The following is a 143,268-nucleotide window of genomic DNA, read 5'->3' on the forward strand; positions in this document are numbered from 1 at the left end:
ATGTACAGGAGTATTGCTGCTTAAATACCAAATATGTGGCATTAGAAAATTCAAGTTTAAGGTTCTCTTTGTGGACATTTCTTGATGCGAAAGCATCATAATAATAATTTCAAGCTGATTTGTCAATCTTCTTTTATCCCCCAAAGTATGTCTGTGGATGAGTTATTACTAGATCCCGAAATAATTTAGAAGGCAAATAACAGTGTAACAGAGCATAAAAGATAAATCATTTGGACGTGATGAAATCGTTACCTGGAGCATTCCTCTCATCTGAATATACAGAAATGTGCAAACCTTCCATACTATCCTTATTAGAATGCAGAACGGTCGGGTTATTGAGAACTGATATACATTTGAATGGCCCACGAGGGGAGTGTTTTATACTGTATATTTTATTTGTAAGATTAACTTTCCAGATGTCCCACTGCTCCCATGTAGATGCCGTATAGCTGATCCTCACATGTACATGCGGAGAGTAGACATGGCAGGTCGTAGGGAACTTCATGGAGATGATATGTCTGAAATAATGTTTTCTGTATCTTTGATGAGCATTTGCATATTGCAGTTAAGACCACATATGGTTTATTGGTGGGGCCAATGCTCAGGATATTCATTATCTGCATATAAAGTAAGCAGCAATACTACATCCCCCCAGATGTATTTCTTATTTGTTTAAGTAAAGCATGTGACAATGTATAATTCTACATTCTTACCTAAACTAGCAATCGTTTGGTGCTCGTGTTATACATCTGTCAAAATACTGATTGTGTGACTAATGGAATAGAATGGCAACTTCGGTCAGTGTAACTCAGCAACTACAATGTATCCTGATATTGCTAGGGTAACATTATCTATTCTTACAGTTTGTAGCTCAAACTGCTGAGAATATTGGCAACAAAATATCACAAACAGGAAAGTGTTGCTAAGATCTTGCACTGCTGGGGAGGTGGTAAAACCTGCTATAGAAATCAAATTATGCTTTAAAACTAACATAAAATGAGGGGGGCGTGGATAACCACGGAGCAGGGCGGACGTGAGGAACTTGAGCTCCGTGTCTCAGCGTAAAAAAAGTGACATTATACAGCAGGAAAGCCCCCTAAACAGGATATGTCGGAGTAGAGTAGGTGACCCCGACCAGGATAATAAGAGCCTCGGAAAGCAGGGGTAGGTGATTATACTCTGCGGGGGAGAACCGGGCCCACCAAAACAACATGGCGCCAGTCCGCGCTTGAAACCAAGGGAGCAGAGACTGCAGAGACCCGCTGGTAATCGCGGGCTATCATTCGCCCCTCTGCCGGGCCTCCGGCAATCAGCGGCACCGGAGCATACAGACCTACTGCCCATCTGGGGACTGAGACGGTCGGTGGGACATGCGGTAGTGCAGGGCTCTGGTTCCGCTGTGTGGCATCTAAAATGGCTGCCATTGCCCTGTGACAGAAAGGGAGCTGTGCACTGGGCTTGCCATCGCCCCTGCCGGCGGGTCCGTCCGAACTTGCCTTCCTGCACCCCCCTCCTAACTTCCTGCACCCCCTCCTACCTTCCTGCACCCCCCTCCTACCTTCCTGCACCCCTCCTACCTTCCTGCACCCCCTCCTACCTTCCTGCACCCCCTCCTACCTTCCTGCACCTCCCTCCGCCCCAGCTGTGAGGAGGGAGACTGAGCTGAGCTGCTGTCTTGCTCCGTGCATCCAGCCGGATCCAAAATGGCCACCACCCTTCTGCATTAAAGGCACAGCTTCCCCAAGAAAATAATTAAATAAACACAAAAAATAAAAATAATAAAACAGCCTGATACCAACCAAGGTGCTGTTGTAGCATAATTGCAACACTCAAAAGAAGCTATACATGGGGGGACTTCCGGTGAAGTCAAGGAGCATGGTCGGCTAGCTGAGGAGCTCCCGTCACCCTCACGAATAACTCGCTAGAACGAGCGATCCAAACCACGCAAAAATTCACAAAAACACACAGACAACACAGTAAACAAGGAGGAAGATGCCGGTCCGGCCAAAAGGGAACCAGGGCCCAGGAGTCACAAGGTATTTCACTCCAACACATCGCCCCATAGAACCGTGCGGTGACTCCCAAGATGGCGCCGAAGAAGCAGCCCACGCGGCCCTAACGGATGCAGCCCCCGAATTAGGCTCATCAGAAATACAAGAGATAGGGTTGAATAAAAGCTATTTCGAAGCCCTGTTCCACAGAATTCATAAAGAACTGCGCAAAGAAATCCAGTCAGATATGAACATCGCGCTGGAGGGTCTGAGGACAGAGATACACGGGCTAACAAAGCGCACTGATGTGCTGGAGTGCAAAGTCACCGATGTAATAGGTTCACAGCACACCACAGAAGACGAAGTCATAAGACTAGGCCAAGAAGTCGCTGAACTGAGAGACGCCCTGGATGAGCAAGAAGACAGAGACCGAAGACAAAATCTGAGAATAAGAGATAGACCTGAGACGGTCTCTGCCGAAGTACTCCACACCTACCTTCACACCTTATTCCTGCAACTAGCCCCAGACCTGTCGGATCATGATCTCCAAATGGACAGGGCGCATAGGGCGCTGGGCCCCAAACCTACAGATCCAGAGCCACGCAGGGACGTGATAGTAAAGCTCCATGCATACTCAGCTAAAGAGAGGATCATGGCCGCAAGCAGAAGAGCAGGAGATATCCAAATTGAGAACATCCCCCTCCAAATCTTCAGCGACTTATCAAGATCCACGTTGGAAAAGAGGAAAGGGATGAAGCCCCTTACGAACATTCTGCAAGAAAGAGGCATTACCTACCGCTGGGGCTTCCCCTTTAAGCTGATCGTCATGAAGAATGGACGCCACTTCACCATCTCCAGACCGGGGGACTCACCGTCGTTCCTAAAAGTGCTGGGGCTGAGCCAACAACACGACCGCAGAGTACCATCCAAGCCTCCCACAAACAACGAGGAGACAGAGGTTCCTCGGGCCTCTGACCGGCTGGCCAACCAGAGGAACCCAGGGGTCCCTGAAAAAAGAGCATACCAGCAAACTACGCTGGCGGCTTCCCCGCAGAGATCAACGTAGGAGTATGAACCGGCCGGTCAGACTCCACACATACCTGTGATGCTTCGCCCATCACTCCCCTTCACCGCCAGAAGAGCAGCCCAAAAGAAAAGAAAGATGAGGTATCATCACATCGACCCCTCATTGAACCGAGGCAGAAAAATCACCGTAACCTCCGATCCACTCATGGAACCCGTCCCAAACACCTGCAGTCACGATGAAGGAGGAAACGCGCCACTCTCGCCCACGTTAACATCAGAGGCCCCTCCGGCAATCTCCATTGCCATAACAAGCGAAACTGTTATAAGTACTGCACCGACACACTTTATTCGAGCAAATACCCAGTATGTACCTGGCAGATACCTGGAATGCGCCGCTCCTCACCTCTGACAAGCCCCGTTACGTTTGCCTTCCCAGCCTGGGTTCATGCCTGGCTGACAGGCGGCTGATCTGTTAAATGATAATGATTAGGATTTAATAGGCTGCAATGCTTCGCGTGTCTACCAGATGGCATAAATTCATGAATTGTAATGCAGTATATATATATATACTGTGCAGTATTGCAGCCAGCGGGAATAAAATGCTTCAATCCCTGCTTGGAAAATACCTCAATGCACCCGGGCAGAAAACAGTCACAAACCTCAATACACCCGGGTATACCCGAATTCGGGGTACTAGCCGAGCTCGAATAAAGTGTGTCGCCAGTGTACATGGAACCCGACCGCACGGACAGGAGATGCTTAACTCCCGCACTCCCCCCACTCCTCCCCCCTCTCTCTGGACGATGAACTGCAGTAACAGGCCCACTTCACTACGGCCCGAGAAGCCCAGGTTGTATAAACCCTCCGCCCCCCCTTCCCCCCTGGGCTAATGCCAAAATGCTCCCTGAATCATGTTAACAGATGTAAGACACAAATCTTAGGAAGTGAAATGCAAATACTATAATTTCAGACTGTACCAACAACCCCTATACCACTCCCCATACATTTCCCCCCCCCTTCCCATATCCCCCCTCCTGACCCCCACCTACCCCACCCCCCTTGACCCACCCTACCCCCCCCAACCTGCCCGCTCTCAAACCCCCCTTCCCCCCCCACCTTATTGTCAAGATATAAGCAACAGCCGAAAGAAAAATGTAAATACTTTATGAAAAATGCCAAGTGATCCTGTCAGGAATAGCGGCGATAAGTAGACATTAGCAAATGTTAAGTCAGCTCACGTTGGATGTCTAAATAAGATAAGACAGAGATGCATTCACCTTCCACACAGCGGCTTCCCTCCCCCCCATGGTTCCCTCCACCCCTACCCCCTAACCCCCTTTCCCCCTCCCCCCTCCCCCTCCTCTCCCTCCCCCTCCCTCTCCCTCCCCCTCCCCCTTCTCCCACTCCCCTTCCCCCCTTCTCCCCCTCTTCACTAACAAGATATAAGCTACAGCCAAAAGGAAAATGCAAATGTTATGTGCAAAATGCCAAATGATGTGGTCCTCATGAGAGCGGTCTAAAATTGAGATGTTAAGTGGATACTAGCAAATGTTAACCCAGCTCACAAAGGTTGTTAGCTAAGACATGCCAGATAAGCATTCACCCCCTGCTCAGAGGCTCCCCCCACTCCCCTCTCCCCCCTCCCCGCTTCCACCCCTCCTTACTCCCCCCCCTCCTCCCTGCCCCCCCCTCCTCCCCTTTCCCCCCCTCTCCCCCCCATCACTCCCCCCCCCATAATAAGAGACCCAAGTCTCAGCCTAGAGGAACACGCAAACGTTATGTGAAAATATCTGATGTTGTAGATATCGTGTCAGAGGACAGAAACAGTGTTGATAAGTAGATACTAGAATTTGTCAAATCAGTGCAGAATTGCAGTGCAGCCAAGACATGTCAGATACACTTTCACTCCCTGCACACCAGAACTCCCCCCACTCACCCTCCCCCCCTGTCATCTCCCTGCCCCGTCCCGCTCCTCCCCCTCCCATCCCCACCTGCCCCCCCAACCCCACCCCCACCCCCAACATGAGAGGACCGAAGCACCTCGCAAACCGAATAGGGAAAGACATAAAATTGATAGAAATGCACTAACAACAGGCCCACTGCAACGATAAGGCGGGTTGATAAGGAGGGTACATCCACAATATGGCAATATAGACCCCATAAATGTTTGCTGTCAAAATGCATGTTTTATACAGGTTTCGCATCCTCCAAAAGTTAATGTTTATGTGATGTTGTTCTGAAATGTTTAAAGGACGCCACACTAAGTGGTTCCACCAGAAGTGGTTTTATGTAAGCTTATTCACAGAGGGTGTGGGACCCTCTCTCCGGTCTCTGACCGTGTTCTGTGTACTGGAAGGATCTCTAGGGGTACTAAACCCCCCCACCTCTCTCGCCCACATGAGAGAGACTAACTTTCTAGGGCCACCCAAAGGCCTGATGACCCCCACCCTTCCTATTGTGTCTCCCCATCCCACCCCCACTGGGGGGGCCCCATCCCCTCCACCCGCCTAGACAAATCCACCCAATGCTCACAAGGCATATAGATGCGCCGGTCCCGATGGACAGCCTTCCCTTGACCTCAAAAGCCCAAGCCCTTACTGTGGGAATATCAAGGGCCTCGGTTCCCAATGCTCCGAAAAACACACATACCATAAAATGACAGACATAAAACTAATCACACTTAATGTAAAGGGACTTAACTCAACTAAAAAAAGGAAACTAGAGCTCCAGGAATTGAAAAAAAAAAGGGGGACATCATATTCCTGCAGGAAACGCACTTTAACTCGCCCGTTCCCCTGAATACATTTAAAAGCCTGTTCCCTCAGGCTTTCTATGCATCTTCCCCGAGTAAAAATAAAGGGGTAGCAATCTTGATAAGGAACAATGTCCCCTTTGCCCTAGCCAACACACAAGTAGACCCAGAGGGAAGATTCCTGGTGCTCCAGGGCACTCTAGCAGGTTCACCTGTAACACTGGTGAATCTATACGCCCCTAATGACAACCAAACCCAGTTTCTCAAAAAAGTATTGGACTCCCTGGAGCAGCAGGCAATCTCCTCCTTAATCATAGGAGGAGACTTCAATATGGTCGCCTCACACACACAAGATAAATCAAAAGCCCCAAAGAATCTGTCCAACGCAACCCAATGCACACCTTACACCATCCAATCGCAAAAAAAGCAAAAAAAATTAGGGAAATAATGGAAGAATTTTCCCTGATCGATGTGTGGAGAGCTCAGCACCAGGGTCAACGGGATTACACCTTCTTCTCCACCCCTCATCAGTCCTATTCGAGAATCGACAACTTTCTATGTACCAATAACATAGTCCAGGCTTCCTCCCACTCCAATATTGGCCCAATTACTTGGTCTTACCATGCCCCAGTGGAACTCACTCTCTCCCTACCATTTGTTAAAAACAATCCCTATAAATGGAATTTAAATGACTCCCTTCTCAACTGCCCAGAGACAGAGACGAACATAAGGCACAAACTCTCATCCTTCTTCCAAATCAATGCGGGTACTGTTTCGGCCCCGGCTATGCTATGGGAGGCACATAAGGCCTCAATTAGAGGAGACTTAATCCCGATTTCAGCCTATAAGAAAAACAAAAAATTAAACTCCAAAAAGAACTGACAGATAAAATCACGCAACTAGAGCAGCAACATAAAGCGATAGCATCCAAAAAGATACTAAAGCAGTTAAACCAAACACGAGCAGCCCTCAAACAAACACAACTTGAAGAAGTAGAAAGAGCCCTGAGGTGGACAAAACAAAAATTCTTTGACAAAGGAAACAAAGCCGACAAACTTTTAGCCACAAAATTAAGAGGCATCCGGGTCAAATCCCAGATCTCTAAAATCCACACAAAAACAGGAAGAATAACATACAGTGGCGACACACTTTATTCTCGCTCGGCTAGTCCCGTGAATTTGGGTATACTCCGGTGTATTGAGGTTTGTGATCGTTTTCTGTCGGAGTGTATAGCGTTATTTTCCCGGCAGGGATTGAAGCATTTTATTCCGGCTGGCTGCAATACTGCAATGCCGTGTAAAAACACATGGGGGCGCTTGCGAGCTGTTCTCTTTGAAGCCTTCCCCTATAATGAATTGTAATGCAGTATATATACTGTATATATATATATACTGTATAACAACAGCCCCTATAACCCCTAACATACAGTACTGTACACATACAGTACTGTATATGCACATACATAAATGATACTATGGGCCGGCGGGGGCGAGATGTGTTTGCAGCAGAGAGAGATCCGCTGCTCTCTCTCTGCGCAAACATCGGCACATTAAACCTTATTTTCAATACATTTTTATTTATAGTGTAGATGTGCAGGGGGTCTCGGGAGCTGAACCGCACTGGTTTCAGGTCGGGGGACCCCCTGCTCCCCAAGATACAGACCCCTTTATGAGGTGCCGGTATCCCTCTGCGTTTAAAGGTCCCGATCACGTGATCGCTGCCTGTTAAACCAAGCAGAGGGATACCGGCACCCCCAAAAGGGGCCTATATCTCGGGGAGCAGGGGGTCCCCGGACCTGAAACCAAAAGGTTTCTGCTCCGGAGACCCTCTGCACATGTACTGTATAAATAAAACACATATATAAATAAACACTCGTTCTTTACCTTAGCGGCTATGCGCTATGGTAAAGAAGCAGTATTTCTGTATTTTTAATAATATTGTACAGTGAGCAGGGGGTTCCCTGAGCCAGAAATCTAAACTCAGGGGGCCCCCTGCTCCTGCTCAATATTATTAAAAATACAGAAATGCTGCTTCATTATCATAGCGTATAGCCGCTAAGGCACTGAAGGGGTTAACCCACCGTGCCCGCTTTATTGTGGGTAGCGGGGGTGGGTGAAAGGGGTATTTGGCCCTTGGTGTGAGTTTAGGACTTGCGGGGGGGTTGCGGGTGCACTTAACCCCTTCACGACCGTAGCAGTTAATACCGCTACTGTCATGAAGGGGTTAACCACTCCCGCGACCCCCCCCCCCGCAAGCCCAAAACAACCACCGTTGGGGCTAATACCCCCTTCACCCACCCCCACTACCCACAATAAAAAATAATCACACACAGCATCCCCGCAATACATAATTAAATAAATAAATAAATACAAATAAATACATTTGAAATACATTTTTATTCCTAGTGTAGATGTGCAGGGGGTCTCGGGAGCTGAACCGCGTTGGTTTCAGGTCGGGGGACCCCCTGCTTCCCGAGATACAGACCCCTTTATGAGGTGCCAGTATCCCTCTGCGTTAAAGGCCCCGATCACGTGACCGCGGCCTGTTAAACCAAGCAGAGGGATACCAAGAAGGGGCCTGTATCTCGGGGGGCAGGGGGTCCCCAGACCTGAAACCAAAACGTTTCTGCTCCGGAGACCCTCTGCACATCTACACTGTGAATAAAACACACACATCATTAAAGAATCATTCTTTACCTTAGCGGCTATGTGCTATGGTAAAGAAGCAGCGTTTCTGTATTTTTAATAATATTGTACAGTGAGCAGGGGGTTCCCTGAGCCAGAAATCTAAACTCTGGGGCCCCCCTGCTCCTGCACAATATTATTAAAAGTACAGAAATGCTGCTTCATTACCATAGCGTACAGCCGCTAAGGTAATGAAGGGGTTAAGGCATGATAACCAATAAATACATTCAATACATATTTTTAATGTCTGTGTTAAACCTCCCTGCCTTCGCTGTAATCTATGTAAAACCCCCTCCCCCTATTCTCTCTTTTAAACTTCCCTGCAATCTATGTAAAACCCCCTCCTCTATTCTCTCTTCTAAACTTCCCTGCCTTCAATGTAATCTATGTAAAAAACCCTCCCCCTATTCTCTCTTTTAAACCTCCCTGCCTTCTCTCTAATCTATGTAAAAACCCCTCCCCCTATCCCCCTATTGTGTGCGTTAAGCTTCCCTGCAATCTATGTAAAAAAACCTCCCCCTATTGTGTGTGTGTTAAATCTCCCTGGCCTGTGTTTCTGAGTGCAGTGTACTGTATGTAAATGTGGGGAGGGGGATCCCGTGTAAATAACCACACCCACCCCCGCTACCCACAATAAAAAAAATCACACACAGCATCCCCGCAATACATAAATAAATCTAAATAAATCTAAATAAATAAATAAATAAATACAAATAAATACATTTGAAATACATTTTTATTCCTACTGTAGTGTAGATGTGCAGGGGGTCTCGGGAGCTGAACCGCATTGGTTTCAGGTCGGGGGACCCCCTGCCCCCCGAGATACAGACCCCTTTATGAGATGCCGGTATCCCTCTGCGTTTAAAGGCCCTGATCACGTGACCGCGGCCTGTTAAACCAAGCAGAGGGATACCGGCACCCCCAAAAGGGGCCTGTATCTCGGGGGGCAGGGGGTCCCCGGACTTGAAACCAAAACGTTTCTGCTCCGGAGACCCTCTGCACATCTACACTGTGAATAAAACACACACATCATTAAAGAATCATTCTTTACCTTAGCGGCTATGTGCTATGGTAAAGAAGCAGCATTTCTGTATTTTTAATAATATTGTACAGTGAGCAGGGGTTCCCTGAGCCAGAAATTAATGCTCAGGGGACCCCCTGCTCCTGCTCAATATTATTAAAAATACAGAAATGCTGCTTCATTACCATAGCGTATAGCCGCTAAGGTAATGAAGGGGTTAAGGCATGATAACCAATAAATACATTCAATATACTACCCACTACCCATGGCAACCTCCGCTGCTGCTGCTGTAAAACAGAGAAAAAAATTAATACTTTCAAAGTAATGTCCCCTAACCCCTTAATCACCATAGCGGTTATTAACCGCTACAGTCATGAAGGAGTAAACCCACCCTCACCCACCACTCGGGATGCCTACATACCCTCCCACACTAACCCCCCCCCCCCGTGAGGCCTAACCACCCTCAACCAGTACCCACAAGGGAGGCCTACCCACATACCGATGGGGAAACACCCCCCCCACCCCCAGTACCCACAATAAAAACAGTACAGTGACCCACAATAAACAGCATTATATTTATTATATATACTAACATATGTAGAGAAGGAAATAGCACAAGAATTTGCCGATTACTACTCAGACTTGTATAACCTACACCCACCAGGCCAAAGCCAGACCCCCTTAGGGGCGATCTCAAGATACCTTGAGCAGTGTAACCTCCCCTCCCTCTAAAAAGGCTAAATTAGAAAAACTAAACAGAAACATCACCCTTGAGGAACTAACCAAAGCCATAAGCTCCCTATAACCAGCAAAAACACCAGGCCCAGACGGATTCTCTAACACCTATTATAAGACATTCATGCTGACTCTGTCCCCTTACCTGCTCGACATGTTACATACATAGTTACATAGTTACATAGTTACATAGTTACATAGTTACATAGTAGATGAGGTTGAAAAAAGACGTACGTCCATCAAGTTCAACCTATGCTAAATTCAGACAACAGACACTTTATTCTATATCTATACTTACTTATTGATCCAGAGGAAGGCAAACAAAAAACCCCATTAAGGGGAAAAATTTATTCCTTCCTGACTCCAAGAATTGGCAATCGGATTAATCCCTGGATCAACATCCTTCCCATGTATACTTATTTGGTATATCCCTGTATACCTTTCCCATCTAAAAAGATGTCCAACCTTTTTTTGAACAAATCTATTGTATCTGCCATCAGTCTCCATGGGTAATGAATTCCACATTTTAACTGCCCTTACTGTAAAGAACCCTTTCCTTTGTTGCTGGTGAAATTTCCTTTCCTCCAAACTTAAGGGATGGCCCCGAGTCCTTTGTACTGCCCGTGGGATGAATAGTTCTTTTGAAAGCTCCTTGTATTGTCCCTGAATATATTTGTATATAGTTATCATATCCCCTCTTTGACGCCTCTTTTCTAATGTAAATAAATCCAATATAGCTAGCCTCTCCTCATAAGTTAGAATGTCCATCCCCTTTATTAATTTGGTGGCTCTTCTCTGCACTCTCTCTAGTTCCATAATGTCTTTTCTTAGGATTGGTGCCCAAAATTGTACTCCATATTCAAGGTGTAGTCTTACTAATGCTTTGTAAAGGGGCATAATTATGTCTACTTCCCTTCCATCCATTGCCCGTTTGATGCAAGATAAGATCTTGTTTGCCTTTGCAGCTACTGCATGACATTGGGCACTATTGCGACGCCTGCTGTCTACAAGCACTCCTAAATCCTTCTCCATCAAGGATTCCCCCAATATATCTCCATTTAATTTGTAAGTTGCCTTTTTATTCTTGCATCCCAAATGCATAACCTTACATTTATCTGTATTAAACTTCATTTGCAATTTACCTGCTCACGTTTCCAGTCTCTCCAAGTCCTTCTGAAGAGAAATTTCATCCTGCTCTGATTCTATTACCTTACACAATTTAGTATCATCAGCAAAGATGGAGACTTTGCTCTCGATCCCAACCTCAAGGTCATTAATAAACAAGTTAAAAAGCAGGGGTCCCAGTACCGATCCTTGAGGTACTCCACTCACGACTTTAGCCCAACCTGAAAAAGTTCCATTTATGACAACCCTCTGTTGTCTGTCCTTTAACCAGTTTTCAATCCAGGTGCATATATTATTACTGAGTCCAATTTTCTTTATTTTGTACACCAACCTTTGAAACCGTATCAAAAGCCTTTGCAAAATCTAAGTAGACCACATCAACTGCATTACCCTGGTCTAAATTCCTACTTACCTCCTCAAAGAAACAAATAAGGTTAGTTTGGCAAGATCTATCCTTCATAAATCCATGCTGACTATTACTAATAATTTTGTTTTCCATTAGATATACCTGAATATTATCCCGTATTAAACCTTCAAGTAGTTTCCCTACTATTGAAGTCAGGCTTACGGGTCTGTAATTCCCTGGGTGTGTTCAACTCCTTCCTACAAGGAGAGCCAATCCCCGCTACCATCACTGCAGCAAATTTGGCGATAATCCACAAAGAGGGTAGAGATCCACTTCTCTGTGGGAACTATAGGCCAATATCCCTACTGAACTCAGATCTCAAAATTTACAGCAAGATATTGGCAAACAGGCTCAACCCGATTCTCCCCCGACTCATTAATACAGATCAAGTAGGTTTTGTGTCTGGAAGACAGGCCTCCGACAACACCCGCAAAATAGTGGACATCATTGACCACGTGCATCTCACAGGTACCAAAGCAATGATCCTGAGCCTCGACGCAGAAAAAGCGTTCGACAGGATCAAATGGTCCTTCCTAGATCAAACAATGCTGAAGTTTGGGTTTAGTGGTCCCTATTTGGAGGGTGTTAGAGCCCTCTACCAAAATTCCACAGCACATGTAAAAATCTCAGGAGGCCTATCAGAACCAATTACTATCAGAAATGGGACCAGACAGGGCTGCCCGCTATCCCCACTCCTATTTGCCCTAACAATTGAACCCTTGGCAAACAAAATTAGAGAAGAAAAGAGCATTAAGGGGATTTCGATCTCTGAAAAAGAATACAAAATCTCCCTATTCGCGGACGATGTGATCCTGACCCTCGTTGACCCCCACATCTCCCTACCTAACCTGCAAAAGGTACTCCACCAGTTTGGCGCAGTGTCTGACTATAAAATAAACATAGACAAATCAGAAGCGCTGAACATATCCCTTCCAGACACAACGTGGAAGCTATTGCAATCCAATTATAAATATAAGTGGAGCACCACATATATCAAATACCTCGGTATAAGAATCTCGGGCTCCCACGGATCCCTCTATCAACACAATTATCTCCCACTATTTGACCAGATTAAAAAAGACTTAGAGTCTTGGAAAAAACTCCAAATATCATGGTTCGGGAGAATAGTCTCCCTCAAAATGAATATTCTCCCAAGGCTGCTGTACTACTTTCAAACACTCACCGTAGTTGTCCCACTAGTAGCCATGAAAAATATACAGGCCCTAATGTTCCAATTTATTTGGAATGATAAGAGACCGAGGGTCCCTAGATCGGTCATGCTATCACCAAAATCAAGAGGAGGTCTGGGGGTCCCCGATGTGGTCAGGTACTATCTCGCAGCCCAGCTGAAGCAAGCTGTAGTTTGGAATTGCGACCCGGCATCGGCCCGCTGGCTCGAGATAGAATCACATTACGCAGCCCCATCCACACTTCAGGTCCTCATGTGGTGCCAAGGAGGAAAAGAGGGAGGACAGAGGAGGTTTGAGCTAGGAGCAATGAGATGCACGTGGGATACGTGGACAAAAAGCAAAGGGAAATATGGCCTGCTAAACACCCCGTCACAAATCACCCCCATCTTTGGCAACCCAAACTTCCCGCCCGGGTGCTCCAAACAGCAATTTGACCAATTTCAGAGTCTTAGAATAAGGCTGGTGGCCGATCTGCTGAAAAATGGAGAGATCTTAACCTTCAAAGAAGTACAAGACAAGTACCAATCACAACACCTCCATCTATTCAAATACCTACAAATTAGACATTTTCTGATGTCCCTCGCTCAGAACTCCAAATTTCCCCCACCCACCAGATTCGAAACACTATGCAGTATAGACAGGTATCAACAAGGCATAATCTCTGAGATTTATAGGGGGATAGAGTCAGCAGCACAATCCCCGACCCACCACTATATGCAAAAATGGTCTGCGGACCTAAACATACAAATTGACAAAGAGGACTGGGAGGATATCTGGGAGATGGCGGCTAAAACCTCAATCTGTACAGTAACAAAAGAAAACATCTATAAAATTTTATTTCAGTGGTACCTGACCCCGGCTAGACTGAGCCAGATCTTCCCCGGCACACCAGACATGTGCTGGAGAGGATGTGGTCAAAAGGGAGACATGGCCCATATTTGGTGGTCGTGTCCGGAGATTCAGAGGTTTTGGGTAAAGTTTCAGACGCTGCTCTATGAGACAACAGGGATCCCTCTCCCCCTGGATCCACCTGGTGCTGAGTAAACCGTATGACGACCTACCCCCTCCAATGAGTAGACTAGTCTCTGCAATATTGACGGCAGCCAGATGCTCAATAGCAGCAGCCTGGAAGCGGGTCAAAGCTCCTGCAAGAAACACGGTCATAAGACGGGTGGACGAGGTAATGTCAATGGAAAAACTAACTGCCATGTTACACAAAAAAATGCTGCAGTTCAGGAATACCTGGGACCCGTGGATAGGCCCCCAGGGCCTGAAATAACGGGATAAGGCGAAAAACCGTAACGAGGAGATGAACTAAGGGGGACCCCCCCCCCTTTTTTTGTTTGTCTACAAACCTCCCCCATCCCCCGCCCCCCCCCCACACTTCCCCCTCCCCTCTACCCTTACCCTCAACTTCCAAAAAAAGGAAAAAACTATGTTGGCCAGTATTCACTCAGCGTTATTATAGTTAAAAAGTTATATGTTGTTGTCCATAATGTAACCATGCCTGTAAATGACAATGTGAAAAAAACACTAGATGGCGCTCTACTGTACCACAAGCAGTGAAAATATTATGCAAAAAATAGTGCAGTGATAACAAAATTCAAATAATAAACAGTGAAATCTATTAATAACAGTGAAATAAAGGCAAAAACAACTTATCACTCGACCCCGACAAAAGACTGTTCCAGAAGTCTTGCAGCAATAGTATAGAGGAAGTTCCAGGGGAGCGTCGCCGTATGCACATAAAAAGAAAAAAACAGTGGATAGTGTAATATTGTAAAAAACAATAAAAAGTGAAAGTGAATAACGAATTCCTACTCACAAAAGTAGCAGGAATATAGGCATGTGAGTGAATACTCTGTGATGCAGCTCGTTCCGGAGGTTTGGTATATGGGTCAGCACATCTCAACCCATCTCTGAGCTTCAGAAAAAGCCAAATCACAGGAAGCATCTGAACTTTCATTCCACTCCATGGCAACCTTTCCCCAGCAAGCTGCAGATCCGCAGCGCGGGATCCCTCAGCCGGTGTCACGGGCAGATGTGCCTCTGAGTGTCACTGAGTGGCCTTCCTAGCAGATTCCCAGGCTGGGGACACAGGGCAGCAGGCTCCAGTCCCAGCGGCAGCAGGTGAATGAAGAAACTGTGCAGATCAGAAGCGCCTGATCTGCACAGTTTCTTCATTCACCTGCTGCCGCTGGGACTGGAGCCTGCTGCCCTGTGTCCCCAGCCTGGGAATCTGCTAGGAAGGCCACTCAGTGACACTCAGAGGCACATCTGCCCGTGACACCGGCTGAGGGATCCCGCGCTGCGGATCTGCAGCTTGCTGGGGAAAGGTTGCCATGGAGTGGAATGAAAGTTCAGATGCTTCCTGTGATTTGGCTTTTTCTGAAGCTCAGAGATGGGTTGAGATGTGCTGACCCATATACCAAACCTCCGGAACGAGCTGCATCACAGAGTATTCACTCACATGCCTATATTCCTGCTACTTTTGTGAGTAGGAATTCGTTATTCACTTTCACTTTTTATTGTTTTTTACAATATTACACTATCCACTGTTTTTTTCTTTTTATGTGCATACGGCGACGCTCCCCTGGAACTTCCTCTATACTGTAAATGACAATGCCAATAAAAAAGATTGATACAAAAAAAAACTAACAAAAAATGGCATTAGGAGTTGAATTATAAGAAAAAATACAGTCATTTTACTGAACTGATTTTCTTGCACACAACCGGGCAGAGGTGCAGAAATGGCTGAAGAAAGATCCAGATGCTTTCGACTGGAGTCCAGTGACCAAATTTGTTTGTGAACTGGAAGGTGACAGGTATGGAAATTATAATGTTCTCTACATGGTTCTCATCTCAAAACAGCAAGCAGAACCACAGGGCTGAGATAGGATATAGGATCACAGACTAGAACCGAGAGACAGAGTCCTGAATGAGTATAGTGATGTTGGGTTCACAGGTTGAGGTCAAGGCAGGTGGCAGAGAATCAGAGTCAGGGTCAAAGGTTGACAGCGGTCTAATGCTGCTGCTGCTGCCAAGATCAAGTGCCTCGTCATCCAACTGGAAGCATAAGTATGGGGCCTCAGATGGAGGTCAGCAATCTCAGCACAGAGCGTGAGACCTCTCAGAAGGAGGTTCACAGACTCAGCACAAAGCTTGTGGTCTCTTAGAAGGATTACTGCAGACTCAGCACAAAGCTTGTGGTCTCTTAGAAGGATTACTGCAGACTCAGCACAGAGCTTGAAGTCTCTCATAAGGAGGTTGGCAATTTCACCCTAGGGCTTGAGACCTCTCAGAAGGAGGTCCGTAGACTCATCACAGAGCTTGTCTCTCTAAAGGAGATGGACAGTCTCGGCACAGAGCTTGAGGTCTTGAGGTGCAGAGGCGTGGAAATAGAAGGAAGCCTATGAAAACATTCTTAGTGTTTTTAGACTGCAAAAGAGAGAACAGAAGTCTGAAATGGAGGTTGCAGATTTGACTGACCAGGTCAGTGAGAGAAAAAACAAGCCCCACAAAGCAGAAAAGGTGAAGAAACAAGTGGAACAATAAAAGTCAAGGCAGATGGTAAGAGAATGTGAGTCAGGGTCACAGGCATAGAGAGCAAGGCTTGGTGCAGGCAAACAGCCATTCTGGGGGAAGTCCAGACTATGTATACCATAGGAAGGTTGCCAGCTACCAAGCTGTCACTGCATCAAAAGTGTGGATGGACGTGTACAGTAAAGTCTCAAGCACTGGAATCAGCACATGTGCACGAACTTGGACATACCGTTCATGTTCGCGCTCTCTGACCTAAGAGCCTGGAGGCCAGTCTGATTTCATGAGACTCAGAGGGAAAGCCTGAAGCTGCAAACTGAAGTCCATTGTCTTTTCTTACTGCATAACCGTGACATGTTTGATTAGTTGGTAAGTGGACGAGCTGCTCAACTGCAGAGGCAGTGGCGTAGCTAGACATCCGCGGGTTCCCGGGCCCAAAAAAATTCAGAGCCCCATTAATATTAATACTGACTAGAATGTTTTCTCCCTACCTACCATCCTCTCTCTGATCCTCTATCTCTGGGGTGCGCAAACTGGGGGGCGCACAAAATTATCTGCGGGGGGCGTAGGGTTTACAGAGGCCTGCACGCTTCCCGAAGGCACTTAAATTAAATGCCAGGAAAGCGGCGAAGTGTAAACTTCAATTACCTTGGTTCATGCGGCTTCTGGAGAGGCGTCGCCATGGCAATGTAACGTCATGTTGCTATGGCAACATGATGTCATGACGTCTAGAATGACGGAACCAAGGTAAGGGGAGTGGGGAGCGTTGGAGAGCGGGGAGCTGGAAGGGGGGCGCAGGAGAAAAAGATTGCGCTCCCCTGCTCTATCTCATCATCCCTCATCGTCATCATCATCATGTCTCCCCCTCATCATCATCAATAACCCTCATCATTTCTCCCCATCCTCCTCCCCATCATCTCCTCACCCCCTCCTCCTCCTCCTCCTCCTCATCATCATCTCTTCTCCCCCATCCTCTCTCTCCAACCTCCCCTCGCATATATACACACAAACACTACACCATATACATATACCAAACATGCAACATTAGTGTAAGACACACATACCATATACAAATACACATTTATAGTAAACATATAATAAAACCACTAAATATACAACATATACATGCACATAATCCATGTAACACACATATGCATTACAGAGAAAAGAAAGAATTGCCGGCGCCAAATCAGTCCTTTAAATAATAATAACCAAACCGTCTCTTGAAAAGTCCCTAAAGTGTCCTTGAACAAACAGGCCGTGAAGGGGTCAACGAACGGCTCACACCAAATAATAGTGTAATAGATAAAAAAGAGAAGAAAACAAACAGATAATGGTGCAGTACGCCAAAAAAGTTGACATTAAAACATTAAAAACTCACACATGACAAACATAACACACAATGACAGACAGACACTAGCAAGGCTATAATCCTAACAAAAAGCTATTTATTAACATTAAAATACTGGGTCCGGAGGATGCAGCACTTATGTCCAGAGGGGTAAAATTGAAACCCTACTTACAGGACAGTAGATGGTAAAAGCAGTGAAGCTGAAGATCGCTCAGGTGCTCCTCTCTGATGATAACTGGAGCTCCTTTAGGGATTGCCTCGTGTGGGGGATGGATGTTGGGTCGCACGAAAACCAGAACTTCCGGGTGGATGTGACGTCACACGCCGCGGTGTTACCGAAATCGCTGCTCCTCTTCCTCTCCTTTCTCCCAACAGCCTACACAACTGCTGCCAATATCCTCCACAACCAAACAGACAGCTCTAAAAACAGAATAATCTCCCAACGACGTTTCATGCACATGCGTGCACTTCCTCAGGGGGTGTGACTTGCCCTGACAACCAGCAGTTTAAATGCACTGCATGGGTGGTTCTAATTGGCTAATTAGATGACACAGTGTTAGTTTAACCCATCAATTGCGATGGTCAGAGCTAGACAACATCAAAGCTTGCTAAACATACATTACACAACATTAAACAGCACATAGAAACATAAAAACATTAAAACATTTAAAATTGAATCTTAAAATAATAAATAGTGGGGCTGACAGAAAATGAACATAATATATCATATTATAAAAAGGCTTTTAATTCGAAGTCTATGTTCAGCCCTCTAGAGGATAGTGTTTTTAGTTCGTAAACCCAGTATGCTTCACGCATACTGGCCTGTCTTAATCTACTCCCACCTCTTAGACTGGGCTGAACCACTTCAATGGCCTGGCAGCGCAAACCTTTAGGATTTTTATTATGGCACAAAAGAAAATGATGGGAGACACTATGTGTGACCAATCCTTTCTTGATGTTATAAACATGCTCATAGATGCGTCTCTGGAAGGTTCTCCCAGTTCTGCCAACATACTGCAAGCCACTAGGGCATTGAAGCAAGTATATTACAAAGGTGGAATGGCAATTAATAAATGTCTTAATGGGATAGCTTCCAAAGGTTACATTAGATGTAAAATTTTTAGCATTCATACTGTGGGAGCAAGCCACACATTTCGCACAAGTGAAAAATCCTTTTGGACCCCCTATCTGTTTCTGTTGCTTAACTGGACAAATCAGGGCTAATTTAGATTTTAAATTATTAGCCTTAGAGAATATAATTTGGGGTTTTTCTGGGAGAATGTCCACCAATATATCATCTATTAACAAGATGGGCAAATATTTGTTTATAATCTGTTTTATTTTAGGGGCCATCACGTTATACTGGGTAATAAAAGCAACTTTATTATTACTTTTTTCTGTTGTGTCTTTTTTCTTATTATTATATTTGAGTAAAGTATCTCTTTCTATTTTAGTAACTTGTTCAAATGCCTCATCTAAGAGACTCTCTGGATACTTTCTCTCAAGAAATTTACTTTTTAGGTCTTTTGCCTGCATTTTAAAAGTCTCATCCTCAGAGCAGTTGTGCTTAAGGCGCACTAACTGGCCCTTAGGGATATTGCGCAGCCATTGTGGGTTGTGCTGACTAGCTGCACGTACATAATTATTAGCTTGTACTGGCTTGAAAAAAGTCCTGGTGTGAAGTGTATTCTGATTAATATAAATGTGTAAATCTAAAAAATCAATGTGCTCAGTGCTGTGATTGCAAGTACATTTAAGGTTGTGATGATTACAATTTAAATAAGTGCAAAAGGCATCCAGTGAGGCTTGACTGCCTGACCAAACAAAAAACACATCATCAATGTAGCGCTGCCAGAGCACCAGGCCCGCCCCTAGAGGACAGTTGTTCCAAATAAATTCCTCCTCCCAACTGTCCATAAACAGATTGGCATAACTAGGAGCAAACCTCGTGCCCATAGCGGTGCCACATTTCTGAATGTAATAACGTGAATTAAAGGTGAAATAATTGTGAGTCAAAATAAACCAACTCCTGTCCACCAAAAAACTCCTTTTAATTGAAGAATAATTATTTCTATTTTCCAATATACGAGACACGGCTTGGCAGCCTAGTTTGTGATCAATCACAGTATAGCACATCCAGTGAGACTCATACACGGTACAGTGCCTAAATATATATATGTATAAATATCTAATAAGTAAATGGTCTTTTAGTTTGACATTTTTGGCCAAAATTGTTGTAAGCCCCTGAGCCAACGGCACGGCAGACCACATATCAGGGGTCCCTAACGCTAATATAAATTCTTAATAACCTGTGTAATAACAGGAAGAATGATTTATAGTAAATCTGTCAATATTAGTTGCAAAGTTCTAAGTCTGACTGAAGCTTTTATTAACCTGTACATTACCAGGAAAAGCACTCTGTATTAGAGATGTCACAGCCAAACTGCAAGCAGGCAAGTTCCCCTGAGTGGAAGATGCTATGGAGTGAGCCCATAACCATTTATTAGCATTAGGGACCCCTGATATGTGGTCTGCCGTGCCGTTGGCTCAGGGGCTTACAACAATTTTGGCCAAAAATGTCAAACTAAAAGACCATTTACTTATTAGATATTTATACATATATATTTAGGCACTGTACCGTGTATGAGTCTCACTGGATGTGCTAAAACTGAGCTTTGTCTGTGTTTTATGTTGTGTCTGGTTTTAAATATATATTGCCATGCTCAGTAGCACTCCTCTATGACACTCATATGCTTATATATATGTTGTGGTTATTTTGGGGGTTTAATAGGAGCTTGTTAGGTGTCCAGTATGTTTTACAATTCTTGTCCAGCTAGTCATGGCTGATTGGAGGTTGGCAACCTCCTTCCTAATTGAAGCTCACCCCCTCCCACATATAAATGGTTATGGGCTCACTCCATAGCATCTTCCACTCAGGGGAACTTGCCTGCTTGCAGTTTGGCTGTGACATCTCTAATACAGAGTGCTTTTCCTGGTAATGTACAGGTTAATAAAAGCTTCAGTCAGACTTAGAACTTTGCAACTAATATTGACAGATTTACTATAAATCATTCTTCCTGTTATTACACAGGTTATTAAGAATTTATATTAGCGTTAGGGACCCCTGATATGTGGTCTGCCGTGCCGTTGGCTCAGGGGCTTACAACAATTTTGGCCAAAAATGTCAAACTAAAAGACCATTTACTTATTAGATATTTATACATATATATTTAGGCACTGTACCGTGTATGAGTCTCACTGGATGTGCTAAAACTGAGCTTTGTCTGTGTTTTATGTTGTGTCTGGTTTTAAATATATATTGCCATGCTCAGTAGCACTCCTCTATGACACTCATATGCTTATATATATGTTGTGGTTATTTTGGGGGTTTAATAGGAGCTTGTTAGGTGTCCAGTATGTTTTACAATCACAGTATATAAAGATGTAACGTCAGCCATAGTCAATATATAACCAGGCTGCCCTTCCAGATCTTTCAAAATTTGTAATATATGTGTCGTGTCTCGCAAATAGGATTTAACACCAGTGATTATAGGTTGTAAGTGATGATCAATAAATTGGGAAAGATTAGAAGTGAGTGAAGAAATACCAGAAATAATAGGTCTACCAGGGGGTGAAGTAAGACTTTTGTGAATTTTAGGTATAAAATAAAAAAAAGGAGTGCGAGGAAACTGAACAGACAAAAATTCAAACTCATCCTGACATATAGCCCCACTATTCAAGCCAGTAGTCAGCAGATCCCCTAATTCTGCCTGAAAATGCACCAAAGGGTCACCTGTAAGGGGGAGGTATGTGGTCCTGTCTCCCAATAGTCTCATGGACTCTTGTATATAAAAGTCCTTGTCCATGACCACAATGCCTCCACCCGTATCTGCAGACTTGATGACAATAGAAGCATTACTTTCCAACTCTGAACAGCCTCTTTCTCTTGAACATTAAAATTATCATGCCTAATTTTATATGTTCGACACGAATTCTCCAGATCCATATTAACCATCTCCACAAAGGAACTTACCAGATGTCCCTGTGACACATATGCATTACAATTACAAATACACACACACACACACACCAACACACACTTATAAACACACACATTTACCAACACAGACATACACACAGACACACACATACACACACGCACGCATGCACGCACGCACTCACACACACACACACACACACACTTACCAACACTGACAGACACAAACAGACCCTCCTCCCACACACACACACAGACTTACCAACACAGACACACATGCACACACTTACCAACACAGAGACACATGGAACCGGGTGATGCAGAGAGGAGCAGCAATGGAGTGCCCTGCAGCGCTACCTGCTGCCCGGAAGTGGTTTAGCAGGATGACCTCCAACCTCCCTCCTCCCATTCTGGGATCATCTCTGCACTCTACAGCCAACATCTTCCGCTCTCCTCCTACCCGCCTAAGCCTGTCTCCCCTCTGAAGAGCGACAGATGGGCCGCCGACAGGGGGGAGGGCAGGCCCCCCAAGAGTGTGGGCCCCCAGGCTTTGCCAGGCTATAGCTATGCCCCTGTGTAGAGGGCTTTTTATGAATTGTCCAGTTAGAGCTCATTTGAGCTAGGATTTTGTTTCTGTTCTGTTTGGATTTTATGCCTCAGGCCCATTCCATGGGGGAATAAACCAGGCAAAAGCCTGAAAACCTAATAACTTTGATTCTGTTTTCTATTTTACCCTAAAAGACTGTGCTATAATGAGGACCCGACAAAAGTCAGAACTCCCTGTAGGGACTTTAAACACATATGGGGAGAATGCAGGCAGCACACTGAAAGGTCTTGGGGTATAGAAAAGTCTTGCTGTAAAAGCGCCTTCTGTGGTCAGTGTGAATAATACACCTGAAGCACCGGAATGGAGAATTTTATGTATTTGTTGTGTAATGAGCCCGATCACACACAAAAAGTGTCCCTTCAGGCCTTACTTTGATGATGATTTTTATGTGACCCCCAAGAGAGCAGTACCAGCTGCAAGAGAAATATTTTTTTCCAGCCAGTCAAGCAACTGTAACAGAAAGCAATGTGCTGGGGGGTCAAGGAAATTGTAGCAGAGAGAAATTTCACTTTCCCCTGTGGAAAAGAGACAGATTACCCAACAAAGAAAAGAAAGAAGAAAAAGAAAAGAGGTTCTCAATTTAACATGGAAGTTGCAGCAACATTTAACGATGACCCTTCGCTCCAGAAAAGTATGCTTCACAAAGAACGTGTTCTGCAGCCTAGTGACTGACACAATCACCATGGGAATGTCCGCAAAGGAAAAAGATGAGCAGAAGAGTGATGAATCCATTAACCAGGCACTTTAATCAGCAAGGGATGACTCTGACTTCATTAAGTTAATGACTGGAAAAGGAGCTAGAACCTAACACCAAGCTACAGAGGCGCCTGTTCATAGATAACATTGAGTATGCAACGTTGGAGAAGACAGAGTGTCTCTTGCATAGTGAGTTGGAGGATGCGACTACTAATTCGGAGAGGTCAAACGCTGCTGCTGTCAAGATACAAAGTCTTGTCGACCAGCTCATGACTGACTGGAAGCAGAAGTATGGGGTCTCTCAGAAAGGGGTCTAAAATCCCAGAACAGAGCTTGAGGTCTCTCAAAAGGAGGTCCACAGTCTCAGCACAGAGGTGTATAAACTTAAGGATCCCTATGAAAACAGAAGTCTGAAAGAGGAGGTTCCTGACTTGACTGACCAAGTCAGTGAGAGAGAAAAAAAGCTCCACGAAGTAGAAAATGTGAAGAAAGTAGTGGAAGCAGAAAAGTTAGAAGTGCAACTAGCACTGGAAGAAGCAGAGGGCACTTTGGAGCAGGAAAAGAGCAAGTCTTTGCATCTTCAGTTTGAACTGTATCCGATCAGAGCTGACTGTTCAGAAAGAAGAGAAGCATTCTAACACTTTAGAAATGTTACAGAGCTTATGTCCAAGCAAGAATGGAGAGAGAAAGCTATTGCTTTAAACGCTCTGCAGCTGTCGTAATGCAGACTGCCTTTAGAGGAATGAAAGCTCATCAGCTTTATTGCAGAAAGAAAGCAACCTGTGTTCTTCAGTTAGTTTGTAGAATGCAATGACAAATGAAGAAGTATGAACATTTGAAGAAATGTGTGATTGTGCTCCAGTCAAATGTTAGAAAATGTCAGCAACAAAGACGCTACAGGAATGTGATGGAAGCTACTTGTGCAATTCAATCCTATACTGTAGGTCCTATAAGTGCATCTGCTGTGCTGTTGCAGTGCTCCAATCTGCTTACCCAGAAAATACAGAATAGAAGAATCAAGTTAAGACTGAAAAGTGCAATACAAATCGGGCTACTGTGCCCATGCTGAACCAGACTCATATGACCGTGACTGTGACATAGTGGGGAGACAGCATGAAGCGTGGGAAAACTGATGGAAGCTACTTGTGCAATTCAATCCTATACTGTAGGTCCTATAAGTGCATCTGCTGTGCTGTTGCAGTGCTCCAATCTGCTTACCCAGAAAATACAGAATAGAAGAATCAAGTTAAGACTGAAAAGTGCAATACAAATACAAATCGGGCTACTGTGCCCATGCTGAACCAGACTCATATGACCGTGACTGTGACATAGTGGGGAGACAGCATGAAGTGTGGGAAAACTGGTTGCCAAGTGAGTAAAAGAAGAGTTCGAGAAATGGAAAGATGAGCTTACTGTAAGTGAGAAGTTCTCCGCAGTGTGGAGGAAGCTAAGTGCATCAGGGAAAAGCAGTGGTTCAAAGCGACAGCGTATATCCAAGTCAGGTGCATAAAAATCCAGAAAGGAGCAATTTAGAGTTGGTGGACAAGATGTACAGTGACGAGAAAAAGTTTGTCAACCCCTTAGGATGTTCACATATTTGAAACCTAACATTTTATTAGATCCTAATCGAAGTCCTAATAATAAATAAAGATAAACTGATCAAACAAATGACATAAAAACCTGATACTTTTTCCACATATATTTATCAACAAATGATTGAACATTCGATATCCATGTGTGAAGAAGTGCCTTATGTGAACATTTAGATTCAGTACCTGGTGGCGCCCCCTTGAGCAGCAATGATTCCAACTAAGCGTTTCCTGTAACTGTTCGTCAGTCTCTCACATCGGTTTTGAGGAATTTTGGCCCATTCTTCCTTACAGAACTGCTTCAACTCAGTGAAATTTGAGCGCTTCCTTGCATGGACAGCTCGCTTCAGGTCCTGCCACAACATTTCAATGGGGTTTAGGTCCAGACTTTGGCTAGGCTAGAAAGACGCTGAATTTCTTAAGCCATTTTTATGTGAATCTGCTTGTATGTTTAGGATAATTATCTTGCTGCATAACCACTTTAGGTTCAGCTTTAGCTCATGGACGGATGGCCTGACATTCTCCTCTAGAATCTTCTGATACAATGCAGTATTGATGGTTGTGTCAATGATGGCAAGCCGCGCCAAACTATCACACTCCCACCAACCTGTTGGGATGAGGTTCTTCTCTTCGAAGGTAGTGTTTGGATTTCGCTAAATATAATGTTTCTCATTGAGGCCAAAATGTTCTACTTTTGACTCGTCTGTCCAAAAACATTGTTCAAGAAGTCTTGTGGATCATTTATGTGCTCTTTGGCAAATTTCAGATGGCAGCAATGTTCTTTTTGAGAGCAGTGCTTTCCTCCTGGCTATCATTCCATGAACACCATTCTTGTTCAGTCTTTTTTTGATAGTTGAGTCATGAACACTCACATTAGCCAAGGTGAAAGTCGCCTGCAGATTCTTGGATGTTACTCTTGGGTTCTTTGTGAGTTCCTGTATGATTTGCCGGTTTGTTTTTGGGGAGATTTTGGTAGGGCGACCGATCCTCTGTAAAGTGGTCTTGAACGTTCTCATCTGTCTGACAGTGGGGACTCCATCCCAACCCCTGGGAATTGGGCTTGTAACCCTTTCTAGATCGATGAGCATCAATAACTGCTTTTCTGAGGTCAGAGATTTCATTTGACCATGGTATGACCTTACTCCCAAACTCACACCGAAAGATCTACCTAATTATTTAAACATCTGATTCCAATTATACTCTTTAATTTAGCTGATAAAACCAGGGTTTCACTTACTTTTGCACATAACCTGACTGTTACTCATTGCTTGTCTAATTCATACATGATTTTGTTTCAAAAGATATGGAATTGGTTAATATAAACCTTCTTGGATATTTAAGAAAAGACAGGTTTTGATTCAAGAAAGATTATCATGGGAAAACAATGGAACAATGGAATGTACATAATTATTATTGGGGTTCTGTGGGCGGACGCTCACAGAGGTATGCAAGGGAGACTCGTTATTGTGAAATTAAATAAGGCTTTTTATTGCGCCTGTTTCCTTAACATCAAGAAACCATCCAAACAAGAGGTAAACAACGCTTCTATTCACTTGGGAGTATTTCTAGTGAAATACTATGCAGTTCACAACTCCCTTAGATAAGCATGTCTCCCAGCCCCAAAACATATAGCATGAAATAAACAGATACAAGAAGTCTTTTAAATGAAAGTCTTATCTGTTCCTTGTGGTTTGGAGGGAAAATCTTCTCTTCCTGGTTCAGCTCCCTTCCCTCAGGGTGTTTCAGCATTCAGGTTTAGAAGTTTTCCCTGTGTCTTGAAAGCAGCTATGCTGTGTCTTCTGGCAGAGCTCAAGACAAGTTGTGAGAGTCAAAGACAATCTCTGCTCTGTCTCCTAAGTTCAGCTCAGGTATGAGCTAAGGAGTCTCACTTCCTGTCCCAAAAGACAGGCTTTTGTAAGCAATCTAATTAGGCAGGTGGTGTTTGTTAATTGACTACCAGCAGTTAACCACCACACTGCTGGATTAGAGGCACATTACTTGAACAGGGATAACTCCCCTGTTACAGGTTCCCAAACTTTTTCTCGCTACTGTACAGTATGTGCATAAAGCAGTCCTGACAATAAGGTGTGAACATTTCCGTACAATATTCCAGTCGTATTGAAAGGAAAACTTCAGGAAGGGGATAGAAACTGATCAGTTTTCGTGTCCAGCGTACAATGCCACTGTTCAGTACGTGTGTACACATAATGCTGACCTGAAACCAGAAAATGCTATAGGACTTTTGAGAACCGAAATAAAAAACCTAGCAGTTTTTTCGTTATATCTGTGAAATGTATTGTTTGAATAAAAAGCTGGTGGAGGGCTGTGAAACATATATAAGCTTTAAAGATAATATTGATCATATCCTAGGTAAGGAAGAAAAAAATGTACTGTAGCTGTTACTTAAACAGGAGCCTAAGAGTGGATTCGAAAATGTGCATCTCATAGAAAGATACAGAGAAGACTTCTTCAGGAGTAGGGCCATTTCTAAAGGAGGAGCTTGAGAGGAGTGCACTTAGCAAGTGTGAGGAGGCTGTTTGCATCCAAAAAGGGAAGTATGAGATTCAATGTATCCAGAATAAATACCTGAGAAGAATTGAAGAGTGTCAGTAGCCTTCTGGAATGAAAACCTGTGAGCTGAGGAACACAAAACTGAAAGAAGAATTTGAGACCATGTGGAAGAATACATTGTCAGGTTTACAGACCGGTCATATAAACAATCACAATATCAGTCAAGAAATTCTACGGCAACTGTAAAGGAAATGAGCAATGAAGGACGTTCTAGAAATGAGACATTACTTAGGGTAAAAAAGGTTTAGGGAATTATGGGAAAATACTTTTAGATGAATTTGAAGTATGTTGAGAACTTGGTTCTGAATTAAATGCAACACACTATATGTTAGCCAAGGATATTATTATAATAAGATACAGGATCTTGGTTTCTCGTTGTTAGGTCCAGTAGATGCAGTGATTATGTTACAAGGGAGCGTTATGATGGAACTTGCTGCCAGGAATTGCTGTGTGTGATCAAATGAAACACATACTGTAGGACGAAATACTGTAGGCTGAAAAAGAGTCACATACACTACCGACACGATTTATTCGAGCAGGGCTAGTTCCGCAAGCCGGGGGATGCCCCGGCTTGCTAGCCCCACTCCCTCGGCGTGCCGCGCGTCACCGATGCGCGGTCACGCGTCATCGGGTGCCAGCGCCCCCTGCACGCGCGTCCAGGGCTCCCCGAGGGAGCCCTGGTGTCCCGCGATGTGGGGGACGGCGGCAGGGGGTTCCGGGGGACCCGGCGGACCCGGCAGCGGGAGGGAGAGCGCCCCGATCGGAGGGCGCTCTTCCGCTGCTTCGGCGCGCGCCTGGCACCCTCCGGCGCGCGCCAGGTTACTGCTGCGGCCGAGAACGGGCAAATGCTCGAATAAACTCGGCCGCAGCAGTATCACCTTTGTTTGAGTTGGACATTAAAGCTGCAGTTTAAGATTCCGTTTTTTTTTTTTTAGGTATTTTTTTACTTCAATAGTTTCATTTGGGCATGCTCTACTTACCTAAAGAACTGCATACCTGCCGGTCAATTCGTACTCCGTCTATTGATCGGCAAAGTTTGGCGACATCTTTAAATATGGGGAATGTAAATGGTTGCTAAAGCAACAAGCATGCTTTTAAAAATAGAATACAAGAAAATTGGTCCTTCAAAGTTGTTTTTTTAAAAACAGAAAATGCTAAAAGTATTTTTTCTTACTACAGAACTGATTTATTAAAAAAAAACACACATGCAGAATATTGCTTGAACTGCAGCTTTAAGCTTTGGTTATTGGGGAAATAGCTGAAATGTTTCAGATGATGCATGAGAAGTTTATCCTAGAGATTGACCCCTGATATACTGATGTGTTTGTTTTAATAGAATGAAAATGTAATTACCATGGTTCAGGTAACAATTTCCCAAAAAATGTAGAGCATGCAAAAGGTGAAGAACAAATGATGTTTTCTTCCATGGACCACAGGTTAGCGGGGCATGTTTTTCTAAAGTGCGGTGTTTCATATGTATATATACTGCATATTGAGGGGGATACAGACACAGTGTGAGCAACACATGACTGTTTGTTTGCTGCTTACCTTACTTCTCTGCTGAGCATTACTACACTAGCACATAGTTAAGACAGATCTGTCTGCTTATCACCCCTACCAATCGCCTAGAATATTTGATGGCTCTTTAGGCCATATCAGATATAGCATTACCGGTGGATGACTTGAATATACATTGGGTCATCATAGATATGTCGAGATCCTGGATTTGCTAACACACATTATTATATGGTTATTGGTAACGTAGATACTGTACGTTCTTGGATTTACAAATTGTGTGTCTAGCACCCACCTACCTTTTTTTTTTTATATTTGGGGAGGTTTATATCCTTACACTGTATATATGGTCACTGTAATTGTTCTTTCGTCGATGTCAAATTATTAATAAAGTTTTATTGTCTTTGGCCATTTTGGCTTTTACTGGTATCCATCCTTCTACAGGGATGGGAGCGGCTACTATGGGTAACCTGTATCTATTTACCATCTAAGTAGCATACCTGTTAGACATTTGTGCTAAATACACTAAACTATACCAGACTGAGTGCAGGAAATAGGAATCTTTTGGTGATTCTGTCATCACCTTTTTGTTTGGATCTATGCTGAATTCTTTCCCCTATATGCACAGGTCATAAGTTACTACTGTATCCAATGAGGTGAGCGGTGTGGTCAATTTGTTGTGTCAGAGATTTTCAGCCCAACAGAGTAAAAGGATAAAGATGTTGTGATGTATACACAGAACATTTTCCAAATGGTCTAAGGCCTAACATTCCATTCCTTAGGGATATAAAACAAGCAATAAAATGCCTTTTTTGTTTATTTGTTTTGACAGTGAGAACTGGAAGGGAAAAGAAGGTACACTCTGTAGAACCGTGAAACAAGTCCTAAAGTGTGATGTCTTGAAAAGAAACCCATTTGAGCCTGAAGTTCTGCCACCAGCAGATTGCATACTCAGCTGCCTCTGCTTGGAAGTTGCCTGCAAGGATATCAAGTCTCTTTGCAATACCCTGAAACATTTCCATGACCTGATCAAGCCCGGAGGTCACTTAATCCTTCTGAGTTTGCTAAATTGTTCCTTTTACTATGTTGGCCAAAAGTGCTTTTATTGCATGGCCATAACAAAGGAAGGCCTGGAACTGGCTTTTAAAGGGGCTGGTTATGAAATTGAGAAACTGGAGGTACAGTGGCGACACACTTTATTCTCGCTCGGTTGGTCCTGCGAATTTGGGTATACTCGGGTGTATTGAGGTTTGTGATCGGTTTCTGCTGGAGTGCATTGCGTTATTTTCCAGGCAGGGATTGAAGCATTTTATTCCGGTTGGCTGCAATACTGCAAGGCCGTGTTAAAACACATGGGGGCGCTTGCGAGCTGTTCTCTTTGAAGCCGTCCCCTATAATGAATTGTGCAAACATCGGAACATTAAAAATTATTTTAAATACATTTTTATTTATAGTGTAGATGTGCAGGGGGTCTCGGGAGCTGAACCGCATTGGTTTCAGGTCCGGGGACCCCCTGCTTCCCGAGATACAGACCCCTTTATGAGGTGCCGGTATCCCTCTGCGTTTCAAGGGCCCGATCACGTGACCGCGGCCTGTTAAACCAAGCAGAGGGATACCGGCACCCCCAAAAGGGGCCTGTATCTCGGGGAGCAGGGGGTCCCCGGACCTGAAACCAAAAGGTTTCTGCTCCGGAGACCCTCTGCACATGTACAGTATAAATAAAACACATATATAAATAAACACTCATTCTTTACCTTAGCGGCTATGCGCTATGGTAAAGAAGCAGCATTTCTGTATTTTTAATAATATTGTACAGTGAGCAGGGGGTTCCCTGAGCCAGAAATCTAAACTCAGGGGGCCCCCTGCTCCTGCACAATATTATTAAAAGTACAGAAATGCTGCTTCATTGCCATAGCGTATAGCCGCTAAGGCAATGAAGGGGTTAACCCACCGTGCCCGCTTTATTGTGGGTAGCGGGGTGGGTGAAGGGGGTATTTGGCCCTTGGTGTGAGTTTAGGACTTGCGGGGGGGTTGCGGGTGCACTTAACCCCTTCACGACCGTAGCAGTTAATACCGCTACGGTCATGAAGGGGTTAAGCCCTCCCGCTACCCACCCGCAAGCCCTAAACAAGCACCGTTGGGGCTAATACCCCCTTCACCCACCCCCGCTACCCACAATAAAAAAAATACACACACAGCAGCCGCCAAAAAATAAATAAATAAATCTAAATAAATAAATAAATAAATGACTATAAATAAATACATTTGAAATACATTTTTATTTATAGTGTAGATGTGCAGGGGGTCTCCGGAGCTGAACCGCGTTCGTTTCAGGTCGGGGGACCCCCTGCACCCCGAGATACAGCCCCCTTTATGAGGTGCCAGTATCCCTCTGCGTTTAAAGGGCCCGATCACGTGATCGCGGCCTGTTAAACCAAGCAGAGGGATACCGGCACCCCCAAAAGGGGCCTGTATCTCGGGGAGCAGGGGGTCCCCGGACCTGAAACCAAAAGGTTTCTGCTCCGGAGACCCTCTGCACATGTACAGTATAAATAAAACACATATATAAATAAACACTCGTTCTTTACCTTAGCGGCTATGCGCTATGGTAAAGAAGCAGCATTTCTGTATTTTTAATAATATTGTACAGTGAGCAGGGGGTTCCCTGAGCCAGAAATCTAAACTCAGGGGGCCCCCTGCTCCTGCACAATATTATTAAAAGTACAGAAATGCTGCTTCATTACCATAGCGTATAGCCGCTGAGGCAATGAAGGGGTTAAGGCATGATAACCAATAAATACATTCAATACATATTTTTAATGTCTGTGTTAAACCTCCCTGCCTGCACTGTAATCTATGTAAAAACCCCTCCCCCTATTCTCTCTTTTAAACTTCCCTGCAATCTATGTAAAACCCCCTCCCCTATTCTCTCTTTTAAACTTCTGTGCCTTCAATGTAATCTATGTAAAACCCCCTCCCCCTATTCTCTCTTTTAAACCTCCCTGCCTTCTCTCTAATCTATGTACAACCCCCTCCCCCTATCCCCCTATTGTGTGCGTTAAGCTTCCCTGCAATCTATGTAAAAAAACCTCCCCCTATTGTGTGTGTGTTAAATCTCCCTGGCCTGTGTTTCTGAATGCAGTGTACTGTATGTAAATGTGGGGAGGGGGATCCCGTGTAAATAACCACCCCCACCCCCGCTACCCACAATAAAAAAAAATCACACACAGCATCCCCGCAATACATAAATAAATCTAAATAAATCTAAATAAATAAATAAATAAATACAAATAAATACATTTGAAATACATTTTTATTCCTAGTGTAGATGTGCAGGGGGTCTTGGGAGCTGAACCGCGTTGGTTTCAGGTCCGGGGACCCCCTGCCCCCCCGAGATACAGACCCCTTTATGAGGTGCCGGTATCCCTCTGCGTTAAAAGGTCCCGATCACGTGACCGCGGCCTGTTAAACCAAGCAGAGGGATACCGGCACCCCCAAAAGGGGCCTGTATCTCAGGGGGCAGGGGGTCCCCGGACCTGAAGCCAAAACGTTTCTGCTCCGGAGACCCTCTGCACATCTACACTGTGAATAAAACACACACATGATTAAAGAATCATTCTTTACCTTAGCGGCTATGTGCTATAGTAAAGAAGCAGCATTTCTGTATTTTTAATAATATTGTACAGTGAGCAGGGGGTTCCCTGAGCCAGAAATTAATACTCAGGGGACCCCCTGCTCCTGCTCAATATTATTAAAAATACAGAAATGCTGCTTCATTACCATAGCGTATAGCCGCTAAGGTAATGAAGGGGTTAAGGCATGATAACCAATACATACATAAAATACACTACCCACTACCCATGGCAACCTCCGCTGCTGCTGCTGTAAAACAGAGAAAAAAATTAACACTTTCAAAGTAATGTCCCCTAACCCCTTAATCACCATAGCGGTTATTAACCGCTACAGTCATGAAGGGGTTAACCCACCCTCACCCACCACTCGGGACGCCTACATACCCTCCCACTCTAACCCCCCACCCCGTGAGGCCTAACCACCCTCACCCAGTACCCACAAGGGAGGCCTACCCACATACCGATGGGGAAACAAGTACCCACAATAAAAACAGTACAGTGACCCACAATAAACAGCATTATATTTATTAAATACATTACCCACCCCCTGTGCCCCCCCATAAATACATGATTTATTCTTTTACATACAGGGTTCATAACGCAGCCCCACGCTAGTCCCCGGTGGGCTGGCAGGGCACCTGGACAGACCTACAGTTTACCAGAAGCCCTTTTTACACAGGTTCTGGAGGGCTGCTGGTGGATCCTGCCAGCACCATGGCCCCCAGGTGGTCTCCTTGGTACACCGTGGGCCACAATTGGGTCCCCACGGAAGGCCCAAAGATGTCTGGGAGCCCCGGGTCAAACCCACAGGTGTCTGCGGGGCCTCGGGTGGTTCCCATGGGGGTCTGGGGAACTCACGGGTGCTCACTACGGGTCCGCGGTGCCCCCACAGAAGTGGGACCACACATCATCATCCCCGCACCTACGGGTCGGAGGTGCCCCCACAGAAGTGGGACCACACATCGTCATGCCCGCAGACTACAGGTCGGAGGTGCCCCCACAGAAGTGGGACCACACATCGTCATCCCCGCATGTGTCACCCGTGGAACCACCAGCCTGCAACCCTTTAGGATACCCGAGGATACCTACAGGTGGTCTCCAGAGGTCCCACGCAAAACCACGGAACAAACCCTGAATGTAAAAAAAAATAAACCTGGCCTATACATTCAATACATGCACCCCCCCCCCCCAACACCTACAGTACAATAATGTGCAAAATAACTATTATCCAGATATGGATAATAGATTAATTGCCCATTATTAAAAACATTAACTAGCATATACAAATAAATAAAGTACTACTGACCTCATCAATACGAAGTGTCCGTGGCCAGCAACATCCTTGTCTTGTCCACAAAATACATTGCCAATACAAAGCCAATACATTGCAAGTACATTCAGATATCAATTAACCCCTTAAACACCTTAACAGATAATAACCGCAAAGGTCACCCATGAATTTGTACAGTGGCTTCATCATGCAACTATATATATATATATATATATATATATATACTGTATATATATACAGAGATATATATATATATATATATATATATATATATATACATGGTTTTCACGGCCCAATCAGGACCGTGGGAACCATGACGCAAAATGTGACGTCATAGGCCTTTAAAAGCCTATGTCGTCTCATTTTGAAGCTAGACGCCGCGGAGGAAGGACCTCCGGGGAAGAAAGAAGATCTGGGCGTGGCCGAAGGCGGAAAGAAGACCCCGCCCCGCCCCGCTGGAAGGAGATAGAAGATTGAAGATTACAGATGAAGATGGATTACAATTAGAAGACCCGTGGATTGTTTTGGATTTTTAGTTTAATGTTTATTATTTTCTGGTTTATTATTTTATGGGTTCCTGATCGTGGATTGGTTCGTGAGTAAGCTGCGCAACGGGAATCGGTGGGGGCAAGTAATGGTAAGTGAACTACAGTAAAGAAATGTATTTTATTTAACGTGTTAATTTTTTCAAAAGGTTTTTAACATGTGTAGTTTTTTTTTTGTGTGGTATATCATTTCTTGCCACTGTATGTATGTATGTACAGTATATATGTCTAGAGAGATATACTGTACAGTATACATTCAGGGTAAGATATGATGATGTTTTAAAAGCTGGATTAGATGTGTTTTTAATTATTTTGTGAGTTTAAAGTATTTTAAAATTAGATAGATGTATTCCTTGGTATTGTATTGTGTGTTTGAGGAAGGTCAGGGATAGATAGCCTTGGTTGTAAAGGTTGTATTTTTGTCGGTACTTATATTTTTTCAAAGGCTTAATTGTTCTGCTCTAGGCGTGAATTTGTTAATGGTTTCATTGTTCGGGATTGAGTGTGAATTGTTTAGGGATGTAAATAATGATTGCTAATTGATTTTTATTTACTTGGTTGATTAATTTGCAGAATGTATATGGTGCATAGATATTTAGGCATCATTTACAGTATATTGGAATGTAAGTTGTTTAAATGGCTTTTCAGAGGTTTAGTGATGATTTAGATTGAGAGATCAGTTATGAATATTAAAGGAAATTGATTTTAATTTAGTGTGTATGTATGGAGAAGTGTTTGGTTGTAGGACAGTATGGTTTTGATAACCCTTCTACATTTATTTGTACTGTATATTGGTTTATCATGGGTGTGTATATAACGTGTGTGTATATATATATATACTGTATATATATCTCTCTCTCTCTTTCTCTCTGTATATATATACAGTATATATATATATATATATATAGTTGCATGATGAAGCCACAGTACAAATTCATGGGTGAAGGGTGGGTATCGGGCCAATGTGGCTTAACCCCTTAATTACCTTTGCGGTTATTATCCGATAAGGTGTTTAAGGGGTTAATTGATATCTGAATGTACTTGCAATGTATTGGCTTGGTATTGGCTATGTATTGTGTGGGCAAGAGAAGGAAGGCGCTGGCGTCGGACACTTCGTATTGATGAGGTCAGTAGTACTTTATTTATTTGAATATGCTAGTTAATGTTTTTAATAATGGGCAATTAATCTATTATCCATATCTGGATAATAGTTATTTTGCACATTATTGTACTGTAGGTGTTGGGGGGGAGGGTGTATGTATTGAATGTATAGGCCAGGTTTATTTTGGTTTATTTTTTTTACATTCAGGGTTTGTTCCGTGGTTTTGCGTGGGACCTCTGGAGACCACCTGCTGGAATCCTCGGGTATCCCAAGGGTAGCAGGCTGGTGGTTCCACGGGTGACACATGCGGGCATGACGATGTGTGGTCCCACTTCTGTGGGGGCACCTCCGACCCGTAGTCTGCGGGCATGACGATGTGTGGTCCCACTTCTGTGGGGGCACCTCCGACCCGTAGGTGCGGGGATGATGATGTGTGGTCCCACTTCTGTGGGGGCACCGCGGACCCGTAGTGAGCACTCGTGAGTTCCCCAGACCCCCGAAGTAACCACCCGAGGCCCCGCAGACACCTGTGGGTTTGACCCGGGGCTCCCAGACATCCGCGGGCCTACCGTGGAGACCCAATTGTGTCCCACGGTGAACCAAGGAGACCACCTGAGGGCCATGGTGCTGGCAGGATCCACCAGCAGGCCTCCAGAACCTGTGGAATGCTGCTGGTAAACTGTAGGTCTGTCCAGGTGCCCTGCCAGCCCACCGGGGACTAGCGTGGGGCTGCGTTATGGACCCTGAATGTAAAAGGATAAATCTTGTATTTATAGGGGGGCACAGGGGGTGGGTAATGTATTTAATAAATAGAATGCTGTTTATTGTGGGGCTGTGCATTGTTTTTATTGCGGGGACTGGGGGTGGGGGGTGGGGGGGGTTCCCCAACGGTATGTGGGTAGGCCTCCCTTGTGGGTAGTTAGTGGGTGAGGGTTGAGGGTGGTTAGGCCTCACGGGGTGGGGAGTTAGAGTGGGAGGGTATGTACAGTAGGCGTCCCGAGTGGTGGGTGAGGGTGGGTTAACCCCTTCATGACTGTAGCGGTTAATAACCGCTATGGTGATTAAGGGGTTAGGGGACATTACTTTGAAAGTGTTAATTTTTTTCTCTGTTTTACAGCAGCAGCAGCGGAGGTTGCCATGGGTAGTGGGTAGTGTATAGAATGTATTTATTGGTTATTATGCCTTAACCCCTTCATTACCTTAGCGGCTATACGCTATGGTAATGAAGCAGCATTTCTGTATTTTTAATAATATTGTGCAGGAGCAGGGGGTCCCCTGAGTTTAGATTTCTGGCTCAGGGAACCCCCTGCTCACTATACAATATTATTAAAATACAGAAATGCTGCTTCTTTACCATAGCACATAGCCGCAAAGGTAAAGAACGAGTGTTTATTTACTGTATAAACTGTATGTGTTTTATTTATACTGTACATGTGCAGAGGGTCTCCGGAGCAGAACCGCTGTGGTTTCAGGTCCGGGGACCCCCTGCCCTCCGAGATACAGGCCCCTTTTGGGGATGCCGGTATCCCTCTGCTTGGTTTACAGGCCGCGATCACGTGATCGGGACCTTTTAACACAGAGGGATACCGGCACCTCATAAAGGGGGCTGTATCTCGGGGGGCAGGGGGTCCCCCGACCTGAAACCAGTGCGGTTCAGCTCCCGAGACCCCCTGCACATCTACACTATAAATAAAAATGTATTTAAAATGTATTTATTTGTATTTATTTATTTATTTATTTATTTATGTATTGCGGGGATGCTGTGTGATTTTTTTTATTGTGGGTAGCGGGGATGGGTGTGGTTATTTACACGGGATCCCCCTCCCCACATTTACATACAGTACACTGCACTCAGAAACACAGGCCAGGCAGATTTAACAAACACACACAATAGGGGGAGGTTTTTTTACATAGATTGCAGGGAAGCTTAACGCACACACACAATAGGGGGATAGGGGGAGGGTTTTTTACATAGATTAGAGAGAAGGCAGGGAGTTTTAAAAGTGAGAATAGGGGGAGGGGTTTTTACATAGATTAGAGAGAAGGCAGGGAGTTTTAAAAGAGAGAATAGGGGGAGGGTTTTTTACATAGATTAGAGAGAAGGCAGGGAGTTTTAAAAGAGAGAATAGGGGGAGGGGTTTTTACATAGATTAGAGAGAAGGCAGGGAGTTTTAAAAGAGAGAAAAGGGGGAGGGGGTTTTACATAGATTACAGTGAAGTCAGGGAAGTTTAACACAGACATTAAAAATATGTATTGAATGTATTAATTGTTTATTATGCCTTAACCCCTTCATTACCTTAGCGGCTATACGCTATGGTAATGAAGCAGCATTTCTGTATTTTTAATAATATTGTGCAGGAGCAGGGGGTCCCCTGAGCATTAATTTCTGGCTCAGGGAACCCCCTGCTCACTGTACAATATTATTAAAAATACAGAAATGCTGCTTCTTTACCATAGCGCATAGCCGCTAAGGTAAAGAATGATTCTTTAATGATGTTTGTGTTTTATTCACAGTGTAGATGTGCAGAGGATCTCCGGAGCAGAAACTTTTTGGTTTCAGGTCCGGGGACCCTCTGCACCCCGAGATACAGACCCCTTTTGGGGGTGCCGGTATCCCTCTGCTTGGTTTAACAGGCCGCGGTCACGTGATCGGGACTTTAACGCAGAGGGATACCGGCACCTCATAAAGGGGTCTGTATCTCAGGGGGCAGGGGGTCCCCCGACCTGAAACGAACGCGGTTCAGCTCCCGAGACCCCCTGCACATCTACACTATAAATAAAAAATTATTTAAAATGTATTTATTTGTATTTATTTATTTATGTATTGCGGGGATGCTGTGTGATTATTTTTTATTGTGGGTAGTGGGAGGGGGTGAAGGGGGTATTAGCCCCAACGGTGCTTGTTTAGGGCTTGCGGGTGGTAGCGGGAGTGGTTAACCCCTTCATGACCGTAGCGGTATTAACTGCTACGGTCGTGAAGGGGTTAAGTGCACCCGCAACCCCCCCGCAAGTCCTAAACTCACACCAAGGGCCAAATACCCCCTTCACCCACCCCGCTACCCACAATAAAGCGGGCACGGTGGGTTAACCCCTTCATTGCCTTAGCGGCTATACGCTATGGCAATGAAGCAGCATTTCTGTACTTTTAATAATATTGTGCAGGAGCAGGGGGCCCCCTGAGTTTAGATTTCTGGCTCAGGGAACCCCCTGCTCACTGTACAATATTATTAAAAATACAGAAATGCTGCTTCATTACCATAGCGCATAGCCGCTAAGGTAAAGAACGAGTGTTTATTTACTGTATATACTGTATGTGTTTTATTTCTACTGTACATGTGCAGAGGGTCTCCGGAGCAGAACCGCTGTGGTTTCAGGTCCGGGGACCCCCTGCCCCCCGAGATACAGGCCCCTTTTGGGGGTGCCGGTATCCCTCTGCTTGGTTTACAGGCCGCGATCACATGATCGGGACCTTTAAACGCAGAGGGATAACGGCACCTCATAAAGGGGTCTGTATCTCGGGGGGCAGGGGGTCCCCCGACCTGAAACCAGTGCGGTTCAGCTCCCGAGACCCCCTGCCCATCTACAATATAAATAAAAATGTATTTAAAATTATTTTTAATGTACCACTGTTTGCGCAGAGAGAGAGCAGCGGATCTCTCTCTGCTGCAAACACATCTCGCCCCCAGTATGTGCATATACAGTACTGTATGTGTACAGTACTGTATGTTAGGGGTTATAGGGGCTGTTGTTATACAGTATATATATATATATACTGTACAGTATACTGTATATATATACTGCATTACAATTCATGAATTTATGCCATCTGGTGGATACGCGAAGCATTGCAGCCTATTAAATCCTGATCATTATCATTTAACAGATCAGCCGCCCGTCAGCCAGGCATGAACCGTGGCTGGGAAGGCAAACGCAATGGGGCTTGTCAGAGGTGAGGAGCGGCTCATTCCAGGTATCTGCCAGGTACATACCGGGTATTTGCTCGAATAAAGTGTGTCGCAGCAGTACGCTATGGTAATGAAGCAGCATTTCTGTATTTTTAATAATATTGAGCAGGAGCAGGGGGTCCCCTGAGTATCAATTTCTGGCTCAGGGAACCCCCTGCTCACTGTACAATATTATTAAAAATACAGAAATGCTGCTTCTTTACCATAGCACATAGCCGCTAAGTTAAAGAATGATTCTTTAATCATGTGTGTGTTTTATTCACAGTGTAGATGTGCAGAGGGTCTCCGGAGCAGAAACGTTTTGGTTTCAGGTCCGGGGACCCCCTGCCCCCTGAGATACAGGCCCCTTTTGGGGGTGCCGGTATCCCTCTGCTTGGTTTAACAGGCCGCGGTCACGTGATCGGGACCTTTTAACGCAGAGGGATACCGGCACCTCATAAAGGGGTCTGTATCTCGGGGGGCAGGGGGTCCCCGGACCTGAAACCAACGCGGTTCAGCTCCCGAGACCCCCTGCACATCTACACTAGGAATAAAAATGTATTTCAAATGTATTTATTTGTATTTATTTATTTATTTATTTATTTAGATTTATTTATGTATCGCGGGGATGCTGTGTGTGATTTTTTTTTTTATTGTGGGTAGCGGGGGTGGGTGTGGTTATTTACACGGGATCCCCCTCCCCACATTTACATACAGTACACTGCATTCAGAAACACAGGCCAGGGAGATTTAACACACACACAATAGGGGGAGTTTTTTTTTTACATAGATTGCAGGGAAGCTTAACGCACACAATAGGGGGATAGGGGGAGGGGGTTTTACATAGATTAGAGAGAAGGCAGGGAGGTTTAAAAGAAAGAATAGGGGGAGGGGGTTTTACATAGATTACATTGAAGGCACAGAAGTTTAAAAGAGAGAATAGGGGAGGGGTTTTTACATAGATTGCAGGGAAGTTTAAAAGAGAGAATAGGGGGAGGGGTTTTTACATAGATTACAGTGCAGGCAGGGAGGTTTAACACAGACATTAAAAATATGTATTGAATGTATTTATTGGTTATCATGCCTTAACCCCTTCATTGCCTTAGCGGCTATACGCTATGGTAATGAAGCAGCATTTCTGTACTTTTAATAATATTGTGCAGGAGCAGGGGGCCCCCTGAGTTTAGATTTCTGGCTCAGGGAACCCCCTGCTCACTGTACAATATTATTAAAAATACAGAAATGCTGCTTCTTTACCATAGCGCATAGCCGCTAAGGTAAAGAACTAGTGTTTATTTATATATGTGTTTTATTTATACTGTACATGTGCAGAGGGTCTCCGGAGCAGAAACCTTTTGGTTTCAGGTCCGGGGACCCCCTGCTCCCCGAGATACAGGCCCCTTTTGGGCGTGCCGGTATCCCTCTGCTTGGTTTAACAGGCCGCGATCACGTGATCGGGCCCTTTAAACGCAGAGGGATACCGGCACCTCATAAAGGGGGCTGTATCTCGGGGAGCAGGGGGTCCTCCGGATCTGAAACCAATGTGGTTCAGCTCCGGAGACCCCCTGCACATCTACACTATAAATAAAAATGTATTTCAAATGTATTTATTTAAAGTCATTTATTTATTTAGATTTATTTATTTATTTTTTGGCGGCTGCTGTGTGTGTATTTTTTTTATTGTGGGTAGCGGGGGTGGGTGAAGGGGGTATTAGCCCCAACGGTGCTTGTTTAGGGCTTGCGGGGGGGTAGCGGGAGGGCTTAACCCCTTCATGACCGTAGCGGTATTAACTGCTACGGTCATGAAGGGGTTAAGTGCACCCGCAACCCCCCCGCAAGTCCTAAACTCACACCAAGGGCCAAATACCCCCTTCACCCATCCCCGCTACCCACAATAAAGCGGGCACGGTGGGTTAACCCCTTCATTGCCTTAGCGGCTATACGCTTTGGTAATGAAGCAGCATTTCTGTACTTTTAATAATATTGTGCAGGAGCAGGGGGCCCCCTGAGTTTAGATTTCTGGCTCAGGGAACCCCCTGCTCACTGTACAATATTATTAAAAATACAGAAATGCTGCTTCTTTACCATAGCGCATAGCCGCTAAGGTAAAGAACGAGTGTTTATTTATATATATGTTTTATTTATACTGTACATGTGCAGAGGGTCTCCGGAGCAGAAACCTTTTGGTTTCAGGTCCGGGGACCCCCTGCTCCCCGAGATACAGGCCCCTTTTGGGGGTGCCGGTATCCCTCTGCTTGGTTTAACAGGCCGCGATCTCGTGATCGGGCCCTTTAAACGCAGAGGGATACTGGCACCTCATAAAGGGGGCTGTATCTCAGGGTGCAGGGGGTCCCCCGACCTGAAACCAACGCGGTTCAGCTCCGGAGACCCCTGCACATCTACACTATAAATAAAAATGTATTTCAAATGTATTTATTTATAGTCATTTATTTATTTAGATTTATTTATTTATTTTTTGGCGGCTGCTGTGTGTGTATTTTTTTTATTGTGGGTAGCGGGGGTGGGTGAAGGGGGTATTAGCCCCAACGGTGCTTGTTTAGGGCTTGCGGGGGGGTAGCGGGAGGGCTTAACCCCTTCATGACCGTAGCGGTATTAACTGCTACGGTCGTGAAGGGGTTAAGTGCACCCGCAACCCCCCCGCAAGTCCTAAACTCACACCAAGGGCCAAATACCCCCTTCACCCACCCCGCTACCCACAATAAAGCGGGCACGGTGGGTTAACCCCTTCATTGCCTTAGCGGCTATACGCTATGGCAATGAAGCAGCATTTCTGTACTTTTAATAATATTGTGCAGGAGCAGGGGGCCCCCTGAGTTTAGATTTCTGGCTCAGGGAACCCCCTGCTCACTGTACAATATTATTAAAAATACAGAAATGCTGCTTCTTTACCATAGCGCATAGCCGCTAAGGTAAAGAATGAGTGTTTATTTATATATGTGTTTTATTTATACTGTACATGTGCAGAGGGTCTCCGGAGCAGAAACCTTTTGGTTTCAGGTCCGGGGACCCCCTGCTCCCCGAGATACAGACCCCTTTTGGGGGTGCCGGTATCCCTCTGCTTGGTTTAAGAGGCCGCGGTCACGTGATCGGGCCCTTTAAACGCAGAGGGATACCGGCACCTCATAAAGGGGTCTGTATCTCGGGAAGCAGGGGGTCCCCGGACCTGAAACCAACGCGGTTCAGCTCCCGAGACCCCCTGCACATCTACACTATAAATAAAAATGTATTTAAAATAATTTTTAATGTGCCGATGTTTGCGCAGAGAGAGAGCAGCGGATCTCGCTCTGCTGCAAACACATCTCGCCCCCGCCGGCCCATACTGTAGTATCATTTATGTGCATATACAGTACTGTACAGTATGTGTATGTTAGGGGTTATAGGGGTTGTTGTTATGCAGTATATATATATATACAGTATATATACTGCATTACAATTCATGAATTTATGCCATCTGGTGGACACGCGATGCATTGCAGCCTATTAAATCCTGATCATTATCATTTAACAGATCAGCCGCCCGTCAGCCAGGCATGAACCGTGGCTGGGAAGGCAAATGCAACGCGGCATGCCAGAGGTGAGGAGCGGCGCATTCCAGGTATGTGCCAGGTACAAACTGGTAATTTGCTCGAATAAAGTGTGTCGCAGCAGTACTTCCACGTGAAGACCGGTCAGCTTTGAACATTTCTGATTCTGATAGTTATTACTTTGTGCATGCCCGTAAGCCACACAATCTGTAAGCCCCTCACCCATCAATTCTATAAGCGTGTTAAAATGCAGGTGTTAGGTGAGCAAAAAAAGAAGGGGCATTTTAGTAGCTTATCAATAAAATAAGTAAACATTGGAAATGTTGGATATGTTGGATATGTAGGATATGTAGGATATGTTGGATATGTTGGATATGTAGGATATGTAGGATATGTTGGATATGTTGGATATGTTGGATATGTTGGATACACCATTCACTTGCTTACACAGGTGCAGGTGTTTGGTGAGCAAAAAAAGAAGGGGCATTTTAGTAGTTTATCAATAAAATAAGTAAACATTGGATACGTTTAAAGCTTATCCTCCAGGAGCAAATAAAAAGAAAAAAATGTGTCTTTAAACTAAACTTCCACTCCAACTTTCATACAGACAATCAAAATAGATGATAAGATCAGGCACCTAAGATGGATGCTGACTAAAATGGCTGCTCAGATCCTAGTGCTGTTTACGTCAGACCCCCCCCCCCTCCTTGCATTATATTCTCAACTTTCTCAGATGTATCAAAAGTTGTGCCTATAACAGGAGAATCTTTCCTCTCTGGGATTGATGTACTAAGTGTCACAAATTGAATATTTGGAGTTATTTGTGTGAGCGCGTCTAACTACTAACAATTTTATTCAAAGTGCGTGGTAAGCATCCATAACATTTTTAATTTGGGTATATTGCTGCAAACAGGTGATAAAGAAGTGGAGCAGCAGTAGTAATGTCCATAATGAACGTAAATGGTACAGTGTGTACAGTACTAAAATTATTTGTATCTGTGTTAAAAAGAAATTAGTTTAAAACTACGTACTTCAAAATTGTACGGCAAAATAAACCTGGTATAATTCTGACAACCTCGGTTAATTAATAAATGTAAGTATATACATTAGCACAATGTTAAATGTTTACAGTATGGCTATTATAAAATACTATCGTAATATACACCGATCTAGGAGATATTAAAGTTTAGTAATATGCGGTCAAAAGGCCATACCCTCTTCTCCCAGGTCACGTCTGGTGGTAAGTTATTTTCTGCACTAAGCAGAAGCATTCACGCCAATTTTTCACCTGCCGAAAACACACCCTTTTTTTATGTTAGGGTATTTTGAGATTATTATAAAGATAGGTTGCTCAGAGTTTGTATAAGATAAGGTTGTTGTTTATTGTAATACAACAAAATAACAAGAAAACATGATAAGCAAAATAGCAAAAATAAGCCAACAATCCATATCTACCTATGCAGAGATTATTTACTTAGTATGCCTGTCATACTCACGAACACAAAGGTATTATGATATGTCCCGCCAGTCTCAGTAGGTCTCGTCTCAATGTGGCTTGCCACTCGGTTCTATCTAACATGGCACTATGCTAACCTTTTATTGTCCGTTTATCGTTCGTGTCGTACGTTGTGTATGTGTGAAATAACTTCTAACTTACTGGTATTGCAGGATGCCTACAGTTCAACTAACTTGTCCTTTCTGCTAAATACCTGCCTCTTAATGACATATGTTACAATAACACATCCTGGCTATTTCCTAACATATCAAAGAAATTCTTTCTGCAAATTTCTGGTAACTGGAATTATTCCCAAAGCAAGAAAAAGTAGTTAATATTGTGACAGTATGCCCCAAGCTGTACTAAGACATATAATTATGCTATATATGCACCTTCTGCTACCTGTAATCCATAACACCGTCTCCTACACATAATTATCATATTTTTGCTAATGCAAAGAAACTAACAAAGCAGAAAATATTAATTATGTGTACTTTTATATGACAGTGTCACTGCTCTCTGATGTTGATGAGCTTGAACCTACAGGAGTTTGTGATGGAACGCCAAAACACCCACAACTGCGCATACACTGGCGACACACTTTATTCGAGCTCGGCTAGTCCGACGAATTCGGGTATACCCGGGTGTATTGAGGTTTGTGACTGTTTTCTGCCCGAGTGCATTGAGGTATTTTCCAAGCAGGGATTGAAGCATTTTATTCCCGCTGGCTGCAATACTGCACAGTATATATATATATATATACTGCATTACAATTCATGAATTTATGCCATCTGGTAGACACGCGAAGCATTGCAGCCTATTAAATCCTAATCATTATCATTTAACAGATTAGCCGCCCGTCAGCCAGGCATGAACCCAGGCTGGGAAGGCAAACGCAACGGGGCTTGTCAGAGGTGAGGAGCGGCGCATTCCAGGTATCTGCCAGGTACATACTGGGTATTTGCTCGAATAAAGTGTGTCGGTGCAGTATGTGCACAAGTGATCCCACGATGGGAAGGTGTCAATTTGTAAAAATCACCCAATTGCAAAGCAGGTTGATTTTGTCGTTCATACATACTCAACATAGTAGTGTTCCACCATGCCCCAAAACAATTTTGATGTTTATTACCAGAACACGCAAACAACGTGGTACAATTATATGACCCGTGGCTAACAATGCTGATATGACCTTCTTCAATTGTATAAAAAGACATTTGAAATATTTGACGTTGAACGTCTCTACATTTGAAGTTGGGTTGATCACCAAAAGACAGTAAAGATTTCACTTGCGAAAAATGACATAACATTAGCAAGCTACGCGGAAGCAATGTCCCATTAGGTGTTAAAATTGAAAACGGTCCTGAGGAAACAAGAGAGTCCTGATACATAAAGTCTCTCATCGAATCGTGAACTGCATGCACTTTGCGGGGCTTTCGATGTGGCAAAACAAGTTCATCCAAGTACATTCTCATGGAGGTTTGATAGGACCGTGGTAAACGCAAAATTTGTGAAGCATCTTTTTTGTCGTCTGTGTCCTTGCAACAAAGAATGCTGCAGCAGGTTAGATTTGACCTGTGTGCTTAAAACAGTATATTAGTATCTATGTAAAAATATAAGAATATATGCTAGAAGTCAAAATGCGATTAAGCTGATTGCCTCTTCATCTTCGGAAGAAAAGAGAAAACACGAAGTAAAATAACAAGGATTATTAGCCCTAAAATAAAAAACAATAGTGGTTTCAAATACCCTAGGATTCCAAACGCATTTCCTAGTCCACTAAAAATACCTTTACCAGTAGTTTGTAGGCTGGTGCCTATTTTTGACAAAAAATTACCTGTCATTGGCAAAAAGTTTTCAGTGATTCACCTAGTGTAGTTAACCACTGGGGAAAATCACCCGGTGTAAATCAACACGTAGTAATTCACTGTGAGCTCTCTGTAGGAGTGTATGTACCATATCATGTGTGAACCCTATAGTTATCTTCATTTTCTTTAAATGTGCCAAATAGGCTGTCATGTGAGGAAGTCTCAGTGTGATAATTGGTACCTGGAAATGTACGGCAGATGTAAGTGTCTTATGTAACAGAGGTGGAATAAAGGTAGTACCAAAACACTGTATACTCTTATTAACTGTGACAAGTGATGCCTGAAAAGGAGGTATATCGCAATCCTCTTCTGTAGACAATACTACTGTATGTAACTCCCATTATCTAGACTGTGAATTAATGTAAAAGGAGTTTGAATTGGTGTTGCGGTTATTGGGCAGTTGCTACCTTGCATTTGATCATTGCAAGGTATGTGCTGTATGATGTCGTCACATACTAAATAACCTTTATCAACACATCGTATAGTGCTGATGAAAAATTCACGATCACATTTCACAGACATGTATTGAAATGGTTGAGCAACCTGCACCCTTGCAAATAAGAACCTGTGTGTGTTAAGTGTCCAAAATTAAGCAGTTCCCAATTTGTTGTATAAACATCTCCTGGAATAAATAATTCGTAGTATAGAAAAACTTCCCATAAAGAGTCATCGGGGTTATGAACCCGTCTGTGGTTTCTTTCTCGTATGTCATAAACTGTGGTTTGTGAAACATATGCTAGGATCTCAGATTCTTTCGGACTTAAATTGAGATTCTGTGTGATCCAAGTGAGATTTAAAAGTGATATGTCAACCTTTTGACTTTGCAATATTAACCTTATAGAAGTGATGTGATTAAGAATAACCAAAGCTTTGATTTCCTCAGATAACACTGTACAGTAATGTCTGAAATTGTGTATGAAGCAAATGTTATCAGATGATCCCTTAACACCAAAATACTTCTCCTTAATTCTTCATCATTTGAGTCAGAGATTTGGCTTACAGTATAACAGAAACAGAATCACTCAGCAGGTGTCCTGTGGTTATAAGAATATCATCGTTTGTAAGCAATTTCCTTGTAGATGATTTACTTGAAACCTTACATTCATTCATGAAATATGTATCATTTTCATAATACACTATGGTATTAATTGTCGCATTTGTACCCCACATTGCCTCTGAGTAGGGCATGTTAACAATATTATGTGTGGTGCATGTGTCATATTCACAGGGTTTATCATCTGGAGCTATTTGTACATTCATCAAATCGCTCATTGCCCTGATTACCGTGTCTACATTAATATGTAAACTATCATTGAGACATTTCTGGAACAGGGAGTAGACTTTATAATTAGGTTTCATAATCATTATTCGCTCCACACACCAAAAGCCTCGTAACTCAGAAAAATGTAAAAATCCTTGATCAATCATTTTCGGTTGCCATTTAAAATAGCCTTCCGTGAGATTGTAATAAAAAGAACAGGGTGTACACCCGTAATTGAATACTGTATTGTCTTTATCACAGATTCCTTCATTGATTAATCTCTGCAATGTGATACCACATGCATTCTTGAAACCTTTACATGAATGGCTGTAGTATGTAGTATTGGTAAATGTTGCAAAGCGTGGTTGAGTGCAAGTGTCCCATGCTGTAGGTTCACGAAACAACATACCATCACCTTTTATATTCCATTCTTTCGGAAGTGCTGCTGTCTGTAGCTGTCCAGTTTTCGCATCTTCCATCACATCTTGAAGTTTGAGTAACAGTTCATCAGCGGTTGATGATGGGTCCCACCATTCTGAGTAAATACTGTCAGAGCAAAAAACAGCAGAATTATAGGCTCTTACCCCTACAGGTATTCTGTACTCTTCTTCTTCAGCACCTTCCCAGAATGCCACTCTTGGATCAGTCTGTCCGTTGGGAACAAATCCTTTCTGAGTATTCTGTATTTAGATAGAAAATAGGGTATTGCTTATACCTTATATGGTATAATATATATACATGGTTACACCAGGCCGAGGGCAATGAATAACTTTCAGCTCCTTCGTTGGCCATTTACGTGTTCCTTGAAAGTCAATGAAATAGCAATGTCCAAATTCAGCATAACAACATTGTTCACGGTAGCTTTGCTGCTTCCAATGGTCATGCAGGGGTAGATCATATTTCAGGCTCGTAGATTGTAGCTGTTGCATCTGGGCATTCAGATATTGTGTCACCAGCTTCCTTCCTTCTGGCGTAGTTATACCAGCCTCTTTAGCTAGCACAGTTGAATCAAACAGCACAACCTGTGAAATCCCCAAAGTCTTTCGTTTCTGGATGATAGGTTTAGGAAACGGCTTCCAATACACACCTTGAGGTATACCCACCGACTGTACCTCCACCGGTTTCAAATCGTAGTGAAGTCCTCGTTTCATGGTTCTGGAGTCTGGTGTGGTAATACCGTGTGCAGCTGTACGTTGCCAGTTGATGATCTCGCCTTCTTGTTTAGTCACAAAATGCCACTGTAACCTGAAAATAACGCTGGCGGATATTGCTAGAAAAGCAAAACAGATTGAGAGACACAAAATAGTCTTAAACAGTCTTTTCTTCGTGATTACCTTAGCCATTGTTTGATAGGTCTTCCGGTAAATATTGCGTTGATCGGGTATGGCAGGTAACACATATGTATGTCTTTGGTCACGGTCAGGGAAGTCAGCTTCAGCTTGTTGGACCTCACCTGTGTGATTAGTTTCCACATCCTGTGGTCGTGCAGTCTGTGCTCCGAGAGACTGCAGCTCCATCGAAGTCTGTGCTAGATATGGTGTCTCCTCCATCTTTTACAGTTTTTTCACTGCAGTGAGCTGTGGGTTTAAGATTGTCTATACTCACAGTCCTTCCTTTGCCTTTAGTATCTTGGATAACAAAGGTACGCTCGTTTAACTTTTTCAGTATCGTGGTTGGTTTCTTCCACTTAGGCCGCAACGGCTTTACCTTAGCAACTGTCTCCTGGACCAAATGTCCAATCTGCGGCGTCCAAGCTTTAGGATTACGTGGTGTGTGGGCTGTATGGGAAAAAGAATCCCTCAATTCTTGTACAATTAATATTTGTTCGAGTCTCCCTGGGACAGAAATAGAATCATCATTAAACTGTGTATTCATAGGAGTACCATATAACAGTTCATGTGGTGTTTTACCAGTTGTTGTGTTAGGATTATTATTTAGACCAATTTGGACCGTAACCAAAAGTGGGTACCACTGTGTAGGACGATTAGATAGCATTTTGGTTAAAAGTCGTTTCACCTCGTAATTTCGGCGTTCGACCATTCCTGACGATTGAGGATTGGACGGCGAGCTGTAGGCCCACTCAATACCTAATATTGCGGCCCATTCCTTGGTTTCTGTTGCTGTGAAAGCAGGTCCACCATCGGAATGAAAGGCCTTGGGCTTAGCTACGCTTACTAAGGAGTTGAGACAATTAATCGTAGAGCTAGCTGTCGTACTACGAACGGGGTATAACCACGTAAACCTTGTACAAGCATCAACACAAACCAAAACATGTTTGTAGGAATGTGATGTAGGTAATGGTCCAATATGATCTAAATATATTAAATCAAACGGCTTGCTCGGTACTGCATTAATAATAAATGGTGGTGTCTGATGATTAGGACTGTTTACCAACTGACATGGTTTACAGTTCTTAAAACTGACTTAACCGTTTTTCTCATATTCGGCCACCAATATTTGTGTTTCAGTGTCAACAAAACGCTTTCTCTCCCTAAGTGAGGGTGTCCCACACTGTCATGTGCTTGCGTAGCTATCTGCATTCTGCTTGCTACAGGGGGAACAATGAATTCATTAGTATCAATTACAACCATGCAAGTATTGTCGACCTGTTTAAATGAGTATTTTTTAGGATAACCAGGTGGATTAGGCCTGGTAGTATCCAGACAAGCATACAACTCTGCATCGAGACTGGCTGACTTTGACTTTGCCCTTGTCAACACTTTGTTAACGGCAAATTTTTGACTTACAGTTGGTGCGAGACTGTCTGCAAACTGGTTACCCATAGTATGAACCGAAGAACCAAGCGTTCTATGCGCTGGCTCATGTACAATTTCAATATCAGGCTTTTGATCAAAATAGGCCGCAATGGCCTTCCACTTAGCAATGTGCGTTAGTGGTTTTCTTTTGGCATTCAAAAATCCATTTGATTTCCATATTGGGAGATCCTGCAGTGCTGACCGTGCTAAGCATGCGGAATCTGTAACTATAAGTACATGTCCTTAAATAACCTGGGCTCGATGCCAAACTTTCTTCTCCCAAGTAATGCCTCGTGATAAGTTATATCCTGCACTAAGCAGAAACACAAATCGCGATATTTTACTTGTAGACTCTCGGATTCGCACCCTGAGATGCAAGGGTAATGTGAGATTATTATAAAGAAAGGTCACTCAGAGTTTGTATAAGATAAGGCTTGTTGTTTATTGTATTACAACAAAAATAACCAGAAATATCACAAGCAAAATTGCAAAGATAACAAGCTAACTTTATGAGCTAACAGCTAACAGTAACAATCCATTTCTAACTATGCAGAGATTATTTAGTTAGTATGCCTGTCATACTCACGAACCCAAAGATATTATGATACAGTAGGTCACGCCAGTCTCAGCTAGGTCTCGTCTCAGTGTGGTTTCCCACTTCAGTTCTAATCAATAAGGTGTCACGCTGACTTATATTGTGTCTATTGTTTACTGCGTACGTGACGGACGTGTGATATGTGACAATCTTCTGTGGCTACTGACGTGTGTTACTAGCATTTACAGTTTGACCACAGCGTGTTTACTTGATCCACTTCTGCTTTTATGCGTAAGTCCCTGTGTACCAACGAAATGTTTCAACACTACATCCTTGCCACTTCTCAGCAATTCTAATGACCTGATATTATACCTAAGGCAAAAAATAGCTAACAGTCTAACAGTATACTCTAAGCTGTACTAAGACATATGTACCTGTAGCCTATAATAATATGCTATATATGTCATAAGCTACATGTAATGGTTTGTTGTGGAAAGGGAGCGATCCAATCAGGGACACATCATGTGAATGAAAAAACATACAAAACAATAATTGTGCAGTATTGTGATTAAATATTGACTTGATGTGAATCTTGGCTCTAAGGGAGAACCTACTTACAGCAACAATAAAGATAATTCACTGTTGTCTGACTCAGTCAGGTGGTAAAGAAATAATTGGTGTTTCTTTTAGGTATACGTTAGCCCCATTCGGTTCTCACGCAGGTAGACTGTTCCAGAGATGATAATACTCAAATCCCAGTGCGGTATATGTGAACAGAAAGCAGAAAAAGCCCGATGGTGCAGGTTGCAAAAAACAGGGTATATGTATGGTAAGAGGTTAAGACATGTACTCACAATTTGTACAAACAGATTGTACACATAAAGGTATCTTTTGCGATCAATTGCTTGAGCTCGCTGTGATGTTTTCTCCCGATCCTCCTCTATAGCCAGTCGTGCCGCCGGCGGTGGCGTCTGACGTCACTTCCCTCTCGCGTCTAGCCACATCTGGTGGAACTGGACTGTGACGCGCTGGGAGAGAATCTGCGGGAGAATTCAAACGTCTGGAGTCTTCTGCAGCTGCTTTTAAGAGAAGACTCCAGACGCACACACACACACACACACACACACACACACACACACACACACACACACACACACACACACACACACACACACACACACACACACACACACGACACCCAGAGAACACACTCAGGACACACAGGATACACGCAGGACACACACAGGACGTACATCCCTCCATTCGCTCACCCCCCTCCCCCATATACCTCCATCCTCTCTCCCCCCCATATCCCTCCATACTATCTCCCCCCATACCATGGGGAGAGAGGAGTGAGAGAGAGGGGGGGGGGAGAGAGAGGTGTGAGAGAGGAGTGAGAGAGAGGGGGGAGGGAGGAGTGTGAGAGAGAGGGGGGAGAGAGGAGTGTGAGAGAGAGGGTGATAGGGACACTGGAAGAGGAGAGATTGTGAGAGCGCCCCCTGGAGGTTTGAGGCCTGTGGAGGGGGCCTGCCGAGTTGACTGCTGATAGGTGGCCATGGAGGTGCCTGTCGGAAACTTCCCTTCTACCAGTCTGCAGCATGCTGCCTGGACAGGCATCTCAACGGACACCTTCCAACGGGCCACCTCTGCGGATCAGGACAGATTAGTTTTTGCTGACAGGGGTCTGGCACCTTTCCCATTACGCATTGGGCCCAGGACAAGAGGCCCTGCACACAGGACACACACAGGCAGCATACACACATCTCTATCCCCCCATGCTCTGTGTCTCTCTCCCCCCAAGCTTTCTCTCTCTCTTCCCATGCTGTTCTCTCTCTCTCCCCATGCTGTTCTCTCTCTCTCTCCCCATGCTGTCTCTATTTCACTCCTTGCCTAGTATATAGTTTAGTGTGTGGCATAATAACATATATAGTTCTGCTACATGGTATATTAGGTCAGTAGGAGAGGGTTAAAATGAAAATAATAAAACTTTAATTCGTCCAAGCTGAGTAGGACGGATAAGGGAAAACGCAAAGCGCGCAAAGACAAAGGGGCGGCTTCCACCCACAGCGGTGAGGATTCATTTGCAGTCGAAACTAGCTCCCTTTACACACACCTGCCCAGGAGAACACAGAGAGACATAGGTAACAGGAAGTATGTGGATATGTTTAAGCTGTCTGTAAAGGGGCGAGCAGAGAGGAAACGTGCGCGAGAGGCGGGCGGAAAAGGGCAGGTAGTGAGGAATAATGCGAACTGGATTATGGGTTTCATTGTATTCGGGGACTCTTTCCTTTCAAAACATCCCAAGGAATTGCATAATGTGATGAAATACATGAGTGTGATACAGAACATACATGACGAACACGGGGGGGCAGCGTGGCGAGATTATGATGAGCAGTTCAGGCACAGGTGGCAGGGAGATAGACGGTTGAGTCTGGGGAAGAGGAACATGGAATTGTGGATGAAGCTAGTGGGAAACACGAGCCAGGGGTGTAACGCGCCCTTTCGCAAGGGGCCTGGCGGTCGGCCCGGGAGTCATTCAGCAAGCAGAGGCAGCAACGGGGAGTGCTGGGCGTTTAACGATAAATACTGCAGACGGGGGGGGGGGGGAGTTGCAAGTTCAAACATGTGTAGCCAGTGCGGTGGTAGCCACCCCGTTAAGAAATGCTTCAAAGCCCGGGGCAACCACAGCCAGGGGAGAGGAAGGGAGGCACCTAACCACAGGCCCCAACACCGTTCACTGAAAAAAAAGAACAAAAGCGCAAACGCACATAGTGAAGTATGCAAAGTAAATATATATATATTTTAGGGTAAGATATCTGCGTACATCAGATTAAAAGGTTACCAGCAATTCATGTACATAGACATGGGTGATTAGAGGTAGTACATCTGCCGCCAACCATCTGGGGATTTTCTTTACTGCATCAAGGCACACCCCACAGTTGAAGAAAGGCCTCCGTTTACGTCCGTCTTTGGGTTGAAGGAGTCTTGAATAGAACCTTGCTTAGGGGAGGCTTCGTTCTGCTCTCCCCGGCTCCTTACTCGGCGCCGTCAGCGATGGAGGTTAGCAGCTTCTCGGGCAAGCTGTTACTTCAAATGTCCCGTATTTCCTATGCGTTCGGCCGCAAAGTGAAGACGGCCGTAAAGTGTGGATGGTTTACCGCACTGTTCACAATCGCGGGTAAATGTCTATAGGAATCGGCTCCACGTAGTAACAGAAGAGTCAGCTAGTACACAGATCAATTATAAAAGTGATAATTCGGGCTAAAATTTATCCAACGCGTTTCGAAGCGCAAGCTTCTTCATCAGGGATATTAATACATTGAATAAATGGGAAATATATACCCTAATACCACATCTGATTGGTTAATGCTATAATTAGGCTAAACCTATCAGGTGAACAGCAGGGTGACTCCCACATGTGTGGGTTTAAGTAGGTCATTAGGACTTACATGTCAACACTGAGTTTAACCCCATCTGGTGTGGTCAGGGTATAAGTACATAAATCAAAAAATAAGCTTTATTTACCAGGGCACAACATTATATAAGCAACCTAAATCATACATTTAATTGAGTTAAAAATATAAAAATATATATATTTGTATTAGGATTTCTGAAATAAAACAGACAATCAGTTAGTCACATATACATAACAGTACAATTATGCTTATACCTTTAACTAGTAAGAATCAATGTATCAGGCAAGACATATAGGAAATTATAAAATTAGATATCTAATTTCCGAAACAAACATGTTTATTAATAAAGACACCATAGGTCTATATTTTCGTTAAGGCCATTTGGACCCAATGTTTCTAACTTTTGTATCCAGTATGTTTCTTGGATTGAAACATCTTTTAGCCTATCACCTCCTCGTCTGCTCCGAGGTATAAACTTTATCCCCTTATACGTGAGGGATGAGGGGTCCTTATTGTGATGGGTAGCGTAGTGTCTACTTACACTGTGAGTCTGTAGAGCATTCCTAATGTTTCTCACATGCTCTTGTATGCGGAGTTTAAGACTACGTTTAGTGCGGCCCACGTATTGCAAGCCGCACGGACATTCTAATAAATAAACTACAAAATTAGTATTGCAGTTTATAAAATCAGTAATATTAAACACTTTATTTGTCTTGTTGGACTTAAACGTATTAGTCACTGGATGAAGGAACTTGCAGGTACAGCATTTTCCACACGAATAGTTACCCAGTGGTTTATTGCTTAGCCAAGAATGGCCTGAATTATGTTCTCCATTTTTCAATATCACTTGGTGCCAGCGCATCCTTCAGGCTACGAGCCTTCCTGTAAATAAACCTGGGGGATGAACTGATATGGCCACTTAGGATTGGATCTGTGGCTATAATTCCCCAGTGTTTTTTGATTACCCCCTCTATCTGTCTATGCATAGAGTTGAAATTAGTGATAAAGGGAACTGTAATTTTATCTCCATTAGTCTCTAATATTTTCTTACTTTTCGGTAACAGCATCTTTTGACGATCTAGTTTCCTAACTTTATCTAGTTCCATTGTTAGATGTTTATAGTCATATCCCCGTTCCATAAATCTTAAGAAGAGAAATTGAGCTTGTTGCTCAAAGTCAGCCTCATTACTGCAATTCCTTCTAACTCTCATGAATTGGCCTCCCGGTATATTAGTAATCCAAGATCTTTTATGGTTACTGGAGGCCAATAGTAAATTGTTGGTGTCAACCTTTTTAAAGTGGGTTGTTGTTTTGACTCCTTCCTCTGATGCCATTAGATTTAAATCAAGATAGGTGACACTCTCTGTGTGCGTGACGTGAGTAAAGACCAGGTTGAGGTCATTGGTGTTAAGATAATTGACAAAGCAGTCAACAGAGTCCTCATCATCATCATCACCAAATGGAGAACATAATTCAGGCCATTCTTGGCTAAGCAATAAACCACTGGGTAACTATTCGTGTGGAAAATGCTGTACCTGCAAGTTCCTTCATCCAGTGACTAATACGTTTAAGTCCAACAAGACAAATAAAGTGTTTAATATTACTGATTTTATAAACTGCAATACTAATTTTGTAGTTTATTTATTAGAATGTCCGTGCGGCTTGCAATACGTGGGCCGCACTAAACGTAGTCTTAAACTCCGCATACAAGAGCATGTGAGAAACATTAGGAATGCTCTACAGACTCACAGTGTAAGTAGACACTACGCTACCCATCACAATAAGGACCCCTCATCCCTCACGTATAAGGGGATAAAGTTTATACCTCGGAGCAGACGAGGAGGTGATAGGCTAAAAGATGTTTCAATCCAAGAAACATACTGGATACAAAAGTTAGAAACATTGGGTCCAAATGGCCTTAACGAAAATATAGACCTATGGTGTCTTTATTAATAAACATGTTTGTTTCGGAAATTAGATATCTAATTTTATAATTTCCTATATGTCTTGCCTGATACATTGATTCTTACTAGTTAAAGGTATAAGCATAATTGTACTGTTATGTATATGTGACTAACTGATTGTCTGTTTTATTTCAGAAATCCTAATACAAATATATATATTTTTATATTTTTAACTCAATTAAATGTATGATTTAGGTTGCTTATATAATGTTGTGCCCTGGTAAATAAAGCTTATTTTTTGATTTATGTACTTATACCCTGACCACACCAGATGGGGTTAAACTCAGTGTTGACATGTAAGTCCTAATGACCTACTTAAACCCACACATGTGGGAGTCACCCTGCTGTTCACCTGATAGGTTTAGCCTAATTATAGCATTAACCAATCAGATGTGGTATTAGGGTATATATTTCCCATTTATTCAATGTATTAATATCCCTGATGAAGAAGCTTGCGCTTCGAAACGCGTTGGATAAATTTTAGCCCGAATTATCACTTTTATAATTGATCTGTGTACTAGCTGACTCTTCTGTTACTACGTGGAGCCGATTCCTATAGACATTTACCCGCGATTGTGAACAGTGCGGTAAACCATCCACACTTTACGGCCGTCTTCACTTTGCGGCCGAACGCATAGGAAATACGGGACATTTGAAGTAACAGCTTGCCCGAGAAGCTGCTAACCTCCATCGCTGACGGCGCCGAGTAAGGAGCCGGGGAGAGCAGAACGAAGCCTCCCCTAAGCAAGGTTCTATTCAAGACTCCTTCAACCCAAAGACGGACGTAAACGGAGGCCTTTCTTCAACTGTGGGGTGTGCCTTGATGCAGTAAAGAAAATCCCCAGATGGTTGGCGGCAGATGTACTACCTCTAATCACCCATGTCTATGTACATGAATTGCTGGTAACCTTTTAATCTGATGTACGCAGATATCTTACCCTAAAATATATATATATTTACTTTGCATACTTCACTATGTGCGTTTGCGCTTTTGTTCTTTTTTTTCAGTTGCTATAAGGGTTCCTCTACCCCTATTACTTCAGCTGCAGACGCCAGATATATAGAGGTTGCTTGTATATTTGTTTATTCACTTCACCAGGTGGTGTTTTATTGGGTTAACTACACAGTAGATATTAGCAGCTGCGCACTGAATATTTTGTTTATTTGCCCAACACCGTTCAGCCTTAGCGGGCTGAGCTATTGGTTAAGGGGGTACCCCGACCGGGAGAAAGCAAGGTTCCTGGAAGGGGGATTTAGAAAGGGGTTTCACATACCAGTGTGGCGGGGGGGTGGTACAAGCTAGGGGTGTTAGCCGGAACTTGAAATCCGCTGCAACACACAGACACATAGTTAAATCAAAAATAGAGAAAGAGATAAAATTGGGGCGTATGGCGGGCCCATTCGCATCCCCCCCCTATCGCCCAGTTAATTATTTCCCCGCTGGGTGTAGTGCCAAAAAAGGACCCGGGCAAATTCAGGCTAATACAACACCTGTCATACCCAAGGGAGGGGTCTGTGAATGATGCCATAGACCCGGAGCTATGCCGGGTACAATACCAATCATTTGACACCGCCATAGGGATAATTAAAACATGTGGGGAGGGAGCACTATTGGCAAAAATCAACATAGAATCAGCCTTCCGGCTGTTACCTTTGGCCCCCAGCAGCTTCAGATTCACAGGGTGTAAATTTGAGGGTGTGTACTACATTGATAAATGTCTCCCCATGGGTTGCGCCATTTCATGCGCCTACTTTGAGGCTTTTAGTACTTTCTTGCATTGGTGCATAGTCAGTCAGACGGGGACTAGCACAGTTGCGCACTATCTGGATGACTTCCTGCTGGTGGGTCCCCCGGGTTCTCTGCAGCGCAACAGTTTGCTGGAGAGTACTAAGGGGATCATGAGGGAATTGGGGGTTCCCATAGCAGAGGGGAAAACTGAGGGCCCAACAGAAATTCTGTCATTCCTCGGTATAGAGATTGACACGCTTGCGAGGGAATCACGCTTACCCGCAGACAAGGTTAGGAAGCTTAGAATGAGCCTAGGTCAGGTCAAGGAAGCCAGGAAGGTGACCCTGAAACAAATGCAGTCACTGCTGGGTCTGCTAAACTTCACCTGCAGAGTAATCCCCATGGGCAGGATATTTAACCGCAGGTTGGAAAGGGCCACTGCGGGGGTAAAAAAGCCCCAACACCATATCCGAATCACCAAGGAGCTTAGGGCAGACCTGGAGATACGGGGGGGTTTTCTCAGGGAGTTTAATGGGAGAAGGCTGTGGGTCACGGACGGCGAGACCAGCGACGCACTGCAATTATTCACTGACGCATCAGGGGGGCACGGGTTCGGGGCATACTTTAGAGGGGAGTGGTGTGCGGGGCCATGGCCAGCTGACTGGGTGGAGATGGGGCTAACTAAGAACATGGCTTTCCTGGAGTTGTTCCCCATTGTAGTAGCGGTAGAGCTATGGGCCAAGGAGTTAGCGAACAAGCACATATTATTCTGGTCAGACAATTTGGGGGTAGTGGAGGCAGTGAATGTGAAAAAGAAAAAATGTGCACAAGCGCTAAAGACTAAAACACCAGTGTGACAATTGCAATATATATATATATATATATATAAAGGCTGCCTAGTAATACTGTCAGTACTGACAGAGAAAGTGAAAGTGAAAACAAAGAAAAACCTGGCGCCAAAAGTTCATTGGATAATCCTGTACTCCTCAGGGGATCAGCACACTTGCTTGACAGGCCATATAGGGGACAAAACACAAACAGACACAGATCATAGTGCAACACTGTAGGGTTAAAACAGGTCTACACTAATACACACACTGCACATATAACATAGAGACTCCTAGTGACTATAAAAACTATTTATTAAATAAAAAGAACTATGCCATAAAATGGTTTGGACAAATGAGAACACCGCTGGTCATCTAGATGTGAAAAATCAGAGCCCTACTTACAAGCAGCAAGGCAAATACAGACAATGCAACAAAGAGTCTTCCGGCTGCTGCTGATGTCTTTGCAGAGATGTAATTCCTGCTGCACCGTGACTCTCGTGCTGACTCTCCCTCCAGGGGTTAACAGGAACAGTGGCAGTGTTGGAGGCCTGCTTGTGGGGCTCACAGCTCTCCTCCATGTGAGGTTGCTCTCCTAACTTCCTCCTCCGGTTACACAGGCTGTCTCAGCGTGCCTGCACGCGAGTGTGCACGTGCCCTTAAAGGGACAGTACAAGCGTCCTGTATGCCAAGAACTAACGGCTGCAATGGGGCTCAAATGTGACCAAGTGTCCCAAAAAGTCCAATACCAAGCTCAAAGTGACTGTGTCACCTACCCTACGCGTTTCGTGGATGTTACTCCACTTCCTCAGGGGCTACAAAGACTGACACTGAATGACATGTACATATACCCTAACCAATTAAAAATTCATTGCCCAATTAGGCTGTATAGCCTGCATGTCATTAATATCAAATCACTACGTCTCATAACATAATACACATACAATACATTAAACAACATTAAAAACATTCAGATATCGACTGATAACCATATATCCCAAAATTGAGGCCAGATGTAATATCATAATAGGCATTGATATATACAAAAATGCCAAATTGTGGCCAAAGGATAAACAAACCTGCTTAAGCCACTTAGTATGCTACTGCTGGTACAGAGTCAAATGGATAAGGTGTCATCCATTAAGTAATGGTTGCATTTAACTAATGTTTGTTTGAGCCATTTTCATCTACCTAAAAAGGAGCCCAATTCAAAATCAATATTGAGCCCATATGGGGATAGAGTCTTAAGTTCATAGATCCAAAAGGCCTCCCTCCTATTGATGTGTTGAATGTTATTACCACCTCTCCAATTGGGTGTACACAATTCAATAGGTTGACAGATAAGGCCCTTTGGATTTTTGCCATGATGTACCAAAAAGTGGTGGGACACACTGTGTGATGTTAAACCCTTTTTGATGTTGTAGATATGTTCATATATACGTCTTTGAAACGTACAACCAGTGCGACCCACATATTGCAGGCCACAAGGACACTGCAACATATAAATGACAAACTCCGACTTACATGACATATGTGACATGATTTTGTAGTTTTTGGCGGTGACATTAGATTTAAATTCTGTGCTACAACAGCTGTACTTACAGGCTATACATTTACTGCATGGTTTAAACCCATTTTTAACCTGATTGATGTTCATTTTTATTTCACCTTGGTTTAAAGGGTAACTAGGTGCCAGTTTGTTCCTAAAGTTACCAGCTTTCTTAAAAACAATAGATGGCTGTGGTGTTAGTATCTGTGACAAAGTTGCATCCTGTAACAATATAGGCCAATGTTTGGCAAAAATATTCCTTATTTTGGGGGCCATAGCGTTATATTGTGTTATAAAGGAAATATTATTTTTCCCTTGGCTGTCCCCTTTGTCCTTATATTCCAGGAGTTTGTTCCTGTCCATATCTTGAACTAAAGAGATAGTATTCTCTAGTTCGTCTAAGGGATAGTTCCGATCTAGAAACTTATTTTTGAGTTCATCCGCCTGCTCTACAAAAGATTCCAACCTGGAGCAGTTGCGCCTAAATCGGATGAATTGTCCTTTCGGAATATTCCTAATCCATTGCGGATTGCGATGGCTGTTGGCCATAACATAATTGTTGGCCTGTACAGGCTTAAAAAATGTTTGTGTATGAATGTGGTCATCAACAATACTAATATTTAAATCCAAAAAGTTAATGGTGGTTTTATCATATTGGCATATTAGTTTCAAATTTCTGTTATTGTCATTAAGGTACAAAATGAATTGATCTAATAAATCCAGTTCCCCATCCCAAATAAAAATAACGTCATCTATGTAGCGCCGCCATAGCACGAGGTTTGCACCAAATGGGCAGAGTTTCCAAATGGCCTCCTTCTCCCATTGCCCATGGCGGTACCACATACTGCTGCGGCCAAGTTTATTCGAGCATTTGCCCGTTCTTGGCCGCAGCAGTATCCTGGCGCGCGCCGCAGGGTGACGGGCGCGCGCCGAGGCAGCGGAAGAGCGCCCTCCGATCGGGGCGCTCTCCCTACCGCTGCCGGGTCCGCCGGGTCCCCCGGAACCCCCTGCCTCCCTCGGGGAGCCCTGGACGCACGTGCAGGGGGCGCTGGCACCCGATGATGCGTGACCGCGCATCGGTGATGCGCGGCACGCTGAGGGAGTGCGGCTCGCAAGCCGGGACATTTCCTGGCTTGCGGAATGAGCCGCACTCGGATAAACTGTGTCGGCAGTGTATCTGCAAATAATACTGTAAATTATAACAAAAATAATTGTGTGTTAATATAAATCTAATCCCATCCATCAAGAAGGCCTTAAGGGCAGAGGATAAGGTGTTGTCTTCCTCGAACTCCCTTCGGATGGCCTCACAACCCTGTTGATGGTCTATTATTGTATACAGGGATGTGACATCACCTGTTACCCATACATAACTAGACCTCCAATCAATCTCACGCAAGATTTGCAAGACTTGTGTAGTGTCCTTTAAATGTGAATCTAACTTCGCTACTAGTGGCTGTAAATAATAATCTATAAATTGAGATAAATTGGACGTGAGTGATTGTATTCCTGAAAAAATAGGACGACCGGGAGGTTGTGTAAGATCTTTATGAATCTTAGGGATAAAGTAAAATAGAGGTATACGTGGGTGCAAATTATTCAAAAAGTCAAACTCATCCTGCGTGATAGCTTGATTGGCAAGTCCCGTATCTAAAAGAGTAACTAATTCAAAGTGATAGATGTCCGTTGGGTCACTAGCAAGGGGGAGGTAAGTAGTAGTGTCACCAAGAAGTCTTCTTGATTCTTGGACATAATAATTACTGTCCATCACTACTACTCCCCCACCCTTGTCGGCTGGTTTGATAACAATCAAATCGTTACTGGCCAGTGACTTTACAGCCAGTTTTTCCTCTTGAGGCAGTGAATGGCCTATCGGCTACGTCACCACCAGTGATAAGGTTATTGCGCAGGCTGGTCCTGCAGTGCATGCAAGGGAACATAAACGTTAAGGCAAAGCACATCCCAGGGAAGGTTAATGTAATTGCAGACGCGCTATCCCGCTTTAACTGGCCTGCATTTAGGAAAGCAGCCCCAGACGCCCAGGCAAGAGGTTTGACCTGCCCAAATTATCTATACCAGCTAGGGCAGAGGGAGTGATGGCTTTGGTGCAGCAATCGCTTGCCCCCCGCACCTGGAAGACGTATAACAACGCATGGTGGCAATGGCGCAGTTTCAGGAAGACCTCCAAGGGGAGTGGTAAGGTTAGCAGAACCCATCAGCTAATCAATTTTTACTTACCCAGAAGCGGACGGGCATGTCAAGGGCTAAGGCGGGCGGTACGCTAGCGGGTATTGCCTTTTTCCTGAAGTTGGGGGGGCAGACAGACATCACCAAGGATTTTCTCTTCAGGCGAATACTGATCGGGTGGGGCAGAGGGGAGCGCAAGCGGGGAGATAAGAGGGAGCCGGTAACGGTGGAGAGGTTACAGAGCTTGAACCAGGCAGCAGAGTCAGTATGCGCAGGACCGTTCGAAATAAATTTATTTAAAGCGGCTTTCACTTTTGCCTTTTTTGGAGCCTTTAGAGAAGGGGAACTTGTAGCAGCGTCAAAAACTAGCAGGGACACTGGCCTTTTGCTAGGAAATGTAATTATAGGGGAGGAGATGGTGGCATGCCGCATACACAGGTCAAAAACTGACCAAGCAGGGAAAGGGGCCTGGGTGCACCTGAGACGGCACGAGAATAGGAAGGTGTGCCCGTTGAGGGCGGCAAAGCGCTACACCAGGCAGCAATCGCAAGGGGGCGAGGTTTTCCTGACACATAAAGATACAACTCCCCTAACCAAGTTTCAGTTTAACACGATTTTTAAGCGTTGCCTGGAGGCAGGGGGCATAGATGCCACCAATTTTGGGACCCACTCGTTTCGGATTGGGGCAGCAACGGTAGCCTGGGGCTGCCGATAGCACAGATTAAAGAATTGGGTAGGTGGAAGTCAAACGCATACAAAGGGTACATTAGGTCCCAGCAGGGGCGCAAGTAGATGATCGTGCAGTTTTCTAACATGTTTTCTGTCTTCACAGTGGGAGAAGCAGGTGCAGCGCGGGAAGTCTGGCTGATTGGTCATTCTTTCATGTACTGGGCCCGGGAGCGGGCGGCGAGCACGCTGGGTCTGCAGTTGGGAATCCCACAGGAGAGCATGAAAATACGATGGCTGGGTAAGAGAGGAATGTGCTGGAGAGATTTGGTGCCAACCACCACAAGCGCGCTAGCAGTTTACGGCAGAAAGCCCCACGTGATAATGATCCACCTGGGCGGGAAAGATATGGTGGTCACCAAGTCTTTAGACTTAATCCTCCAGATACACACCGAATGCGCCAGACTTAAAGCCCTCTGGAGCAACACAGTCATTATTTGGTCAGAGATCATACCTCGGCTGGTATGGAGGGGGGCGTGCAGCTGGGTGGGCATCGAGAAGGCAAGGCGAGATGTCAACAGAGACATCCGTAAGTTCATGCTCTCTTGTGGGGGGCTGACTGTGAACCATGGGGAATTCGAAGACAGGGGGCGCAGTCGGCACAGGATGCACCTGACGGACGAGGGCCTAGATATTTTTTTTTTTTCAACTTTTTATTTTCTTCATTTTTCAAGCATACAGCAGTGTGAAGACATATTTTGACTCTTATTAGCTGAATCTGCCACATGTACTTACTCATACGGATACACATTGAACGTAGACTCGGGGGGGGGGGAGGGGGGTGGCACACTAGGGAAGACACATGTGGGGGGGGGGGTGACACAGTGGGGGACCATAGGTGGGGTAGGGGGAGTGGGTAGGGGGTTGACCCTTATTCCACAGCTTCTGGCGTCGCGTAGGACCTGTCCGGCTCGCACTGTGCAACCCTGTGTTGGGCGTTTCCATCCGCGTCAACTCTATCTTTTGTATATGGGGCTCTTACCTACTGTACTAGCCTCTGGTACGCGTTATAGGAGAACTCATCTTCCACTATTACAGCCAGATGGTGGCATTGCTCACTCCTACAATGTCAGTCTGTGCCAGCCAGGGGAACCAGACTTTATGAAAATTTGAGCCAGTGTCATTGACCAAGCTTCTCAATTTCTCCAACTGGCAGACGAACCAAATTCTGTTCCGAATCTTTTCTAACGATGGGGTTGTGTTTTGCTTCCACAATGCTGCCGTCTCACACCTCACCGCTGTCGCAAAATGGGCGACCAATTTGTTTCCTGCTCTCGACAGGCCCTCTAGTGGCCTATTTAGAAGAAATAGCCAAGGATCTAGAGGAATTTCGAGGCCCAAGATCCTCTTCAGCCAACTCTGAACCTGTTCCCATATTGGGCGTAGTCGAGGGCAAGACCACAGCATGTGCAGCAGGTCTCCGGGCTCTCCACATTGTCTAGGGCACAAGGGGGAGTAACCCGTGACAAATTTAGATAACCTAACTGGAGTGAGATACCACCTCATTAACACCTTATATGAGTTCTCCTTTAATGTCGTACAGATCGAGGTTTTTGCTGTCGCCTCAAGTATGTCTGTCCAGTCCTCGTCCTCTAATGCCTCCCCTAAGTCTCTCTCCCATTGGGTCATGTAGTCGAGTCGTGGTCTGGGTCCATCCCCAGGATCGATCACTTCCTTGTACAGTCTAGACGTAAGTCCCGGTGTGTTGTGCCCACGTGCACAGAGCGTTTCGAAATTCGTCACTTTAGGACGGTTCTTGTATTTGGTATAAAATGCCCGGATCTGGAGGTATCTAAAGAATTCTGTGTTGGGGATGCCTTTGTCGGCCTGAATTTGCGTGAATGTTTTAATAGTGCTAGTGCCTTCCAGATCCCTCAGCCTCCCGTACACACTCTGTTTCCAGAGTATAAAGTGTCCCTCATCCAGCCCCGGAGCAAAATCAGGGTTACCTAATAATGGTGTCATCAGCGAGTTCTGCTTGGTTAAGGCGCATTTATATTTGGTGGCTTCCCAAACTGAGAATGAGGTAGTCATTGAGGACAGCGGTCTCGAGATTTTCTTTAGTTTAACTTTTGGTTACCAAATCAGGTTCTGAATGTCCAATGGGGCACACAGCTCACTCTCCAGCTCCACCCATCTACGCCGTTTTGGATCTGTGTGCCATTGGATAATTTGGCTCAATTGTGCCGCTCTGTAATACGAGAACAAGCAAGGTACCGGCAGTCCGCCTGCTGTTTTGGGTTTTATCAGTGTTGTTGCTGGTATCCTAGCTTTCTTATTGTTCCAAATAAATTTAAAGATCTGGGCCTGTAAGTCACTTATATCCGTTCTATCTATGGGTATGGGGAGTGTCTGAAAAAGGTATAATAGTCTGGGCAGAAGGTTCATTTTAACGCTGTAAATTCTTCCAATCCAGGAGATACCGTATGTCGCCCATTCCTTCAGCTCCCTTCTCAAAGATTGTAAGAGTTTGGGGTAGTTTGCTTTATATAGCAATTTAACCTCCTTTGTGAGATGAACTCCCAGATATTTAATCATCTTGGGTTGCCAATTTAAATTGAAGTTAATCTCTATTAGTTTTTCGGTAGTTTTAGGGAGGTTCAGGTTCAGCGCCTCCGATTTTGATTGGTTGATTTTAAACCCTGAAATCGAATTGAATTTATCCAGGAGGTCAAAGAGGTTGGGTAGGGAGACCAGGGGCTTTGACAATGTCAGGATAACATCGTATAACGCGGTTTTGTACTCCTGAGATTGAATTTGGATTCCTGTGATGTCTTTATTACTGCGAATATGTTTTGCTAGTGGTTCCATGCATAGGGCGAACAACAGTGGCGAAAGTGGGCAGCCCTGTCTTGTACCACTTTTAATTTGCAGCGAGTCTGACGTGTCCCCCATTCCAAATGCTGCAAGCATGGCATCCAGGTAGGGCCAGTCGATTCTGTCAAAGGCTTTTTCCGCGTCTAAGCTTACTATCATTCCCGAGATCTTGTTGGCATTTATATAGTCTATAGTATCAATTATCCTTCTAGTATTATCGGCTGCTTGCCTACCTGCGATGAAGCCAACTTGATGTGGGTGAATCAGCCTAGGCAGAATCGAACTCAATCTATGGCCAATAATTTGGAATAAATTTTAATATCTGAGTTAATCAAAGATATCGGCCGATAGCTTGGGCAATTGGTAGGATCTTTGCCCTGCTTATGAATCACTGAGATGGACGCCTGCAACATCATATCTGAGAAGGAGCCCCCTGTTAGAATATGGTTGAACATCCTCAGTAAGTCCGGGGACAGGATTCCTATATATTTTTTATAGTACAAATTAGAAAATCCGTCTGGGCCTGGAGCCTTTGCAGGTTTAAGGTTAGCAACTACTTCTTGTAATTCCTCCGCTGTAAACTCCGTTCCAAGGAACTCCCGCTCCAACCTTGTTAGTTTTGGCAGCTCTGCTTCGGCTAAAAATTCGCCTAAAACCTTACTTGTTTTAGCGTTGTGTCTTACCTTCTGCCCATCATATAACCCAGTGTAGTAAGCTCTAAACTCCTCAACTATGTGTTTCGGATTGGCTGTTAACTCTCCCGTTCTAGTCTTAATCGCATGGATTGTGTAGTTGTGTTGTTTGTTGCGAATTTTCCTAGCTAGCATGGTATCTGGCTTGTTCGATTTTTCAAATTTTTTTCTCTTTGTCCAACTCAATGCTTTCTCAGCCTGGGAAGTGAGGAGGAGGTTAAGTTCTATTCTTACGTCCTTCAACTCCTTCAATGTATCGGCTCTACACAATTGGGTATGCAGGATAGAGAGCTCATGGAGCCTCTCCCTTAGCAGCTTTGTTTTAGCTTCCCTTGCCTTTTTCCTACCCGCTGCTATATTAATCAAGACCCCTCGCATTGTGGCCTTGTGAGCCTCCCACAAGGTGACGTGGGACTCCACACTGCCGGTGTTAGTTTTAAAGAATTGTGAGATCTCATCTTTTATTTGTTGCGCGATCTCTGGGATCTTGAGTAAAAACTCATTTAGTTTCCAATTTGCTCCCGGGTTGGCCAGTTTGATCTGGGAGCACCTCAGCTCAATTGGTGCGTGATCTGACCATGAAATATCATGGATTCCTGAGTACTACACCGACACACTTTATTCGAGCAAATACCCAGTATGTACCTGGCAGATACCTGGAATGCGCCGCTCCTCACCTCTGACAAGCCCCGTTGCGTTTGCCTTCCCAGCCTGGGTTCATGCCTGGCTGACGGGCGGCTGATCTGTTAAATGATAATGATTAGGATTTAATAGGCTGCAATGCTTCGCGTGTCTACCAGATGGCATAAATTCATGAATTGTAATGCAGTATATATATATATACTGTGCAGTATTGCAGCCAGCGGGAATAAAATGCTTCAATCCCTGCCTGAAAATACCTCAATGCACTCGGGCAGAAAACAGTCACAAACCTCAATACACCCGGGTATACCCGAATTCGTGGGACTAGCCGAGCTCGAATAAAGTGTGTCGCCAGTGTAGGTGATCCGGGGGACCAATCTAGTTGACACCAAAAAGTAATCGATCCTGCTGTAGCTGTCATGTGGGTGGGAGTAGAATGTGTAACTCCGCTCCCCAGGGTGTTGTTCCCTCCATATGTCCACCAATTGATTCTCTCTGATCCCCTGTCGGAGAGCTGTGACCCCTTCTGCTCTGTCTCTATGTCTCGTCTGTGTTCTGTTCATGTGCGGGTCTAGTCGTTTATTAAAGTCCCCTGCAAGCACTATACTGCCCTCCGCCACCCTATTCAGGAGTGCGAAGAAAGATCGGAAGAACTGTGGGTCATTCTCGCATGGGGCATAAACCGATGCCAAGGTCAGACTACTATTTTGTATTTTCCCTATCAGAATAAGGTATCTGCCCTCCACATCCCTTTTAACGTTATCTATTTTGAATGGGAAACTATTATGTAGTAGTATAGCTACCCCTTTTTTTTTCTCCCTTGCAGATGCTAGATAAAACTGTCGGTAATGGGCATCTAAAAACCTGGGGTTGTGTCTGGCTCTAAAGTGGGTTTCCTGCAGAAACAAAACATCTATCTTTTTTTTTCTTGTATTCAGAAAAAGCTATTTTCCGCTTCTGCAGGCTGTTGAAGCCTTTCACATTTTGAGATAACCAATTTACAGGCATTGTGATGTGTGGATAGGTCTGCTTACCCCATTCTGTGCACTGGTACGAGTGACCTCGCCGGTCGGTGGCTGATTCGCCGCTGGTCCTCGTAGCTCCAGCCGGTCTAGTGATCGGCCCATGTGGGGGGTCGGGACAGGAGGGGGATGGAGACACTCACGAATACATACCAGGGAGACAGAACAACAGATAATACAACCAACATCATAAACATCATAAACAACAACTGTCTTGAGCTCTTTCTAGACCTTGCAGATCTGAGCTCATGCGCCCGGGGACCCCGTGACCTTGCCACCACCGCACAGTTTATCCTTGCAAGGCTCCAGTTCTCTTGGAGGTTCACATTCCCCGGGACTTTCCCCACTGACCTCGATGTTCCCTGATCAGTGGGGTCTAGGCCCATGCCTACTGCCAGGAGAGCTGGGCTGCCGCCCATCACCCTGCGCTCTCGATCATTATGATGTTCAAAACTAAATACTCCTATTGTGTGTACACTTGTGTAGTCCTTACACCCAGCTAATCTGGTAAACCCCAACTTGTAACTTTATGCCCTATTCCCAAACTTACCACCTTGTGTGGGTTAACTGGCTTGCTGCACTATCCATTTTTTAATCTAATGTTTGACTAGCTACCCTCCTTTTTTCCCCTGCTATTTTTATCCTTCATCCGTTTCCTCGGATTCCCTACTCTTCCCCCCCTTCTGCTCTCATCCCTCCTTACCCTCCCTCCTCTTTCTTCCTTTCTCTCCCCCCCTCGCTTCCTTTTCTTCCCCCCCTCTTCCTTTCCCTTCCCTCCCCTCCCCTCTTCCTTTCCCTTCCCTCCCTCATCCTTTTCTTTCCCTCATCCTTTTCCTCCCCCCCTCTTCCTTTCCCCCCTTGTCTTTTCCTTTCCCTCCCTCTCTCCTCCCCCCCTCATCCTTTCCCTCCCCTCCCTCTTTCTCCTCATCCTCCCCCATCCTTCCTTTCCCCCCCCGCTCCCCTTTCTGTTCCCCGTCCGCTGATTATGCTGCCTGATGCTCTTTGACGTACCCCTGTCTGTGTATTCCACCTCCCCCCTCCGCTCACTCCGCTCGTTCTCCTGAGTACGGCTTCCCCCCCCCATCGTCCTCTTGTCCTCCCCCCGTATCAGAGGGCCAGGTCTCTCGGCCGAGGAATTCGCGTACCTCTGCCTCGAGTCCTCACCGCTCCCCTCTTCACTTCCTGGAGGATCTGCCGGCTACGTCATTTCCGGGCGCCAGGCCCCTGACTCTGACGTCAGTGCCTCGCGTCGTCAGACCGGGTAAGTGGGACCTCCCTCTTCGTCCTCTCCTCCTGTGACTCCTCCTCTGCTTCCTCCCTTACCGCCCACTTATCTCAGCAGCAGTCCGTTCGCGCCTTTTGCAGAGCCGCCATGTTAGCCCGCGAAGAGTCCCCGCTTCTTCTTCGTCACCACGATGTCTCCTCAGGCAGGTCCACGAGTCGCCATCTTTTGTCCATTGTGGGTAACATCGTCTTGGATTTAAACCTGGCATTTTTTCGGAGGTCATGTAGGGTTAACGTTCATGTAGACAGCGCAGCAAACAACTTTGATAACAGGGTTTAATTGTTAACTTCTTCATGTGCCCAGTACCCGTGGCACCACAAGGGGAAACGTGCCACCCGACCTGCCAGGGGCGCCGGGAATACAACAAGGGGGCATTAACGAATATGGACAGCTTCTCCACCCCGAACTCAGGATTTATTTTTATTTTTGTCCTTCTTGTTCTCGGCCGCCCTGTTCACTCTTGTCCAGGTTGTCTCTGCTGTCGGGCGCTTCTCTGTTTGCGGCGGGACCCACCTGTATTGTATGCCCCTATCCCGCAGCACCTTTGTTAGGGGTTGTAGGGAACGTCTTTTATTGAGTGTAGTGGGGGAGATGTCTTGGTATACTGACAGTCTCACTCCATCGAATTGAAGTGTAGGGGATGCCCTGGTGATTTTGCATAACTCCTCTTTTATTTTAAAATATTGTATGTGTATGATCACGTCCCGCGGAGGGTTGTTTGGGAGAGGCTTCGCCCGTAAGGCACGGTGGCATCTGTCCAGCTGGAGCTCTGAAGGGGACTTATCTGGCAGCAGGGACTCCATCCACCTCCCCACGAAGTCCTCGACGTCCAGGACCTCCTCAGGTATGCCTCTCAGCCGTATGTTGTTTCTTCTGTCCCGATTTTCTCCATCTTCCTGCTTGTCCTCTAATTCCAACAACCTTTGTTTTATTTGTGTTAGTTCTTGCCCTGTGTGCTGATGACACTCCATAGAGATATCCATCTTTTGTTCCAATTCGTGTGTGCGTTCTCCTATCCCCTGTATGTCTTTGCGCAACCCATCCATTTTGCTGCGGAAAAAGTCTTTTATGTCTTTTAAAAATTTTGCCATTCCGTATAAGGATGGCTACTCCTCTTTTTTTGCTTGGCGAGGATGCAAAATATGCCTGGGGGAATACGCTTTTGAATGTGTTGGGTGGGGTTGGGGAATTGAAGTGAGATTCTTGGATGAGGACAATGTCTCCCTTCGATTTCTTTATGTCCTGAAGGACTAGCTTCCTCTTTATTACTGAATTGAGTCCTTTGACATTAAGTGAGATTAATTTAATGGAAGACATTGTCCCATGGGGGGTATTCCCAGAGCTCCAGGCTCTGTTGCTCTTGGATTCCCCATGACAAGAGCTCGTTCTTCAGACATAGGACGAAGGTCCCTAATCGGTGTGGGTGGGAAGGGATAGGACGTCTCTGTGCATCGGATTGGAGGGGGGGAAGGATGGACACATAAGGGAAGAAAAGAACACACAGGCCTTTGTCAGGCCCAAAAAGAGTAACCTTTCTCACGGCAGTGAGAAAGGTGGCGGGGTCAAACACCCCTGGAGATCCTTCCAGGACACCAAGCCTGGAATGGGAGAGAGAGACAGGTATGTGGTCCGACACCCTCCGTGTCCTTGAACATACTGTGATTAATGGAGACTCCCAGTAAAATGAGGGGAAAGCTGCCTCCTGTCTAGATTTGCGGCGCAGTGTGGCCTTTGGGTCTTTTGGGCTGAAGGGCATGGGACTAGCTAGGGAGGAGAAGGGATATAGAGCGGGGGGGGGGGGAGGGGAGGTGGGGGAGGGTAGGGGGGAGGAGGGTAAAGGGAGAGAAGAAACGAAGAAAAACCTGAGTGCAAACATGTAAAGCATTTCTTTCCACAGTTGTTGTTTTGTAGACATAGTCTAATCAGGTTATTACTCTAAACATTTCAGCATCTTTCTAGTCCCACAATTGTTATATACATCCTCAAAATACCTTCTATGGGACTCATCAGTGACATATTCCTGTGCCCTTTTGAGTGGGGGGGGGGACAAGCGGGGGGTGGTTATGCTTTCTGACTGCTTTGTCATATTTTAGTGGTATATTCAACTCTCGTAGAGTACTCTTTAATTTGATTTGTAGGGGAGGGGTAGGGGGGGGTCGAGGGTGGGGGGAGCGGAGAGGGGCAGAGGGTGGGTGGGAGAAGGGCAGAGGGTGGGTGGGAGGGGGGGTTGTTGCCTTGCAGCTGCGTATTTCCCTACTCATCACTTCGGCTGCCCTGGGGGGGAAGGGGGGGAGTGGGGGGAGGGGTTTGAAGGCTGCGTTACCCTTTCTGTTGGTTGGGGAGGGGGGGTGGGAGGGGTGGGAGAAAAAGGGGGGGGGGAGAAAGGAGGGGGGAAAAGGGCGGGGAGGGAAGAGGGGGGTAGAGGGGGAGGGGGAAGGGGAGGGATGTAAGCATTTTCATACATGACATTGATAGTTTCTCTGTGCGTCCGGTCCCGTGATATTTGTCCTGGGTTTTGCCTTACTTTGGCGGGGCGGTGGATAGTGGGTGGGGGGAGGGCTGGGGGTAGGGGGGCAGTGGTGTGTGTGTGGGGGGGGGATAATGGTTTGCTCGCAATTTCAGGGGTAAATAGTTCTTCTTTTGGATTGTATGGGAGCTGGCGTGGTCCGGGCCCCTCTGGGGGGAGGGGTGGGGGGGGGGTACAGGGGAACGGAGAAGGGGGGAAGGGGGTGGGGGGCAGTGGTGGTGGCAGAGGGGCGGGGGTAGGAGTAGATTGGTGGCATATCGGGGTCAGGGGGAAAAAGGTGGATCCAACCTGATTGTTGCGGAACCGCCTTGGGTTAGGGATATAGTCTGCATAGTCCTCTTCGGTAGCCAGGGTTTTCTCTCGGGGGGGCTGTACCCCGATCGCCAGGGTCGGAGGCCCCAGGTCGGGGTCGTCACCATCCGACTCCGGTTCCCCCGGCTCTGGTAGGTGGTGGGAGGAAGAGGGGGGGGTGGTCGGGAGGGGCAGGTAGGGGAGGGGGTGGATTCAGGAGGGGGGTGGGTCGAGGGGGGGAGTGGTTGGGGGGGAGGGAAGAGAGTTGGGGGGGTGGGGGTAGAGGGGGGAAGTGGGGGGAGAGAAGGGTTGTGGTGGGGGGGGAATGAAGGTTAGTGGAGGGGGGGTCTTGGCTGAGTTCAAGACGGCAGTGTGCTGGGGGATCTGTCGCTGATTGTCTCAGCGTTTCTCCGCTGGAAATGCAGTGCTGCGGTGGCAGTAGCCGAGATTGGAGGTAGCAGGAACATCAGGTGGGTGGGTGGACTTGGCCTCTCTTCGGGAGGGTTCCTCTGGCGGCCTTCCTCAAGTTCTCGTCGGTGCCGCAGCAGTATGGGCTGTAGGCAGGTTTCGGTGGGGAGCTGGCACTCTCGGCCCGTAGCGGGAGATGGGGTTAGTTGGCTCTAGTGTTGCTTCTGGCTCGCCAGCCGTTCCGAAGCACGGGGGGTCTCAGAGGAGGCGGGTTTGTTGGCCGCTCTTGGGGGAGGCTGTTGGGTTTGTGGAGAGGGTATTCCGAGAGCCTTAAGGAAGTCCTGGATATCATCTGGGTCCACAATGGTTAGAACACGTCCATTTCTGGGGACCACCAGTTTGAAGGGGAATCCCATCTATAGCGGATGCCTTGAGCCCTCAGTATAGTAGTTAAGGGTTTCATGTCTTTGCGTTTGTTGATTGTGTAAGCGGACAGGCCAGGAAAAATCTGCAGGGTGTCTTCTCCTATTTGGATGTCGCCTACCCCTCTGCTAGCCGCCATGATTCGCTCCTTTGCGGAATAAGTATGCATTTTGACTATGATGTCTCTGCGGCGGTTGGGGTCTGGGGATTTGGGACCCAGGGCACGATGGGCGCGGTCCTTCAGTAGCTCATGCTCCTGCAGATCCGGGACAAGCTTCAGGAAAATCTTGTTCAGGTAAGCTAGTATGGCGTCCGGCAGGATTCTTTCTGGTACATTTCTGATGCGGATGTTTTGTCTCCTCTGTCTATTTTCCTGGTCGTCGAGGGCGTCCCTTAGCTCGTTCACGAGGTTACCAAGCCTGTTCACCTCGTCCTCTGTTGTCGATTGTGTGTGGTAGACCTCTTCTACCTTTGCTTATAGTGTGTCAGCGCGTGCGGTGAGGCCATCTACGTCGGATCTGAGGCCTTCTATGGCTGAAGCCAAATCTTCCTGGAACACCCTTCTGATTTTATTAAATAGGGCCTCAAAGAAATCTTTGTGCAGTCCATGTTCAGGGAGTTCAAATTGGATCTGCTCCGCACTTATCCCGGCGTTGTCGGGGTCCCAGACGCCATCTTGGATCTCTGGGGCCGGCTCCATCTGGCGGTGCGCAGGTGCAAAGAACTTAGTGACCGTGTTTTGGGTCCGCTTGTTCTTTTGTAGCATTGCGGCTGCTTCGGGGAAGGTGTTGGGACTGGTGCGGCTGATTATTTATTTATTTAGCTCTGTGCAATGTTGCTGGGAGGATAGAGGATTGTGGCACTCTGAGGCTCAGGCAGCAGGGCCGAATTCTTGGCAATTGGGACAGGCAGTGTTATACCCCTTTAAGGGGAGATGGTGCCTCAGAGGAGTGTTCCTTTAAGATGGCCGCTTCCTCCTCTGCAGCCACGTGGAGGGACCCGCAGTTCCTTCAGTGAGAGGGTACTCACCCAGTGCTCTCCCCTGCCGCAATCGCCTTTTGGGGTATGTTGCTTGCTTTATTTAGTTAATTCCGTCTCGGCGGGGAAGGGGGGCAAGCGGGGACCGCAGCGGAGCGATGCTGCACTGGCTCAAAATTTCAAACTCGTATAACTCCCTTTATCAACACAATTACCCCCCCCCCCCCCCCTATTTGATCAGATTAAAAAAGACTTGGAAACGTGGCAAAAACACCAAATTTCCTGGTTCGGAAGAATAGTGTCCGTAAAAATTAATGTCCTCCCACGGCTACTATATTACTTCCAAACCCTCCCCATCGTAGTGCCACGGCCGGCTCTAAAGAACATCCAGTCACTAATACTCCAATTTATTTGGAACGATAAGAGACCTAGGGTCCCAAGGTCAGTGATGCTCTCATCAAGAGCAAGAGGAGGCATGGGGGTCCCCGACTTAGTCAGATATTACCTCGCAGCACAATTGAAGCAGGCAGTAGTTTGGAATTGCGACCCAGCCTCGGCCTGTTGGTTCGCAATAGAGTCACATTACGCACAGCCTCACTCCATCCAAGTGGCACTCTGGACCACAGGAGGGAGAGGGAGTGGGCCACAGAGGTTCGGCCTCGGAGCAATGAGATGCACGTGGGACGCATGGCTCAAAAGCAAAGGGAAGTATGGTCTGCTAGCTTCTCCCTCCCAGCTCACCCCACTCTTTGGGAACCCCAACTTCCCGCCTGGGTGTTCCACAAGACAATTTGACCAATTCCAGGGTCACAATATTAGGATGGTTGCCGATCTACTGCAGAAGGGAGAGATCCTAACTTTTCAGGCATTAAAGAACAAATTCCAGATCCAAGACCTTCATCTATTTAAATATCTACAACTTAGGCACTTCCTACACTCACTGTCCCCAACCTCCAAATCCCCCCCGCTGACCCGATTTGAAACCCTATGTCTCAAAGACATATACCAGAGAGGCCTGATATCACTGATCTACAAAAGCACAGAGTCGTCATCAGACCCCCCGAAACACCGCTATATGCAAAAATGGTCGGACGAACTAGGTCTCCCAATAGACCTGGAAGACTGGGAGGATATTTGGGAGCAAGCCCCTAAAACCTCAATTTGCACGACAATAAAAGAAAACATCTATAAAATTATATTCCAGTGGTACCTGACCCCGGCTAGGCTGAGCCAAGTCTACCCCGGCACACCGGACCTGTGCTGGAGGGGATGTGGTCAAAAGGGAGACATGGCCCACATTTGGTGGTTATGTCCGGAGATTCAGAAGTTCTGGTCCAAGATCCAGACACTTTTCTACGAGATCACTGGAATCCCCCTCCCCCTTGATCCTCTGAACATGGTGCTGAGCAAACCCATTGACGACCTCCCCCCACCAATGTTCCGGCTGATCAGGGCCATGCTGACAGCGGCCAGATGCTCTATAGCGGCAGCCTGGAAACAGATTAAGGCCCCCTCGAGAGCCACAGTAGTGAGAAGGGTTAATGAGGTCATGACTATGGAGAAGCTTACGGCCATGCTCCAAAAGAAAATGCCCCAGTTCTGGAACACATGGGACCCCTGGATCGAGAGATAAACCCCCAAAAATTCAAAGCACCTAGGTCAAGCAACCATCCCCAAACAATTGGAGAGCTACACCGGGACACCTCTGGGCAAGCCCACATACCCCCCTCCCCTCCTATCCCCCCCATGTTTGTCTCCCCCTTCCCCTCCTCTTCCCCTTACTCTTTTTCCTACTGAAAACGGAAAACTGTTATTGGTCCTTCCCTGAAAGTAACGAGCAGAAATGTTGTGGGCCCACGACACTATTGTATGTAAAATCATCTTTGACTGTGACCAATAAAAAAATTGTTACCAAAATTTTTTTTGCCATGTCCTTCCGTAGGACAGGCTGCATCTCCGTTTCTTCCTCTGGGTATCCCCGCTCTTGCGTGGAGTCCGTATCGGAGCTCCCGCCCGCTGACATAGCTGTCTCGTCTCTGTTCTTTGCCTGATCAGTATGCCAGAAGTAGGATCTCAGGTCTAGGGATTTTCTCTTCGTGCTCTTTGTGCTGGCCCTTGTTATTGGCATAGCCACACTTCAGCGCTTCTTGGGGTGTAGTTTGCGTCGTGTTAGACCGGGTGCTTATTGTATTTATTTATTTAATTGCACCGGGGACTGGCGGAGCCTTCAAATTAAGCCGCCATCTCCTGATCCGTCGCGCATGCGCCTCCCTGGATATTTTTATTGACAACATGCTCAGGCCGTTGCAAGCGATCAGCAGTCAGGGTTTAGGGTCACTGCTTGGTGTGTGGGGTGAATCCCCAGTAAGTGGCCTTAATGGGTCCTCCGGGTGGCGGAACTGTCAGGCCAGTCATCATAGGGACACCGTAAATACCCGAAATGGGGCTCCATCCGATGCGGATGGGCCGCCAGGTAACGGTCCCCCGGAGAAGATCGTGCGGGCTGGAGGCGCCGACGCAGGCGGTCGGTCGCTGTACCCCTGGCACCAATCTTAGGTAGCTGGGCTCTATACTATGCGGGTAGGCCCACGCGGCCATGAAAAGTGGGACCTAGTGTGTACGGATGACGGGCCGTGGTAAGGGGCGAGAGTGCCCCTCGCGGCGGAGACTGTGTCTCCCGGTTGACGTGTGTCGTCATTTATGGCCTGACAATTATTTGATAGTATTGTTAAACAATAAAGCTGTGACCATTTTTATTTCCACAAAAAACTGTGTCGTCTAAGTTTGTATGGTGGGGTAGGCAAACCACGTGGTAGGCACTCTAGGCCGTTAAGAAGGGCAGAGGTTCCAAAATGGGCCCGGCGCCCTCATAATGGCCGCCGTGCCCTCCAGTGTTTGCAGGGATCGGCTGCCTCCTCCCCTCCCCCGCACCACGAGGCGGTGTGGAGTTGCGCACGCAGCAAGGGGAGGGGGGAGCAGGAGGGCGGGCTATTTAAACCCGCAGCGCGAGGGAGAAGGCACTAATCTTGTTTTTTCCCACCCACCCATCCCATGAAGAATGCTGTTATGTCTAACCATTTCTTATAAATCTGTTAACAGATCCATTGTTACAGCTTTGGCGGGCGGAACTGTCAGGCCAGTCATCATAGGGACACCGTAAATACCCGAATGGGGCTCCACCCGATGCGGATGGGCCGCCAGGTAATGGTCCCCCGGAGAAGATCGTGCGGGCTGGAGGCGCCGACGCAGGCGGTTGGTCGCTGTACCCCTGACACCAATCTTAGGTAGCTGGGCTCTATCCTATGCGGGTAGGCACACGCGGCCATGAAAAGGGGGACCTAGTGTATACGGATGACGGGCCGTGGTAAGGGGCGAGAGTGCCCCTCGCGGCGGAGACTGTGTCTCCCGGTTGACGCGTGTTGTCATTTATGGCCTGACAGTTATTTGAAAGTATTGTTAAACAATAAAGCTGTGACCATTTTTACTTCCACAAACAACTGTGTCGTCTAAGTTTGTATGGTGGGGTAGGCAAACCACGCGGTAGGCACTCTAGGCCGTTAATGGTCCTCAAAGAGCTGCAGACATTAAATGATCTTAGTATCATACATAATAACAGTAGCAGTAACTGTATGAAATAATCACCATCTGATAAGTACAGCTAAACCCCGTTATAACGCGGTGCTCGGGTCCACCCCGAGTCCACCGCGTTAGTAACGGGGTCGCGCTAATTAAAAAAAAAAAAATGGCCGCCGCGCTCCTGATCGGGAGTGAGGAGGGAAGGAAGTTAAATAAATAAATAAAAAAATTTTTTAAATGGCGGCGATTCATCCGTCCTCCCTCTCAGCCCCCTGGTTTTGCACGTGTCTGTGTCCTCCCAGCGTGTGTGTGTGCGCGTGCGTGTGTGAGAGAGAGAGAGACAGAGTGTGTGTGTGTGTGTGTGTGTGAGAGAGAGAGACAGAGTGTGTGTGTGTGTGTGTGTGTGTGTGTGTGTGTGTGTGTGTGTGTGTGTGTGTGTGTGTGTGTGTGTGTGTGTGTGTGATGGTGAGAAGGGGTGGGCAGGGTGAGGAGACACTAATCTACCGGAGTCATAGCAATGCTAACAGTGCATTTCTCAGGCTTTAATGCAGGGTCCCCTACCTGTTCGTCATCACCGCTATGCCCAGCATCAGAGCCGCTGTGCGGGGTCAGGGAGGGTGTGACAGATACCAGCACCTCGCACAGCCTGCGGGACTTGGGTTAGCTGCAGCTCCGGTCACTGAGTCCTGGTGAACGGCGGGAAGGAGGGAGAGGGGTGGGGAAGAGAGGCTGGGAGAGGGTCCCGTAGCGCGAGGCTCCCCCTCCCCGGCCGGGTCCACCACGCCCGGCTCTGACTCACCTCCGCCCACCCTGCACTGCAAATCACCCGGGCAGGAGAAGTTGCCATAGAGACAAAGGGGGGTAAAGGATGCAAGCCACGCCCACTTACCTCCTCCTATATGGCACCAATGACTGCAGAATAAGCATCCCACATCCGGGCACTCTTACTGCCTGGCCTCATTCAGTCGCCCCGCCCACAGCCCTCTTCTTGTCAATCAAGCCGTCCGCTCTCCGCCCCCTGCGGGTGATGTCATTATTCCAACCTCCACCGGGCTGGTGGGCTGCTGACATGTGAAAAACGGGCTGGTGGGCTGCTGACATGTGAAAAACGGGCTGGTGGGCTACTGACATGTGAGGGGGGGGTGGGCTGCTGACATGTGAGGGGGGGGGTGGGCTGCTGACATGTGAGGGGGGGGGTGGGCTGCTGACATGTGAGGGGGGGGTGGGCTGCTGACATGTGAGTGTATTGTGAGAGCTGTGTGCAGTAAGTGTGAGCAATGAGCAGTGTCTGTGCAGTGTGTGTCAGTGTGAGCAGTGTGCAGTGTGTGTCAGTGTGAGCAGTGTCTGTGCAGTGTGTGTCAGTGTGAGCAGTGTGCAGTGTGTGTCAGTGTGAGCAATGAGCAGTGTGTCAGTGTGTGCAGTGTGAGCAATGAGCAGTGTCTGTGCAGTGTGTGTCAGTGTGTGTGCAGTGTGTGTCAGTGTGTGTCAGTGTGAGCAATGAGCAGTGTGTCAGTGTGTGCAGTGTGAGCAATGAGCAGTGTGTGTGCAGTGTGCAGTGTGTGTGCAGTGTGTGTGCAGTGTCAGTGTGTGCAGTGTGAGCAATGAGCAGTGTGTGTGCAGTGTGCGTGCAGTGTGAGCAATGTGCAGTGTGTGTGCAGTGTGTGTGCAGTGTGTCAGTGTGTGCAATGTGAGCAATGAGCAGTGTGTGTGCAGTGTGTCAGTGTGTGCAGTGTGAGCAATGAGCAGTGTGTGTGCAGTGTGCAGTGTGTGTGCAGTGTGTCAGTGTGTGCAGTGTGAGCAATGAGCAGTGTGCAGTGTGTGTGCAGTGTGTGTGCAGTGTCAGTGTGTGCAGTGTGCAGTGTGTGTGAAGTGTGTGTGCAGTGTGTCAGTGTGTGCAGTGTGAGCAATAAGCAGTGTGTGTGCAGTGTGCAGTGTGTGTGCAGTGTGTGTGCAGTGTGAGCAATGAGCAGTGTGTGTGCAGTGTGCAGTGTGTGTGCAGTGTGTCAGTGTGTGCAGTGTGAGCAATGAGCAGTGTGCAGTGTGTGTGCAGTGTGTGTGCAGTGTCAGTGTGTGCAGTGTGCAGTGTGTGTGAAGTGTGTGTGCAGTGTGTCAGTGTGTGCAGTGTGAGCAATAAGCAGTGTGTGTGCAGTGTGCAGTGTGTGTGCAGTGTGTGTGCAGTGTGAGCAATGAGCAGTGTGTGTGCAGTGAGTGTGTGCAGTGTGTGCAGTGTGCAGTGTGCAGTGTGCAAAAAAAAAAAAAAACATTTAAAAAAAAAAAAAAAATTAAATTTTTTTTTTTTTTAACGGGAGCCACGGGAAAACCGCGTTATAACCGAATCGCGGTATAACGAGGTGCGTTATAACGGGGTTTAGCTGTATATCATACTGTATGTGGAAGTGCTGCTAAAGACAAACAGGGACAACACGGTGGGGTAATAATATGATACTGATAGCAAAAATAGAGTATGTCCAGACATAGGCACTAGTATACAGTATCAAGAGCCCCCCCGTGAAGAGTAATGGTCCGGAAAGAATCATACAGTATGTTGTTATCCCTCCCTGGAGTCTCCGTATCAACTGGATATGACAGTGAATGGGAAATTCCTAGCACTGCTAGTTTTACGTAGCGCTTTAAAGAGACATTTTGCAGGCACAAGTCCCTGCCCCGTGGAGCTTACAATCTATGTTTTTCGTGCCTGAGGCACAGGGAAATAATGTGACTTGCCTAAGGTCACAAGGAGGTGACACTGGAAATTGAACCAGGCTCCTCTGCTTCAAACTCTCAGTGCCAGTCAGTATCTTTACTCACTGAGCCACTCCCTCTCCCATGTCTCTTATCACATCCCAGTATATGGAGATCTCCCATTATCACAAGCTGGAAACGTCTGACAGTGCTAAGGCTGAGCCCAGAATGGGACAGACATTTGTATTCTAATTTAAAAAAAAATACATGTTTACCTGACTTCCATGGTTACAGCTAAACTGCTTGGTACCAGAGTTCTATGCTATCACTCTCTGCCATAACCATTGTGGATCTGCCAGGTAAGGTTTCTTCTGAGACGTAGCAGAGATTTCAGACACTTCACCGCTCATTTGGATCATATTTATAACCAGGAGGTTTATATTTCATCTTCAGGACAAATTCACAACTTTTTGTCCCATTGGGAGAGGATTACAGCAGCCTCCCTGTGGAGGGCAATGGCCCATTCATTGGGTCTCCTCTGAGATTTTTTGGTCTAACATAAAAAACTATTTTCTGCCACTTAATTGATATCAAATCTGTGGCTTTTTAGAAGTACAGTATCACTTTTCCATCTTTTTTGTGTTGTAGTTCAATAGATTATATTTATAAATATAATAGATTATATTTATTAGAATAATACTGTAGATTATATGTATTAGTATAAGAGATTATATTTATTAGTATAAGAGATTATATTTATTGGTATTTAAGTCACTACCTCACTGATCTCCCTTCCCCACCATCCAGATTGAGATTTTGAGATTGAAGACAACAAATTTCCCAACAAGATGGAGACACCCAAGGTAAGATCTGATAAAAGGACAACCTTAGAATGCATCAAAACAAAGTCTGATGTGGCATGTAACAGAATTAAATAGGGGTGAGATCTGACTACCTGGGGGTCCCTGTGTGTTGAGAGGCTCCTATAAAGAGCTAAAGTGTTGATCAGTTCTATTCAATAGTATTGTAATTTTTTTGTTTTTACAAAGCCCTGGTGTGCCTGCTTTTTCTTTATATATCTATGTATACATAAACACACAAGTATTTGTGTGTGTGTATATATATATATTTATATTATTGGCACAATGTTTCTGTTTTACACACACACACACAGATTCCTGCTCCTAAAATACAAACGCACAATCAGTAATATTCTCACACACTCACACTAAAATAGCACTAACAGATTGATACACTTGTACAAACACAGCCACAATACGGCATCTTAGCACAGACACACACTGTGATATAAGACAAAATCCATTTCTCATTATGATTTACAAACACACACACACAGTGACTATCAGACAGTAACACACACTCACACCTCCGTTACATGTACACTAATGGTTACATACACACAGTAACTATCACAGTAACACTCACTCCGATACACACACACTAATGATTACATACACACACAGTAACGATCAGACAGTAACACACACTCACTCCGATACACACACACTAATGGTTATATACACACCCACACAGTAACTATCAGACAGTATCACGCACTCACTCAGACACACACTAATGGTTACACACACACATACACACTAATGGTTACACACAAACATACACACTAATGGTTGAGCCGTGGGAGGGGGGGTATTTGAGAGTACTGGTCCTGGGGAGGAGGGAATTAGGGGGTATTGAGCCTGGGGAGGAGGGTGTTAGGGGTATTGGGCCTGGGGGTGGGAGTATTAGGGGCTACTGGGGATGGGTGAATAGGTGGAGCCGGTCCTCAGAGGAGAGAAGATGAGGACCCCCAAGTTGTAGATGTAAGGAGTCAGAGGAAGAGGTGCAGAGCTTTCTCATCTTATAGCCGAGTGTAACTGTGTGTGACAGGGAGAGGGGATTCCCATAGAGACACATCTGCTAATGTCCATCTGCAGCATCATTTTCCAAACTCTTCAGCGGGAACAGGACAGAAAAACGAGGGATCCGCTAATAACGGACAATACAATGACGTACAATGCACACAGTTTATCAATTGTTTTTCAAATGGTATAAATGGTTCTGTGATTTAACCCCTTCAGTGCCAGAGAGACAAGCAATGGCTTTGCTGTGCGTGTTATATGGCTCGGCGATGCGTTTCCTGCCTCAAGTGGCACAGGAGCTCTTGCGATACAGAGTATCACTGCCGCTGGTTACAAACACTTTGTATCTCCTGCAGGAAGTGGAGTACACGGAGGTGGAGGCGTTCATTCTATCACCATCAGGATCAAGCTGCAGTACCCCAGGAGCCAACACCGTGAAGTCATCTATGGAAGAGGATGTGTTGGAGCAGTGTATGTGTGAGGAATGGGTGGTTGAAGGGGAGGTGTGTGAGGAGAGGGAGGTGTTTGAGGAGAGGAAGGTGTTTGAGGAGAGAGAGGTGTGTGAGGAGAGAGAGGTGTGTGAGGAGAGAGGTGTGTGAGGAGTGGAAAGATGAGTGGAAAAATGCATAAGAAGGAGATACGTAAGGAGAAGGTATGGGAGAAGAAGGCCTGGTCTGTGGGGAGGGGGAGAAGGAGATCTGTGGGGAGGGGGAGAAGGAGGTCTGTGGGGAGGGGGAGAAGGAGGTCTGTGGGGAGGGAGAGAAGGAGGTCTGTGAGTAGATGGAGAAGGAGGTCTGTGGGGGGGGGAAAGGGAGGTCTGTGGGGAGGGGGAGAAGGTCTGTGGGGAGGGGGAGAAGAAGGCCTGTGGGGAGGGGGAGAAGAAGGCCTGTGGGGAGGGGGAGAAGAAGGGGTGTGGGGAGGGGGAGAAGAAGGCCTGTGGGGAGGGGGAGAAGAAGGCCTGTGGGGAGGGGGAGAAGAAGGCCTGTTGGGAGGGGAGAAGAAGGCCTGTGGGGAGGGGGAGAAGAAGGCCTGTGGGGAGGGGGAGAAGGAGGTCTGTGGGGAGGGGGAGAAGGAGGTCTGTGGGGAGGGGGAGAAGAAGGCCTGTGGGGAGGGGGAGAAAAAGGCCTGTGGGGAGTGAGAGAAGAAGGCCTGTGGTGAGGGGGAGAAGAAGGGGTGTGGGGAGGGGGTGAAGAAGGCCTGTGGGGAGGGGGAGAAGAAGGCCTGTGGGGAGGGGGAGAAGAAAGCCTGTGGGGAGGGTGAGAAGAACGCCTGTGGGGAGGGGGAGAAGAAGGTCTGTGGGGAGGGGGAGAAGAAGGTCTGTGGGGAGGGGAAGAAGAAGGTCTGTGGGGAGGGGGAGAAGTGGGATGTGTTATGGGATAAGTTGGAGAAGGATTTGTATGAGAAGGAGGATGAGGTGTGTGAGGAGGAGAGGGATGCAGCAAAGTGCTGCTGCTTCTCATGGCTGGGGAGAAGACCCCAGCCATGTGCAGCTGAGGGGCCACCTAACAGAAACATTCTGGGTGCCCTGAGGAGATGAGTGAGGTGTTGGAGAGGGAGAGAGTAGCAGGCAGGCCTTTTTTTGCTTGCCTCCCTCTCCCCCATCCGCTCTCCTCTCAGTCCTGCTCTCCTCCTCACTCTCCTACCAACTACAGCGGTTCCAATCTATCGCCCCCACCGGCATACTCTGTGTCAATGTGTGTGTATATGTATATATATATATATATATACATATATATGTGATCGGCCTCCTCCTCGTGTGTGTGTGTGTGTGTGTGTATGAGTCAGGCACGTTGGCCATGGCCATGCGGCTGCCGCTCCTCACCCCCCCCCATTCCCGATTACCGCTGGCAGCTGTTTGAGCGGGGGGATGTTTGGGGAGACGGTTGCGGTGGTCCCACGGTCTGTGTGCCACTGCCCCCCACTCCGCGTCCACTGCCGCCCCCTCTGTTAAACTTCCCTGACACAGAAATGGTACTCCACCAAAAGCTATCAATGTTCTTTCAAATTAATGCAGGTTCAGTCTCCGCCCCAGCCATGCTCTGGGAGGCCCATAAAGCCTCCATCAGAGGAGACCTGATTTCAATCACATCACACAAAAAGAAAACTAAACTCAAGCTCCAAAAAGAGATCTTAGACAAGATTACCAAGCTAGAACAGCAGCATAAAACCACGGCATCTAAAAAACGCTTAAACAACTAAATCTAGCTAGATCTGCCCTCAAACAGACCAAACTCGAGGAAGTAGAGAAGGCACTAAGGTGGACGAAGCAAAAATTCTTCGATAAAGGCAATAAAGCTGACAGGCTTCTAGCCTCAAAACTCAGGGGCACAAGAGTCAAATCTCAGATAGCCCGAATACAGACACGAAATGGACAGACCACATACTGTACATAGAAAAAGAGATAGCACAGGAATTTGCAGACTTTTACTCGGACCTTTACAACCTTCACCCCCCAACCCAGGACCCGGTTAGCCTTAACACTATCTCACAATAACTAGAGCAATGTAACTTGCCCACCCTATCCCAGGAAGAGGTAGAGAAGTTAAATAAAAATGTCTCCCAAGAGGAACTGTCTGAGGCCATTAAATCCCTCAAATTAGCCAAAACCCCGGGCCCAGACGGTTTCTCAAACTCTTATTATAAAATGTTCATGCCAATCCTCTCCCCATACCTATTAGATATGTATAACTCCTTCCTCCAAGGGGAACCAATCCCCGCCATGATTACAGCGGCAAATCTGGCTATAACCACAAGGAGGGTAGAGAATCGCTCCTCTGCGGCAACTATACAGTAAGATCTTGGCAAACAGGCTAAATCCAATTCTCCCTAGACTCATACACATAGATCAAGTAGGTTTTGTGTCAGGAAGACAGGCCTCCGACAACACCCGCAAAATCGTGGATATAATAGACCACGTGCATCTCACCGGATCCAAAGCAATGATTCTGAGCCTCGACGCTGAAAAAGCGTTCGACACAATCAAATGGTCTTTTTTAGACCAAACAATGCTGAGGTTCGGCTTCAGTGGCCCTTTCCTAGAGGGAGTGAGAGCCCTCTATCAAAACCCAACAGCGTATGTCAAACTATCAGGCGGCTTCTCGGATCCAATAAAAATCAGGAACGGGACCAGACAGGGCTGCCCGCTTTCCCCCTTGTTATTTGCCCTAACCATTGAACCTCTTGCGGCCAAAATTAGAGCCGAAAAAAGTATCAAGGGGATCCAAATAGCGGACCGAGAGTACAAAGGCATCTGACTCAATTTGGGCAGATCTCTGACTATAAGGTCAACATAGACAAATCGGAAGCCCTAAATATCTCCCTTCCACCCCAGACGTGGAAACTTATCCAAGCCCACTACAAATACAAGTGGAGCTCCACCTATATAAAATATCTGGGGGTCAAAATTTCAAACTCGTATAACTCCCTTTATCAACACAATTACCCCCCCCCCCCCTCTTTGATCAGATTAAAAAAGACTTGGAAACGTGGCAAAAACACCAAATTTCCTGGTTCGGAAGAATAGTGTCCGTAAAAATTAATGTCCTCCCACGGCTACAATATTACTTCCAAACCCTCCCCATCGTAGTGCCACGGCCGGCTCTAAAGAACATCCAGTCACTAATACTCCAATTTATTTGGAACGATAAGAGACCTAGGGTCCCAAGGTCAGTGATGCTCTCATCAAGAGCAAGAGGAGGCATGGGGGTCCCCGACTTAGTCAGATATTACCTCGCAGCACAATTGAAGCAGGCTGTAGTTTGGAATTGCGACCCAGCCTCGGCCTGTTGGCTCGCAATAGTCACATTACGCACAGCCTCACTCCATCCAAGTGGCACTCTGGACCACAGGAGGGAGAGGGAGTGGGCCACAGAGGTTCGGCCTCGGAGCAATGAGATGCACGTGGGACGCCTGGCTCAAAAGCAAAGGGAAGTATGGTCTGCTAGCTTCTCCCTCCCAGCTCACCCCACTCTTTGGGAACCCCAACTTCCCGCCTGGGTGTTCCACAAGACAATTTGACCAATTCCGGGGTCACAATATTAGGATGGTTGCCGATCTACTGCAGAAGGGAGAGATCCTAACTTTTCAGGCATTAAAGAACAAATTCCAGATCCAAGACCTTCATCTATTTAAATATCTACAACTTAGGCACTTCCTACACTCACTGTCCCCAACTTCCAAATTCCCCCCGCTGACCCGATTTGAAACCCTATGTCTCAAAGACATATACCAGAGAGGCCTGATATCACTGATCTACAAAAGCACGGAACCGTCATCAGACCCCCCGAAACACCGCTATATGCAAAAATGGTCGGACGAACTAGGTCTCTAATAGACCTGGAAGACTGGGAGGATATTTGGGAGCAAGCCCCTAAAACCTCAATTTGCACGACAATAAAAGAAAACATCTACAGTATAAAATTATATTCCAGTGGTACCTGACCCTGGCTAGGCTGAGCCAGGTCTACCCCGGCACACCGGACCTGTGCTGGAGGGGATGTGGTCAAAAGGGAGACATGGCCCACATTTGGTGGTCATGTCTGGAGATGCAGAAGTTCTGGTCCAAGATCCAGACACTTATCTATGAGATCCCTGGAATCCCCCTCCCCCTTGACCCTCTGACCATGGTGCTGAGCAAACCCATTGACGACCTCCCCCCACCAATGTCCCGGCTGATCAGGGCCATGCTGACAGCGGCCAGATGCTCTATAGCGGCAGCCTGGAAACAGATTAAGGCCCCCTCGAGAGACACAGTAGTGAGAAGGGTTAATGAGGTCATGACTATGGAGAAGCTTACGGCCATGCTCCAAAAGAAAATGCCCCAGTTCTGGAACACATGGGACCCCTGGATCGAGAGATAAACCCCCAAAAATTCAAAGCACCTAGGTCAAGCAACCATCCCCAAACAATTGGAGAGCTACACCGGGACACCTCTGGGCAAGCCCACATACCCCCCTCCCCCCCTCTCCCCCCCCCATGTTTGTCTCCCCCTTCCCCTCCTCTTCCCCTTACTCTTTTTCCTACTGAAAACGGAAAACTGTTATTGGTCCTTCCCTGAAAGTAACGAGCAGAAATGTTGTGGGCCCACGACACTATTGTATGTAAAATCATCTTTGACTGTGACCAATAAAAAAATTGTTACCAAAATTTTTTTTGCCATGTCCTTCCGTAGGACAGGCTGCATCTCCGTTTCTTCCTCTGGGTATCCCCGCTCTTGCGTGGAGTCCGTATCGGAGCTCCCGCCCGCTGACATAGCTGTCTCGTCTCTGTTCTTTGCCTGATCAGTATGCCAGAAGTAGGGATTTTCTCTTCGTGCTCTTTGTGCTGGCCCTTGTTATTGGCATAGCCACACTTCAGCGCTTCTTGGGGTGTAGTTTGCGTCGTGTTAGACCGGGTGCTTATTGTATTTATTTATTTAATTGCACCGGGGACTGGCGGAGCCTTCAAATTAAGCCGCCATCTCCTGATCCGTCGCGCATGCGCCTCCCTGGATATTTTTATTGACAACATGCTCAGGCCGTTGCAAGCGATCAGCAGTCAGGGTTTAGGGTCACTGCTTGGTGTGTGGGGTGAGTCCCCAGTAAGTGGCCTTAATGGGTCCTCCGGGTGGCGGAACTGTCAGGCCAGTCATCATAGGGACACTGTAAATACCCGAATGGGGCTCCACCCGATGCAGATGGGCCGCCAGGTAATGGTCCCCCGGAGAAGATCGTGCGGGCTGGAGGTGCCGACGCACGCGGTTGGTCGTTGTACCCGACACCAATCTTAGGTAGCTGGGCTCTATCCTATGCGGGTAGGCACACGCGGCCATGAAAAGGGGGACCTAGTGTGTACGGATGACGGGGCCGTGGTAAGGGGCGAGAGTGCCCCTCGCGGCGGAGACTGTGTCTCCCGGTTGACGCGTGTTGTCATTTATGGCCTGACAGTTATTTGAAAGTATTGTTAAACAATAAAGCTGTGACCATTTTTACTTCCACAAACAACTGTGTCGTCTAAGTTTGTATGGTGGGGTAGGCAAACCACGCGGTAGGCACTCTAGGCCGTTAATGGTACTCAAAGAGCTGCAGACATTAAATGATCTTAGTATCATACATAATAACAGTAGCAGTAACTGTATGAAATAATCACCATCTGATAAGTATATCATACTGTATGTGGAAGTGCAGCTAAAGACAAACAGGGACAACACGGTGGGGTAATAATATGATACTGATAGCAAAAATAGAGTATGTCCAGACATAGGCACTAGTATACAATATCAAGAGCCCCCCCGTGAAGAGTAATGGTCCGGAAAGAATCATACAGTATGTTGTTATCCCTCCCTGGAGTCTCCGTATCAACTGGATATGACAGTGAATGGGAAATTCCTAGCACTGCTAGTTTTACGTAGCGCTTTAAAGAGACATTTTGCAGGCACAAGTCCCTGCCCCGTGGAGCTTACAATCTATGTTTTTGGTGCCTGAGGCACACGGAGATAAAGTGACTTGCCTAAGTTGACAAGGAGGTGACACTGGAAATTGAACCAGGCTCCTCTGCTTCAAACTCTCATTGCCAGTCAGTATCTTTACTCACTGAGCCACTCCCTCTCCCATGTCTCTTATCACATCCCAGTATATGGAGATCTCCCATTATCACAAGCTGGAAACGTCTGACAGTGCTCAGGCTGAGCCCAGAATGGGACAGACATTTGTATTCTAATTTAAAAAAAAATACATGTTTACCTGACTTCCATGGTTACAGCTAAACTGCTTGGTACCAGAGTTCTATGCTATCACTCTCTGCCATAACCATTGTGGATCTGCCAGGTAAGGTTTCTTCTGAGACGTAGCAGAGATTTCAGACACTTCACCGCTCATTTGGATCATATTTATAACCAGGAGGTTTATATTTCAGCTTCAGGACAAATTCACAACTTTTTGTCCCATTGGGAGAGGATTACAGCAGCCTCCCTGTGGAGGGCAATGGCCCATTCATTGGGTCTCCTCTGAGATTTTTTGGTCTAACATAAAAAACTATTTTCTGCCACTTAATTGATATCAAATCTGTGGCTTTTTAGAAGTACAGTATCACTTTTCCATCTTTTTTGTGTTGTAGTTCAATAGATTATATTTATAAATATAATAGATTATATTTATTAGAATAATACTGTAGATTATATGTATTAGTATAAGAGATTATATTTATTAGTATAAGAGATTATATTTATTAGTATAAGAGATTATATTTATTGGTATTTAAGTCACTACCTCACTGATCTCCCTTCCCCACCATCCAGATTGAGATTTTGAGATTGAAGACAACAAATTTCCCAACAAGATGGAGACACCCAAGGTAATATCTGATAAAAGGACAACCTTAGAATGCAGCAAAACAAAGTCTGATGTGGCATGTAACAGAATTAAATAGGGGTGAGATCTGACTACCTGGGGTCCCTGTGTGTTGAGAGGCTCCTATAAAGAGCCAAAGCGTTGATCAGTTCTATTCAATAGTATTGTAATTTTTTTGTTTTTACAAAGCCCTGGTGTGTCTGCTTTTTCTTTATATATCTATGTATACATAAACACACAATCAGTAATATTCTCACACACTCACACTAAAATAGCACTAACAGATTGATACACTTGTACAAACACAGCCACAATACGGCAGCTTAGCACAGACACACACTGTGATATAAGACAAAATCCATTTCTCATTATGATTTACAAACACACACACACAGTGACTATCAGACAGTAACACACACTCACACCTCCGTTACATGTACACTAATGGTTACATACACACAGTAACTATCACAGTAACACTCACTCCGATACACACACACTAATGATTACATACACACACAGTAACGATCAGACAGTAACACACACTCACTCCGATACACACACACTAATGGTTATATACACACCCACACAGTAACTATCAGACAGTATCACGCACTCACTCAGACACACACTAATGGTTACACACACACATACACACTAATGGTTACACACACACATACACACTAATGGTTGAGCCGTGGGAGGGGGGGTATTTGAGAGTACTGGGTCCGGGGAGGAGGGTATTAGGGGGTATTGAGCCTGGGGAGGAGGGTGTTAGGGGGTATTGGGCCTGGGGGTGGGAGTATTAGGGGGTACTGGGGATGGGGGAATAGGTGGAGCCGGTCTTCAGAGGAGAGAAGATGAGGACCCCCAAGTTGTAGATGTAAGGAGTCAGAGGAAGAGGTGCAGAGCTTTCTCATCTTATAGCCGAGTGTAACTGTGTGTGACAGGGAGAGGGGATTCTCATAGAGACACATCTGCTAATGTCCATCTGCAGCATCATTTTCCAAACTCTTCAGCGGGAACAGGACAGAAAAACGAGGGATCCGCTAATAACGGACAATACAATGACGTACAATGCACACAGTTTATCAATTGTTTTTCAAATGGTATAAATGGTTCTGTGATTTAATCCCTTCAGTGCCAGAGAGACAAGCAATGGCTTTGCTGTGCGTGTTATATGGCTCGGCGATGCATTTCCTGCCTCAAGTGGCACCGGAGCTCTTGCAATACAGAGTATCACTGCCGCTGGTTACAAACACTTTGTATCTCCTGCAGGAAGTGGAGTACACGGAGGTGGAGGCGTTCATTCTATCACCATCAGGATCAAGCTGCAGTACCCCAGGAGCCAACACCGTGAAGTCATCTATGGAAGAGGATGTGTTGGAGCAGTGTATGTGTGAGGAATGGGTGGTTGAAGGGGAGGTGTGTGAGGAGAGGGAGGTGTTTGAGGAGAGGAAGGTGTTTGAGGAGAGAGAGGTGTGTGAGGAGTGGAAAGATGAGTGGAAAAATGCGTAAGAAGGAGATACGTAAGGAGAAGGTATGGGAGAAGAAGGCCTGTGGGGAGGGGGAGGAGAAGAAGGCCTGTGGGGAGGGGGAGGAGAAGAATGCCTGTGGGGAGGGGGAGGAGAAGAAGGCCTGTGGGGAGGGGGAGCAGAAGAAGGCCTGTGAGGAGGGGGAGGAGAAGAAGGCCTGTGGGGAGGGGGAGGAGAAGAAGGCCTGTGGGGAAAGGGAGGAGAAGAAGGCCTGTGGGGAGGGGGAGGAGAAGAAGGCCTGTGGGGAGGGGTTGGAGAAGAAGGCCTGTGGGGAAGGGGAGGAGAAGAAGGCCTGTGGGAGGGGGAGGAGAAGAAGGCCTGTGAGAAGGGGGAGGAGAAGAAGGCCTGTGGGTAGGGGGAGGAGAAGAAGGCCTGTGGGGAGGGGGAGGAGAAGGCCTGTGGGGAGGGGGAGGAGAAGAAGGCCTGTGGGGAGGGGGAGGAGAAGAAGGCCTGTGGGGAGGGGGGGGAGAAGAAGGCCTGTGGGGAGGGGGGGGAGAAGAAGTGTGGGGAGGGGGAGGAGAAGGCCTGTGGGGAGGGGGAGGAGAAGAAGGCCTGTGGGGAGGGGGAGGAGAAGAAGGCCTGTGGGGAGGGGGAGGAGAAGAAGGCCTGTGGGGAGGGGGAGGAGAAGAAGGCCTGTGGGGAGGGGGAGGAGAAGAAGGCCTGTGGGGAGGGGGAGGAGAAGAAGGCCTGTGGGGAGGGGGATGAGAAGAAGGCCTGTGGGGAGGGGGAGGAGAAGAAGGCCTGTGGGGAGGGGGAGGAGAAGAAGGACTGTGGGGAGGGGTAGGAGAAGAAGGCCTGTGGGGAGGGGGGGGAAGAAGGCCTGTGGGGAGGGGAAGGAGAAGAAGGCCTGTGGGGAGGGGGAGGAGAAGAAGGCCTGTGGGGAGGGGAGGAGAAGAAGGCCTGTGGGGAGGGGGAGGAGAAGAAGGCCTGTGGGGAGGGGGAGGAGAAGAAGGCCTGTGGGGAGGGGGAGGAGAAGAAGGCCTGTGGGGAGGGGAGGAGAAGAAGGCCTGTGGGGAGGGGGAGGAGAAGAAGGCCTGTGGGGAGGGGGAGGAGAAGAAGGCCTGTGGGGAGGGGGAGGAGAAGAAGGCCTGTGGGGAGGGGGAGGAGAAGAAGGCCTGTGGGGAGGGGGAGGAGAAGAAGGCCTGTGGGGAGGGGGAGGAGAAGAAGGCCTGTGGGGAGGGGAGGAAAAGAAGGCCTGCGGGGAGGGGGAGGAGAAGAAGGCCTGTGGGGAGGGGGAGAAGAAGGCCTGTGGGGAGGGGGAGGAGAAGGCCTACGGGGAGGGGGTGGAGAAGGCCTGTGGGGAGGGGGAGGAGAAAAAGGCCTGTGGGGAGGGGGATGAGAAGGCCTGTGGGGAGGGGGAGGAGAAGAAGGCCTGTGGGGAGGGGGAGGAGAAGAAGGCCTGTGGGGAGGGGGAGGAGAAGAAGGCCTGTGGGGAGGGGGAGGAGAAGAAGGCCTGTGGGGAGGGGGAGGAGAAAAAGGTCTGTGGGGAGGGGGAGGAGAAGAAGGTCTGTGGGGAGGGGGAGGAGAAGAAGGTCTGTGGGGAGGGGGAGGAGAAGAAGTTCTGTGGGGAGGGGGAGGAGAAGAAGGTCTGTGGGGAGGGGGAGGAGAAGAAGGTCTGTGGGGAGGGGGAGGAGAAGTTCTGTGGGGAGGGGGAGGAGAAGGAGGTCTGTGGGGAGGGGGAGGAGAAGGTCTGTGGGGAGGGGGAGGAGAAGAAGGTCTGTGAGGAGGGGGAGGAGAAGAAGGTCTGTGGGGAGGGGGAGGAGAAGAAGGTCTGTGGGGAGGGGGAGGAGAAGAAGGTCTGTGGGGAGGGGGAGGAGAAGAAGGCCTGTGGGGAGGGGGAGGAGAAGAAGGTCTGTGGGGAGGGGGAGGAGAAGAAGGTCTGTGGGGAGGGGGAGGAGAAGAAGGTCTGAGGGGAGGGGGAGGAGAAGAAGGTCTGTGGGGAGGGGGAGGAGAAGGAGGTCTGTGGGGAGGGAGAGAAGGAGGTCTGTGGGGAGGGGGAGAAGGAGGTCTGTGGGGAGGGGGAGAAGAAGGTCTGTGGGGAAGGGGAGAAGAAGGCCTGTGGGGAGGGGTAGAAGAAGGCCTGTGGGGAGGGGGAGAAGAAGGGGTGTGGAGAGGGGGAGAAGGAGGCCTGTGGGGAGGGGGAGAAGAAGGCCTGTGGGGAGGGGGAGAAGAAGGCCTGTGGGGAGGGGAGAAGAAGGCCTGTGGGGAGGGGGAGAAGAAGGCCTGTGGGGAGGGGGAGAAGAAAGCCTGTGGGGAGGGGGAGAAGAAGGCCTGTGGGGAGGGGGAGAAGAAAGCCTGTGGGGAGGGGGAGAAGAAGGCCTGTGGGGAGGGGGAGAAGAAGGCCTGTGGTGAGGGGGAGAAGAAGGTCTGTGGGGAGGGGGAGAAGAAGGTCTGTGGGGAGGGGGAGAAGAAGGTCTGTGGGGAGGGGGAGAAGTGGGATGTGTTATGGGATAAGTTGGAGAAGGATTTGTATGAGAAGGAGGATGAGGTGTGTGAGGAGGAGAGGGATGCAGCAAAGTGCTGCTGCTGCTGCTTCTCATGGCTGGGGAGAAGACCCCAGCCACGTGCAGCTGAGGGGCCACCTAACAGAAACATTCTGGGTGCCCTGAGGAGATGAGTGAGGTGTTGGAGAGGGAGAGAGTAGCAGGCAGGCCTTTTTTTGCTTGCCTCCCTCTCCCCCATCTGCCCTCCTCTCAGTCCTGCCCTCCTCCTCACTCTCCTACCAACTACAGCGGTTCCAATCTATCGCCCCCACCGGCATACTCTGTGTCTATGTGTGTGTATATGTATATATATACATATATATATATATATATATATATGTGATCGGCCTCCTCCTCCTCCTCGTGTGTGTGTGTATGTATGGGTCAGGCACGTTGGCCATGGCCATGTGGCTGCCGCTCCTCACCCCCCCCCCATTCCCGATTACCGCTGGCAGCTGTTTGAGCGGGGGGATGTTTGGGGAGACGGTTGCGGTGGTCCCACGGTCTGTGTGCCACTGCCCCCCCCTCCGCGTCCACTGCCGCCCCCCTCTGTATAACTGCCCTGACACAGAAATGGTACTCCGCCAAAAGCTATCAATGTTCTTTCAAATTAATGCAGGTTCAGTCTCCGCCCCAGCCATGCTCTGGGATGCCCATAAAGCCTCCATCAGAGGAGACCTGATTTCAATCACATAACACAAAAAGAAAACTAAACTCAAGCTCCAAAAAGAGATCTTAGACAAGATTACCAAGCTAGAACAGCAGCATAAAACCACGGCATCTAAAAAAACGCTTAAACAACTAAATCTAGCTAGATCTGCCCTCAAACAGACAAAACTCGAGGAAGTAGAGAAGGCACTAAGGTGGACGAAGCAAAAATTCTTCGATAAAGGCAATAAAGCTGACAGGCTTCTAGCCTCAAAACTCAGGCGCACAAGAGTCAAATCTCAGATAGCCCGAATACAGACACGAAATGGACAGACCACATACATAGAAAAAGAGATAGCACAGGAATTTGCAGACTTTTACTCGGACCTTTACAACCTTCACCCCCCAACCCAGGACCCGGTTAGCCTTAACACTATCTCACAATACCTAGAGCAATGTAACTTGTCCACCCTATCCCAGGAAGAGGTAGAGAAGTTAAATAAAAATGTCTCCCAAGAGGAACTGTCTGAAGCCATTAAATCCCTCAAATTAGCCAAAACCCCGGGCCCAGACGGTTTCTCAAACTCTTATTATAAAATGTTCATGCCAATCCTCTCCCCATACCTATTAGATATGTACAACTCCTTCCTCCAAGGGGAACCAATCCCCGCCATGATTACAGCGGCAAATCTGGCTATAACCACAAGGAGGGTAGAGACCCGCTCCTCTACGGCAACTATAGGCCCATCTCCCTGTTAAATACCGATCTCAAAATCTACAGTAAGATCTTGGCAAACAGGCTAAATCCAATTCTCCCTAGACTCATACACATAGATCAAGTAGGTTTTGTGTCAGGAAGACAGGCCTCCGACAACACCCGCAAAATCGTGGATATAATAGACCACGTGCATCTCACCGGATCCAAAGCAATGATTTTGAGCCTCGACACTGAAAAAGCGTTCGACAGAATCAAATGGTCTTTTTTAGACCAAACAATGCTGAGGTTCGGCTTCAGTGGCCCTTTCCTAGAGGGAGTGAGAGCCCTCTATCAAAACCCAACAGCGTATGTCAAACTATCAGGCGGCTTCTCGGATCCAATAAAAATCAGGAACGGGACCAGACAGGGCTGCCCGCTTTCCCCCTTGTTATTTGCCCTAACCATTGAACCTCTTGCGGCCAAAATTAGAGCCGAAAAAAGTATCAAGGGGATCCAAATTGCGGACCGAGAGTACAAAGGCATCTGACTCAATTTGGGCAGGTCTCTGACTATAAGAGTGAGTGAGTTAAGAGAATAGTGCGCAACTATTGTTAATAGTGATGTAGTGAAAATAAAAATAAATACGTGACCTTAATAATAATTAGCGTCTGCAGCTGCGGTAGAAGGGAGGGCTCATGAACCCCCTAAAGCTAGCAGAAAAAAAACACAAAAAACACAGCGCACGACGCTCATAGTGCATTAAAAATTATATTGACATAAAGAATAATAAAGGTGAGTATTAAGCGTACATCAAAATAGTAATAATTAGGCAATTTTGGGATAATGTTACCCAACACCACGTGGAAGCCGGATCAGATGTCCTCTCATGCAGATGGAGGCTGGTTCCTCTCACACCGGTTCCTGTGCAGGTAAGTGGGAAGTCTTTGAAAGTCCTTACTCCCAAGAGTAGATAAACACGTTTGCAGCTCTGTCCTCAATCGCTGCTTCAAACCGAGCTCCACACCAGCAGAAAACCTCTCTCTCTCCCCTCCGTTGAAACACTTCCGGATTGGTGACGTCACCGCGGGGTTTCTCGCCGATGCTGGCGCCGGTTAACACTGGGTATGCTCGTTGTGATATAGCAGTAAAGTTAGTAGTACTACTGCTCTAGGCTCTTCCAACGCGTTTCGAAACCCGTGGGTTTCTTCATCAGGGAATAAAATGTGTGTTTTTCTCTGACTATAAGGTCAACATAGACAAATCGGAAGCCCTAAATATCTCCCTTCCACCCCAGACGTGGAAACTTATCCAAGCCCACTACAAATACAAGTGGAGCTCCACCTATATAAAATATCTGGGTGTCAAAATTTCAAACTCGTATAACTCCCTTTATCAACACAATTACCCCCCCCTATTTGATCAGATTAAAAAAGACTTGGAAACATGGCAAAAACACCAAATTTCCTGGTTCGGAAGAATAGGGTCCGTAAAAATGAATGTCCTCCCACGGCTACTATATTACTTCCAAACCCTCCCCATCGTAGTGCCACGGCCGGCTCTAAAGAACATCCAGTCACTAATACTCCAATTTATTTGGAACGATAAGAGACCTAGGGTCCCAAGGTCAGTGATGCTCTCATCAAGAGCAAGAGGAGGCATGGGGGTCCCCGACTTAGTCAGATATTACCTCGCAGCACAATTGAAGCAGGCTGTAGTTTGGAATTGCGACCCAGCCTCGGCCTGTTGGCTCGCAATAGTCACATTACGCACAGCCTCACTCCATCCAAGTGGCACTCTGGACCACAGGAGGGAGAGGGAGTGGGCCACAGAGGTTCGGCCTCGGAGCAATGAGATGCACGTGGGACACATGGCTCAAAAGCAAAGGGAAGTATGGTCTGCTATTTTCCCCCTGCCTGCTCACCCCACTCTTTGGGAACCCCAACTTCCCGCCTGTGTGTTCCTCAAGACAATTTGACCAATTCCAGGGTCACAATATTAGGATGGTTGCCGATCTACTGCAGAAGGGAGAGATCCTAACTTTTCAGGCATTAAAGAACAAATTCCAGATCCAAGACCTTCATCTATTTAAATATCTACATCTTAGGCACTTCCTACACTCACTGTCCCCAACCTCCAAATTCCCCCCGCTGACCCGATTTGAAACCCTATGTCTCAAAGACATATACCAGAGAGGCCTGATATCACTGATCGACAAAAGCACGGAACCGTCATCAGACCCCCCGAAACACCGCTATATGCAAAAATGGTCGGACGAACTAGGTCTCCCAATAGACCTGGAAGACTGGGAGGATATTTGGGAGCAAGCCCCTAAAACCTCAATTTGCACGACAATAAAAGAAAACATCTATAAAATTATATTCCAGTGGTACCTGACCCCGGCTAGGCTGAGCCAGGTCTACCCCGGCACACCGGACCTGTGCTGGAGGGGATGTGGTCAAAAGGGAGACATGGCCCACATTTGGTGGTCATGTCCGGAGATCCAGAAGTTCTGGTCCAAGATCCAGACACTTATCTACGAGATCACTGGAATCCCCCTTGACCCTCTGACCATGGTGCTGAGCAAACCCATTGACGACCTCCCCCCACCAATGTCCCGGCTGATCAGGGCGATGCTGACAGCAGCCAGATGCTCTATAGCGGCAGCCTGGAAACAGATTAAGGCCCCCTCGAGAGACACAGTAGTGAGAAGGGTTAATGAGGTCATGACTATGGAGAAGCTTACGGCCATGCTCCAAAAGAAAATGCCCCAGTTCTAGAACACATGGGACCCCTGGATCGAGAGATAAACCCCCAAAAATTCAAAGCACCTAGGTCAAGCAACCACCCCCAAACAATTGGAGAGCTACACCGGGACACCTCTGGGCAAGCCCACATATCCCCCTCCCCCCCCCTCCCCCACTCCCCATGTTTGTCTCCCCCTTCCCCTCCTCTTCCCCTTACTCTTTTTCCTACTGAAAACGGAAAACTGTTATTTGTCCTTCCCTGAAAGTAACGAGCAGAAATGTTGTGGGCCCACGACACTATTGTATGTAAAATCATCTTTGACTGTGACCAATAAAAAAATTGTTACCAAATTTTTTTTGCCATGTCCTTCCGTAGGACAGGCTGCATCTCCGTTTCTTCCTCTGGGTATCCCCGCTCTTGCGTGGAGTCCGTATCGGAGCTCCCGCCCGCTGACATAGCTGTCTCGTCTCTGTTCTTTGCCTAATCGGTATGCCAGAAGTAGGATCTCAGGTCTAGGGATTTTCTCTTCGTGCTCTTTGTGCTGGCCCTTGTTATTGGCATAGCCACACTTCAGCGCTTCTTGGGGTGTAGTTTGCGTCGTGTTAGACCGGGTGCTTATTGTATTTATTTATTTAATTGCACCGGGGACTGGCGGAGCCTTCAAATTAAGCCGCCATCTCCTGATCCGTCGCGCATGCGCCTCCCTGGATATTTTTATTGACAACATGCTCAGGCCGTTGCAAGCGATCAGCAGTCAGGGTTTAGGGTCACTGCTTGGTGTGTGGGGTGAGTCCCCAGTAAGTGGCCTTAATGGGTCCTCCGGGTGGCGGAACTGTCAGGCCAGTCATCATAGGGACACCGTAAATACCCGAAATGGGGCTCCACCCGATGTGGATGGGCCGCCAGGTAACGGTCCCCCGGAGAAGATCGTGCGGGCTGGAGGCGCCGACGCAGGCGGTCGGTCGCTGTACCCCTGGCACCAATCTTAGGTAGCTGGGCTCTATCCTATGCGGGTAGGCCCACGCGGCCATTAAAAGGGGGACCTAGTGTGTGTGTACGGATGACGGGCCGTGGTAAGGGGCGAGAGTGCCCCTCGCGGCGGAGACTGTGTCTCCCGGTTAACGCGTGTTGTCATTTATGGCCTGACAGTTATTTGAAAGTATTGTTAAACAATAAAGCTGTGACCATTTTTACTTCCACAAAAAACTGTGTCGTCTAAGTTTGTATGGTGGGGTAGGCAAACCACGCGGTAGGCACTCTAGGCCCTTTAAGAAGGGCAGAGGTTCCAAAATGGGCCCGGCGCCCTCATAATGGCCGCCGTGCCCTCCAGTGTTTGCAGGGATCGGCTGCCTCCTCCTCTCCCGCACCACGAGGCGGTGTGCAGTTGCGCGCGCAGCAAGGGGAGGGGGGAGCAGGAGGGCGGGCTATTTAAACCCGCAGCGCGAGGGAGAAGGCACTAATCTTGTTTTTTCCCACCCACCCATCCCATGAAGAATGCTGTAATGTCTAACCATTTCTTATAAATCTGTTAACAGATCCATTGTTACAGCTTTGGCGGGCGGAACTGTCAGGCCAGTCATCATAGGGACACCGTAAATACCCGAATGGGGCTCCACCCGATGCGGATGGGCCGCCAGGTAACGGTCCCCCGGAGAAGATCGTGCGGGCTGGAGGCGCCGACGCAGGCGGTTGGTCGCTGTACCCCTGGCACCAATCTTAGGTAGCTGGGCTCTATCCTATGCGGGTAGGCACACGCGGCCATGAAAAGGGGGACCTAGTGTGTACGGATGACGGGGCCGTGGTAAGGGGCGAGAGTGCCCCTCGCGGCGGAGACTGTGTCTCCCGGTTGACGCGTGTTGTCATTTATGGCCTGACAGTTATTTGAAAGTATTGTTAAACAATAAAGCTGTGACCATTTTTACTTCCACAAAAATGGTATAAATGGTTCTGTGATTTAACCCCTTTAGTGCCAAAGAGGCAAGCAATGGCTTTGCTGTGCGTGTTATATGGCTCGGCGATGCGTTTCCTGCCTCAAGTGGCACAGGAGCTCTTGCGATACAGAGTATCACTGCCGCTGGTTACAAACACTTTGTATCTCCTGCAGGAAGTGGAGTATACGGAGGTGGAGGCGTTCATTCTATCACCATCAGGATCCCGCTGCAGTACCCCAGGAACCAACACCGTGAAGTCATCTATGGAAGAGGAGGTGTTGGAGCAGTGTATGTGTGAGGAATGGGTGGTTGAAGGGGAGGTGTGTGAGGAGAGGGAGGTGTTTGAGGAGAGGGAGGTGTTTGAGGAGAGAGAGGTGTGTGAGGAGTGGAAAGATGCGTAAGAAGGAGATACGTAAGGAGAAGGTATGGGAGAAGAAGGCCTGTGGGGAGGGGGAGGAGAAGAAGGCCTGTGGGGAGGGGGGAGGAGAAGAAGGCCTGTGGGGAGGGGGAGGGAGAAGGCCTGTGGGAGGGGGAGAGGCCTGTGGGGAGGGGAGGAAGAAGGTCTGTGGGGAGGGGGAGGAGAAGAAGGTCTGTGGGGAGGGGGAGGAGAAGAAGGTCTGTGGGGAGGGGGAGGAGAAGAAGGTCTGTGGGGAGGGGGAGGAGAAGAAGGTCTGTGGGGAGGGGGAGGAGAAGAAGGTCTGTGGGGAGGGGGAGGAGAAGAAGGTCTGTGGGGAGGGGGAGGAGAAGAAGGTCTGTGGGGAGGGGGAGGAGAAGAAGGTCTGTGGGGAGGGGGAGAGAAGGCCTGTGGGGAGGGGAGAGAAGGCCTGTGGGGAGGGGGAGAAGAAGGCCTGTGGGGAGGGGGAGGAGAAGAAGGTCTGTGGGGAGGGGGAGAAGAAGAAGGTCTGTGGGGAGGGGGAGGAGAAGAAGGCCTGTGGGGAGGGGGAGGAGAAGAAGGTCTGTGGGGAGGGGGAGGAGAAGAAGGTCTGTGGGGAGGGGGAGGAGAAGGTCTGTGGGAGGTGGAGGAGGAGGAGAAGGTCTGTGGGGAGGGGGAGGAGAAGAAGGTCTGTGGGGAGGGGGGAGAAGAAGAGGTCTGTGGGGAGGGGGGGAGAAGAAGGTCTGTGGGGAGGGGGGAGAAGAAGGTCTGTGGGGAGGGGAAGGAGAAGAAGGCCTGTGGGGAGGGGGGAGGGAGAAGAAGGCCTGTGGGGAGGGGGGGGGAGAAGAAGGCCTGTGGGGAGGGGAGGAGAAGAAGGCCTGTGGGGAGGGGGAGGAGAAGAAGGCCTGTGGGGAGGGGGAGGAGAAGAAGGCCTGTGGGGAGGGGGAGGAGAAGAAGGTCTGTGGGGAGGGGGAGGAGAAGAAGGCCTGTGGGGAGGGGGAGGAGAAGAAGGCCTGTGGGGAGGGGGAGGAGAAGCCTGTGGGGAGGGGGAGGAGAAGAAGGCCTGTGGGGAGGAGGGGGAGACGAAGGTCTGTGGGGAGGGGGAGGAGAAGAAGGCTTGTGAGGAGGGGGAGGAGAAGAAGGCCTGTGGGGAGGGGGATTAGAAGAAGGCCTGTGGGGAGGGGGAGGAGAAGAAGGCCTGTGGGGAGGGGGAGGAGAAGAAGGCCTGTGGGGAGGGGGAGGAGAAGAAGGTCTGTGGGGAGGGGGAGGAGAAGAAGGTCTGTGGGGAGGGGGAGGAGAAGAAGGTCTGTGGGGAGGGGGAGGAGAAGAAGGCCTGTGGGAAGGGGGAGGAGAAGGTCTGGGGGGAGGGGGAGGAGAAGGAGGTCTGTGGGGAGGGGGAGGAGAAGGTCTGTGGGGAGGGGGAGGAGAAGAAGGTCTGGGGGGAGGGGGAGGAGAAGAAGGCTTGTGGGGGAGGGGGAGGAGAAGAAGGCCTGTGGGGAGGGGGAGGAGAAGAAGGCCTGTGGGGAGGGGGAGAGAAGAAGGCCTGTGGGGAGGAGGGGGAGAAGAAGGCCTGTGGGGAGGGGGAGGAGAAGAAGGTCTGTGGGGAGGGGGAGGAGAAGAAGGCCTGTGGGGAGGGGGAGGAGAAGGTCTGTGGGGAGGGGGAAGAGAAGAAGGCCTGTGGGGAGGAGGAAGAAGGCCTGTGGGGAGGAGGGGGAGAAGAAGGCCTGTGGGGGAGGGGGAGAAGAAGAAGGCCTGTGGGGAGGGGGAGGAGAAGAAGGCCTGTGGGGAGGGGGAGGAGAGGAAGGCCTGTGGGGAGGGGGAGGAGAAGAAGGCCTGTGGGGAGGGGGAGGAGAAGAAGGCCTGTGGGGAGGGGGAGGAGTAGAAGGTCTGTGGGGAGGGGGAGGAGAAGAAGGATGTGGGGAGGGGGAGGAGAAGAAGGTCTGTGGGGAGGGGGAGTAGAAGAAGGTCTGTGGGGAGGGGGAGGAGAAGAAGGTCTGTGGGGAGGGGGAGGAGAAGAAGGTTTGTGGGGAGGGGGAGGAGAAGAAGGTCTGTGGGGAGGGGGAGGAGAAGAAGGCCTGTGGGGAGGGGGAGTAGAAGAAGGTCTGTGGGGAGGGGGAGGAGAAGAAGGTCTGTGGGGAGGGGGAGGAGAAGGTCTGTGGGGAGGGGGAGGAGAAGAAGGTCTGTGGGGAGGGGGGAGGAGAAGAAGGCCTGTGGGGAGGGGGAGAAGAAGGCTTGTGGGGAGGGGGAGAAGAAGGCCTGTGGGGAGGGGGGAGGAGAAGAAGGTCTGTGGGGAGGGGGAGAAGAAGAAGGTCTGTGGGGAGGGGGAGGAGAAGAAGGTCTGTGGGGAGGGGGAGGAGAAGAAGGCCTGTGGGGAGGGGGAGGAGAAGAAGGTCTGTGGGGAGGGGGAGGAGAAGGTCTGTGGGGAGGGGGAGGAGAAGAAGGCCTGTGGGAAGGGGGAGGAGAAGGTCTGGGGGAGGGGGAGGAGAAGGAGGTCTGTGGGGAGGGGGAGGAGAAGGTCTGTGGGGGAGGTGGAGGAGGAGGAGAAGGTCTGTGGGGAGGGGGAGGAGAAGAAGGTCTGTGGGGAGGGGGAGGAGAAGAAGGTCTGTGGGGAGGGGGAGAAGAAGGTCTGTGGGGAGGAGCGGGAGAAGAAGGTCTGTGGGGAGGGGGAAGGAGAAGAAGGCCTGTGGGGAGGGGGGGGGAGAAGAAGGCCTGTGGGGAGGGGGAGGAGAAGAAGGCCTGTGGGGAGGGGGAGGAGAAGAAGGCCTGTGGGGAGGGGGAGGAGAAGAAGGTCTGTGGGGAGGGGGAGGAGAAGAAGGCCTGTGGGGAGGGGGAGGAGAAGAAGGCCTGTGGGGAGGGGGAGGAGAAGAAGGCCTGTGGGGAGGAGGGGGAGACGAAGGCCTGTGGGGAGGGGGAGGAGAAGAAGGCTTGTGAGGAGGGGGAGGAGAAGGAGGTCTGTGGGGAGGGGGAGGAGAAGGAGGTCTGTGGGGAGGGGGAGGAGAAGGTCTGTGGGGGAGGGTGAGGAGAAGAAGGTCTGTGGGGAGGGGGGAGGAGAAGAAGGCCTGTGGGGAGGGGGAGAAGAAGGCCTGTGGGGAGGGGGAGAAGAAGGCTGTGGGGAGGGGGAGGAGAAGAAGGCCTGTGGGGAGGAGGGGGAGAAGAAGGCCTGTGGGGAGGGGGAGGAGAAGAAGGTCTGTGGGGAGGGGGAGGAGAAGAAGGCCTGTGGGGAGGGGGAGGAGAAGAAGGCCTGTGGGGAGGGGGAGGAGAAGAAGGTCTGTGGGGAGGGGGAGGAGAAGAAGGTCTATGGGGAGGGGGAGGAGAAGAAGGCCTGTGGGAAGGGGGAGGAGAAGGTCTGGGGGGAGAAGGAGGAGAAGGAGGTCTGTGGGGAGGGGGAGGAGAAGGTCTGTGGGGAGGGGGAGGAGAAGAAGGTCTGGGGGGAGGGGGGAGGAGAAGAAGGCCTGTGGGGAGGGGGAGGAGAAGAAGGCCTGTGGGGAGGGGGAGGAGAAGAAGGCCTGTGGGGAGGGGGAGGAGAAGAAGGCCTGTGGGGAGGAGGGGGGAGGAGAAGGGCCTGTGGGGAGGGGGAGGAGAAGAAGGTCTGTGGGGAGGGGGAGGAGAAGAAGGCCTGTGGGGAGGGGGAGGAGAAGGTCTGTGGGGAGGGGGAAGAGAAGAAGGCCTGTGGGGAGGGGGAGGAGAAGAAGGCCTGTGGGGAGGAGGGGGAGAAGAAGGCCTGTGGGGAGGGGGAGAAGAAGAAGGCCTGTGGGGAGGGGGAGAAGAAGGCCTGTGGGGAGGGGGAGGAGAAGAAGGCCTGTGGGGAGGGGGAGGAGAAGAAGGCCTGTGGGGAGGGGGAGGAGAAGAAGGCCTGTGGGGAGGGGGAGGAGAAGAAGGCCTGTGGGGAGGGGGAGGAGAAGAAGGTCTGTGGGGAGGGGGAGGAGAAGAAGGATGTGGGGAGGGGGAGGAGAAGAAGGTCTGTGGGGAGGGGGAGGAGAAGAAGGATGTGGGGAGGGGGAGGAGAAGAAGGTCTGTGGGGAGGGGGAGTAGAAGAAGGTCTGTGGGGAGGGGGAGGAGAAGAAGGTCTGTGGGGAGGGGGAGGAGAAGAAGGTTTGTGGGGAGGGGGAGGAGAAGAAGGTCTGTGGGGAGGGGGAGGAGAAGAAGGCCTGTGGGGAGGGGGAGTAGAAGAAGGTCTGTGGGAGGGGGAGGAGAAGAAGGTCTGTGGGGAGGGGGAGAAGAAGGTCTGTGGGGAGGGGGAGGAGAAGAAGGTCTGTGGGGAGGGGGAGGAGAAAAAGGCCTGTGGGGAGGGGGAGAAGAAGGCTTGTGGGGAGGGGGAGAAGAAGGCCTGTGGGGAGGGGGAGGAGAAGAAGGTCTGTGGGGAGGGGGAGAAGAAGAAGGTCTGTGGGGAGGGGGAGGAGAAGAAGGTCTGTGGGGAGGGGGAGGAGAAGAAGGCCTGTGGGGAGGGGGAGGAGAAGAAGGTCTGTGGGGAGGGGGAGGAGAAGGTCTGTGGGGAGGGGGAGGAGAAGAAGGCCTGTGGGAAGGGGGAGGAGAAGGTTTGGGGGAGGGGGAGGAGAAGGAGGTCTGTGGGGAGGGGGAGGAGAAGGTCTGTGGGGAGGTGGAGGAGGAGGAGAAGGTCTGTGGGGAGGGGGAGGAGAAGAAGGTCTGTGGGGAGGGGGAGGAGAAGAAGGTCTGTGGGGAGGGGGAGAAGAAGGTCTGTGGGGAGGAGGGGGAGAAGAAGGTCTGTGGGGAGGGGAAGGAGAAGAAGGCCTGTGGGGAGGGGGGGGAGAAGAAGGCCTGTGGGGAGGGGGAGGAGAAGAAGGCCTGTGGGGAGGGGGAGGAGAAGAAGGCCTGTGGGGAGGGGGAGGAGAAGAAGGCCTGTGGGGAGGGGGAGGAGAAGAAGGCCTGTGGGGAGGGGGAGGAGAAGAAGGCCTGTGGGGAGGGGGAGGAGAAGAAGGCCTGTGGGGAGGAGGGGGAGACGAAGGCCTGTGGGGAGGGGGAGGAGAAGAAGGCTTGTGAGGAGGGGGAGGAGAAGAAGGCCTGTGTGGAGGGGGAGGAGAGAAGAAGGCCTGTGGGGAGGGGGAGGAGAAGAAGGCCTGTGGGGAGGGGGAGGAGAAGAAGGCCTGTGGGGAGGGGGAGGAGAAGAAGGCCTGTGGGGAGGGGGGAGAGAAGAAGGTCTGTGGGGAGGGGGAGGAGAAGAAGGTCTGTGGGGAGGGGGAGGAGAAGAAGGCCTGTGGGAAGGGGGAGGAGAAGGTCTGGGGGGAGGGGGAGGAGAAGGAGGTCTGTGGGGAGGGGGAGGAGAAGGTCTGTGGGGAGGGTGAGGAGAAGAAGGTCTGTGGGGAGGGGGAGGAGAAGAAGGCCTGTGGGGAGGGGGAGAAGAAGGCCTGTGGGGAGGGGGAGAAGAAGGCCTGTGGGGAGGGGGAGGAGAAGAAGGTCTGTGGGGAGGGGGAGAAGAAGAAGGTCTGTGGGGAGGGGGAGGAGAAGTAGGTCTGTGGGGAGGGGGAGGAGAAGAAGGCCTGTGGGGAGGGGGAGGAGAATAAGGTCTGTGGGGAGGGGGAGGAGAAGGTCTGTGGGGAGGTGGAGGAGGAGGAGAAGGTCTGTGGGGAGGGGGAGGAGAAGAAGGCCTGTGGGGAGGAGAAGAAGGCCTGTGGGGAGGGGGAGGAGAAGAAGGTCTGTGGGGAGGGGGAGGAGAAGAAGGACTGTGGGGAGGAGAAGGTCTGTGGGGAGGGGAGGGGGAGGAGAAGGAGGTCTGTGGGGAGGGGGAGGAGTAGAAGGTCTGTGGGGAGGGGGAGGAGAAGAAGGTCTGTGGGGAGGGGGAGGAGAAGAAGGCCTGTGGGGTGGGGGAGGAGAAGAAGGCCTGTGGGGAGGGGGAGGAGAAGAAGGCCTGTGTGGAGGGGGAGGAGAAGAAGGCCTGTGGGGAGGGGGAGGAGAAGAAGGCCTGTGGGGAGGAGGGGGAGAAGAAGGCCTGTGGGGAGGGGGAGGAGAAGAAGGTCTGTGGGGAGGGGGAGGAGAAGAAGGTCTGTGGGGAGGGGGAGGAGAAGAAGGCCTGTGGGGAGGGGGAGGAGAAGGTCTGTGGGGAGGGGGAGGGGGAGGAGAAGGAGGTCTGTGGGGAGGGGGAGGAGAAGAAGGTCTGTGGGGAGGGGGAGGAGAAGAAGGTCTGTGGGGAGGGGGAGGAGAAGAAGGTCTGTGGGGAGGGGGAGGAGAAGAAGGTCTGTGGGGAGGGGGAGAAGGAGGTCTGTGGGGAGGGGGAGAAGGAGGTCTGTGGGGAGGGGGAGAAGGAGATCTGTGGGGAGGGGGAGAAGGAGGTCTGTGGGGAGGGAGAGAAGGAGGTCTGTGGGGAGGGGGAGAAGGAGGTCTGTGGGGAGGGGGAAAATGAGGTCTGTGGGGAGGGGGAGAAGGAGGTCTGTGGGGATGGGGAGAAGGAGGTCTGTGGGGAGGGGGAAAAGGAGGTCTGTGGGGAGGGGGAGAAGGAGGTCTGTGGGGATGGGGAGAAGGAGGGCTGTGGGGAGGGGGAGAAGAAGGGGTGTGGGGAGGGGGAGAAGGAGGGCTGTGGGGAGGGGGAGAAGAAGGGGTGTGGGGAGGGGGAGAAGAAGGCCTGTGGGGAGGGGGAGAAGAAGGCCTGTGGGGAGGGGGAGAAGAAGGCCTGTGGGGAGGGGGAGAAGAAGGCCTGTGGGGAGGGGGAGAAGAAGGCCTGTGGGGAGGGGGAGAAGAAGGCCTGTGGGGAGGGGGAGAAGGAGGTCTGTGGGGAGGGGGAGAAAGAGGTCTGTGGGGAGGGGGAGAAGGAGGCCTGTGGGAGGGGGAGAAGAAGGCCTGTGGGGAGGGGGAGAATAAGGCCTGTGGGGAGGGGGAGAAGAAGGCCTGTGGGGAGGGGGAGAATAAGGCCTGTGGGGAGGGGGAGAAGAAGGCCTGTGGGGAGGGGGAGAAGAAGGCCTGTGGGGAGGGGGAGAAGAAGGCCTGTGGGGAGGGGGAGAAGAAGGCCTGTGGGGAGGGGGAGAAGAAGGCCTGTGGGGAGGGGGAGAAGAAGGCCTGTGGGGAGGGGGAGAAGAAGGGATGTGGGGAGGGGGAGAAGAAGGCCTGTGGGGAGGGGGAGAAGAAGGCCTGTGGGGAGGGGGAGAAGAAGGCCTGTGGGGAGGGGGAGAAGAAGGCCTGTGGGGAGGGGGAGAAGAAGGCCTGTTGAGAGGGGGAGAAGAAGGCCTGTGGGCAGGGGGAGAAGAAGGTCTGTGGGGAGGGGGAGAAGAAGGTCTGTGGGGAGGGGGAGAAGAAGGTCTGTGGGGAGGGGAAGAAGAAGGTCTGTGGGGAGGGGGAGAAGTGGGATGTGTTATGGGATAAGTTGGAGAAGGATTTGTATGAGAAGGAGGATGAGGTGTGTGAGGAGGAGAGGGATGCAGCAAAGTGCTGCTGCTGCTGCTTCTCATGGCTGGGGAGAAGACCCCAGCCACATGCAGCTGAGGGGCCACCTAACAGAAACATGCTGGGTGCCCTGAGGAGATGAGTGAGGTGTTGGACGAGGGAGAGAGTAGCAGGCAGGCCTTTTTTTGCTTGCCTCCCTCTCCCCCCTCCGCTCTCCTCTCAGTCCTGCCCTCCTCCTCACTCTCCTACCAGCTACAGCGGTTCCAATCTATCGCCCCCCACCGGCATCCTCTGTGTGTATGTGTGTGTATATGTATATGTATATGTATATATATATATATACATATATATACATACATATATATATATATATATATATATATATATATATATATATATATATATATATATATATGTGATCGGCCTCCTCCACGTGTATGTGTGTGTATGGGTCAGGCACGTTGGCCATGGCCATGCGGCTGCTGCTCCTCACCCCCCCCCCCCCCCCCCCCCATTCCCAATTACCACTGGCAGCTGTTTGAGCAGAGGGATGTTTGGGGAGACGGTTGCGGTGGTCCCACGGTCTGTGTGCCACTGCCCCCCCCTCCGCGTCCACTGCCGCCCCCTCTGCATCCACTGCTGCCCCCCCTCTCCGCGTCCACTGCCCCCCCGCATCCACTGCCCTTCCCCTCTCCGCGTCCACTGCCCCCCCTCTCCGCGTCCACTGCCCCCCCTCCGCGTCCACTGCCCCCCCCTCCGCATCCACTGCCCGCCCCCCGCATCCACTGCCCGCACCCCGCATCCACTGCCCGCCCTCCGCATCCACTGCCCGCCCTCCTCATCCACTGCCCCCCCCTCCGCATCCACTGCCCATCCTCCTGACACCATCTCCAAGGTAAGTCTGAATTTTATATGTATTGGGCTGATGGGTGTATTTTGAATATGTATTGGGTAGGTAGGGGTCCTTTTAAAATGTATTGGGGTCTTTTTAAAATGTATTGGGGCCAGTCACCCACGCAGCAACCCACCTACCCAGTCACCCACCCACTCAGTCTGTCACTGTCACAAGAGACTAATGCTTTTAACACCTTAATTACATAGATTATGTGGTAAATTGGTACATCACAGGGTAAGCTCACAGCGAGCATAAGTCCATTCAGAATGAATCCAGAATAACTGTGTTATAACAAAAATGATCACCCCAGGGCGAGGTGGGGACCTAGTGGTGCCCACACAGCTACCACATAAGACATTGGTGAGACATGAATAACGCATGGGGTGTAGGAAATAAACAATCCAGCACTAGAAAGGTAATAACAGAAGGGCTGCTGCCCTTTACCTGACTGTGTGTTCCAGATGGGTAGAATTCCTCAGCGTGCCGTCCTCAGGAGTGTAGTTCAGAATGTGTAGAAGAAGGAAGGAGCACAGCCATCTGCATCCAAGGTGCAAGAAATGAATATGGGCAACTCCAAATGAAATAAAAAACAGTTACTTTATTTAATCAGCTTTCCAATGGGGTAGGACAACGCACCAACGCGTTTCATCCCGCAGGACTTTCTCAAGGTGTATGGAGACATGTAACAGCATAGAATTTAACATAAAATTTTCGCGCCCAAAACGACCCATAATGACGTCATCACTGCGCGACCCGGAACTGAGTTGTGTCATCACTGCGCGTACCCAGCCTAAGGCTGAGTCCCCAGTCTTCACTGTGGCACGCGCGCCCGGCGGGGAGGCGTGCACAGCGCTACAACGCGATCTGCAGTCTGGGGAGAGAGGGAAGGTTTGCGACGGGAGGGGGCGTGGCTGTGGGTTTGCGCGGGCGTGGCCATGACGTCCCGCAGCTGGTTCACCCTTATTGGCTGAACCGCCGGTGGGGGCGTGGCCACGCCTCCGTCGCAGATGTCAATTTCAAATTCCCCTGCCTCCCTACCTTGTCGCAGACCGCTGGGGAATGGTGCGCGACTAGGTAGGGACTGGGACCGGCCGGACTGGGGGGGCGGGGCTTGATAGCACAGCGCACGCCGAGCCGTGAGCTGTGGCAGTGACTGGGACCGCAGCCTAAGTCGTGTCAGTGAGAGTAGAAAGAGAAAACCCAGGCGCTACCTCTATATGCGATAAGGGTAGGAAAATATAATTGTGTAATTACAACCTTAGGAGTTCATAAGGTTTCCCTCCGCTTCTCAGTCTCTTCCTGTGACTCAAAAACCCCAAAAAGGATCTATCCAGAATCCTTGGTGGTATAGGGAAACAAAAGAAAAAATGGGGGAGCACAGGTTGAGGGGTGAAATGGGAATAACAGATTTGTTTCAGGTGTGTTAGTCCCTGAAACAATAACAGTGGGGATATTGAAGTGTGTAATACTCTAAACACTTACACGGCCTTGTGCAAATGCTGTCGCATCAAGGTTTCTTTTGGTCTTCTCCACTTTCTCTTATGTTGCTTTTCTTCTCTCTCCGTCTGTGTACTCCTACTCCTCGTTCTTTGATGCGGTATCACCCTCGGGATAAATGAGTGAACATATGAATGAAAGAAGGTAATAAGTGATAATATCAAAACTCTAAATGAATATATAGAGGCAGAAAAGACTGCAATCACTCACACGGGCACGTGTGAGTGCAGTCTTTAGGGAGGTTTCTTTATCTTCTGCAGACACAGAAGCCCCTCGGATGTAAACTTTCTAGTAAACTAAATGTGAGAAAAAATACTTTAACAGAATACTAATACTCACACGGCCAAGTGTGAGCGCACACTTCCATTGGTATGTTAGTGCTTCTCCTGCGATCTCCAAACCGTAATCCAAAGATAATAGGGTGAAAGATTCCAGCCCCAGAATGATAAGGATAAGTCTCTTACATTGAGTAAAAGGCCAAGGTTTTTATTTAACAAATTAAAACAAATTAAAACAATGAGCAAAAAGAGGCTAAAAACTAAAAGAGTTAGCAGCACTAAAACAGATAAAGAGCCCGTCCTTTGGGAATATAATGCAGGGCACGTGGTGCACAGCTAACTGTGTCCGTGAGTGTCAGTGAGAGACAAGGCACATAAGCCAGTACAATTGGCTGTCATAGAACAACATTGAATACAAAAACTTTAATCAAACAAATATGAACAAACATAAAAAAAACCATATAACATGGAAATGAAACCCAAACATAAACTAGAAGGATATACACTGCTAAAATAAACCCAGTGACCTAAAAGACAATAACATATCTATATAAAGATATATAACATAATAATGTATAACATATAATATACACCAAATGTCACAAACAGCCACGAATAGAAGTTAAAGTAGTCAAGAGTAGTATTAAATCTCTTAATCACATTAGGTTGAATGTTGGCACTGGTGCACAATATATATATATATATATATATATATATATATATATATATATATATATATATATATATATATATATATATATATTGTGCACCAGTGCCAACATTCAACCTAATGTGATTAAGAGATTTAATACTACTCTTGACTACTTTAACTTCTATTCGTGGCTGTTTGTGACATTTGGTGTATATTATATGTTATACATTATTATGTTATATATCTTTATATAGATATGTTATTGTCTTTTAGGTCACTGGGTTTATTTTAGCAGTGTATATCCTTCTAGTTTATGTTTGGGTTTCATTTCCATGTTATATGGTTTTTTTTATGTTTGTTCATATTTGTTTGATTAAAGTTTTTGTATTCAATGTTGTTCTATGACAGCCAATTGTACTGCCCTATGTGCCTTGTCTCTCACTGACACTCACGGACACAGTATATATATATATATATATATATATATGAACATTATCTAAGGCCACTAAAGGTTTGATAACCCTCTATCCTACATAAACAAGGGAAATATATGTGTGTCTATAATCAAAAGAAACTGAACTAGATTTTGAAGATCAGAAACTGACCAGTGATATATATATATAATCATACTTTGACACACATAAAAATATTTGAATTAAATTTAAAAAGGAGAGAATTCTTAAAACAAAAAAACAGGTGGAAATGAACCAAACCTGAATCATAGACAGGATTATTAACTTATATTAAATCATGTATCCTGTGGGATGCATAGGGAGCCTATGAGGATTGATGTTAATGATCATATTTATTAAACCGCGACAGATCTATCCATATACAGTATAAGATTAAAATAAAAACCTGGCACAACTTCCATGTTAGGACCCCCCCTTCCGAGTGGGCTCCCTCCAGCGCCGCAGCAACCCCACAGGTAGGGCTACCGGGAAGGGAATAGGCCCCACACTTAGTTTGCACCGGGCCCCTGTGATTTCTCCCAAGCCGGGTCCTGCCTTCTGTGTATATAGAATAAGGTCTTTAACCACCTGATTTTATTTTTTTTGTGCTTTTGAGATACTGGTGCAATGCGAGGGACTAGCGGTCTCTTCCTACTAAAGATCTGTTGGTGCACACAGCATGTTAGGTGCAGTAAACGTTCTTCACTTTGCAAAGGTAAAACCATCCGAACCTACGAGACTGGGGATAGCAAAGTGCCCATCACGGCTGTAGCAACGATGCCGCCTCCTCACTGCAGTGTCGCTGTTGGAAGTGCTGACTCCGTCCTTCGCTTCATTGATCTCCGGAAACCAGGACTGCAGGTCAGTGTGCGGCTTTAAGCTCATCTGTTTTGGCAATACGGGCCAGCAATGTAAAAAGAAGCAGTAGAAGGGATAAAAGAAAATGTCTGCCAACTACATCCAGCTTTACCCTGTAGACTTACGGGGGCGTCAAGTTTCCATTGTAGCTGAAGCGGAAGTACTGGGGCGGCAATATACAGGACATAACAGTAGGAGTTGGTCTTTATAGAAACATGTACTGTATGCATGAATTTATATACTGTCCCGGCTAAGCTGAGTGTAAAGCTTGCCGGGAGCTGGCCGGGATCGTAGCGGGCTAGCCGCTGGTCCGTTTTCCGTTTAAAAATGGAGTTTCCCGCGTGGCGGCCGCTTCAATAGATAAGCGCTAATGGCGCTTACTATTGAAAGCATCAGAGGCGCGGGAAAACCGCCGAAACCGTGTTGTACTAGTGTGCTGATCAAAGCCTAGAGGGGAAATTAGATAAGGTATGCCAGCTATGCAATTTACATTTATTCTGTCTACTTATAGTATTTGGACAAAAGGTGTGTACCAAGGAGGGTACATCAAAGAATCCCCTTATAGGCGCACCGCAGACCTAATAGTATAGACGGTCAGGGGTGGATGTAGTAGGTCAAATAAACTTTATTAATTATGTAAGCGTGTAGTTAAAACAGTATATAGTACAATACCATATTCTGGAATAAAAAGTAGACTCCTAAAGGTCTATTCAAACTCTGCCAAGCGTCTCGCTTAGCTCCAGGGCAATTGTCTATGTGGTGCCGTAACTACATAGGGTATCTAATAACCTCCCAGTCACAAGGTCCACAAACAGGGTAGGTATATGTACTCAAAAGTTAATGTTGGTATAAAAGAAGGGATCACTTAGAATAATTCCCCTAAGTCTCTAATAGATGTATAGAGTATGTAATGGGGTTAAGCGATCTTTATAGGTACATTGGGCGTCCGAGTCCCTTGGCAATACCTAAATGACCCTGATTGTATGTTAAGCCCGTCACGTTGTCCCCCTTAGGATATATAGATGTTCATGTTCCTAAAATAGCTTTATAGAGGAGGTAATGTAATATCTGAACTTCTGTTACCAAACGGGGGGTATCTATTAACCTCTCAGTCACTTGGTCTGTATACAAGGTAGGTATATACAGATAGTGAAGTTAGTATACATAATCTGATCACTTCTGATGGTTCCCCTAGGTATAGTGGACGGTGGGGTGTGTGATCTATATTAGTACATTAGATCTTTGTGTCCCTGTGCAGAGGGTAATTTAGTTCTTTAGAATGTGTAATGAGGGACTGGTTTTCACATATCTAAAATGCTGAGAGAGGGGGGGGGGGGGAGGTGTATGGGACCTTGGTACTGGAAAAACCGTGTTTAGTTCATTATCATACAGCCTGTATTTATTGATGCTGCTTATTGACCTTGAGTTTATAATGAAAAAACCTGTCCTGTTGTTTTCCTTGGAAAAATATAAGTAGGTGCTCCTAGTATGACCTAACAGAGCGAGCCATGATCTGTCAGTGTTTTTGTTGCCAGTGTTTAGCTCTACACGCACTCACAGTGCTTCAAGTTAGCACAGTCACGCAGTGTGTAGACTGCGCATGCGTCACGTGTTGCGCTGTGTGTGTCCCTGAGATACTCTTGCGGACATACGTTGCGCATGCGCCAAGACTGGGCTCAGTTTTGACCGCTTTCGGCGGCTAGTTTGAAGGTGAGTAGTGGACGCACAGAGACACTTAGTGTGTTAGGGTGAGTTTGATGATTCTCTGGCGCATTGGTATAGTCATAACGTAATGTCTAGAAGTCACAATGCAGTTCCTAGTATGTTCCGGGCCGCGCACGCGTCACTGACAGAGCTGTAAATGCTCTAGTGGTATTTCAGTAAGTGCCAAGTGCGCATGTGCCAGGGCTGGGCTACGTACAGTATATGCTATATAGGTTAACAACAGTGATATTGTGAGTAATCAGAGGCGCGGTTACAGCGATATAGAGTAGGATAAGGTTATATCCAAGTGACAGCACAGCTGCTAGTGATGGAGATATTGCGCAGGGAAAAGTCCCGGCCGCTCTCAGCAAAAGGACTCAGCTGTTAGTTGTGCATATGTTGCGCAATGTGCTGTAATGATACGAGCAGTTTTGCCTGAGGAAAGCAGTGTAGATATTGACTCGTGGTGCTTGCTGCAGTTATTCACATAGTGGTGTAGGCTGAGGATACATATTGCCTAGATAGCGAGTGCTGCCCTGCGGCAGTACTAACACCTCTTTAATTGGGTGTAACAAATCAATGGTGATATTCAAGAGAGCTAGGCCCTCAGAGAGCTGCTAGAGATAGCTGACAGAGTTAGTTATAAGTCGGCAAAAGACCCAAAGTTTGCCGACTTATAACTAACTCTGTCAGCTATCTCTAGCAGCTCTCTGAGGGCCTAGCTCTCTTGAATATCACCATTGACTTGTTACACCCAATTAAAGAGGTGTTAGTACTGCCGCAGGGCAGCACTCGCTATCTAGGCAATATGTATCCTCAGCCTACACCACTATGTGAATAACTGCAGCAAGCACCACGAGTCAATATCTACACTGCTTTCCTCAGGCAAAACTGCTCGTATCATTACAGCACATTGCGCAACATATGCACAACTAACAGCTGAGTCCTTTTGCTGAGAGCGGCCGGGACTTTTCCCTGCGCAATATCTCCATCACTAGCAGCTGTGCTGTCACTTGGATATAACCTTATCCTACTCTATATCGCTGTAACCGCGCCTCTGATTACTCACAATATCACTGTTGTTAACCTATATAGCATATACTGTACGTAGCCCAGCCCTGGCACATGCGCACTTGGCACTTACTGAAATACCACTAGAGCATTTACAGCTCTGTCAGTGACGCGTGCGCGGCCCGGAACATACTAGGAACTGCATTGTGACTTCTAGACATTACGTTATGACTATACCAATGCGCCAGAGAATCATCAAACTCACCCTAACACACTAAGTGTCTCTGTGCGTCCACTACTCACCTTCAAACTAGCCGCCAAAAGCGGTCAAAACTGAGCCCAGTCTTGGCGCATGCGCAACGTATGTCCGCAAGAGTATCTCAGGGACACACACAGCGCAACACGTGACGCATGCGCAGTCTACACACTGCGTGACTGTGCTAACTTGAAGCACTGTGAGTGCGTGTAGAGCTAAACACTGGCAACAAAAACACTGACAGATCATGGCTCGCTCTGTTAGGTCATACTAGGAGCACCTACTTATATTTTTCCAAGGAAAACAACAGGACAGGTTTTTTCATTATAAACTCAAGGTCAATAAGCAGCATCAATAAATACAGGCTGTATGATAATGAACTAAACACGGTTTTTCCAGTACCAAGGCCCCATACACCTCCCCCCCCCCTCTCTCAGCATTTTAGATATGTGAAAACCAGTCCCTCATTACACATTCTAAAGAACTAAATTACCCTCTGCACAGGGACACAAAGATCTAATGTACTAATATAGATCACACACCCCACCGTCCACTATACCTAGGGGAACCATCAGAAGTGATCAGATTATGTATACTAACTTCACTATCTGTATATACCTACCTTGTATATGGACCAAGTGACTGAGAGGTTAATAGATACCCCCCGTTTGGTAACAGAAGTTCAGATATTACATTACCTCCTCTATAAAGCTATTTTAGGAACATGAACATCTATATATCCTAAGGGGGACAACGTGACGGGCTTAACATACAATCAGGGTCATTTAGGTATTGCCAAGGGACTCGGACGCCCAATGTACCTATAAAGATCGCTTAACCCCATTACATACTCTATACATCTATTAGAGACTTAGGGGAATTATTCTAAGTGATCCCTTCTTTTATACCAACATTAACTTTTGAGTACATATACCTACCCTGTTTGTGGACCTTGTGACTGGGAGGTTATTAGATACCCTATGTAGTTACGGCACCACATAGACAATTGCCCTGGAGCTAAGCGAGACGCTTGGCAGAGTTTGAATAGACCTTTAGGAGTCTACTTTTTATTCCAGAATATGGTATTGTACTATATACTGTTTTAACTACACGCTTACATAATTAATAAAGTTTATTTGACCTACTACATCCACCCCTGACCGTCTATACTATTAGGTCTGCGGTGCGCCTATAAGGGGATTCTTTGATGTACCCTCCTTGGTACACACCTTTTGTCCGTTCAGTATATCCCTAGGCAGCACGCAATCACCAACTAGGGGTTAGAGCGAGGTTTCTCTCTATAGTATACTTATAGTAGTTAAAATAGAGAAACATCCCTTGCTCGGCAAATAGTTAAAATGTTAGCAAAAGGGAGGTAGGTTTAGTTGCATACAGGCTGGAAAACTAATAACATCAAGAAGGAAAAAGCCTTATATACTGCGCTAAAAATACAAGTACAGTAGTAGAATGTAATGAATTAAAAAAATTGCTTTTAATGTCATTATTAATTAAAAAAGAGTCCCCTTTTTTTAATGGGGGAGGAAGCATAGAAGGCCTGAGGAAAGGCCTGTTTGACCGTATTGGGGGGGGGTCTTTAGAGTTAAAATGGGTTTCTTGAATGCAAATAATGTCGCTCTTGGTTTTTTTGAGTTCCTGTAGTGCTAGGCTGCGTTTCTTAACTGAGTTGAGGCCCTTAACATTGAGGGAGGTAATTTTAATTGACGACATTATTTGGGGGGGTTTTCCCCAGAGTTGGAGGGTCTGGGCCCCGTATGTTTCCCATGACGGGGGAGGTCTGGTTCCTTACGGGGGGGGGGGGAGCTGATGGACGTGTTTTCTACCTTACGATCCGTAATGATGTGGGGAGTCGGAGAGGGCTGGGGGGGGGGGAGAGGACCGGAAGGGGCCGGGGGAGGAAAGGGGGCAGACACACATAAGGGAAAAAGAAGCGGGCTTTCGGGGAGCCCAATAGTAGTTTCCTTTGACAGCATTGTGTCAAGGAAAGGGGGATCAGAGCCCCTGGAGATCCTTCCGGAGCGCCAATCATGGGGCACTGCCAGGCTGGGAGGTCCGACACCCTCCCTGTTTCGATTAACTGGGGGGAGCTACCTATAGCCATGGGGAGGGTTGTAACTCGGGAGAGCAACTTGTATTCCCAATGGTGGGACAACGTGGGGGTGGAGGGAGGGGGGGAACGCGCGCGTAATCTAGAGGCAGTTGGACCCCTTGGTGTTGGGGGTTTGTATGAGGGGAAATGCCACGGGGGGAAGAGGGAGGGGGAGGGAGAAAAAAGGGGGTGGAGGGGGAGGGGAAGAGGGGGGGGGGGTAGGCACTGGCACGGGGAGCTGGTCCTGGTGTGGGTACGTCAGCGTGTGGTGTGTGGGGGGGGGGGGAAGGGCAATGAAAGAAAGGGGGGGAGGGGGGTCCTTTTGAACGGGTGGCGCTTTTTCATCACCTTTGTAGCAGTTCCCGTTTACCACAGGTTATCTATACAACATATTGATCTGTGGTTATGCACAGGACATTTCAACACATTAATCAACGATTCTTTTTCATATCTTAAATACTCTTGGTTAAGTGCAGGACATTTCGGCACCTTAGTGGCATCTAATGCGTTCTACCCCTTTTTTACATCATATAAACAGCTATTGTGCGGTTCAGAGGGTCACTGGGGCCGCAAAATTCTTCTTCGGTTGACTGAGAGTGCCCCTGCAGTCGAAGTGTGGGGGGGGGGGGGGAGAGGGGGAGGAGAGAGGGGGGGGGGAGAAGGGGTGGAGGGAGGAAAAGAGGGGGGGAGGGGATTGGTGGAGAGGGCTCACTGGCATGCAACCTTAAACCGCTGCAGCAGTTGGTAAGCCTTTAACTGTTAGCTGTCGTTCAGCACAATGGGCCCCTGGGAGGGTTGTGAAGCCTCTGTGGTTGTCATGGTTTACCTCTTGAGTCCGGGTGTACAGGGGGCAGTGAGGGGGGGAGGGGGGAGGGGGGGGGGCAATGTAGGGGAGGGAGGAGGGGGCGAGGGGGGGAGGGCGGTTGAGGGGAGGGGGGGGAAAGAGGGGGGGGAGGGACGCATATAAATCTGACAATTGTGAGCAGGTGGTGCTTGTTCATCACCTTCGTAGCAGTTCTCATTTACCACAGGTTATCTATACAATATATTGGTCAGTGGTTTTGTACATGACATTTCAACCCATTGATCAACGTTCATTTTTCATATCCTTAATACACCATAGAAACTACTGGTATTCGGCTCAGTTGTCGCATCTGCTGAAGCAGATTTTGGGTGCTTCTGCAGGTGATGTGCGGGGGGGAAGGGGGGGTGAGTGGGGAGGGGGAGGGCGGATGAGGGGTGGGGGGACGAGAGAGGGGGGATAGGGGGAAGGACGTGATGGGGGGGGGACCCATGGGGGTCTGACCTTCATAAGCATATTGTGCTTTTACATTTCCTACATAACAGTTCCCATCTATCACAGATTATTGATATCACATAAGCAGTGTTCGACAAACCTATACATTTGCTCGCCCCGGGCGAGTGGATTTAACATCGTGGCGAGCTCCTATTGGCCCAAGCAGCACACGTTTGGTACTAGGTGGCGAGTAGATTTTTTTGTGTGGCGAGTAGATTTTTTGGTGATTTGTCGACCACTGCACATAAGGACTCTTGGTTAAATACAGGACCTTTCGGTACATTGGTAGCATCTAACGCGTGCCTCATCTTATTTACACCATATGAACAGTTATTGTGCGGTTCAGGGGGCCGCTGGGGCCGCAAAAGTCTGCTGGGTGAGGCAGAGAGTACCCCTGCAGTCGATGTATGGGGGGGGGGGGGGGGGAAAGTGGGGGAGGAGGGGGGGAGAAGGGTGGGGGAGGGGGGTAGTGGCGGGGGAGATTGCAGAGAGGGATCCCTGGCGTATAGTCTGAAACAGATGCAACAAGTGATAAACCTTTAACTGTTAGCAGATGTTCGGCGCAAAGAGCCCCTGGGAGGCTTGTGAGGCCCCTGTGGCTGTCCTGGATTACCTCTTAAGTCCGGGTGTACAGGGGGCATATGGGGGGGGGGGAAGGAAGGGGAGGGGGGTGGGGAGGGAAGGGAGCAGCGTTGATGGAGGTGGGGTTCCTTTAGAGGGTGATGCCAACTAGCGGTGATTTGGGGGCTCCTAGAGCATACAGCTAAGTTTGCTGTGTTTGATATACATAGAACATTTGGGACGGACTTGGAGCAGAGTATGGGGGGGACCGTTGAGCTCGGTCGTGGGGGACGTATGGAGGGGAATGGGGAGGGGGGCAGCTTAGCTTATACGACCTGGGGAGGTAGGCAAGAGGGGGAGGGGAGGGGGTTGTGCTCGCGGCCATTCGGAGGGGAGACCTCCTGCTGGTTGAGGGGGGATAGGGAGTAGGGAGGAAGGAAAGAAGGAGGGGGGAGTGAGGAGGGGGGGGGAGGAAGGGGAGGGAGGGGAGGGGAGAGGAGAGAGGGGGGCGAGGAGTGGGGGGGGGGAGGTAGGAGGGGGGGATGTCCAGTTGGGCCATCAATTTAATGGTTCAGGGGATAATGTTGGAGAGAGTTAGTGTGGGTGGGTTGGGTATCTTGTAAGGATGGCGGCATGCAGGAACGTAGAGGCAGCAAGGCTGTTCGGGGCACCGTTGTGGGGTATGAGGCTCACTGGATCCTTTGGTTAGCGAGTCTTTCTGAGGCTCGGGGGGTTTCGGCGGGTTCGGATCTTGCTGCTCGGGGGGTACGTTCTTCTCCTCATGGGGGGGGTGATGCCGATAGCTTTGAGGAAGTCGTTGGTGTCCTCTGGATCCGTGATAGTGAAGAACCTTCCATTCCTCGGGACAATGAGTTTAAAAGGGAAGCCCCAGCGGTAGGATACTCCGCGGTCACGAAGGAGAGCCATGAGAGGCTTCATCTCCATTCGTTTCATGACCGTGGACCTGGATAGGTCGCTGTATATCTGGACAGTGTGGTCGTCCATTTTGACGTCTCCCGCTCTTCTTGCGGCCGCCGAGATCTTTTCCTTTGTTGTATAGACGTGATATCTCACGATCACGTCACTTGGGTGGTTAGGGTCGGGTGATTTAGGACCGAGGGCTCTGTGTGCCCTGTCAAGCTGGAGTTCGTGATCGGTTAGGTCGGGGACAAGGTTCAGAAAAAGCTTTTTGAGATAGGCCTGGAGGGATTCTGGCGGGACTGACTCAGGAATCCATACTGATAAAAAACAATGTCCCCTTTGCCCCTACTAAAATAGTCCGAGACCCAGAGGGACGATACTTACTCTTGCAGGGTTCCCTATCCGGAAACCCCATTTCTATCATTAATGTATACGCCCCCAACGAAAACCAAGTACGATTTATACAGGACCTTTTAGAATCCCTAGACCAATCAATACTCGCCTCGCTACTACTGGTCGGAGACGTTAATATGGTTTTGTCACCAGATCAAGACAAGTCTAGCATGCCCTCCGCTACACACACAGCCCAGATCCAGCAAAAGGCGAAAAAGTTCAGAGAGATCTTACAGAACTTTTCCCTCACGGATATTTGGAGGGCCCAGCACGTAGGCCAGAGGGACAACACGTTCTTCTTGGCCCCACATCAGTCTTACTCGCGGATCGACTATTTCCTAGGAACCACAAACGTTCTCCAGGCGGGCTCCCACTCCGACATAGGCCCGATCACATGGTCGGACCATGCCCCAATCGAATTGACCCTCTCTCTGCCCTTTGTTAAGAACTCCTCGTACAAGTGGAAACTTAATGATTCCCTCCTTAACGACCCACAAGTTGTGGAAACAATCCAGCGAAAACTAGCATCATTCTTTGAAATAAATAAAGGGTCTGTCTCCGCTGCATCAATGCTGTGGGAAGCCCACAAGGCTACAATTAGAGGAGACCTAATCTCTCTAGCATCCCACAAGAAAAAAAGCAAACTAAAAATACAGAAAGCACTAACTGACAAGATACTAGTCCTCGAACAACAACACAAAAAGACCCCCTCCAAGAAATTACTCAGAACACTTGACAAAGCAAGATCTGAACTAAAACAATCACAACTAGAAGAGGTAGAGAGAGCGCTCAAGTGGACCAACCAGAGGTTCTACGATAGGAGCAACAAAGCAGACAAACTTTTAGCAACAAAGCTAAGAGGTCTTAAGGCAAAGGCCCAAATCACTAAGATCCGCACCAAAGGCGGCCACACCACTTATGTGGAAAAAGAAATCGCCCAAGAATTTGCAAACTATTACACAGACCTCTATAATCTACACCCCCCTAATCAAGACCCAAACGCAGTAGATATTGCCTCGCAATTTCTGGCGCGATGTAATCTTCCCTCTCTCACTGAAGAGGAGCTTACAGCTCTGAACCACAAAATCACAAAGGAGGAATTGACCCAAGCCATAAGCTCCCTCAAAATAGCTAAAACTCCAGGCCCTGATGGCTTCTCGAACGCCTACTATAACAAATTCACATCGTCCCTCTCCCCTTACCTAATTGAAATGTTCAACTCCTTCCTAGAAGGAGAACCGATCTCGGGCACAATTTCCGCTGCCAACTTAGCCATTATTCATAAGGAAGGAAGGGACCCGCTACAATGCGGTAACTACAGACCGATCTCCCTGCTTAACACAGACCTGAAACTCTTCAGTTAGATCCTCGCAAACAGGCTAAATCCTATTCTCCCCAGACTAATTCATATAGACCAAGTGGGTTTCGTGTCAGGAAGACAGGCCTCTGACAACACCCGTAAAATCATTGATATTATCGACCACGTGCATCTCAATAAACTCCAGGCCATGATTCTCAGTCTAGATGCCGAGAAGGCCTTTGATCGGATCAAATGGACCTTCCTCGACCAAACCATGATTAAACTCGGCTTCTCAGGCACCTTTCTCGAGGGTGTCCGAGCCATATATCAGAACCCCACCGCATACCTAAAACTCCCGGGAGGACAATCCAACCCAATCCATATAAAAAATGGAACCAGACAGGGTTGCCCCGTCTCCCCTCTGCTTTTCGCGATCTCTATTGAACCATTAGCATCTCAAATTAGAGCCGACCCGAACATCAAAGGCATAACAATCGCTGATAAAAACTATAAAATATCCCTTTTCGCGGATGACGTAATTCTGACCCTAGCCGACCCCCACATCTCCCTCCCTAATCTACATAAACTATTAGACCAATTCAGCCAGGTCTCAGACTATAAGATAAACATGGATAAATCCGAAGCGCTGAACATATCTCTCCCTGATCCCATTTGGAAGCTTCTACAATTAAATTACAAATATAAGTGGAACTTTTCCCACATAAAATACTTGGGTATAAAAATTTCTAGCTCATACAACTTGTTGTACAAAGTAAACTACCCCCCTCTATTTGACCAAATCAAGAGAGACCTAGACACTTGGAATGCATACCAGATCTCCTGGTTTGGCAGAATTGTCTCCGCTAAAATGAATATCCTCCCCCGCCTACTGTATTATTTTCAGACACTCCCAATCCCAGTCCCCCTGGCCGAATTAAGAAATATACAATCACATATCCTACGTTTCATATGGAAACATCGTAAGCCTAGAGTCCCGAGGTCGGTACTCCTGTCCGCAAAGACAAGGGGAGGACTGGGGGTCCCTGACGTGGTTAGATACTACCTTGCAGCCCAGCTTAGGCATGCGGTGTTCTGGAACAGCCTCCCGAGCTCTGCCTGCTGGCTAGAAATTGAGACTCACCACGCACCCCCCATCCCTCTTCCAGTACTACTATGGTCCCAAGAGTACAAGCAAAAACAACCTCAGAGGCTCGAGCTTGGAGCAATGAAATGCACATGGTCCACATGGTTCAAGAACAGAGGGAAATATGGCCTAACTTTATCCCCCTCCCAACTCACCCCCATTCTCGGGAACCCAGAATTCCCTCCAGGGTGCTCCCGAACACAGTTTGGTCAATTTCAGGACCTAGACATTAGCATGGTTGCGGGTCTACTGGAGAATAACGAAGCTCTGTCCTTCCAAGAGCTCAAAACTAAATTTACATCCCCCGATCTCCCCATATTCAAATTCCTACAGATAAGGCATTTCCTTGGAGCTCTATCCCCGACCTCGAAATTCCCCCCGCTCTCCAGATTTGAGTCTCTCTGTCGTATGAGAGTACCAAAAAGGACTAATTTCAGGAATCTATAGAATACTCGAGAACTCCCTCCCCCTACCCACACACACCTACATGCAAAAATGGTGTGCAGACCTTAACACGCCACTGGACCTGGAGGACTGGGAGGACGTCTGGGAAGCAGCTTCCAAAACTTCAATATGCACAGTCACAAAAGAAAACATTTACAAAATCCTATTTCAGTGGTACCTGACCCCGAGGAGACTGATAATGTGAAAAAAAGACTGAGCCAGATTTTCCCCGGCACGGTTGACCTGTGCTGGAGAGGATGTGGACAAAAGGGTGACATGGCCCACATTTGGTGGACATGTCCGGAGATCCAGAGATTCTGGGCTGTAATCCAGAGACTTCTGGACGATACCCTGGGCCTGGAGATCCCCTTGGACCCCCTGACATACGTGCTGGGTAAACCAATAGAGGACCTCCCGGCCCCCACGACCAGGCTGACCTCCGTTATACTCACGGCGGCGAGATGCTCAGTTGCGGCGGCCTGGAAGCAAGCAAAGGCACCCTCGAGAAGGACAGTAGTGAATAGGATAAACATGGTCAGGAACATGGAAAAACTCACGGCCATGCTAAAACAAAAAATGCCCCAATTTTACAATACATGGGAACCCTGGCCCAACCCAGAGGACCTACCCCTGCCCCAGGTTCTAACTACTAACTAAGCAACTGACGCTGGGAATTAATCGGAGAGATACCCTACCCCTCCTCCTCTCCTCCCCTCCCTCCCCCTCTTCCCCTTCTTTTGTCGTCCCAAGCTATCGTCCCACCCTATGTCTCCCCATCTTTTTCTATTAAAAAAACAGGAAATGGATTTATTGGGACATCTCATATACTCTACGATCATGTGCCGATGACCTCACTGGACTGTGTATTGATCCGATGTAATCACTGTTTGTAACCTATACACATGTCTCCAATAAAGGAAAAAAAAAGCTGTGTGTGCTGTGCACGCGCATAGTAAGTGAAACTTCTTTGACTTTTGTCACAGAAATTGACTTATAACGCGCGTGCTCGGCACACATGTGTCAGTGTGTCAGTCAGTGAGTATGTATGTGTTTGTTTGTGTGTGTGTGTGTGTCAGTCAGTGTATGTATCTGTGCCGGTCAGTGTATGTATCTGTACCGGTCAGTGTGTGTATTTGTGTCAGTCATTTTGTGTGTGTGTGTGTGTGTGTGAGTGTATGTCTCTCTCTCTCTGTGTTGTGTGAATGTCTCTCTGTGTCGGTCAGTGAGTGTATGTGTGTCAGTCAGTGTGCGTGCGTATGTGTGTCAGTCAGTGTGTGTGCGTATGTGTGACAGTCAGTGTGCGTGCGCGTGCGTCAAAGTGTGCATGCGTCAGTGTGTGTGTATGTGTTTATTGGCAGCAGTACCAGCATCATGAATGTTGAGCGGGTGGGGGAGCTCACAGTGGGGGGGAAGGAATAGGCACATCATTCAGGGGCGGTGTTCGGTACATCACTGGGGTGTGCGTGCGTGTGTCAGTGTGTGTCAGAGTGTGCGCGTGCGTGCGTCAGTGTGTGCGCGTGCGTGCGTCAGTGTGTGCGCGTGCGTCAGAGTGTGTGCGCGTGCGTCAGAGTGTGTGCGTGCGTCAGAGTAAGTGTGTGTGTGTGTGTGTGTCAGTCAGTGTGTGTGTGTGCGTCAGAGTAAGTGTGTGTGTGTCATTGTGTGTATGTATCAGTCAATGTGTGTGTCAGTCAATGTGTGTATGTCAGTGTGTGCGTGTCTGTCAGTGTGTGTGTGTCTGTCAGTGTATGTGTATCTCTCTGTATGTACCGTATGTCTCTCTGTCTGTGTCCTGCCCCCTCTCTCCTGACTCCCCCCACCCCCGACAGAGCTGCGGACCCGGGGGGCTCAGTCTGAGTCTTCTGAGCAGATACCCCCCCACCCCCCGGCGGCGCGCTCAAGCTCCCCCCTTCCCCACCCCCCGGCGGCACGCTCAAGCTCCCCCCTTCCCCACAACCCGGTGGCGCGCTCAAGCTCCCCCCTTCCCCACAACCCGGCGGCGCGCTCAAGCTCCCCCTTCCCCACAACCCGGCGGCGCGCTCAAGCTCCCCCCCCCGGCGGCGTGCTCAAGCTCCCCCCTTCCCCACCCCCCACCGGCGGCGCGCTCAAACCACCCTATTCCCAGGCGCCGCTGCCAGCCGCTTCTGCGCATGCGTGGCGCGCGGCATGGCAGTGGGCGGGGAACGGCGCCGCTGCCAGCCACTTCTGCGCATGCGTGGCGCGCGGCATGGCAGCGGGCGGCGGAACAGCGGCGCCGTGGCAGTTAGGAGCAAACAATGTTTGCTCCGGGGGCAGGGGGACTTGCAGGGTGACAGAGGAGTCTGTATGCTTCTGACATAAGAGGAATAACAGCGGTGGGACCGGAGCAGCTTCAGACAGCTGACGGAGTTCCCCCACCAGCGCCTGACGTCACTGGGACGTATAGTAGCGTTAGGAGCGGCGCCGGCGGCTATCGCCGCCGCCGCCGCATATGTCTGCGGCCCTGTGGGGGGAGCGGGGGCCATTAGAAGCGGCGGCGGCGGCTATCAAAAGATTGAAAAAAAAAAGAGGCCTAGCAGCATAATGATGCATTATTATACGTAGAAATGTATACAAGCAATGTTGTTAAAATGTGTTAGTCCACCACATAAGCACAGGCGGTAATCTATTACCAATGGATTGTAGATCAGTGTCTGCATTTTATTTATTTTTTTTAAAAATATTTGTATTAAATTTATCAGTTTATTCGAGCATTTGCCCGTTCTCGGCCGCAGCAGTAACCTGGCGCGCGCCGGAGGGTGCCGGGCGCGCGCCGAAGCAGCGGAAGAGCGCCCTCCGATCGGGGCGCTCTCCCTCCCGCTGCCGGGTCCGCCGGGTCCCCCGGAACCCCCTGCCGCCGTCCCCCACATCGAGGGACACCAGGGCTCCCTCGGGGAGCCCTGGACGCGCGTGCAGGGGGCGCTGGCACCCGATGACGCGTGACCACGCATCGGTGACGCGCGGCACGCTGAGGGAGTGGGGCTAGCAAGCCGGGGCATCCCCCGGCTTGCGGAACTAGCCCTGCTCGGATTAAGTGTGTCGGTAGTGTACGTACTGTTTGTTGCACTTACATATTAATAAATATACAACAAAATCTGTTTGACATGAAATAAATGATTTAATTTTGAACCTGCGTCTCTCTTCTCTATTGGAAAAATGAGTAGATTTAGTCAGTCAGCGGGGGAGCGGAGCGAGCGCCCGGGACACAGCGGGGGGCTCTCACCTCACCAGGCGCTCTCCCTCACCAGGTGCTCTCCCTCACCCCCCCCCACACACACACAGAGCACGCGGCTCTCCCCTCACACAGGCCGCTCCCTCACCCCCCCCACAGAGCACGCGGCTCTCCCTCACCCCCCCCCCCCCCCACACACACACAGAGCACGCTCTACGGCTCTCCCCTCACACACACACAGAGCACGCGGCACTCCCTCACCACCCCCCCCCACACACACACAGAGCACGCTCTGCGGCTCTCCCCTCACACACACACAGAGCACGCTCTGCGGCTCTCCCCTCACACACACACAGAGCACGCTCTGCGGCTCTCCCCTCACACAGGCCGCTCCCCGTCCCCGCGGCCTCTCCTCAGGCTGTCTTCGCCTCTCCCCGCGAGAGGCCCAGCACCTCCTCACCGGAGCGTCTCAGCCTCGCCGCGGAGGAGCCAGAGGAGGAGGCGGAGGGCGGCCGTGTGCAAGGTGAGAACAGGCAGGGGAATGGGTTATTTAACGCGTCCCTGACTCCCCCTGCCCTTTGCCCCCCCCCTGCCCTCCCTCCCCCTGCCCTTTGCCCCCCCCTGCCCTCCCTCCCCCTGCCCTATGCCCCCCAGCCCTTTGCCCCCCCTGCCCTCCCTCCCTCTGCCCTTTGCCCCCCCTGCCCTCCCTCCCAATGCCCTTTGCCCCCCCCTGCCCTCCCTCCCCCTGCCCTTTTCCCCCCTGCCCTCCCCCCCTGCCCTTTTCCCCTTTGCCCCCCTGCCCTTTGCCACCCTGACTTTTGCCCCCCTGCCCTTTGGCCTCTTGCTCCTTGCCCTCTTGCCCCCCTCCCTGCCCTCTTGCCCCCCTCCCTCCCTGCCCTCTTGCCCCCCCTGACCTTTGCCCCCCTCCCTCCCTGCCCTCTTGCCCCCCTCCCTCCCTGCCCTCTTGCCCCCCCTGCCCTTTGCCTCCCTGCCCTCTTGCCCCTCCTGCCCTCTTGCACCCTGCCCTTTGCCCCCCTCCCTCCCTCCCTGCCCTCTTGCCCCCCTGCCCTCCTGCCCCTCCCTGCCCTTTGGCCCCCCGCCCCTCCCTGCCCTTTGGCCCCCCGCCCCTCCCTGCCCTTTGGCCCCCTGCCCCTCCCTGCCCCCCCACCCCTCCCTGCCCTTTGGCCCCCCTGCCCCTCCCTGCCCTTTGGCCCCCCCGCCCCTCCCTGCCATTTCCCCCCCACTGCCCTTTGTCCCCCCCCACCCCTCCCTGCCCTTTGCCCCCCCCGCCCCTCCCTGCCCTTTGCCCCCCCCGCCCCTCCCTGCCCTTTGCCCCCCCGCCCCTCCCTGCCCTTTGCCCGCCCCTCCCTGCCCTTTGCCCCCCTGCCCTTCCCCGCCCTTCCCTGCCCTTTGCCCCCCCGTCCCTCCCTGCCCTTTGCCCCCCCGCCCCTCCCTGCCCTTTGCCCACCCCTCCTGCCCTCTTGCCCCCTGCCCTTTGCCCCCCTCCCTCCCTGCCCTCTTGCCCCCCTGCCCTCTTGCCCTCCTGCCCCTCCCTGCCCTTTGGCCCCCCGCCCCTCCCTGCCCTTTGGCCCCCCGCCCCTCCCTGCCCCCCCACCCCTCCCTGCCCTTTGGCCCCCCTGCCCCTCCCTGCCCTTTGGCCCCCCCGCCCCTCCCTGCCATTTGCCCCCCCCCCCACTGCCCTTTGTCCCCCCCCACCCCTCCCTGCCCTTTGCCCCCCCCGCCCCTCCCTGCCCTTTGCCCCCCCTGCCCCTCCCTGCCCTTTGCCCGCCCCTCCCTGCCCTTTGCCCCCCTGCCCTTCCCCGCCCCTCCCTGCCCTTTGGCCCCCCGCCCCTCCCTGCCCTTTGGCCCCCCGCCCCTCCCTGCCCTTTGGCCCCCCGCCCCTCCCTGCCCCCCCACCCCTCCCTGCCCCCCCACCCCTCCCTGCCCTTTGGCCCCCCTGCCCCTCCCTGCCCTTTGCCCCCCCCGTCCCTCCCTGCCCTTTGCCCCCCCGCCCCTCCCTGCCCTTTGCCCGCCCCTCCTTGCCTTTTGCCCCACGCCCTTCCCGCCACTCCCTGCCCTTTTCCCCCCCGCCCCTCCCTGCCCTTTGGCCCCCCCGCCCCTCCCTGCCCTTTGGCCTCCTTGCCCTTTGGCCCCCCCGCCCCTCCCTGCCCCTCCCTGCCCTTTGGCCCCCCCGCCCCTCCCTGCCCTTTGGCCCCCCCGCCCCTCCCTGCCCTTTGCCCCACCCCTCCCTGCACTTTACCCCCCCACCCCTCCCTGCCCTTTGCCCCCCGCCCCTCCCTGCCCTTTGCCCCCCCTCCCTGCCCTTTGCCCCACCCCTCCCTGCCCTTTGCCCCCCCCCGCCCCTCCCTGCCCTTTGCCCCCCCCCACCCCTCCCTGCCCTTTGCCCCCCCACCCCTCCCTGCCCTTTGCCCCCCCCGCCCCTCCCTGCCCTTTGCCCCCCACCGCCCTTTGCCCCCCCGCCCCTCCCTGCCCTTTGCCCCCCCACCCCTCCCTGCCCTTTGCCCCCCCCCACCCCTCCCTGCCCTTTGCCCCCCCGCCCCTCCCTGCCCTTTGCCCCCCCTCAACCCTCCCTGCCCTTTTCCCGCCCCTCCCTGCCCTTTGCCCCCCTGCCCCTCCCTGGAAAAGCTGCCCTTTGCCCCCCCATCCTTTTCCCCCCCCCGCCCCTCCCTGCCCTTTGCCCGCCCCTCCCTGCCCTTTGCCTGCCCCTCCCTGCCCTTTGCCCCCCGCCCTTCCCGCCACTCCCTGCCCTTTGCCCCCCGCCCCTCCCTGCCCTTTGCCCCCCCCGCCCCTCCCTGCCCTTTGCCCTTCCCTGCTCTTTGCCCTCCCCGCCCTTCCACGCCCATTGCCCCCCCGCCCTTCCACGCCCCTCCCCCCCTCCACCCTTCCACTCCATGCCCCCTGCCCTTCCACGCCCGGGCAACGCCGGGTCTCTCAGCTAGTGATGCCTTAAGGGGTTAAGATCTCCAAAAACATGGCACGTCTCCCACCAACCCATAAAAAGGTTGGCGTACACTACCGACACACTTAATCACACTGCGGCCAGATCCGCAAGCCGGGAGATTTCCCGGCTTGCTAGTGGCCGCCCCTTCACGCGTCTTCGGGAGCGTGCGCCCCCTGCACGCGCGTCCAGGGGCTCCCCGAGGGAGCCCTGGTGTCCCGCGATCGCGGGACAGCGGCAGGGGGTTCCGGGGGACCCGGCGGACCCGGCAGCGGTAGGGAGAGCGCCCCGATCGGAGGGCGCTCTTCCGCTGCTTCGGCGCGCGCCCGTCACTCTCGGGCGCGCGCCAGGCTACTGCTGCGGCCAAGAACGGGCAAATGCTCGAATAAACTTGGCCGCAGCAGTAGGAGGGGGCAACGGAAGTCCCCATAGCAGTCCCACGTGTTTGGAGATAATAAACCCTGTCAAACAGAAAAAAGTTGTGTGTGAGTGAAAATCTGAAACTATCAAGTAAAAAGGCTATATACAAAGTCCTCCATCGAGGAACAATTCCTGCGTAAACGCAGGAACTGCCCTCTTGGGATTCCTTTCATCAGAGGGCCGGAATTACAGTTTTTAGCGTGTAACAAAGAATTTCTGGCATTCTCTTTTCTGAAAATGTCAGATTGAATTTTGCGCTCGATATTGTATTGATATAAAGATCAAGATCCAAAAATTGTATGCGTTGCATATCGTAGCTATGCGTAAAATGAAGATTTAATTGATTATCAGCCAGATACTCAAAAAATGTAATGAGATCCTCTTCCCCACCACTCCAGATCAACAGAAGATCATCAATATAGTGCTTGTAAAACGCTATATGATGCCTAAAGGGGTTAAGATCTCCAAACACGTGGGACATCTCCCACCAACCCATAAAAAGGTTGGCGTAGGAGGGGGCAAAGGAAGTCCCCATAGAAGTCCCACGTGTTTGGAGATAATAAACCCCAACAAACAGAAAAAAGGTGTGTGTGAGTGAAAATCTGATACTATCAAGTAAAAAAGGCTATATGTGATGGAGAAAGAGAAGAATGTGAATAAAGAAAAACTTCTACTGCAGTAAGCCCGTGGTCGTGATTAATAATATTATAAAGGGAAGCTACATCTAGAGTGACCCAGATGTAGGAGGAGTGCCAGGAGATGGGTGCTAAAAGTGATAAAGGTGCTTGGTGTCTATAAGATGTGAGGGTAAGTGAAATACTAGGGGTTGTAAAAAGTGATCTATGTATTGCGAAAGGTGCTCACCCCTTGAACCAATACTAGAAATGATGGGCCTACCCGGGGGTGCAATGAGTGTTTTGTGAATTTTGGGAAGGTGATGGAAAATTGGAGTAATAGGATCTGGAGTGGTGAGGAAGTCTCGTTCAGAAGGTGTAAGAACTTGTAAAATCTCACCTTCATCCATCAAATCGATGAATTCCCTAAGGAACTGCGGGGTGGGTCCCTTTCCAGGATTTTGTAGGCCTCAGGATCCTCAAGTTGCCTCCGAGCCTCCAGCACATAATAATCTCTGTCAAGAACGACGGTGGCACCCCCTTTGTCAGCTTTTCTAATAAGAATAGAATCATTATTTGAGAGAGATCTAATACTGTAGCTGCCCTCTTCTCCGAGCGTGAAACGCGTTGAGGGGGAGACTGTGGTGTAGCCTGTTGTCCGTTTGTTATTGCAATAAAGTTTTTCTACGACCCGGAAGTGCTTTGGAGTTTGTCACTGGTTGAGGCGCCGGATTTCCCTTCCTTCTCCTTGACTGAGCCACTGATTGAACCACCTGGGCTGAAGCAGGGATATCCTTAAAACTTGAGCTGTTGGTGGCCATTGAGGACTGGAGTTGGCCACCCCTGCCCTAATCTAATAGAGGGGAGGGAAAATGGAAGTCCCTATAAAGAACACGGATTCTCGTGCATGAAAATCACAGCTGTTTGTGACGGAAACAAAGTTAATTTCTAAGTGGATTTGGTCACGGGAGACCAGGACTCTCACACCAGGGATCAACTCACCAGGGATCAACTCACCAGGCAGAACCACAGATTTGATCAAATTGAATTTATTGGAAAAAATGTACAACTGTGCACAGGTAAACAACACACACTCCCAACTGGGGGAACTGGGATCACCTTATAGACCTAGGCACAGGGACGTGTACATGTGTCCCGGTTGATTACCGGAGAGTCTTGGAGCTGCGGGAGGAAGATGACCTGGTAAAAGTCTGAAGGTGACGGACGAGCGCAGTCTCACATATATGTGGAAACAGCTAGAGTCAAACAACTGGAGCTAGAGTTAGGGGCCTCCCTCCCAACCTTTTTATACCCCCTACCACAACAAGCTTACAATAATAGAGAGTTGAGACCAGGTGTCTTCAATATGACCCAGCCCTGAATGGTGGGTTGAAATGCAACATAACTTTTGTTGCATACAAATAAATAGATGGAAAGGTCACATGCAACTAGCAACTAGCAACATTTCCATTACATTAATCCCTGGTCCCTGATATATATATATATATATATATATATATATATATATATATATATATTTATATATATATATATATATATATATATATATATATATATATATATATATATATATATTTATATGTATATATCTCAATCTTATAAAAATATTACTATATTACTTGTGAGCACATTCACATGTCTTAGACAGGTCTGCAACTCTGCTTTTCGCCATTATAACCTAGCATACAGTGTTTCACCTGCAGCAAGGGATTCTAGAAAATGACATGCAAATGAGCACACAGTGCCACCTTTTGTCTCAAGACCACATTACATGGAAAACCCTTAAGCCAATGCATGCTGCTTTAAACACAGCTTTTAAACCTAGCCTGGGATGAGATGCAAAGCAAATAAACCCACTAACAGACAACTCAGCTGACTGCTCTATGGTGACTAACACATGTAGCAACATTGTTTGTGTATTCTATGTATAATTAGGCATCGTTATGCTGCAAGGAATCTTTTTAAATGAATAATTACAGTAAAAGCTATTTTTTATTAATTCATTACATTCTACTACTTTTTGAGTGCAGTACTGTATATAGTGATTTTTCCTTCTTGATGATATTACTTATAGTAATTACTGTATGCTTTCTGATTTGCTTGCACTTTCATAACATTATTGTGGTGAGCGGTATCTCACAAGTTATATATATTTGATGTACTGTATAATAAACCTATTATTTTTTTTCAATCTCAGTTACATGCTCATTGGAGTGATTGCCAGGGAACAGAAATATCTTCCTCCGTCACAGAAGAGAAGGGAAAAATGTCCCCTCCATTAATTGGTTGTAATGCGCAATTGTGGTAACTTGTGATCTTAGTGGTCCATATATGAAAAGTAATTCTGCGCCGACGCAGTGGTGTAAAATAATGTGATATTTTCTTGCCCTGAAATACAACATGATTATTAAGAATATTTCTCCTGCCGTAGAACTTGGCACATACAGTACTGTACACAGCACTATGCTAGTATTCTGAGCCAAAAACATAGCATACGCCACCGAATACCAACGCAAAACTTTCAAGAAAAGTGACACAAGCCGCACATTCCTTAGAACATAGAGCTGCACTAACATCCAAATTACTCCATTAATCACTCAATTGATTGTAGACTGACACAGAACCTGAAAATGGAGCAATTTAAATTAAAACAAATGTTGCCTGCCGCAGGTATTATTCAGTGTACGTTGTTACCTTAAGGAGGTACATGCTGGGTACATCCTGGGTAGATGCTGCAAACATTTCAGTGACATTTCTGCAGAGACTAATGGCCCATCGGATTAACCCAGCAGGGGTCCCTGGAAGTCCCATTCAGTTTTAATGGGACTGCCAGGGACCCCCACTGTTAATCCGATGGGCCATTAGTCTTTCTGCAGAAATGTCACTGAAATGTTGCAGCATGTACCCAGCATGTACCTGGGTCCATTTGGTGATTGCCCCAGATTTGTTTTAGAATACTTGTCAGCACTACAGTAAGTGTTATTTTGTGTATTCAGCCGGAATGTGCCTTGTGTTAACTATAACGGCTGTTCGGGCTAAAGAGGTGTTCCCTCTAAGGCTGCGCTTATAGTGTCGGTGACAGCGACAGCAACGCAATGGCTTTTAAACAAATGTATTGAAGCCAACTGATTGGTCGCGATCGCTGGAAGTCACTTAAATTAGATTTTTTTTCAGCGACCGTAGCGTGACGTCAGAGTCGACGTCGCCAGCACTATAAGCACAGCCTAAGGATGCTTATCCATCGAGCTCAGTTATAGTCAATGCCGGGATTTAACCTGACGTTACTTGGGGTGAGAGGGAGGGTGATGGGGAGGGCCAGAGAGATTCGTTATAAAAGTCCCACGTGCTATGCAGTATATACCACCCCAAACTCACCTTGTGGAGAGACAGCTGTGCACAGAAGGGAGCACACACCTCTCTTTCTCTCATTTTGATAACTCGCAGTAGTACGGAGTGTCTTGGTGTGTAGCGCATTAGAAAAAAGTCGACATAAATAAAACTAACATGATGTTATAAGCCCTGAAATAAAGGCGCTCAGAGGATCTTGGCTTTTGTGCCTAACTTTCGGTTTTGATTCATCAGGCCCTTAGAGCAGTTGAGCGCAAACTTTTGCAGCTGCGCCCCCCTGCCTTCCCTCCGCTCGTGCTCGAGTCCCCTCCCTTACCTTGATGCGGCGTCAAATGACGCCGCGGGGTCATGTGACGTCACGTGACCCACAGTGTCATTTAACGCGTTGTAACAGGGGAGTTATCCTTGTTCAGGTAATGTGCCTCTAATCCAGCAGTGTGGTGGTTAACTGCTGGTAGTCAATTAACAAGCACCACCTGCCTGATTAGATTGCTTAGAAAAGCCTGTCTTTTGAGACAGGAAGAGAGACTCCTTAGCTCACACCTGAGCTGAACTTGGAGACAGATCAGAGATTGTCCTTGACTCTCACAACTTGTGAGACTGACATGGGGACAGTTGTCTTGAGCCCTGCCAGAAGAGACAGCAGAGCTGCTTTCAAGACAAAGGGGACAAGATTCTAACCTGGAGCTTGATATTTCCTGTGCACACAAGGGTGCGGTTCCAAGAGAGCAGAGAAGCTTCCCCTACAGCAGCCCAGCTAACAGATAAGACTTTCATTTACAAGACTTTTTATATCTGTTCATTTCATGCTATATGTTTGGGGCTGGGAGACATGCTTATCTAAAGGGAGTGGTGGATTGTAAAGTATTTTACTAGAAATACTCCCAAGTGAATAGAAGCTTTGTTTACCACTTGTTTGGATGGTTTCCTGATATTAAGGAAACAGGCGAATTAAAAGCCTTATTTAATTTCACTATAACCAGTCTCCCTTGCATACCTCTGTGAGTGTCCGCCTACATATGGTGTTAGAAGTGGGATCAGAGGTGGTCTTTGAAGTTAGAAAGGAAAAGAGATTTTTTCTGTGAATTTTTTTATGCGTTTTGCCTACAAACAATCTGAGCAACGTAAAAAAAAAAAAAATCTCATACAGCAGAGACCAGAATTAAAGTGATACACACCCATGCAGGAAACTTACACTGCACTGAAACTTACAAAACCACAGATGGACTCTTTTCCCCAATCCCAAGAGGAGAGAGAGACTGCTAAAGCAGGTAAACCTTATTTGCCTTTCACAATAAAGTGTAATATGGTCATTGAAATAGGGGTTTTGCCTTCCAGCCATAGTCAGGGTTCAAGAAGTGAGTTAGCCCTTAAAAGGGATAGGCGTTTGTTGTTTTCAAATGTTTAGCTGAAGCAGTGAATACAGATGGTGACCCATGAGCGGTACTGATTCTGCAAGTAAAGGCTGCCACACCGCATAGGACTACCAGTTGTGAATGGAGTATATGCAGAAAAATGTGAAAATTGATGCAAGACTGTGCTGAAGCAGGGGAATTTTCAGTAAACAAGTGCTGAGGGTAAAATTGCCTACTAAAAAAAAGGAATTGCTGAACTGTGTAAAAGGTATCCCAATGTGTGAAGAGTGAATGTCATAATACCCAAAGTTGAGACTGAACTCAAGCAGAAAATCACATTATTTGGCTGAAGCAGAGAGATTGCACCTAGCAGGTAAATGGTTTAAAACAAACAGAAGTTTTTACCTAGCAACTACACATCCAGCACACCTAATGAGAGATTAAATCTAGCAAGTAAATGGTGTAAAGCAAATAGATGTTTTTACCTAGCAACTGCACATCCTGTATACCTGATGAGAGAAAATGCGTGCACAGGACTGCTGATATTGTAAAACTTACCCAAGAAAGAAAAGTCTACAGAGATGCCTGTTAGAGCTACGACCTCTACAAGCAAAATATGCTCACCTGTAGGACTACCACAATTGGGGGTTCTAGCAAATACAGTGGCAACAGCTGCAATAGCGCCTCCTGAGGTCAGGAAAAAAATTACACCTGATAGCCTTAAAATGGAGGACAAGATGCAGCATTCCTGTAATGAACCCTACCCCACTGAAGAGTGGCCCTTCCAGTCCAATAAAGAGGAAGACATCTCTTACGGGGAACCCGAACCGAGTCACACCCACAAAACACCCCAAGAATGGTGGGGGTGCCTGAACTCGGCACGAACCGAAAAGACCGCTCCCTATGATGACGAATATGATCAGCAGGAGAAAGAGCGGGAGCAGTGGATCACCGAATATTTCCGTCAGCTATTATAGTTGCAAGAAAAGCCGGGTGGATCCAGTGACGCTGCTAAAGTTTCAAATGAAGATGGAGACCCCAGTATACCTGAAGGGACGTGTCAACCAAAACAAAAAGGCGAAAAAAGAAAAAGAAAAGTGGTTCTGCACTTACCATGAAAGGAACAGACACGTCCGCAGATCCTGTGGAGAAAAAGCGGGACCGAGATGCCCTGCAGCCTAGAGAAAATGGAGAATTTGTCCCGCGGATAACTGAATATCCAGAGGGCCCAAGGCTGAAGTCGTGTACCCCAAAGAAGTGTCTGTCCGGTGCCAACAGTGAGGAACCCTCAACCAACCATCCCAGGGAAGCGGAGCCGGAACCAGTGAGTGTCGATCCATTGACCAGCCCTGAGGATGCCCTGAAAAATGCCAGGCGTGAAACAATTGAAACAAAAGAAAGATGATTACGCGGAGCTACTGACAATAACGTGAAGCTACAGGAATATGTGCTCGCAATGTACTCTGCAGCCAGGACAGAATTGGACGATCTCAAGACTGATCTAGATACTGCAAACGCTACTATTTCCGCCATGGATGAAAAGCAGAGCCAATCTGATAAAATGATGACTAAGCTGAAGCAGAAGTATGAGGAAGCACTGAAGCAGATGACAGTCTTCCAGCAAGAGGTTCACACTCTTCGCATAGAGCTGAATGCCTCACAACAGGAGGTCAACAGTGTCTGGACAGAGGTGGACGTATCTCAGAAAGAGGTTCAGACACTCCGCAGAGCACTGGATGCCTCACATCATGAGACCAACAGCTGCCGCACAGACCTAGAAGTTTCCAGAAAGGAACGCCACAGTCTCACTGAGGAGCTGGACATGTCTAAAGAAACGATTGTCAATCTTAATACAGATCTCCAAGTCTCTCAGAAGGAGCTTCAGACCCTCAACCTAGAGAAGGAAGTCTCACGCCAGGAGACTGTCATTCTCAAAGCAGATGTGCATAAATGGAAGGAGGACTGCAAGGAGGCCCTGAATAGTACAGAGACTGAAAAAGGAGAACATTTAAGATTAAAAATAAAAAACTTAAAACTCAAAGAAGAAAATTTTCATTTGACAGACGACGTCAAGAAAAAGAATGAAAAGCTGCACGAGCTTAAAGAAATAAATAGACTTTTGGAAGGTGAGAAGTTTGAAGTAGAGCACCGACTGCAGAACCAACTGCAAGGTCTACGTACGCACCTCGAGAAGGCCGAGGAGAAGCAGCGAACTCTGCAGGAAGACAATCTGCAGGCTGTTAAAGAAATTCAAGTGCTGCAGGAACGTCTGATGACCCAGTATGTTCCAGCAAAGCAGCATGAGAAACTGAAGGCTACCTGTCAGCGTCACCAAAGCATCACTAGAGGCCAAGCTTAGAACCAGGTGACCTGGCACAAAAGGGAGCACAAGAAGGTCCAGAAACTAAAATAAGTAACTGTGGCCGGAGCAAAGAAATTCATAGTGCTTCACAATGCAATAAAAATGTGGAAGCAAGCTCAGAGAAAGCACAGCATGCAGATAAATTCCCTGAGAAGAGATTTGCAAAACGCACTCGGATGAGATTACAGTCCTACAAAGACAAGTATTGACCCTGACTAAACGTCAGTATCCCACAGCCACAAAAACCCATGAAGACCAGGGTGAAGTGAGAGCTGGGAATACCGCTCATCTGAAACACAAGGTTGCAAAATTTTAACCACCTAAACAAGCACTAGCAAAACCTTCAGTCACCCAATAGGCAACAAAAGAAGGTACACGTGCTGAATCAAAACCAGAAGAATCCTTAGCTGATAAAGCTGAAAAGATGAGACATTCTCTGGAGGTGGGTGTGGAATTGCAACTTAATCCCAAAGAGGCTGAACTAGCAACCCCATTGAGTGGGAAAAGGGCAGTGAGACAGCTTCAAGAGCAGAAAACTCAACGAGCTGTTTTAAAACGCTCTGCAACTGCTGCTATACAGTCTGCCTGCAATAAGACAAGCACCCGACGCAAGGGAAATCTCATGACCACGCACGTAGCAAAAAGACTGTACTTAGAAAAAGTCCTCCTCGAGCGACTGAGGAGTGCTGATCTCAAGCACCTTCGGGAGGAGACACGAATGAACTGGAGAAAGGGCTCCGATCCCAGCGGGACTGAGGGTTCTCTTCCTCCATCCACTCTCATTCAAGTCACAGAAATATCTACAATGAGAGTGGAAGGATGGGCTTTGGCCGTGGCAAGCCCGAGCTTCTCACAAACAGGGGAGGTATGTAACAGGGGAGTTATCCTTGTTCAGGTAATGTGCCTCTAATCCAGCAGTGTGGTGGTTAACTGCTGGTAGTCAATTAACAAACACCACCTGCCTGATTAGATTGCTTAGAAAAGCCTGTCTTTTGAGACAGGAAGAGAGACTCCTTAGCTCACACCTGAACTGAACTTGGAGACAGAGCAGAGATTGTCCTTGACTCTCACCACTTGTGAGACTGACATGGGGACACTTGTCTTGAGCCCTGCCAGAAGAAACAGCAGAGCTGCTTTCAAGACAAAGGGGACAAGATTCTAACCTGGAGCCTGATATTTCCTGTGCACACAAGGGTGCGGTTCCAAGAGAGCAGAGAAGCTTCTCCTACAGCAGCCCAGCTAACAGATAAGACTTTCATTTACAAGACTTTTTATATCTGTTCATTTCATGCTATATGTTTGGGGCTGGGAGACATGCTTATCTAAAGGGAGTGGTGGATTGCATAGTATTTCACCAGAAATACTCCCAAGTGAATAGAAGCTTTGTTTACCCCTTGTTTGGATGGTTTCCTGATTTTAAGGAAACAGGCGCAATAAAAGCCTTATTTAATTTCACTATAACCAGTCTCCCTTGCATACCTCTGTGAGCGTCCGCCTACATATGGTGTTAGAAGTGGGATGAGAGGTGGTCTTTGAAGTTAGAAAGGAAAAGAGATTTTTTCTGTGAATTTTTTTGTCTTGAGCCCTGCCAGAAGAAACAGCAGAGCTGCTTTCAAGACAAAGGGGACAAGATTCTAACCTGGAGCCTGATATTTCCTGTGCACACAAGGGTGCGGTTCCAAGAGAGCAGAGAAGCTTCTCCTACAGCAGCCCAGCTAACAGATAAGACTTTCATTTACAAGACTTTTTATATCTGTTCATTTCATGCTATATGTTTGGGGCTGGGAGACATGCTTATCTAAAGGGAGTGGTGGATTGCATAGTATTTCACCAGAAATACTCCCAAGTGAATAGAAGCTTTGTTTACCCCTTGTTTGGATGGTTTCCTGATATTAAGGAAACAGGCGCAATAAAAGCCTTATTTAATTTCACTATAACCAGTCTCCCTTGCATACCTCTGTGAGCGTCCGCCTACACGCGTGTAACGTCACATGACCCGTGGTGTCATTTGACGCTGCGTTACCATGGACACGAGTGACGACAGCAGAGTCAAGGTAAGTAATAGCATTGCAGAGGCCTCCCGCGATCCCCCGGTATTTAATTTTAATGCCTTGGGGAAGAGCGCGGGGCCTCTGCAACCGCCCACGCCCCCCCGAGGAGCGCACCCCCACTTTGCACACTGCTGCCTTAGAGTTTACGATTTTTGTTTATGGCGCCTACAGATAGTTCTCACACGAAACGCAGTGAAAATGGGCTTAGAATCAGACTTTAAGCAATGAGAGAGCGATCAGGGTGACTGGTGGAACATTCTTTTTGTTCATATTCGAAAGCTTTTACAAGAAGCGGCAGCATTGTAACCCATATAGGTTTCTGGTCTTTATGATGGTGTAAAGATTAAGTATACTAAATGACTTGCCTAGGCGCCACAGCTTTCTAATAAATTATGAAGTGTGATACAATAAATTAAATGATGTTACCCGACAGGGTACTTCTCAAACCTTCCAGGGAAATATGCTCGGATTTCCCACAAGTACAGTCGTGATTGGTTGTGGAAAGTGAGCGACCCAGTCAGGAAAACAACATGTGAATAAAAAACATATAAAAACAATAATTGTGCAGTATTGTGATTCAATAATGAATTAATTTGCGTGAATCTTAGCTCTGGGGGAGAACCTACTTACAGCAACATATAGGGTAAATTCGCTTTTCTCTGACTCTGTCAGATAGTGATATGGTACTGAGGTTTCTTTAGGTAGGGCTTTTATCCCCTCTTGATCTTCCCTTATGAGGGTTACTTCAGGAATGGTGGAGCTCGATTTCCCATGGAATATATATAAAAGAAGAGCAGAAGAAACGGCCAATAGTATAGCTTGCAAAAAGCAGAGTTTTATAAGCAGTGAAATTGTAGGACATGTACTCACATTCTGTACACAAATATCAGGCACATAAAGGTATCTTTTGCGCTCAGTGCGCCCGCTGTGCTGTCTCCCCGTCCTCCTCTGTTCCCAGTGCTGCCGTCGGCAATGGCGTCTGACGTCACTTCCGGGTGGTATCTGGTCGCATCCGATGGCAATGGACTGCGAGGCGCTGAGAGGGGGATCACTGGAGAGCACAAACGTCTGGAGTCTTTAGTCTTCGCTTCCAGTCAGCTGCAGCTTGACTGAGTAAGCTCTGGATCAGGCTCTACGCGTTTCGCTGCGTCATACAGCTTCGTCAGGAGCGTCATACAATATTGCGTGGGCATAGTGTATTTATATGATTAAAGCCTAATTGGTTAATTGATGCTAATCTCTTTCAGCTAATTCAAAACATGATTTAACCCACAGGTTTGCCTTTACATAGGCACATTGCTCTGTGGTCAAAAAAACCTACACTCATTTCTTTACTAATAATTAAAATACATAAAAAAAATTATTAAGACAATCTTTATTCATACATACTTAAAAACTGAAAAATATTTTTTTAATTAATTAGTTATGTAAATTTATTGAGTACTGGAACAAAAGTGCAAATGTGATAACTCATTCAGTCCAGTTAACTATAATTGGAATGGATTAAAAAAAAAACAGGTAATACTATCATATTATCTAAAAACAAAAATTATTATACACAATAAGTCATGAAAACTATCTAGGTTGGGAGAGAGGAGAGATATAAAACAAGTATTAGTGTGACAAATACTGTCTGCATTAGATATTGTATAAGGAAATCTTGGATTGTGTAAAGATTAAGCCATATTATAATCCCAAGTAATCTTTGGAGTTAAGTACTTTGTAATAAATGTGATCCAGAATCCATGCTTTTTGGCAAGATCGACAAGCACTAAGAAATCTTGGAAACGTTACAATATTTACAGTAAAAACTGTGTTTACGAACATAAATATAAAGACAAAAACTCAATTTCGTCATCACCAATTCAGCCTTAGCCTGTAATTCCTTAACATTAATAAGGACTTTTGTGTTTAAAATTAAAAGCCATACTGTATTTCAGATAATCCTTTATTCCCTGTAGTATCAGATGGTCACGCAAACATATAATAATCTGCATAGCAGGATCAGGTCCCGGACTTTGATGCCGCATTGAAGAGGAGGATGTGCACTGGCGTCGTGGGATCACATGTGTTTTGACCCACTCAGGATGTGACAATGATAAGCACACAGAGCGTGTGATCCGGAATAGTTTAGTAGTATAACTCCAACTCCCAGGGTTACATGCAAGATTCAGCTATGAGTCACCCCAGGGAGTCAGTGAACCAATTGACTGCTGACAATTGATTGGAAGCCGCTGCTGCATACATTGTTTCTGTGATAAACTTCCAGTGTAAAAATAAATTAATGTTTCTTAGGCATTCTAAGTGTATGTCAGTGGAGGGCTCAGCCCTTATTCGGTATGCAGTATTCAGGGTTTAGCTTAGGATATGCTCTGTCCTCCCTCCTCCGAAAACTCCCATCCCAGTCCTGCAAAACCCCTCCTCCATCCTGCAGAATTCCCTCCTCCCTGCTCCTAAACTCCACCTTCCACCCACTAAATTCTCCCTCCTTCCAAAGGCCTTGATCCCACCTAAATAATTTGCTTACTACATTAAACATCAAATATTAACATATATGTCCTTTAATTGTTCCATTCAGACGCTACCTGCAGCACCTCGAGTTTCTTCATAACAACAGCCCCTACACCTCTACCCTACCTCCTCCCATTGCTCCATAAAACTATTCCCTTTAACACCTGCCATTGCTCCATATAACATCTCCCGATAACACCTCCTATTGATTCATATAACTGCTACTTACAGGTATTCCTCCCCCTATTACTCCATATAACCACTCTATATACCTCCCCCTATTACTCCATATAACCACTCTATATACCTCCCCCTATTGATCCATATAACTCATCCTATTGCTCCATATTACTGCTCCCTATAACTCCTCCTGTTGCTCCACATAACTGCTCCCTATAACTCCACTTATTGCTCGCTATAACACACCCTATTGATTCATATAACCGCTTCATATAACTCCTCCTTTTACCCACATATACACACTCCCTATAACTCCTATTGCCCCATTTAATCTCTCCAAATAATGCCTTCTAATACCCCCATATCACCGCTACCTATAACTCCTCCTATTACTCCATAAAACTGCTCTCTATAACTCCTATTACCCCACATATACACACTCCCTATAACTCATATTGTCCCATATACCAGCTCCAAATAACGCCTCCTAATACCCCATATAACCTTCCCTATAACTCCTCCTATTACTCCATATAACCATTCCCTATAACTCCTCCTATTAACAGTTATAACTGCTCCCTATAATTCCTCCTATTACTCCACATAACACTCTATAACTCCTCCTATTACCCCAAATAACCTCTCCATTTAAGACTTCCTATTGCCCATATAACCGTTCCCTATAACTCCTCCTATTATCCCATATAACTGCTCCCTATAACTCCTCCTATTACCCCATATAACATCTCCCTTTAACTCCTGCTATTGCTTTATATAACTGTTCCCCCTTGCAGTATATTGCTTTATCTAATTGCTTTTTTATAACTTCTCCCAACACCGCATGTTGACACGATAATAAAACACACTGATGGATGACCCAAAACGGGGCAATAACCCTCCTTATTCTTACAGCAAAGGATCAGATTCTTGCCGGTTTAAATACAGTAAGAAAAAAAGAAGAAAGAATCGCAGAGAAACGCCGCAGTGCAGCACAATTATTTAATAAAAGTAAATAACAACCAATGACAATAAACT

The 143,268-nt window shown here is 48.0% G+C and overlaps 1 long non-coding RNA gene across 1 annotated transcript; it reads right to left on the reverse strand.

Annotated features, from left to right (window-relative positions):
- Positions 1-44,237: 44,237 nt before the first annotated feature.
- Positions 44,238-110,489, reverse strand: LOC142484936 (uncharacterized). Its single transcript, XR_012798308.1, has 3 exons — positions 109,833-110,489; positions 108,795-108,887; positions 44,238-51,808 (listed from the first exon to the last, which is right to left on the reverse strand). It is a non-coding gene; the product is annotated as an uncharacterized LOC142484936 (long non-coding RNA).
- Between the last annotated feature and the right edge of the window lie 32,779 nt (positions 110,490-143,268).

This window comes from Ascaphus truei, unplaced genomic scaffold, assembly GCF_040206685.1.
Source record: "Ascaphus truei isolate aAscTru1 unplaced genomic scaffold, aAscTru1.hap1 HAP1_SCAFFOLD_473, whole genome shotgun sequence".
Taxonomy (NCBI): domain Eukaryota; kingdom Metazoa; phylum Chordata; class Amphibia; order Anura; family Ascaphidae; genus Ascaphus; species Ascaphus truei.